The following is a 132,272-nucleotide window of genomic DNA, read 5'->3' as shown; positions in this document are numbered from 1 at the left end:
CACTTTGCTCATGTAACCTACACAGATGCAACAGTTATTTTTGCAAATCATAAATTGTTACACTAAAAAAATATTAACACGAGATGACGGAAATCATTGTGGTGTGCCACGAAGATGTGGAAAAATAGGCATAAATCTAGCTTACAAATTATTCAGGCTAATTGTAATAATTAAGGATAAGACCTGTTTGCCCAATAGTGGCAAGACATATATGTATATAAGGACATCTGACAAATTGGTTTGTCCGTCAAGAACCAGGAAAAAAAATCGACTGAAAAACTGAAAAAACTGAAAGACTGAAAAAAAGACTGTGAAATCACCTTTACCATAATGTACAACATTACAACTTCACTTCTCTGTCTTTCACTGCTCTTACAAGAACATCAGTCTCCTCGGCTGTGAACCGCTCCTGGCGTGCGCCTGGTAAATACGCCATAATAATAGCAATCCATAATGGAACTTGCGCACCTGCTTTTAAAGGGAATGTTGGATGACGCTCGGATTGGTTTATTCACGTTACGCCCAAACCACACCAATGAATAATGAAGCTACTTCAGACCAACCCATTTTAGATTTGCGCCGGGCGCAAGAGCCATTTATCCCGCCGGGAAAATAGCAACAGCGCCGAGACCCGCCCACAAAGTTACTTGCGCTCCGTGCTTTGACACTTGCGTTTCAGATCGTTAAAATAGGGCCCTGAAAGTTTATGTGCCTCTTTTGTTCAAAAAACAAAAGTTTTCTATCAGTAAAGGTTCTTAAATTGCTCTATTATTAAAAAAATGAAGACTTGATATTGCAAAAGGAGATGCTTTAAGGGTGTGTTCACACTTGAAGTTCAGTTCTCTTGGTCCAGACTAAAAAAAAGAAATGTCCTGGTTCACACTGACATGAACAATGCTGTGTGCTAAACGCGCTCATTTTATGTGCGTATATATGATGCTATTTTTACCAGCTGAGAACTCGCAAAGAGCTTGTAAAGGAGTCGAAAAAGCGCCAGGAATTCTTCCGATTAAGATCTTCCGATAATGCCAAACTGTAATGGGCAGCGTGTGATGAGAAGAAACAAGTATCCATTTTAGGGTCACATCTTGTGACATATCGTCCTGTGTTTGGTCTGTGTTGCGTTCATATTTCAGCCGAATCGCACCAGAGTTCGTTTAGAAGCTCTGAAAAAGTAGGTCTGGTCCGCTTGTTTGATGCACACCAGGGTTCGGATGGCAGCGTTCACACTTATTCAAATGAGCCGCAATAACAGAGCAATCGCACCAGGGTTTGTTTTAAAGAGCACCTATCATGGAATTTAGAAATGTACCTTTCATGTAGCGTGTAACATAGATCTAAGTGAACAAAAACATCCTTTGTAATATGACAGTGCACCGTATATATAGTTATTTTCTTTCAAAAGTAAGAGTCGACTCTGAGTCATTTTTAAGAATCGTTAGAAGACCGAAGCTTTTTCTCTGACTAGATGACGTCAACTTGTCAAGTTATTTGAATGAGATACACCCACTTATTGCGCTCCAAGACGCCAGTGAAAACTAGAAAACATCATGGCGAAGAGACGCTGTGTTCTGAAGTGCGACTCTAAAGCAAACTTTTTTCATCTGCCCAAGGATGAGCATTTGAAGACTAAGTGGCTTGAAGACAAACCATACATCGTCGCGATTGAGTGTTTATTAGTCTTCAAATGTCTCTATTTGCATGTTTCACGATCTCAGGAAGCTTTTATTATGGACTATTATGGACTATTATGGACTATGGGCTATTATGGCACATGGTATCTTCTTCGTCTGTCTGTACCATATATGGACTACATGTGCACAGAGCGCCCTCCGGCTGCCAGTATGAATTGAAAACAACACATAAGAGACTCAATCGCTCATGATTAGGCTAAATCTGCGCATTTTGAGGAAGTATTGAATAAAAAATACTCCTCTGTTTAGAAATTTGACACAGACATATGAGAATCTATCAATATGTCTCCTCATCTGCACACTTTTGAACTAAAAGCCCTGAGGGATGTTGATTTGTCGCAAGTCTTCGTGAGGAGAATAGACGAGTTTTTTTATGAAGGAGATCAGCTGAGGCTCATATTACAATCAAACGGTACCGACGCGGTTTTCATATTCATAACTCCTGACACATATTAACAAATTACTGTCACTATAAGACTTTGAAGGGCGTTCCGTTTCCGAAAATATCTGCACAGACTAAACCAATCACAACTGACTGGGTCATCGGACCAATCACCGCAGATTAGCGTCACGTAAAGGCGGGGTTGTGAAAAGTGAATCACTAAAGGAATCATTTGAGAATCGCTGTCAAAACAGGTCAAAATAAATGCATATTATAAGAAAACTAGTCTTTTTTGTCATTGCATGCATGCAAAACTGTTGTTGGGGACTTCTAAAACAATATTTGGAACATTTTAAATGCCATAATAGGTCCTCTTTAATCGAACCTGTCAAGTTTGAACACACCCCGAGTAAAGTTAAAATAATAAAATGATGATCAAAATGTATTGCGCATATGATAAGATTATCACGGCAACTAAAACCATCTTGCAGGGTTCATTCCCCCTCCTCTGATATTCGGTGCGGGGATCGACTCTACATGCCTTTTCTGGAGCACCCAGTGTGGGGAGAAAGGCGCCTGTCTGCTGTACGACAACGTGACCTACCGGCGCCTGTACGTCAGCATGGCCATCGTTCTCAAGGTCGTGGCGTTCCTCCTCTACACAACCACCTGGCACTGCTTGCGCAGAAACTACAAGAAATACATTAAAAACCACGAGGGATACGTGACGCCCACAGAAATGTTCTCGTCCAGCGTGAATCTGGACAGTCTCGGAAAGGACAGCAGTCAAAGCCAAGTTAACAGGACTAAATTTATATACAACCTGGAGGATCATGAGTGGTGCGAAAACATGGAGTCCGTTTTATAGTGGGCTCAGACACCCACACCCATAATTCTACTGAACGACCATCCTTTGAGTTTAGCTCTTATTCCAGGATGTGCAGGACTGTCGTTGCACTTTATTGTAAACTCATTCAAACTCTTCTACTGGGTCCATCTTGTTTTTAGAAGTACTGTTTCTCCAGTGCCAGTAAAATGTTGTAGTAGGTGAAGCAGGCGTGACTGTGTCATCGACCGGTCGCTGGTTTGTTAAATTAGCCGACATCATACACAAATGCAGCCGCAAAAGGACTGCTTCTACAGTAAAAAGCTAACTAAAATGAACAAGTTTATATGAACTCGCCCTCCATCCTCAGGCTGGTTGATTATGTTCATGTTCTTGGGCTCCATCCCAATCGGATATCATTATTGGGATCATTTAGTACATTACAAACTAATGTATCAATACTAAATAATTCTATTGTATACATACTGCAATTATACGAAAAACAATATCAATTATTTCTTAAAACATTCAAAAGGGTGTTTGAGAGATGTTTTTCTTTCTAAGTGCTTTTTGCAGCATTTGCTTTCTGCTGTTAATTTAAATGTTTTATTAAAGGGGCTACATGTAAGAATTGTCATGTATTAAATGTTTTTTTGCTGCCAATGTGTGAACAGCTTGTAATAAAACTTTAAAACACGAGACCTTCAACGACTTCCTAGGGCTACGTCTACATTAATTAGTTTCAAAACGCTCTCCGTCCACTCCAACGCTTTCCAAAAGTTTCTCATCCACAACGAAACGTAAGTAAACGCCAAATTCAACCGCGCATGCGTAAAAGCTCACTGAGATGATACAGACATCATAAAGTTATCACACAATTCTTCTGGCAGGATCATTTTATTTAGCAAAATATCTCGCCATTCACTGATGCGTCCAGGTCGCATTCGGTCAACCATTAGTTTGGTCTAAAACGCAACTCCAATCGTGTTTTGCCACAGGACAGCAAACGCAAGTACATTTTCTGTCATCCTTGCAGGACTGTGATACAGGAAGTGTGCAAAGTAACATATTTGAGCAACTGTGTGAAAGTGAATAGCGCATAAATGGCACAATAGCGGTATAAACATGCATATCTATTGGTACAATATGCGTCACATGACTAAACCTGCGTCATCGTTTTCAAATACCACAGTCAACACTACGACACGAAGACGGCGTTTTCAAATTTATCAAAGTATGGGTAACTGCAGCTTGGATTAATGGGCGTGCCAAACGGTTTCTCATTGGTCGTGAAAGCTGCCTGTTCCTGTTTTTATGCTATTGGCCTATAGATTATAAGGAAGCAATAAATCAAAAATAATCCTATAAGACCAAATTCAATTATTTTAACGTAAAAAAAACGTTAATGATATTAAGAATATTCTAATTTATTTTTATTTTTTTTACGTTAAAAAATTACCCTGTATGGCGCGGATTACTGACGTCATCACATGAGGCAGCTTACCGACGTCATCACCGCGAGTTTAGCACTGCGTCCCAATTCGCATACTATCTGTACTAAATAGTATTCAAAAAAATAATTCGTATGTCCCAAATCGTAGTATGTTGAAAAGAGTATTCCAAAGATTCCCGGATGGTCTACTATTTCCGGTCATAATTCGATCATAGATCGATGTGCACTCTTAACGGCTGATATTGCCCACAACCCATTGCGAGATGGACGAGGATTCGATTAGAACTACAAACGCGGATAAAAAGTGTTAAAAAAACTACAAACATGACGGTTACACGAGTCTGATGGTTAAGTAGAGAGGATTAGATAAAGAGGTTTGAGCAATTATCAGTATTTAACCTGACGAAAAGATATTTATTCAATGTTAGCCACATTATATTTCACCTGCAGCAGCATTGTGAACTTTTGCAATGATACGTTTGGCCATTAACTTTGCAAACACATGAGAGGAGTCTCTGCATTAAAGACCCACGAATGGCAGATCAACGTGCTACTACATTTCTCTCCGATATGGTAGGAAATTAAATTTAATGTGGAGTTGTATGGATTTGAACTGTGACGATGATTGACAGGGCAGTTTAAACGGTGACGGGACGCACGTAACTAAGCAACAGAGTCCGTTATAGATGACGAAGTAGTATGTCCCAAAGCTTGCATACTCTTCTGCTACACACTCAAAAGTATGTACTTTTTCTCCACAAAAAGAGAACATACTTTTAGGACGTAGTATAAGAAGGCGAATTGGGACGCAGCATAGGTCTAAGTTATGGGTGCGTCTCAATCAGCTCCCTAGTTCAGTAGTCAGGGCACTGACCAGGACATAAGTCAATGGGCTGACTCCCATGGAGCAATGGAGCTGATTGAGACAAACCCTAAGTTTATAAACCATCAAAATGAATGATCAAAAATTATTATTCTTTGTTAACATTAATTTCAACATTTACTAATACACATTAAAATCAAAATAATTTACTCTGAACATGAACAGCTGTATTTGTATTACCTAATACTAACAAACATTAATAAATACTGTATCACATGTATAGCTCATAGTTAATTCATCCATTAATGTTAAATGAAACCTTCTTGTAAAGTGTTACCCTTAAAAAACAATGTTTTGCCTGATAGAGACAAATATATGGTTGATAAAAAAAAAAGATAATTGTTTAGTAACCTTTTGTTGAGTGACATTAACCAATTTAGCAAACAGACAAAGCTTTATCCACTAAAACATGTTTTCAGTTTTCTATTTAATTTGTCAAGGGCTTGGGTTCATAAGTCAAAAAAAGAAGAGAAAAACCCACACAAATCTCTTTTCATTCATTCATTGTTACAGTAACATGTGTCTGTTAAACAACAATAAAGTAAATACTAAAGCTGCAAGATATAACCGCAAAGGAATATAGGAAACCGTTCGGCACGCCCATTACTCCAAGCTGCCGTTGCCCCTGTCTCAATTTATCCGCTTTGGTTTTCAAAAAGCTACGTTTTCGTTGACTTAAAAGTTTTAAGTCGCTGTCTGTGTGGACGGAAGGCCAAAACGGAGAGAAAAAGATCGAAACTTAAACGTATTAGTGTAGAAATGGCCTAGGTTGTCTTTGAAAGACTGGTCTTGATTTGAAGCACTCGAGCCGGCTTCACCGGGAAAATCCAAAGGATGCGACGGTTACGCGCGCCCCCGAGATCCTCTCTTCCGTTCAGTGACACATGAAATGAATGTTTACACAATAATCCGACAGAGCTATTCTATACTGTAATGTCAATGTGTCATACAAAGAAAAGGTATTAATTCAAACTATATAGTCTTACATATCCAGATCTATATAGTCTCAGATATACTTTATAATCAAACTATCATAACAGAGTGACTTTAATTACCTCATCTGTCGGTGAATCGCAGAGCTGGTTCAAATATATCCACACATCGCTATGAACAGATGATTCTTAACTGCTGTTTTCAATCCATTGTAATTTTAATTGTGTTTATTTTGTTAGTGAGAGGAAAGCGGTTGTAGTACATACTTGTATATTAATCTAAACGTCGCTAAATTGAATCACGTTCAGTCACTTCTACGTTACGCGTGCACGAGCAATATGCTGGCTCAGTTCACTTAAAGGGATAGTTCACCCTAAAAGGAAAATTCTGTCAACTCACCCTCATGTCGTTCCAACCCCTTTTTCGTTCATCTTCGTAACACAAATGAAGATATTTTTGATGAAATCCCAGAGCTCTCGGACCCCTCTATAGACAGCAACACTTTCAAGGCCCAGAAAACATTGTTAAAATAGGCTAGTCCGTGTGACTACGGTTCAACCTTTATTTTATGAAGCGACGAGAATACTTTTTGTGCACAAAAACAAACAAAAACGAAGGTCTTATAGGTTTGAAACTACACGACGGTGAGTTGCCTAATTATTGACAGAATTAAATTTTTGGGTGAACTATCCCTTTAACGGCCATGGCTAATAACAAGGGTTTTACAAAGGGTTCTACATCTAGCCCCTTTAAGGCCTACAATGTCTTAATTTGTAAAGGTAATTGATACTGTACATTATTGGCATCTTTATACATTTGTGCAATAGTGGGAGAGCGTATTTGAAAAAAGTTTTTTTGTCTATTATGAATATATGTTTTTTCTTTGTAAGATGTTTGTCACTAGATTTTGTTTTGGATTATGAAGACAAATAGAGAATGAGACTGTTTATGCATCGTTTTATTAATGAATATAAGAATGCTTCTTTATTCTGATGACAATAATGGCATGTTCCGAACTAGACTTGAGGAATATTGCGACAGTATGACTGACATCAGAGGTGGAGTATTGGGGGAAAGGCCATTTTATTAAATGGCAGAAGACCTTTGTCATTCATAAGTAGTGCTCTGATCTCACTGTAAGGCAAATAACAGTCAGGTTGGGCTTTGGTATTTATGAATTGGATGAAGAATGACATTTTATACTCTTATGATATTACATGTAAATTGTGTTTTAGCTTTGGGTTGAGATTAAACAATGTTTTTTCTTTTCACTTCACTGCAATAAGACATGGCACTGTGTGCATGCTGTTTCTTCAGCGGATTAGAAATAGTGCTGTAATACAAAAGAAAAGCAGTGTACTTTTCATATCATTTTTTTATGCCAAAATAACTTTTATTTTATTCTGCAAAATAAATTATTTTTCAGAAAATCTCAGATTTGTCTCTGTTTTATTTATTTTTTTGTAAACGTTTCCAAAGCATTAACAAAAAAGCTTCATGCAATTAAAGGTATAACTTTTTTCCCACAATAACCCTTTGCAACCAAAATAATTAACCACATACAAATATTAATATAACAATAATATTAGTAATAATAATAAATAAATACAAAATAGGTAAATAAACGTTAAGATACTGTACACGTTTGCAAATTAACATAATATCCTTGTAGTACAAATAAATAATAAAATAAAAAATACATAACTAATCATACAAATCAAATATTTGGTTCATTTTGAACAAAACATATAAATAAAGTTCAAATATAAATATTTAGATTTGATCAAAAGATGTGTAAGATTAGTTTTATTTTTAGTGCTCATTTGAATAATCACGATTAATCGCATCCAAAATAAAAGTTTGTGTTTACATAATAAAAGTGTGTGTACTGCGTATAATTATTATGTAAATATAAATATACATAATAATATTTACACACATGCATGTATATATTTGTTATATTTGAAAAAATATGTTATATTTATATATAAAATATTTATATTAATATGTAAATACATGCAAATATTTCTTAAATATATACATGGAGTGTGTATTTATATATACATAATAAGTATACACAGTACACACACTTTTATTATGAGATTTATGTCGATTAATCAATTGCCCAACACTAATTATTTTAGAGTAATAAATTATGCTCTTTTTGCACAAAAAACAATAACTACAGCTCTATTTTTTTAATAGTAACACTAAATATGCTGAATCTCTGATACCTTTTTTAAATTAATATTAGGGCTGTCAAAAGATTAATCGCGATTAATCGCATCCAAAATAAAAGTTTGTGTTTACATTATGTGTGTGTACTCTGTTAATTATTATTTATATATAAATACACACACATTCATGTAAATATTTAAGAAATATTTGCATGTATATACTGTATATACATTTATATAATCTATAATATATATAAATATAAATGTTTTATATATAAAAATGATATTTTTTTCTTAAATATATACATGCTTGTGTGTGTATTTATATATAAATAATAATTAACAGAGTACACACACATATATTATGTAAACACAAACTTTTATTTTGGATGCGATTAATCGCGATTAATCAGCCCTAGTTAATATTAATATTCACTAGGATTTTTTTTTCTGAATTGTTGAACATCACAATAATAATAAGAGGATGCATTATACTAGGACCCAATTTGGTTATTTATAAAATCTAGGTCAAAATGAAGAGAAGATGACTGTAAGCCATTTGACTGCTCGTGTGAGGTTTCCACTTTATGGAAGCAGAGATTGAGAATGGCTTTATTGCATTTTTGTTTGTCTGCTGCTTCTATTATAGTCTTTGCTTTATCTTCTGCTTTTGAGCTCCTATAACCAGCAGCTCCTCTGAGGAGTTATCAAGGACACACAAAAAAAAAAAAATTCTGGCTCTGAAATAAAGAAACTTCCTGATTTATTGTGTATATGAAAGTGAAAAGCACAATACTTCACCATGGTCGAAATGAAACCCTGGCCCATCTCCAGCAGAGGCAACACTGTATTGGTAAATCGTCTTTCTTTTGATATCTGTCATAGATGCTCTTTACAACAAAAGGTCATGTATAAACCTGAAAACCCTATGTTTTTTATTTAAAGGAATGTGTCAGGATGTTTGGAATCGAGATTTTTACAGGAGTATTGAAACTGAAATCAGTCCATGTAATTGAGGAGTATTTATCTTGCACGGGTTTTTAACAGTGTCTCTTTAAGTGAGGTGACACATATAGGCTACTGCGTGTTAATCTGCCCTGCTGAATAAGAAGATTAAAGTCTTTATTTGATGGGGCTTAGATTCCCTTTTGCAGCCTTGACAGATAAACGAAGAATCAGTTAAACTGGAAGGAGAGAACGATTTGAGATTTCATGGAAAGAGACCCAGAGGGGCTCAAATGCTGAAAAACAAAGGCCTTTCCATTTGTTGTATTTCATAGTTTGCAGCAGTGTTATTTTAGTATCATTTATATACTATTTGTATATATTGTTACTATTTTGAATTAAATGGTATTCTTATATTTTTCATTAATATTTTCATGTTAATTTTAGTTAAATTTTTCAAATTTTGTTGGTATTTTTATTATTATATTATATATATATAATACTGCCTATTATATTATTATATTATGTTACTGTTTTTGTTTTTTAATATTTTAATATTTTCTATATTATACTGCCTATATATTATATTAATTGTATTATATTATTTTAGTTTTTTTATATTTTCTATATTAGACTGCCTATGTATTGTATTATATTAATTATAATATGTTACTGTTTTTGTTTTTTAATATGTTTATATTTTCTATAATATACTGCCTATGTATTATATTAAATGAATGTTTTAGTTTTTTTTATATTTTAATATTTTCTATAATATACTGCCTAGTATTATATTATATTAATGTTTTTGTTTTTTAATATTTTCTATATTATACTGCCTATGTATTATATTATATTAATGTTTTAGTTTCGTAATATTTTTATATTTGCTATATTATACTGCCTATATATTATATTATATTAATTATAATATACTATATTACTGTTTTTGTTTTTTAATATTTTAATATGTTCTATAATATACTGCCTATGTATTATATTACATTAATGTTTTAGTTTTTTATATTTTCTATATTATACTGCCTATGTATTATATTATGTTTTTATATATATTTTTATATTTTCTATATTATACTGCCTAAATATTATATTTTTTTTCTCTATATAATACTGCCTATATATATATTATATTATATCATATTATTATATAATATATTACAATATATTATGGTACTGTTTTTGTTTTTTAATATTTTTTATATTATACTGCCTATATATTATATTATATTATTTATACCATACTACATTATATTAATGTTTTTTATATATATTTTTATATTTCTATATTATACTGTCTATATAGTTTTTTACTCATTTTTTGTTTCAGTTATTTTAGTTCAACTTAAACTAAACAACTAGCTGAAATAGATGTATTTTTAAATTATTATTATTAATGTAAATTTTATTTCAAGTAGCTTAAGTTTTTAAATGGTTTTAGCTTTAGTTAACGATAACAACCCTGGTTTGCAGTGCACTTTAAAAATCACTTCACAGAAAGGTTCACTCCAAATAAATAAGTAACAAAATGTTTCATTTCTGGTTTGAAAGGCAACAACTACAAAGCAATATTCACTGAATAATATACTAAATATTTATTTATAGCATGATGTCTTGCTCATCAGCACCTGCAGAAGACACAAAACATCTGCCAAGACTACAAAAGGTTTATTCTTGTTAAAAATATGCTTCATGGAACACACTGTTGTCAACACTGACATCTCAAATACGGCTTTGGTGTTGCTCAGTTCCCACTTTCATACATCTCAGAAGATCCCAACTCAGGAGGGGTGAGGATATGAAGTGCAAGGTTATTTATCAGGGTTATTATTGTCAGCAAATAGAGAGCTATTTAAATTGATAGCAATAACACAATTTAGAGAGCTAGTTCAACTGCCTACCATATCAAATGTCAGTAACACTTTATTTTACAGTGTCCTTGTTACACGTTACATATAGATACTATAGTAATAACTATAAATTTACATGCAACTAACCCTAAACCAATCCTAACCCTATAAGTACATGTAGGAGGATAAGGGAATATCAACAATGTTTCCCTATAGACTTCCTCTCTAACCATGGAGTACATTAGTATAGGGGTTGCTTTGGTTTAGCATGTATCGTGTGTACGTTTGCACATAGCATCCGTTTTGCTTTGTTTCACATAATAATCCATCACTGCTATGGCCATATCCCATTAAACTGTGCATAATTAATCTGAAGATTCATTACAGGGCCTAATTTCTCAAGAGACTGGTGTGTTTGTGTGAAAATGCACAGAATATTTTATGTAAATAAGTCATTCAAAAGAGTCGATATTCTGCTGCAGTGCTTTAACTGAAAAAGATGCTGAATGTATGCTTTTGAAAATGATCCCCAAGAACATAGTGCTCAAATTGTCCATATAGTCAAACAACTAATCGTCTTAAAGGGACAGTTCACCCAAAAGTGAAAATTAGCCCATGATTTACTCACCCTCAAGTCATCCTAGATGTATATTTACATTCTTCTTTCAGACGGATAAAATCGGAGTTATATTAAAAAAGTCCTGGCTCTTCCAAGCTTTATAATGGCAGTGAATTGTTGTCTCGTTTTTGAAGTCCATAAAAGTGCATATTCTAAGTTTAAATATGGATATTTTTCTTACACAAACACGCCACTTCGCTTAAGACCTTTATTAACCCCAGGAGCCGTGTGGAGCAGTTATATGATGGATAGATGCATTTTTATGGACTTTATAAACGAGACAACAATTCACTGCCATTATAAAGCTGAGTAGCCAGGACCTTTTTAATATAACTCCGATTTTATTTGTCTGAAAGAAGAATGTCATATACACCTAGGATGACTTGAGGTAAATCATGGGCTAATATTCATTTTTGGGTGAACTAACCCTTTAAGTTGATGATAGCTGCTCTGCTGTTTCACAAATATAAATCAAAAATACGTCTGACACTCTTCAAATGGCATTCATAATATGTGAGAGAGAAGAGGGAAGGGTGGTTTGTCAGGCGGCTCTTTGTGTTGTCCATTTTTGATGTTCGGTTCAAAGCAGATGTTGAGAGCAGCTCAAATGCTCAAATACAGACTGAGTTTAGGAGAAAAAAAAGAAGCTTGATGCTTGATCAAAACTGAACAACAGAACAAGCAACAGTAAAATCTGGACATTAAACCATTGTGGAATATTCCTTCTTTCTAACTTTGTTTGTCGTCCATACATACACTTTACAAAGGTCTGTAAAATAATGCATTAATGAGCAATTCATTTGTTACAGTATTTATTAATCTGTTAAAGCTAGGGGCCGTTTACATGACCCCGCCACTAAAAATCGGCCAAAACTTTACTTTAAAAAGTTTTAAATATGGATATTTTTCTTACACAAACGCATTGATTCGCTTCAGAAGGCCTTTATTAACACCCCAGAGCCACGTGGAGCATGTTATTCGACAGACAGGTGCATTTTTTATGGACTTCAAAAACAGAGCAACATTCACTGCCATTATAAAGCTTGGATTAGACAGGACTTTTTTAATATTACTCGGATTGTATTCGTCTGAAAGAAGAATGTCATATACACCTAGGATGGCTTGAGGGTGAGTAAATCTTGGGGTTATTTTCATTTTGGGGTGAACTATCCCTTTAAGTTCAGGAACATTTGGGGGGTGGGACTTGGGCACAGAACATGCTGATCATGTTCACACATGGTGGATAAGGGATGGTGGACCTGCGCCCAGACAAGACCAACACATGACCCTGAAGTGTCTGCAGAGACCGTGTCAATTAGACTCCCCCTGAAGTTGCCTTCGATACGGCATCCTCCATAAACCCGTCTCCGGTGTGATGACTCTGATCTTTCGAATATTGCTCTTTAATAATTGTTTCATCAATACGGCATCCTCAATAAACCCGTCTTCGGCGTGAAAACTCAGATATTTTGATTATTCCTATTTAATAATTATTTAATCGACACATCCTCAATAAACCCGTCTTCGGCGTGATAACTCCGATATTTCGATTATTCCTATTTAATAATTATTTAATCGACACATCCTCAATAAACCCGTCTTCGGCGTGATAACTCCGATATTTCGATTATTCCTATTTAATAATTATTTAATCGACACATCCTCAATAAACCCGTCTTCGGCGTGATAACTCCGATATTTCGATTATTCCTATTTAATAATTATTTAATCGACACATCCTCAATAAACCCGTCTTCGGCGTGATAACTCCGATATTTCGATTATTCCTATTTAATAATTATTTAATCGACACATCCTCAATAAACCCGTCTTCGGCGTGATAAATCCGATATTTCGATTATTCCTTAATAATTATTTAATCGACACATCCTCAATAAACCCGTCTTCGGCGTGATAACTCCGATATTTCGATTATTCCTTAATAATTATTTAATCGACATAATCAGCATTGGTTTCCTTGCCACTGTCGCCTCTGGCTTGGCGTGCTCAGTTGGGGACACAAATTTTTTCAACTAAATATCCAAATTAATCTAATTATTAAACTAAATTAACCATATAAACTAAATTACTGATCTAAAGCCCACATTGTCACTGTATGATAATTGAAATGAACTGATGACATCACCGTTTTCTCCAGAACGGCTAGACTGCTGAATAAAATTCTGTTGCATTATTTTCCTGTTTAACACTGTGCTGCATTGAAACAATCTGCATTGTTAAAAGCACTATATAGACAACGAGGTTCAGGCTTTTTTATGCTTATATGCGGAGGACGAAATCTATCGGGAACTGGAAAGTCGCGCGCAGTCCTTTGTCACTGGACTAATTTGCCTAATCTTCACGGTACTTTAGGCCGTGATGGAAATGCAGACAAAAAAGTTCTTGGGACAAATTGTTCCGGGTAATTTCGGTGAAAATGTCTCATGTCTCAATATTTTTCCCTCTTTGGGAAAGTTGCTATTGGAGCCAATGGAAATACAAAAATGATATTTGCTGTCGTCTCCTGTTTACCACTGTAGACCTTATGTAAAAAAAAAAAATCTTCCCGGTTAAATCTGTTAAGAATAATCTGTTATGAAATCCTAAACATTACAATAACTTTTGTTAACTCTTCGATAAGTAAATCCACTTCACCAGCTCTTCCACAGTGATGCCATAGAAATAAGTTCAAAAAGAAAATTCTAAATTCTAAAGATGGCTGCACGCGTGTTTCTCTAGTCTAGTGCATAAGGGTTTGCTTCTGAGATCCACAGAAATTTGAAAAGGGTCCATAAAAATACAATTGTTCATGTTAGCTCAGGTCCATTAATAATGTTGATACAACTTTTCATTTTAGTAATGTATTAATAAATGTTGAAATCAACAGTAATATTAATAAATACCTTGTTTTTCGTTGTTAGTTCATGCTTGCTAATCTAACAGGTTAACAAATGGAAAAAGTGTCACCATAATTGCGTATTGCACAACTTTACATACAAATTGCTGCAGAATGTGTCAGGAAGAGATTACAGGAAGAGATTTTTCAGGGGAAGAAAATTGAAAACGTGTTAGATTTCCACCAAAACATTTTTCACTTGTTCCTTGTTTCAAAACAGCATCTTACATAATTAATTAAATTGCAAAAGTATTTTCCTTCCCTGTGGCTGAGGGTTGAACAGTTTGTGTGTGGAGGGAGATTATTTAAAAGCATTACAAAAACCCATTACTTGCCTTCATGAAATCCTTAGAAGCAGATTGGATATGGACCATGGTCATTTTCCATTGGATAACTTGATATACATTGCATATGCTGGGCTAAGCTGGGTCCGGTGCAACGGCACACTGAGCTGATGGAAATATGGGCACTATTTTCCACCTTTAATGTTGCAGCAGATGAATTATATTGGCTCAAGGCATTCAAGAACTGCTGTGACTCACTGACATGAAATGTTGCTCATTTATGTGCAGGCAGCTCCGCTGACTCTCCGACTGCTTCAGGAGCCTGGTCCAAGTTGGTGAGATGAAAAAGGACCTAAAAACTATTTTGAAAGTTGCTGTTTATGGGGGTTACACTAAATTTGACTAAATAACCTATAAAAATATCTTTCACTTCTCTAGCATTTTCACTGACAAACAGTAGATATTACACATATATTACACATAATAAGCAAAATGTTAGTCAAAGGGTTTTCACAACCCATCATGCATTCAGACTCCCTATGAAGCAATTGTGAGGAAATTAAAAATATGGAAGAAAGATGACCCCCTTTTCCCTTTCCTTAGTCTTTTCTCCACGGACATCACCATTTCTAGGCCATCTCTGGCAGCATGCTGAACACACATGTATCAGCTCTATCTATCTATCTATCTATCTATCTATCTATCTATCTATCTATCTATCTATCTATCTATCTATCTATCTATCTATCTATCTATCTATCTATCTATCTATCTATCTATCTATCTATCTATCTATCTATCTATCTATCTATCTATCTATCTATCTATCTATCTATCTATCTATCTATCTATCTATCTATCTATCTATCTATCTATCTATCTATCTATCTATCTATCTATCTATCTATCTATCTATCTATCTATCTATCTATCTATCTATCTATCTATCTATCTATCTATCTATCTATCTATCTATCTATCTATCTATCTATCTATCTATCTATCCACCTTAGATGAAAAATGGTACTGGAAATAACATGTATGACATGTACAACTATCAGTTAATAGGCTGAAGACAGGACCCTTTCAGTTAACTCATCTAATATTATGTGTAAAAAATAATTTAAATAAAAAATTATTAGGTTCATCCTAAATATGCATTGGATGACAGCGATGTATGATGCATATTTGAATCATAAAAATATAATGGAATAACATCCCACAGTGTCCCAATTTACTCTTACACCGATCAGGCATAACATTATGACCATTATGAGGTGAAGTGCATAACACTGATTATCTCATCATCAAAGCACCTGTTAGTGGGTGGGATATATTAGGCAGCAAGTGAACATTTTGTCCTTGAAGTTGATGTTTTAGAAGCAGGAAAAATGGCCAAGCGTAAGGATTTGAGCGAGTTTGACAAGGGCCAAATTGTGATGGCTAGATGACTGGGTCAGAGCATCTCCAAAACTGCAGCTCTTGTGGGGTGTTCCCGGTCTGCAGTGGTCAGTGTCTATCAAAAGTGGTCCAAGGAAAATTTGAGCCAAGGCTCATTGATGCGCGTGGGGAGTGAAGACTGGCCTGTGTGGTACGATCAAACAGACGAGCTACTGTAGCTCAAATTGCTCAAGAAGTTAATGCTGGTACTGATAGAAAGGTGTCAGAATACACAGAGCATCGCAGTTTAAGGTGTATGAGGCTGCATAGCCACAGACCAGTCAGGGTGCCCATGCTGACCCCTGTCCACTGAAGAAAGAACCAACAATGGGTACCTGAGCATCAGAACTGGACCATGGAGCAATAGAAGAAGGTGGCCTGGTCTGGTGAATCATGTTTTATTTTACATCACATGGATGGCCGGGTGCATGTGCGTCGCTAAACTGGGGAACACATGGCACCAGGATGCATAATGGGAAGAAGGCAAGCCAGTGCAGGCAGTGTGATACTTTGGGCAATGCTCTGCTGGGAAACCTTGGGTCCTGCCATCCATGTGGATGTTACTTTGACACGTACCACCTTCCTAAGCATTGTTGCAGACCATGTACACCCTTTCATGGAAACTGGTGGCTGTGGCCTCTTTCAGCAGGATAATGTGCCCTGCCACAAAGCAAAAATGGTTCAGGAATGGTTTGAGGAGCGCAACGAGTTTGAGGTGTTGACTTGGCCTCCAAATTCCCCAGATCTCAATCCAATCGAGCATCTGTGAGATGTGCTGAACAAACAAGTCCGATCCATGGAGGCCCCACCTCGCAACTTACAGGGCTTAAAGGATATGCTGCTAACATCTTGGTGCCAGATACCACAGCACTCCTTCAGGGGTCTAGTCCATGCCTCGACGGGTCAGGGACGTTTTGGCAGCAAAAGGGGGACCAACACAATATTAGGACATAATGTTATGCCTGATCGGTGTATATCAGTATTTCCTACTGGCCTTCACAAGCAGCATATTTCAATAAGCATTGAGACCTGACAGGAAACTGTGATATAAACATGCACCTTTCACAGTGCGAGAAGCTTCTTCATTAGTCGGTTTAGAAATGATGTGTCATAATGTGTCATGTGATGTGTATTTCTGAGCATGGAAGACGGTGAAAACTGTCATCCATGTTCTTTGTACAAGTGAAATTTTGTCAGTTACGTCTGCTGGGTGCGCACAGCAAATTTGAATACCTCCCATAACATCTGGTGTGCTGAGTGATGATGATAACCAGTCAATCTTAGCTATAAAACAATTATACCGCCTAATTGTGTTAGGGTTGTAGATCACTGAAATATCCAGCTGACAAAATAACGGTTTACTACCTTCCAATTAAATCAAGGACTGTTGGCTGAAGCAGCAGGTGCTTTTGTCTGTGTGTGTGTGTTGTAACCGGGGTTAAATGACCAAATGTCCTCACAATGCAAGCAAACCCACATTAGCACAGTGACATTGTGACCCCCGGCAAGTAAATTTGTTTTCTATGAAAGGCGACACTCAGAAGTAGTCTATACTAACACATTGCTCTTACTATTGTTTCCATATAAAAATATAGCATTATCCACCATATTTTTTAAAAAGGGACGCAGCCATTTTTAGCAAAACCACATTAGCAACATGTTTTTGGAATTTCGCTGACAAAAGAGGTTAATTGTCTATTGTCAATAGTGTAAGGCACACAGAAGTCACTATCAAAACAAGTGAAATATGCATCTTCGCCCTGGATTCCTATTGAAATGATGGATTTCTCCTGTGAAAATACATTGAACGATGGAAAATCTGACTTTCTTGACATTGCAAACTTGTATTTGTTTTCATATTAGTTGCATTTATCTTCTAGTTATTTACCTAGCAGATAGCCTAATGAATCTTAAGTCTCGAACATTCACAGGAAATAGGTTTCCCGTTGAAAAATAAGGTAAAAATTCTATGTATTTCTGGGACGTTGTGTAGCCCCGCCCACACATCATTCTCATTGGACTGAAGACAGCATGAAACGGAAGCGCGGAAGTCTTTTCTTCCCAATTTTGACATATGCGCGTGAAACGATGTTGTGTAAAATTCAGTTCCTGTGAAAAATTGTTCCAGTCGGTGGCTTATACATGAATATACATCATATTTCCCTTGTTGTGGGCGTGGCCTTGAGACCACGCACAAACGAATGGGTCTTAAAATATTCATAGATTATTTTGAGAAGACAATGACGTTTCAATGTTAAGCATTAACTGCAACAGTTCACATCTTCAAAACAATGAGTTTGTGTAATATGATAAATCGTCTGAGTTGCTTTGCCTGATTGATTACACCATAGACCGTAAAAAAATATGGACGACGAGACTTCATTGGCTTCCGCTGAAGTAATTGAAGCCTCCGGAGGTCCGAATATGGCGCTGAAATATCTTGCGCAGATTTGGGACAGAGTCTGCGCAGTAGTGATCTCGGGACCGGAGTCTGCCCCTTTACTCTTTGATGTCTTTAGCTTTTTTCAATTTCATTTGTGAGGCTTTAAAATTAATTTGAATAGTAAATGCACATTTACTTGTATCTGTCACATATTTTTAAGGCTTTAACAAAGCAATATCAAAATCTTTTCACCTTGCCCTATTTGGGAATCACAACACTGGCTTCTCAAGTAAGAAAAGGGGCAGGACTTGATTTTGTCTTGCAATTGATTGGATTGTTGCAGGTATGATGTCACTTTGTAGGCCAAAAGGCAGTTAGCATCACACTAGTTCCCTCATCAAAAACCCAATAGGATTTTTCCATAGGCTTTTGGGATCAAAAACACAAATTTATGATACTTACATGTTTTGTCCGTCAAGATCATTTTCACAGATGAACACAAGTTTGATTGATTTTGAAGCCTAAATGGAATCGGCAGTAGTAAAAAGCGAAAGGTAGGCGAAGCTATAAACAAACTACACCACGGTCACTCGACTTCACCATCACCAAGCTTCTGACAGCTCTTTCAGTTTTTTTTCTCAAAACATTTTCCCAGAACGTTAGATTTAGACTAGTTTATAAGAGCACAATTATGAGCATAATGAGGCAGTAAAAGCGGATTGAGTTTACCGGTTCAGCGTGATGACGTTTAATCTCCTCCTGTAGTCCCATTTAGCTACTTTTTAGCAACACATAACAGCTTAAAAAATCACGAGTGGGGTAATACTACTATGTTATGTCGTAGAATAAAACGTGAAAGTGTTTTGTGCTTGTGTTCATCACAGACCTTATTTCAGCCATTTAACCAAAATCCCATTAAAAAAAAACACACACTAAAAAAAACATTTACTTTGGGACAATGGAACTGGGAGTGCTAAAATGTTAACTCGCTTCAGCGTTTTGGCCTACAAAATTATGTCATGCCTGCATCACTTTATTGCTGTGCTCTTTTGTGAGTTTGTTCCGCCCTCAAGGCAGTAAACACGTCATCGGTGAAGAGAAGAGATGCCATTTGCAAGAAGGAGGGGAATTTTTATTGAATATAAAGAAGGCACATGAATAATAATATGATGTGCACAGATAAATCATTTATAATAAATAGCCTACGGCAATATTCCATAGCCTATACAAAATAATTGATTTTGATTGCATGGTGACTTTAAACCTCAAACATGAATGAGGCTGGAAGTTGAAAAAATATTGGATATTATATATTTTATATATATATTATTCGATATTATATATATATATTATTCGACATATCCCTAAAGTTCCAAAAAGAAAACCATGAAATGTATGCCGTCCGAGGAAAGTCGCGAATGATGTGCAGCGTGAGAGAACGTTCAAATGGAGAGAACGGTTATGATTGGCTGTGATTGTGATTGATTATGTCGCGTCGTGCAGCTGTTTCGGGTTCATTGTGGACAGACTTGTCGCTTTAACCCTGTCGCGTCGCACCACTCGGTTTTATTATAAAAGACCATTAGCTCAATATAAAAACAAAGTCCTCACCGTAAAAAACAAACAAACGTGTGTGTCTTTGTCAAACAGAAACAAAGAGAGCAAGACAGAGAGGGGGATTCATATTTCATACTCAATTTTAAATGCAGGCTTTCTGCCTACCAATTACGCCGTTTAACAGAATGCATAACATTCATATGTGAGTTTATGCACCTTGCAGGCAAAGTTTCAAGGGAACTGCCACCAACCAGATCTCTGAGGAGTAGCGGCAGGAGTAGAAGAGAAGAAAGGACGTTCCCGTTTGCCTTATCCCTACATTACTTTCGTAAAGGTGGAAGAAGCAGATGGACGTGATATGTAACGCAGACAACTGTTCGTTAACCTGCACGGACTGTTAGAATGGTCCAGCTTTGTCGAGGAGACGGAGGAATTACATGTTGCCCTGCGTAAGAACCCAGTGTGAAAGAAGAACACATTTCTATTGCGCTTTATAGTTCAACGCATTGTAGAATCGCCCGGCGGTCAAGTCATGTCTTTTGAATTCCGAATACTGATGTTTGGAATCGGGACAGCCCTGGTTATATTTGTTATTATAGCTGATATATCGGAAGTGGAGGAAGAAATCGCGTAAGTAGCCTTAAATTCGATTAACCCACAATAAGCAATACAGTTAGCCTAAATATATCACATTGTCTTTCTATTTGTCTGAACGCACAGCTGTAGCCTACTCTATCTATGTTTATGTGATGTTTTTGTTTAGGACCCATGTCCTCCGTGCTTTGCTTCTCTCAAGAGAGACTTTGTAGAAGCCCAAACAATGGACAGTCCATTTCTATGGGCTGCGTATTATATTGGCTTGTCTGAATATCGCGAGTATCAGGCTACACGAGAAAATAGCAAAGAGCTGTGTATTTTATTTACTCAATTATTTAGCGTAGCTATTTGTCCAGAATATCAGTTTTAAGCTGGAGCTGTGTTTTTGGAAAATAACTGGTTTCTAGTTGGTCCAAGCTCATCATTAGGTGGTCAAAAAGCCCTTTTTTTTATTTAGGCTTTTCACTATACTATACTGTTTGTTAGCCTATATTATTGTTTTTGTTTTTTTTCTTAATTTTCAGTTCTTTAAATCAACGTTCATTTAAGAATGTGAACTCAAGAAATCACATTTTTAATTAGTTTTAAATCAAAATAATTTATAAATAAATTTGGACTTTTCCACGGACTCCCTAGAACCATCTTGCGTCCCCCTGGGTGTCCAGCCTGACCACCCTGAGCTGATTTGTTGCTGGACTGGGATAATTTACACATTGGGCCAACTTAATGACCACCTCGGACCTGCTAACGATTGGCTTGGTCCAGCTAATAACCATTTTGGACCAGCAATCAACCAGCTTAGACCAGCTAGAATCTTCCAAAACACAGACTAAACATTTTAAGCTGTATTTTCCAGCAGGATTGGCTTGGTCTTTCATCAAACAGTGTAATACTGTGTCTAAGTCAATGGAGGGAGACAATGTGTTGTCCCGGGGACTATTGTTTGAAAAGCCTGGGCATGTGGGACGTTTATTTGAGGGAACACCTCAAATGTTTGATATCGCGTTTTTCTTTTGATAGATGATGGTAGTTCTGTACATTCTGGAGGGGATGTTTGATATTTTAAAGCCTTTAGAGGGTTTGTTCACCCCAAAATAAAAATACTCAATTACTCAACCTCATGTTGTTCCAAACCCATAAGACGTTCGTTCGTCTTTGGAACACAAATGAAGATATTTTTTATGAAATCTGAGAGATTTCTGTCCCTCCATCGAAAGCATTAACATTGATCAGGGAATAGAGCACTCAAATTAGGTAAACAGAAGCTCAAGCAAGTTTTCTTGGATTCAATAAATTTAGGTGTGAACCAACCCTTTAGGTTCATCTCTTATCCATTCAGATTTAGTAGTCAGCATGTGATCCATCAGAGTACACGTTTATTTTGGAACTGGTTTTGCTGAATATGCATTCAGATTCTGATTATTAATACTTGGCCCATCTCCAAAATGTGTCATTCAGACTTTTGCTGAGTGCGAAACCTTGAGTCATCAGATAAATGCAGCTGACCCTGCTGCTCTGTGGCGGATGGCTGTTGGTCTGTGGTTTTGTTCTACTCTTGAGTGTGTTCTGTTTGCACCCATTCATGCAAGTGAAAAGACAGTCTGATCTGTGGTTTGTGGCATCTAGAGGATTACTGTTTGATTTGTGGCTTTAAAGCTACAGCTTGGAGACAAAAATGAACCGTGTGCTTTTCCTCAGCTATAATTGAACCCTGTAGCAGAAATCCTCAGGCTTACATAATTGCAAATCTAGCCGTCTCGGGACATACACTTTAAAGCTCTTGAGTGAGAAGAATGTTTGTGCATAGATTAATTAATTGCAAGAATAATTGCACGAGAAAACAAGTGTACACTGCCAAGACTTGCATTTAGTCTTTAATTTTTAAACCGATCATACTTTGTGTTGCCACATTTGACGTTTTATGCAAAGCATTCGGCTTGTTTGCTCTGTACCGTGATATTTTATTTCATGTTTCTGCCGCACTAATTACAGTTTATCCATTAAGCATGCAAAGGGAATATTTCCTCCCTCGTATTTGCTAACCCAAAATATCCCAGAGACAAAATGTAATTGTAAAATCCCAATGTGGAAATTTCACACCTCATTTACTAGCTGTCAGAAGGCATTAGATGACACCTATGATCTATTTTTTGCTTAAGTTATTGGTGAGATTTATAATTTATGGAATTATATTCTAAATTGCAATCTCAAACAAAGGATCTGAGGGGTATATTTCAGAACAGTTATAAGCGCTTTGAAGCAACACCACCATTAAATCTGCATTTGAAGCTGCTCCCCAGAATTTTAAGAGATCTGTGCTCTGTCTGCTTAATAATGCACGTAGTAGCCATGACTTTGGGGGAGAGATGGAGAACGTTGCAGTGAACGGTAGACAAATAGGCCTGATTTGCTCAAGGATACAATGCAATCCTGTGCTAAATGTTTTGAAGGGCCACCAGGCAGGTAGAGGTGAACGGCTATTATCCTTGCCGTTATATGTTAAAGGGATAGTTTACCCCAAAATAAAAAAAATTAGACCATGATTTACTCACCCTTAAAGCCATCCTAGGTGTATATGACATTATTCTTTCAGATGGATAAAATGAATAAAGTTATATAAGGCTCTTAGTTATCCTGGCTCTTCCAAGCTTTATAATGGCATTGACTTTTTTGGGGGGTTTTTTGAAGTCCATAGAAGTGCATCTATCCATCATATAACTGCTCCACACGGCTCCGGGGGGTTAATAAAGGCCTTCTGTAGCGCAGTGGCGCATTTGTGTACGAAAAATATCCATATTTAAAACTTTATAGACTAAAATAACTGGCTTCCGGGGGTCAGCGGTACGCAAGTTGAGTTACGGCGAAAGAGCAACCCTTGACCCTTAAACCCTTGACTCATGTGTATTGACGAACTCGGAAGCGCAGAGGATAGAGCAAAACAAAACACCAGTCATTAATTAAAGACTAAAACAAGAATATTTTAAGAGAAATGGTGGAGGATTTCGATATAAGAGAAGAGGGGCTTGAGTTTGTTGCCCAGCACTATCCGCGAGAGGTGTCAAAGCTTGCGATGCGACTCTTTTAGCGCAAGTCGACTTGCGTACCGCTGACTGTAACACTTTACTTGAAGGGGTGTGCATAAGACTGACATGACACCTTCATAATCATGACATGGCACATGTCATGAATATGAAGGCGTTTTTATGCATGTTCATGACAACTGTCATTAAGTGTCATTCGCTCAATTTTGTCATTTTTAATGCAATGACATTATTTGAGATGTCTTTATGACAACTTGACATAAACCAATACATCATAACCTGTTAGTGTCTTTGTCATGACAACTTGACATTATCCAACCTGTCATAAACATGACATAGCAGATTAATTATCAAACTTAAAATATTAAATATTATCCAAATTAAGTGTTAATACTCTGTCTAATTATTTTATGACAGTGTCCTAAATATTTTTCTTGACCTAAATGATGGCGTCATAGAGGAAAATTGAAAAATCACCTCAAAATGATAGTGGCACCACTGGTTAGGTGTACGCCATTATGATGGTGTCTTAGCTAGACTTATCCATGATGTAAAAAAGCATTTCAAGAAAATATAAATGTGTGGGATGCTGTAATTAACTGTTTAGGAAACTTTTTTTTTAAAACATTATGAACTGAAAAATATTCACGACGCTGTTATAAAATAATTTGATTCGAGTATTAACATGTGATAACATTTTAATGACAAATTCAACTTGTACCACTGAAAAAAAAGATTTATGACAGGTTATGTTGTCTTGGTAATGTCAAGTTGTCATGACAAAAACACTGACAGGTTAGGATGTATTGGTTTATGTCAAGTTGTCATAACAAATGTGTCATGTCATGATTATGAAGGTGTCATGTCAGTCTTATGCACACCCATTCAAGTAAAGTGTTACCCCGCTGACTATTGGAAGCTAGTTTATTTAGTCTATAAAGGTTTAAATATTTTTAATTTTCTTACACAAATGTGCCACTTCGCTTCAGAAGGCCTTTATTAACCCCAAGGAGCCGTGTGGAGCAGTTATATGATGGATAGATGCACTTTATGGACTTCAAAAATGACCACAACAAATCGCTGCCATTATAAAGCTTGGAAGAGCCAGGACTTTTTAAATATAAGAATGGCATATACACCTAGGATGGCTTGAGGGTGAGTAAATCATGGGGTCATTTTCATTGTTGTGTGAACTAACTCTTTTAAGGTGATTCCTCCAGGTATGAATAAATATATTTGGTTAAATGTATCTGGCCACCTCAGACGGTTTCCAATTATTTCGGTAGTCACATCTTCCTTCTAAACACATCCTCTGTGCTATAATGGCTGAAATAATAGTTTTAATGAGTTGATGAAATGATTAATATATAATAACAAGGGTTAAAACACACTAGCCATGACCTTGGATTTGAACCATGAAAATATTCAAGAGTTAATATAAGTGGAATGGCTCACACAGAAGTGCTAAATAATTATCATCATTCCAATTCAATTTCATGTATTTGTTCCAGTCCGAGGTCTAATTGCCTCCTCCTCAATTATCTACTCACTGATGTGATTTCAGAGCCTTATTAATGGTCATATTACTGGATGAAGATGATGAATATTTTATGCCTTCTGCTCTTAGGAACATTGAGGATTCACAGAGTTTTCACTTAAAAAGCCTTGTCCCTCAGTCCGACAGGTTTGTAATCTGATTTATATCATTTATGATATTTAGTTTTAAAACTAATGCAAGAATTTTAAAATGTAAATGTATTCTATTTTCCTTTTCTTTACATGTTATTTCGATTTTAAATTATGACATAGAGAACTATAATATCAGCGAGAATTGAAATTTTCTCAAGATCTGTTTGTTTGTTTCGCATTACTGTTTCATCAAGGTTTCTAGAATTGATTTCATGGTTTACCAAAATAGCAGCCAATCTTATTGAGCTGACTGATGTTATTTGTAGCCGTGTCTAAGTTGTTAATATTGATGTCAGGTAAGTGCATATAAACACACTATGCTCTTTCTTTTCTTCAGAAATTCAGTCCTGAATGCTGCCCCTACTTCTCTAGTTACCTATAGAAAGAGCAAAGTCTCTTCTCCAATTCCACTGCCAGCCATAAAGAGCAAAACCTGCAATTCATCTTCACCTGAATGGACTTTCAACAGAACCTTGTCTAACCTCATCAGGTATGGCTCTGTGTTTTTCAAATGCACAGTATGGCATTTCTGAAGAATGTAGAATGTGGTTCCCTGTTAAAATTCCTTAGTCTTTCCCCCAGCATTCATAAAGTGTTATGCTTTTTCATTTTCCCTCCAGGAAAAACATTTTGAGGTTCCTGGATGCTGAGAGGGACATCTCAATTCTTAAGAGCACCTTTAAACCTGGGGATGTAATTCATTATATATTTGACCGCCAGAGCACCACAAACATCTCTGAGAACCTGTACCAGCTTTTGCCGACGGTGTCCCCAATGAAGAACCAGCATTACAAAAAATGTGCCATCGTAGGGAACTCTGGGATATTACTGAATAGCAGCTGCGGCAGAGAGATCGATTCACATGACTTTGTCATTAGGTAAACGTCTGTCTTCTGTCACATTCAACGTCTGCTGATAACTTGATGTAACTTAGCCAGTTAGTAAGTGTTCTCATCCCGAATCAAACAATCCAACCTAAACTAGCTGTAAAGAATAAATATGTCATAGCTAGTAATGTAGAGCTTTTTTATAAAACAGTCTCGAAAAGAAGTAATTGCTCCATTTGAACAGCCCTGTACCCAGGGCTTGACATTAACTTTTTTTTGCTTACAAGCCTCTGTCGCTAGTAGTTTTCTAAAGTTACCAGCCACTCAGCATTTTCACTGGCCACAATTTTTATCTCGTAATTTAGCAGCAGGTATATTAATATATACATATCCCATTAATATACCTGCTGTCACTTTAAGACCATGACGCACTGATCCATTATACACACGTTTTTGTTCTCAACTGTTTACTTTCACTTAAAACATAACTGTTTATGAGAATACAAAGCTGACCCAAGGCATAAGCAAACTAAGCGGCTGCTTGGGGCCCCCAAGAGCACATGAAATTGATTCTTGCAGCATATTACTTTATTGAAATCGCGAAATGGCCTTAAGCAATTACTAGATAAACTGCAATTTTTATATATGCACGGATTGATTCTGACAGCGCTGCGCGGGCTCGAGGCACCATCGGTACTATTAGCTTGTTAGCCAGGGTTGCCAGTGCAAAGTGTGAGAAAAATCGCAGCTGAAATGGTGCTAGTTGTACAGTAAACTTTTTAGAAATGGATGGATTTGAGAATGTGATCTAGTTAAGTGCGAATATGGATGTTTTGGATGGAGTAGTACAGCATAGCTTTCAGTTTCTGTACACAGTAAACGTTTCTCTGCAAGTGCTATATGTTTGAGTCGCTCAAAATTTGGGAACGCAACATGCTTCACACATCTCCACAAATTCGTAATTAGAATCCTTTTATAAATCTGTTGTTGTCAACAAAATGAAGCACTAAGGTCTCCCTCTGTGTTGTCGCCTAAATAAAAGCTCTGTTTAACGTTTGAAAGAAATCCATCATCAACATTTCTTCTTTTGAAAGTCTCTTCTGCTCACCAAGGCTGCATTTATTTGATCAAAAATACAGTAAAAAGTTATATAGTGAAATATTATTGCTATATGAAATATTATTAGCTGTTTTCTATATAAATATATAGTGCAGTGTAATGTATTCCTGTGATATTGTGAGCATATTCAGCATAAGAGACTTTTTTTTTTTAAATATATAAAAAAAAAAAAGATTTGTACATATCTCAGTCTGAACTGTCGTACTGTAAGACTTTCCTACTGTTAGACTGCAAATTAACACCTGACCACTCTTGTGGGTAATGGACCGTAAAAAAATATGGACGGCGCGACTTCATTGACTTCCGCCGACTTGAGTTGAAGCTTTCAGAGGCCCGCACACGGCGCTGACATCTTGATTTGGGACCGAGTCTGTGCAGTAGTGATCTCGGGACCGGAGTTGCGCAGTAGAGAGCAGGAAGTAGAGGTGCGCTTATCAAAAGCCCGCCCACACTCTCACGGATGCACAACAATTCATTATGTTGGTGTGAAATAAACAGTTATGGAAATGTAGAAATTAAAGCTAAAGCTCCAATCTCCTCCCAAAAATCCTGAAAAATGTCTGTTGGTGCCTCAGTGACAACTTCACTCAGAGAAGCCGTCAATCTCAGCTGTCAATCATGACGTCACAGCCTCCGTTTTTATAGCATCAAATAACTAACTAAAACTAAACTTATTTAAAAAACGAACACTTGAAATTAAATCATCGTGATTAAAAACTGCCTAAAATGACAAAAACCATCTTTAGGAAACAATTATTTGAAGTGTAATTCAATTTTTTTGTTTGTCTCACGTCCATTGTAATACATGGAGAGGTGGGGTTTATGAGCTATACTGGGACCGGCCACCTGGGGACTTCAGTTTCTGGGAGGAGTGCTGCAGGCTTGGTTTGCTACTGTTACAACTAAAAACCGTATAAGGGTAAAAACATAACAGGCAGACATGTAAGCAACACAGCTACAACTAATACAATAGGTGTGCAAATTATCAAGAATTGACAATAGTCAATCGTATTGGTGGCACAGAAGGGCCCCCAAATAAAATTTAGCTTGGGGCCCCATAAAGGTTTGGGCCAGCCCTGCATGAATACTCACCAAGACTGGCATTTTGACATTATTTTGTGTGTATTTGACTGTTTAAGTGCAATAAGCAGCAAAACGGAACTCATTTTAGTACTGAGAGGCGGCTTTATCTGCGTGCACTTTGGGTGTGAGCATATAATATGCGGGATTGAGTAAAATAATGCACAATTCTATGCAGAAATTCAATCCCTGGAACTCCAACAATATTCATCCGGAGCAAAAGAAATGAGTGAGTGAGGGGAGGCGGGTTTCTCGCTGTTGAAGAGATGAGATAGCGAGAAAGCGCAGCTGGTATTGCGTATCTATTCTGTGGAAAATGAGTATCGGAAGTGTTTCAGATATTTCAGTAACGAAAAATCTATATTGCACTACATTGCCACATTTTAGATGCCTTTTTAATAGACTACAATAAAATTCAAACCGTCAAAGTAGCTAGTATGACCTCTTAATTGCCACTTAATTTCTCTTATATTGGTCTTTATTTCTTGTATCTGTGACTTTATATATCACAGTGTGACTATTTCTTATTTTAAACTTTCTCAAAATGAGGCGCTTGCTACCAAGGAAAAGTCAACAAAAACCTCAAATATAGAGGTTTCATACCTCAGAACAACATGTTTGCAAAGCTGATGCTAGTTTATTATAAAGTTAATTGAAAGATTTTAAAAGTAATTGTTTGTGTTGTTTGTATCATTACAGTCGGTTATTCACATTCTCTAAAATCAAGCTTAAACTCACTTTAGTGCAGCAGATTCCAAACTTTTTCTGCCGGCCGCCCTTGTAGAGAGAAATATTTTCAAGCTCCCCACCTACATGCACCCACATAAACACTCTCAGACATGACCTTGCTTGCAAAATCCTATAGATTTCATTTATTTTATTTGACAGTGCAGCAACTTCTCAAATTCAAAGGGCTTCTCTTGTATTTGTGATGTGAAGACCGAGTGGCATCTTAACTTATTCGGCTTCATATTGTCAGAAGCTAATATTTTGAGGCACACAACACTCGTTGTTACACACCGTTGGACTGGTATGTGAGAAATGGAATGGGGCATCAGTTTACTCTCGGAATTTGTTGTGTAGACAGCATCACTGATTATAATGGGTTCTATTAGCTTTTGTCGTGTCGTATCACATCGCTCACATCTGGTGTAGACACGTTGTTTTGGTAGTTGAGGCGTTTGAAGATGTATCATCTGCTTTAGGTTTACCTTGCACTGGCAGTCCTTTTACAAACTTGTCCAAGCTTAATGCTAAACCATGCATCATTATATTATTACACAGCTCCCTGCAATACTCAATTCTGGTTCTTTAACCGTGCCCTTTAGCGGTCTGTTATTCCACAACAACAACTGCTACGGACCGTTCAAGCGGGTGTTGCAAGTCATCTTGAGGTAATAAAATGTCAAATGAATATTTTGTTCAATTATTTACTTATGTGGCAGGTAGCCACACAATAAGCTGGATCATTTCGCAGTGGGGTCTTCAATCACACTGCAAAGGTGCTTTTGCATAGCAAATTTGCCGACTGTACACCATCTCTTCACTTTTTATAACTCTAGGCCCACCAGTTTGGGAACCACTGCTTTAAAGAAATGCTGTTTGGATTTCTAAAAGCTTGCAATCCGTTATGTGACACAATGCACTTTTGAAATATGTCAGCACTACTTCCAGGCTTGGCTCAATGTCTGAAGGCTTTCAGAACTGAAGGATGATGCATACTGCAATTTGCGACCAGCTGAGCAAATATGACATTTGTATAAGTCATACTAAGCCATAGCCTTGGAAACGTAATTAGGCTGTCTTCTGAAAGCGACTAAAGTTCACTTGCCTGTAAAATGTTCTGCCTATGGCTGAAAGCTGCTTTCTTAAAAATCAAATGTGCTTCATGTGATGCTTACAGTAGTGTAATACTGTAAGATTCTCAATCCCTGATGAGTCCTCATCAGCCCAGCTGTGCTCTTAGGACATTTAATGTTATTCAACCCCAGTCCAGGGAGCCTCAAAGATTAAGTAATGGAGGAACTCAAATCCCTCTTGTGTGGTTGGCATGGCTGTTCATTCGGGCAAGGACAAAACTGTGTGGGAGGGTGACCGTGACAGCTAAGCCTCGGCAGTCGGCATGGTGCCAGTGTTGAAAGGTTTTTCCAGGTATTGTGGCAAGATGATAATGCCAGCACCCTGCTTGGTATTTGCTTTAAAGTCACCTCTGTGTGTTTTCATGGAGTTAAATGATGGGATGAGCTCTAAAAGGTGTTTGCTTAGTCTTTTGGAGGATTCTGCATGTAAGACTAATGCAGACTGTATTATGCTGTATTTTATAGTAAGATAAATGACATGTTTTAAAATGAAGCAAGTCTGGAGTGAAGGTAATTTAATCACGCCTACATTTTACATTTGTAACAAACATTGTGTCACTGTTAATGCTCAGGTCAGCTGGATGTAAATACTCAAGACAAGGGTTTTCAGTCTGCCACAGACCCCCGAATAATAATAATCCTCATGTGAGGGACCTCATCCTAAAAATAATGCATGGCAGCTAGATATTTTCATTCATAAAGATCCAATTTTACTGTGGAAAAGCAATGTTATTATAAATGTGTAAAATACTTAAATGTTACTATTATATTTTTTTATACTCAAATAATCTAAATATTTAAATCACATTTATTTATGTACAGCCATGGCCAAAAGTATTAGGCAGTGACCAATTTTGTTTTGGAAAGCTTGCTGCTTATGTTGTTGTGGTGTTGATTCACACCGTTTCTAGATTATTGTGCAGAGCAATCGGATGCATTATGAATAATTGCAAAACGCTTGATTGACCAAAAAAAAAAAAAAAAGAACTATCACCACAACCCAAATTTCACAGTTTTTTTTGTTGGCCCTGGCACAAAATGACCAGCTAGCATAATTTCACTAATCGTATCAGCACATGGGAAACTGTGAACAAGCACTAATGAGGTGAAATCACTATCATTCTGATTGGATTATAAAAGCAGACTGATTGCTATAAAAGGATGGAAGAGGTGCTTCCAATCACTGTGTTCTTGTGTTGGCAAAGGTTGCCTCCAAAGAAAGACTTGCAGCCATTGTCGCTTGGCATTAAAGGGTTAGTTCACCCAAAAATGAAATTTTTTCCATTAATGACTCACCCCAATGTTGTTCCACAGCCGTAACACAGTTTAAGATATTTTAGATTTAGTCCGAGGGCTTTCAGTCCTTTGAATGTAAGTGTATGCACACTTTGCTGTCCACGTCCAGAAAGGTAATGAAAACATCATCAAAGTAGTCCATATGTGACATCATTTGGTTAGTTAGACTCTTTTGAAGTGTCGACAATACATTTTGGTCCAAAAATAGCAAAAACTAAGACTTTATTAAGCATTGTCTTCTCTTCCGGTTTTGTTTGAATCAGCGTTCACGACGCCACAGTGACGCTGTGACGTGTTATCTGGTGTGACAGAGCTTCGTTTGTAGTCTGAGGGAGACGCACGCTGTAAACAAAATCATCGCAAAAAAATATATATATAGCAATACAAACAATGTAGAACAGCTTGTTTACAGCGTGCGTCTCCCTCAGACTACAAACGAAGCTCTGTCGCACCAGATAACACGTCATAGCGTCTTACGTCAGCAGCGTCACTGTGGCGGCATGAACGCGGATTCAAACAAAACCGGAAGATTTTGAAATAATTATTTTTGGACCAAAATGTATTGTTGACGCTTCAAAAGAGTCTAACTAACCAAATGATGTCACATATGGACTACTTTGATGATGTTTTCATTACCTTTCTGGACGTGGACAGCAAAGTGTGCATACACTTACATTCAAAGGACTGAAAGCCCTCGGACTAAATCTAAAATATCTTAAACTGTGTTCCGTGGATGAACTGAGGTCTTACGGGTGTGGAACAACATTGGGGTGAGTCATTAATGGAAGAAATTTCATTTTTGGGTGAACTAGCCCTTTAAATGGCCTCACATGCAAGGAAATTGCTGAAAAGAATATTGCACCTGAAAGAACCATTTACCGACTCAAGAACTTCAAGGAGAGGGGTTCATCTACAGTGAAGGATGTCCCAGAGTGTCCAGCAAGTGCCAGGACATCTCCTCCTGAGGAGTCAGCTACGAAATCGTCACCACCATTGCAGAGCTGCTCAATATCGCAGCAGGTGTGTGTGTGAGTGCACAGTGAGGTCAAGACTTTTGGACAATGGCCTGGTGGCAAGAAGGGCAGCAAAGAAGCCTTCTCTCTAAGAAACACTAAGGACAGACTGGGATTCTTCAAAAAGTACAAGGATAGGACAGCAGAAGACTGGCGCAAAGTTATTTTCTCATCTCACATTTTTCTCTCTGATGAAGCCCCCTTCTGACTAGTTGGAACATATGGAAAATCAATTGTCCAGAGAAGAAAAGGTACCAGTACCTTTTCTAAATGGTACCATGAGTTCTTGGTCTTGCTGACAGTGAAGCGTCCAGAGACCATACATGTGTGAGGTTGCTTTTCATACAAGGGAGTGGTCTCTCTCATAATTCTGCCCAAAAACACTGCCATGAATAAAGAATGGGATCGAAACTTCTCCCAATGACCCAGTAGCAATTTGGTGGTGATCCGTGCATTTTTCAGAATGATGGAGATGGCACCATATCACAAGACAAGAGTAATAATGAAGTGGCTCAGATCATTAACTTGAAATTTTTGATCTGTGGCCAGGCAACTCCCCGAATCTTAATCCCATAGAGAACCTGTGTCAGTCCTCCATAAGGCGAGTGGACAAGCAGAAGCCTGCAAATTGTGATCAACTCTGAGTACTGATAAGGCAAGAATGGATCGCTATCAATCAGCATTTGGCCCAGAAGCTGATATCCAGCATGCCTGAGCTGAGGGTCAACACTGTAAATATTTACTCTTATTACTGTTTTTTGCCAATAAAAGCCTTTAAAACTTATGAAATGCTTATCAATGTTTTCCAGTAGAATATACCATAGAAACATGTGAAAAAATTATTTATAATTCTTTGCAAAACACTAAATTTGTCACTTCAGATACTTTTGGCCATGGCTGGCATTTCCATGGACCCTCTATAACACTTCCTTAATTGGGTCCCCTGGAGGTCCCAAGATCCCGTTAGAAAAGCCAAAATATACTTTAATGAAGAATGTGTGGTTGCATTTAATCTACTACCTGTGTTATTACTCAGGTAATGTGCAGCAACACTTCATTGCTTCATCATGGCTATATCCTTAAATAAAGCAACAGTGACATTTTTTTTCAGAGGCCTTGTTTCCAAAAGTGTTTTTCTTTCTAATTTCTTTTTTTTCTTTTAATAGGTCTTTGTTAATGATTTAAGCCATTAAAAAAACCAACCAACTACAAGGTGAATCACAACATTGCAAACTTTGATTTGACTCGATTACGTAATTTGCAGTATTCATGGGAGTGGATGGGCGCTAAAGAGGGGCTAAAACATGAGTTTACTCTGATGTGCTATAGCGCCTTTTTCTGCAACAGCAAAAATGCAACAAGCACGCATCTTATAGATGCAAAGTCCTATGTTAACTTCACTAAAATGGGTTCTTACTCGTCATAGAAGTCAGTCAAAAATCCGTAAACAAGTGCGAATTTAATTAAATCTTGTTGTTACCTGTATCCTACAATATTACACTTGTTAAACCTTTATCTTGTTTCCTTAAACGCTCAAACACAAGTTTTATCCATACATGTCAGACAAGACTGTAAGAACTGTTTCTCCTTCTTTCCTATGCCCTAACCTGTTCAAGTTCAATCTTCCGCAACGAGTGGGCGTAACGATGAAAGAAAAGGAACAGAAATTATACATCAGAAAACGTAGGAAATAACAGTGAAATATATATAAACCTTGGAAATATCAGAATTGCCTCTCAAAGAGATGATACTTTCAGTTATTACTTGCAAAATCAACACTTTAAGCAAATAATAATACAAATTATTGACATATTAAATTGGTTCTTGCATATCTGCACTGACATGCACTATATTGCCAAAAGTATTGGGACACCCCTCCAAATCATTGAATTCAGGTGTTCCACTCACTTCCATGGCCACAGGTGTATAAAATCAAGCACCAGCGCATGCTGAGGCGCACAGTGCGCAGAAGTCGCCAACTTTCTGCAGAGCCAATAGCTACAGACCTCCAAACTTTGTGTGGCCTTCAGATTAGCTCAAGAACAGTGTGTAGAGAGCTTCATGGAATGGGTTTCTATGGCCCATCAGCTGCTTCCAAGCCTTACATCACCAAGTGCAATGCAAAGCGTCGGATGCAGTGGGGTAAAGCACGCCGCCACTGGACTCTAGAGCAATGGAGACATGTTCTCTGGAGTGACGAATCACTCTTCTGTCTGGCAATCCGATGGACGAGTCGGAGCTTGGCGGTTGCCAGGAGAACGGTACTTGCCTGACTGCATTGAGCCAAGTGTAAAGTTTAGTGAAGGGGGGATTATGGTGTGGGGTTGTTTTTCAGCGGTTGGGCTTGGCCCCTTAGTTCCAGTGAAAGGAACTCTTAATGCTTCAGCATACCAAGACATTTTGGACAATTTCATGCTCCCAACTTTGTGGGAACAGTTTGGGGATGGCCCCTTGCTGTTCCAACATGACTGCGCACTAGTGCACAAAGCAAGGTCCATAAAGACATGGATGAGCGAGTTTGGTGTGGAGGAACTTGACTGGCCTGCACAGAGTCCTGAGCTCAACCCGATAGGACACTTTTGGGATGAATTAGAGCGGAGACTACGAGCCAGGCCTTCTCGTCCAACATCAGTGCCTGACCTCACAAATGCGCTTCTAGAAGAATGGTCAAATTCCCATAAACACACTCCTAAACCTTGTGGAAAGCCTTCCCAGACGAGTTGAAGCTGTTATAGCTGCAATGGGTGGGCTAACTGCTTATTAAAACCCTACAGATTAAGAATGGGATGTCATTAAAGTTCATGTGCATGTAAAGGCGGGCGTCCCAAAACCTTTGGCAATATAGTGTATATTTGCGTAGAAAATGTTTGGGTCTAATGTGTAATGCAGCCAAGCAGAGTGAAATAAACTTCAGATGTGTTTATATAAAAATAATGTTTATGGCTTGTTAATTACTTGCTGAAATGTTGTGGCTGTGTGTAGAAAATTAAGGCTGACCGAAAGCAATTACTAGCTTTATACACGTTTAAGCATTGAAATATTAGGGGTTGTAAAGTGTGTGTGTATACATGATCAGCCTAACCTGAGATTTATGATTAAGTCTTAACCATAATGTATATATATGTGTGTATGCATTTCCAAGGTGCAACTTGGCTCCAGTGGAGGAGTATTCAGCTGATGTGGGCCTGCGCACCAGTCTGGTGACTATGAACCCTTCTGTGGTTCAGCGTGCCTTTCAGGACCTGAACAGTGAGGAGTGGGTGCAGCGTTTCGTCCACAGGCTGCAGAGCCTCAGTGGGAGTGTGCTGTGGATCCCTGCCTTCATGGCTAAAGGAGGAGAGGAGCGAGTGGAGTGGGCCATCCGCCTCATTCTTCTGCATACCATGAACGTTCGCACCGCCTTCCCCTCCCTGCGCCTGCTCCATGCCGTCAGAGGGTACGTGCCTGTGCATTTAAGACTACTCAAACCCATGCTGGCTAAAGCAGGTGTATCAAGCCTCTCGCTATTTATAGTTCAGGCATCAATACATTCACATCCTGCTCCACGACCACAGACTGTTCCTGTAAATGGATGGGGGCGCACTCTAAGTGCACACAGGCATCTATATATCTGGATTTTTACAGAAGGTCTTTTGTTGGTTCGCTCAACAAATTCAAGCCCCTCTGGGCTCAATTGTAGTCGGTTGTCTTTAAATAGCTCAACCTTTGCCTCTTCCATTGACCCCTGCATATTTAAAGACTTCCATTTAGCCCTCCTTCAGAGCAGAGTGTCTGAACCCACCATCTTTACAATGCACCTAGCCAAGGATAGGTTTTCTTAGATCCATCTGTGGGCCAGATTAAAGGTCAAGTTAAGAGACAGCTGTTCGGTGGATGGTGTATTGAGGAAAATATGCCATAACATGGTAAAAAGTATATTTGTAAAGGAATAGTTCTTCCTAAAACAAAAATTCTATCATTTACTCACCCTCATGTCGTTTTAAAATAAGAATATAGTTTATACAAGTTTTCAATATAAGTTCTACAGTCAAAACTGTCCCTCCCTTTTTGTAACATCTCACGGCACGGATGTCCCTGATACAAAGGAAACATCTTCAGTTGACTGTAGCACAGTATTCATTTCGTTCATTTTTCGGCACTGGAATGTTGTTGAGTGTTATCAGTGGCGGAAAGCGACAGTGTGGTTCTTCACACAGACGAGTGCTTTAATTTATTGCTTGACGCCATTGAGGAGACTCTATTGGTTCTGTGTCGACTCAATGTATTCATACTCCCCCACACACTTTTTAAAAAAGGTACGGCAATAGACCTTATTCACAGCTGCACTGTCCAGATATTACACTTTTTTACAGTGGATGCCATTGAAAACACTAAGTCTCTCAGCCTCGTGTTCATACCTGTCATGGCTTTGCTCTGAATAAGGTCTATGGTCTGTATGGAGTGATATACAGTAAAAGTACAGTGTATTGTGAAATAATAGCATAATAGCAAGAAACCTCGTTCTATTTCTATTGGGTGTCCAGTTTGAATCAAACTAAATCACTTCCCTGTGTAATGGGGATTGTGACGGTGAGGAAATTTTCACACCGGTTAAAGAAAGTGTGACAACACCGGTAATACCAGTATCACCGACGGGGGCTTTTAAAATGCTAATTCTAAACCGAAAGTAAAATGCGCATGGCCGCTCGGGCATTCATAACGGAGCGGAGCAAAGCGAGTGTTTTCAATGAATTCCTATGGAAGTTAAGCTTCCACAGGGATGAACTGAAATCGTGCCAGTGGACACGCACCGTGAATGACAGTGTGGCCGTAACTGAGTGCGTACTGTGTGGCCGTGAATGAATGACAGCGCGGCCGTGCACATTTTACTTTCGGTTTAGAATTGGCGCCAATTTGAGGGCGGGTTGCTTGAAATGTGGGTTCATTAGCCTATTATTCTTAATGAAAAACACAACAACAAAACAGTACAATGACTAACTCACTTAAATAGGCGCTTTTACATCTCGTTCGGCTTGCGCTTTAAGCAGACACGTTCAGTGTTTAATTGTGGTGTCTGTTCTCTAACTGAACTAAATTTTTTAATAACTTAAAAAAATAAAAATTAAACAGTGGGAGTGCCACGGTGGACAAGTGATGTAATCTGTGTTGCACCGATTACACCGGTAACACTAACTATCGCAGCAAGCCTACTATGTAATTTACAGCATTAGCAGAGAGAGCCTTTATTTCAAAGTTTAGAGTTAGTACGATTTTTTTAATTATTATTTTTAAAAGAAATCAATACTTTCAATACGCAAAAATGCATTCAATTGATGAAATGTGTCAAAAAAATGCAACTTACATTTACTTTATTTGAAGTTTCAATTCATCAAATTATCCTGGAAAACAGTTTCCACAAAAATATTAGGCAGTACAGCTGCACAAATGTGTCTTGAGCATCAAATCAGCATATTAAAATGATTTCTTAAGGATCATGTGACACTGAAAACTGATGGTGAAAATTCAGCTTTGCATCAATTAATAAATATTTTTTTAGATTTATTAAAATTAAATTGATTAAAATTGATTAAATACATGCAGCCTTAAATAAGCATAAGATCCTATTTCTAAAAATGGTTTAAAAACTTTACTGACCCCTTTTTTTGACTGTAGAGTTATTGAATTGAAATTAGTGTATGTTTACATGACAATGATGTACTAAAAACTGAAATGTTTTTCCTTCGTGTTTTTTTGTTGTTGCATACAGACATGCCAAAACGTTCCCTGTGCATGGATCCGTGAAAACGTCAAAAATGCTGTATTATTCACGTCAGGCCAGTAGTTGATGTCATTTGTAAACTGCGCTTATAGACTGAACATGTAATACGCATGCTCATGATGTCACTGTTTTCACAAATTCAGGTTTTTGTAGTTAACACGGAGACGATAACGGTTTGCGTTTTCAGGCCCCCAAAACGCTGATGTCGTGTAAATGGAAAAAAAAAAGCATCAAAAGTTTTTAGTTGAAAATGGTGTAGTTTAAACAGCCTCTAATTCACAATGAATCAGAAAGAAATCTGTTCTCAGCCCTAATGTAGAAAGTCCAGAGGTAGCTTTAAAATATGGGATTCCACACCCTTTTGTTATCTGAAACTCCTTTTCTCCAGACTCCCCTTTTGCTTCAGCCGTCCTGAATGAGTGACACCTCACGGATACACAGAAAGAGCCCTATTGTGAGGGTTAGTCAGGGGTGAGTGGACTGGAGAGGGTTCAGTGCATCTTAATGGACATTGTTCAATTGTCTGATCTCCTCCTTTTAAACGTGGAAGAGCTGCACAACCCTCAGGTTTGGATGTGGGCGGGGTTTGCATGAGATTATTTTAAAAAGGGATTTAGTCTAAATGCAGTCGAGGCTCCTTTTTTTTTGTAAACTTATCTGTTACCAAACTGAGTATTTTATAATAGACTGCACTGTTTTTTTTCCATCAGTAGTGTCTGATTTTCTAGGTTTTCTGAAGATATACAGTATAACAGTATAGATCATACTACTGTATTGTTCCGAATATAAGATTGTTTTTTTCTTATAAATACATCTGGGAAAAAAAGGTTTGTCTTATATTCAGGGTCTAGACTTTTACATGTCAATAGTACACCCGCAACAATAGGTCGCGCCAAATACGTGTAAACGAGTGTGCCAAGAAATATGATGTGTCAGAGTGTAATGTTAGAAGATCACGAGCACAAAAAGACTCACTTTAAAATGAAAATTAGCCCATGATTTACTCAACCTCAAGCCATCCTAGGTGTATATTCTAGGTGCGTATGACTTTGTTCTTTCTGATGAACACAGAGTTATATTAAAGGGATAGTTCACCCAAAAACGAAGATTTTATGTTTTTCTGCTTACACCCAAGGCATCCAAGATGCAGGTGTCTTTGTTTCTTCAGTAGAACACAAATTAAGATTTTTAACTCCAACCGTTGCCGTCGGTTAGTCATATAATGCATGTGAATGGGGTCCAATTCTATTAGAGTAAAAAAAACCTTCACAGACAACTTCAAATTAAACCCTGCGGCTCGTTACGACACATTGATGTCTTAAGACATGAAACGATCGGTTTCTGCGAGAAACCGAGCAGTATATATGCTATTATATCACCTCATATCAGAGGAATGTCATCAGCTCTCCAGACCGCCATTACTTCCTGCGAGTAAGGTCAAAATACCAGCGGGGTCATAGATATATACATAGATGCCTCATTAGTGCCTGCGCGGATCAGTCGAATGAGGAATCTACGTATATATTTCTATGATCACGCTGGTATTTTGACCTTATTCGAAGGAAGTTATGGCGGTCTGGAGAGCAGATGACATTCGTCTGATAATAGGTGAAATAATAGCATAAATACCGTTCGGTTTCTCACAGCAACCGATCATTTCGTGTCTTAAGACATCAATGTGTCGTCACGAGCCGTAGGGTTTAATTTGAAGTTGTCTGTGCATGTTTTTTTTTACTCTAATAGAATTGGACCCCATTCACATACATTATACGACTGACAGACGGCAACGGCTGGAGTTAAAAATCTTCATTTGTGTTCTACTGAAGAAACAAAGACACCTACATCTTGGATGCCCTGGGGGTAAGCAGAAAAACATCACATTTTCGTTTTTGGGTGAACTATCCCTTTAATAAATATCCTGACGCTTCAAAGCTTTATAATGGCAGTGACGGGGTCCATTGAGTTTGAAGCTCAAAAAAGTGCATCCATCCATCATAAACGTACTCCACACGACTCCGGGGGTTAATAATGGCCTTCTAAAGCGAATCAATGCGTTCGTGTAAGAACGCTTATGCTACGTCCGACGTCATATGACGCGTCAGTTACACTTTTTCCGTCAGTTGAATATGAAAGGCGCCGTGTGGAGTACGTTTATGATGGATGGATGCACTTTTTTGAGCTTCAAACTCAATGGACCCCGTCACTGCCATTATAAAGCTTGGAAGCATCAGGATATTTATTAATATAACTCTGTGTTCATCAGAGAGAAGAAAGTCATAAACATCTAGGATGGCTTGAGTAAATCATGGGCTAATTTTCATTTCAAGTGAACTAATCCTTTAAAAATGCTAACAGTCAAAGAAAAGCTTACCGTCTAAGAGCTGCGTGACTTTCATGTTTGGGTGCCTCACTGATGGGACCAAACTTCCAGCGTACGTGATTTTAAAATGTAAGACTGTACCCAGAGTTAAATTAAAATTTTAGTAGGCTACATGGTTTTCACTATGAGATGGATAGCCTAATTGTTATATAATTCGGGCTACAGGTTATTTTTATGGTATGCCATATTTACATGGTATGTTTTTAAATGTGATCTTTAGTACATTTTACCAGTATTTACCATTCAAAATAAAAATCAAAATAAATGTATATTCAGAACAATGTGGTAATTGTAAATAAGAATGACACTTGAGTGTAATACTTCAGTATGGTTGGTCTTAAGTTTGTAATCACTGATTTTCTTGCAGGTACTGGTTGACCAATCATGTCCAGATCAAAAGGCCCACCACCGGACTCCTGATGTACACCATGGCAACTCGCTTTTGTGATGAGATCCACCTGTACGGCTTCTGGCCTTTTGCTCACGATCCTGACGGCAAAGCGGTCAAGTATCACTACTACGACACGCTAACTTACCACTACACATCTAGAGCCAGTCCGCATACAATGCCTTTGGAATTTAGAACTTTAAGTGCTCTTCACAGACAGGGGGCGCTGCGGCTGCACACGGGACCATGTGAACTTCCAACATGAGGTTTTACAGTCTCATTCAAAATGGTTTCATACACTGGACCTTAAACATGCATAGAAGAAAGAAATGCTGTGAAAAAAATCTGGGTTACCTGAATATTCCAGGTAAATCTCTGACCAAATGTGCGAATGCAATATACGAACGGGGCAAGGGTTTCTTAAGTGTTCAACCTTAAGAAGGTTTTTAATTCCTAAATAAGGCTATTTTATATTTTAAAAATGTCCCTTGCCAATGTTATATTTGTTCATATCCCATGTTTTTTATACATGATTCATTAAGTGTCTCATTTGTTTCCATATTTGGCCACAAGATGGGAGCATATTGATAAAATGGGTCTTCAGCCTTAGTCTTTTGGGACAGTTTGTGTAAAAGAAGGAATTCTAAATTAGGAATGTCATTTATTTGTTGCCTTTACAGCCTACGTGTCTGTTAAGCCCACAGACAGCATGGCTGAATGTAGGAAAATGGTCAGTTTTTACATTATAACGTGGTACAGTTTAGAGTTGGAATTAACATTTTAAACCGTATAAAGGGTTTTTTCCACTATGTTGCTACATACATTCTTTTAGACGATACTTTGGACAATAATTTAGTGCCTCAAGTAGGAAAAAATGTTATGCTGATATCTTGATAAAGTTGCCTTAGAAAGACATAGTGAGTAGTGTTGTGACCTTTAGCAGGCGTTAAAGACGTTTGCATTAATGTGCTGTAATACTTGTGGAACATGTGCACTGCGAGCGGCTGAACATGTTTGCACAGTGAGGCAGCTATCTGAGCGTTTGGAGCCACACACTGAGATACCGTAGCCAAATCCAGCACACACCCAGCTGTTCACACACTCATGTGTACTCAAGAATGTTCAGCCGTGAAGGGACGTTGAGTATGTAAACTTTGGAATTTGTTAAAGCCACTTAGTATCTGTTTTTAGGATCGCAAACAGTGTTTCTGTACAAAGGAGGGTTTTTGGGGGATGTTTTGGATTTCTTTTGTATGTGACACATATTACATGTTTAAGTGAATGTATTTGTGATAACTTATAAGTAAAAAACATACTGCTGTACTTATCTGGTCACTGTGATAATGACTGTGTGTGTGTTTCCAGCTCTTTTTATTTTTTTATACGCACACTATCATTCAAAGTTTTGGGGATTGGTTAGTTTGTTTTTTGAAAAGTCTTTTATTCTTACCAAGGCTGCATTTTTTTTAATCAAAAATGCAGTAAAAACTGTAATACAGTAAAATCTGTTCTCTTTTAATGCATTTTAAACTCTACTTTATTCCTGTGATTGTAATTTTCAGCATCATTACTCTAGTCTTCAGTGTCACATGATCCTTTAGATTTTTTTTTATTATTCTTATCAGTTTAAAATAGTTTTGCTGCTTAAATATTTTTGTTCACAAAAGCAAATTATCTTTTGTAACAATGTAAAACTCTCTCACTATTGATCAATTTAACGCATCCTTGCTGAATAAAATTATTAATTAGTTTTCTTTAAAAAAGAACCTGGAAAGGTAGTGTACACTGGCTTATATTATGATGAACATGTTTTTAAATTAAACTGAATTAATAAAGCAATAAGCCCGTGGTTTACAGTGAATTTATAACAGCTAAGGGGTGTGTCTGTCATGCCTTAGCTGTCATAAATTCACTGTAAACCATGGGTTCACGGGGCTTACTGCTTTTATACAACGGTTACCACAAAATACAAATATTAAAGCCAAAATATATGCATCAATGCAACTTTCATGAAGTAAAATCACTAAAAGCCTTCCTTCCACCGCAAAAAAAAAAAAAAAGTCCCTGACCGTGAACAGCAACCACTGATCTAAATGTTCTCTATATAGATCCGTGACCGCAACAGAAGTTACTTTATTAACGTTACACCTTTAGATGGCGGCAAAGACTGTCTTAATAAGTGAGCCATTCAATAGCGAAGACTTTTATATTGAAAAAATAAAACTTGTGTGAATACGGGAACAAGACACAACTGACAAATGAGCGCTGTCACTGTCAGGACACGGAAAAAAAACCTTTAAGTTACTGTTGGACAAGGTATCACAGCGGACATTCAACTGATTTTTTTTAGTAGCCTACAGGACTGACCTTACGAATATACTAATTCTGAATGCAGGTAATATACTCGGTCACTCAATCTCTCTCTCACAATAATACAAGCTTCAATGAAAAATATCAATGAGAACAAACATATGTTTACGTTTCTAAGAGTGGTTGCTAAGGGTGTTGTGTAGTGATACAGAGAACCATAGAAATGTATACGTTTAAACGCTTTGACCGTTCGAAAATGGTGGGCGGCTAGCGGCCCATAGAAACAATCGCTAATTGGGCATCTACGCATACATATCTATGCAGAGAACCATTAGGTGAAGCGGTCATAGTGTAATATATTTATCAATATGTGGTGAATTAAATGAAAGTTCTGAGGCCTTGGGGCTGTAATACTTTCAACAGTAATTTAATTATAATACCAATATCAATGGTCGTAAAATGTGGGTGGGATATTATTCACATACAATGGTTCCGACGCCTATGCGGAAATGTCTTGTTGCATTGTGCATGTTGTCACTTCTTGAGTCTCTCCAACACTGTCAGACTCCGGTTTGAACATAAAAGGCTGCGCTAGGTAATCTGAGCTGCTAACATGAGCTCTTGAAGCTCCGCCCTCTTCTTTTGACAGGGGGCTGGAACAGCAGCTCATTTGCATTTAAAGGGACACAAACGGCACATTTCTGTTCACCCTCAAAAAGCGACAATTTTAACTCGGTAAAAAAAATTATCTGTGGGGTATTTTGAGCTAAAATTTCACATATACAACCTGCGGACATCAGAGACGTATTTTACATCTTGTAAAAAGGGGCATAATTGGACCCCTTTAAATTGAATACATATTCCTCTTAAAACTAGTCCCAGACTACAATGCATGTTTGAGCTGTTTTAACTTGAAAGCAACTATCTTAAAATATGTCAGTGCCATTGTTTTGTGGCAACATACACACCAGTAATGTTTTTTATTTCTACGGCATATTTATAAAAGCTACTTAAATGTCCTAACTGAACTAATGTTTAATCATGGCTTAATCTAAACCCTGTTTGTAAAACTGTTTTTTCAAAAGTATATTAAACCAACATGAGCAGGATTTTTAAAAAATATTTTATTTCGGACACTTGTTTAATGACCAAAAAAACATGTTTTTCCAAAAACAAGCTGTGACAAATTTAATTAGACTACATATGCCTCGAGGTCTGATAAGGCTGAGAGGATGCTTTCGTAGAAATTTGAATTTTTTTCTAGAGGGAATGAATCAAAATTAGCAAAGTATTTGAAATATTTCTGCGCATATACACCAGCCCAGAGAAGGGGCTTCTCATGTGTTTTGAACCATGTGATCTGTCGTGTTTTTGACATGAAGCATTCACTGCACTACATGTTGCTCTTATTATGTCTCCATTTAAGCTAAAAATAGATAATTGTGTCACTGCAGACGTCAGCAGGCTATCCGACATAATGAACGCATTTATCCGTAAAAGCACCCCTGTGTTTTGAAAAAAAAGAGAAACGGTCTGTAACCAATATGACTAAACTTAATTACGCCGCAACTGACTGCGGGCAACAGCTTGGAGGACGCTGGAAGGAGATGTCCATGTTTCCTGCTTTCATGTGTTAATGATTACCACGGTGTCTGGTTTTTCGAGGAGCAAGGGGGATCCTTTTGTTTCTGTTTTTATTGAATGACCTGTGTGGTTAGGGACCCTATTAACTCTACACCCAAAATAGCTTGGATGCTTATGGAGATGAGGGCTTCTTTGTCTTCATTGTAGTAAAACTGTGACAGGTTGTGTTAAATCCTTGTTGCCTAGTCGAATGCATATTGGGTGCTGGATCTCCGAGCTAAGGCAACATGCAAGAAAGGGATGCAGTTAATAAAGCGTCATAGACTTTAAAGAAAAAGAGAGACAGGAACTGAGGAGAAAACAACTTAAGCATGGGATGCCACAAAATCCAGTCTGGGAAAAGTGAAACAATTTATGATCTGTAGCCACATAACAGTATTTTAGCTGATGTTTTGTGAGAAATGTGGAGTGATGTCTTGTTAGGCTCATTTCTGGAAATGCGGTGTGTTTTAAGGTCCTGTGGGTAACCAGCGCGTGAGGAGTATAGCTGTACCCGTAGAATGATTCCAGTTTGTTTTTACAAAACTTTATCATAGGGGAAAAAAGCTCTTTCATGTCAGGCAAAAGCGGAATTTACTATATTCTGGTGCTTCACAAGTTAATTTAGAAGGGAACAGCCACAAAGGATGGAGGGCTCATTTAACGCCAAAGTTCCACATAAACCTTCAAATGAATTTTTAAAGCCAGATTTGTGTTGTGTGGAACAAAATGTGTTTGCCTCCTGCATGAAGTGACGTGCTAGAATTCATGTGATATAGTGAAGTTTCAGGGAAAGGGACAGTAAAAAAAAAAAAAAAAAACGTGATGGTGAAGTTATAACACAAAGTAATACAAAACTAAGAGGACAAGGCATAGATACAGGTGAACCAATAAAGGGCCATCAATAATAAAACAAGATGTTTGCTTTTTTTTTTTGTAGAGTTATGCTGCCTTCACGTGTTATTGGAAATGTCCTACTTCCCACTTCAGAAGTCGAGATTGTTGCATTCAGGTGCTTTGTTGTCGGAATGAACAGGAATCATGGAGGACACCAGGCTTATTCGTGTCAATTTATTGGGAAAATCAAAATAATATGCAGTGTCACATGCACTGACAACCATATAAACATCTACGATGCCAGATTCTGTAATTTTGGTTAAACGCAGGCTATTTTCGCTATGTAGCCTATATTCTTCAAATGATTACTCGTATATGTAAATATGCACTACATTAATGACAAGACGATCTAGCTGTTTGGAGGGAAAACCTAATAAATCATACCTGGCACAGCAGTAGTTCTATGTTTAAAGTTTATGGCACGCTCATCTCGGGAATTTGGGTATCAAAATTATTTCAGAACTTCCCAGTGGTAAACACGACATCAGCGGGCGTTCATTTGCAATTCTTTACCTTGGAAGCTTGCATTTACGATAATTCCGATAGCACGTGAAGGCAGCATAAGGCCCGTTCACCCCATGAACGATAGCTATAAAGATAGGCCTAACTATAACAAGAACATCTCTGGTTACTGACGTAACGTTGGTTCCCTAAAATGAGGGAACAAAATGTGTCCACAGCGGTCGATATTGTTCTGTTTACTCTAAGCACGCGTTCAGTTTTGTCGTCTGCCACTTTAAATGCTGAAACTTTAAAGCAGAATGGATTCTGATTAGCTGGCAATATTTGTATCGTTCATCCGCTGGAAAAATCGTTCTGACAGTAATTTCAACGATTCACTGTATCCTTATCGTCATAGTCTAGTTGTGGTGTGAACTCTGCTATTTATATTTAGAACGGTTTTTAGAACTACACCGATCAGGCGTAACATTATATTGTGTTGGTCCCCCTGACCCATCGAGGCATGGACTCCTCTAGACCCCTGAAAGTGTGCTGTGCTGGCACCCAGATGTTAGCAGCAGATCTTTTAAGTCCTGTAAGTTGGGAGGTGGGGTGGGGCCTCCATGGATTGTACTTATTTGTTCATCACATCCCACACTCTATATGGCACCAAAAATGGTTCTTGGCTCGTAATCATAGGCAAACTTTTTAAGTGCTATATAGCACCAATTTTGGTGCTTCAGTGGTTCTTCAGCGGTTCTTCAGCGGTTCTTCACCGGTTATTTGACTCTTCTTCAGAAAGGCAAACCTTTTTTTTTTTAGAGTGCACAGATGCTCGATTGGATTGAGATCTGGGGAATTCAGGCCAAGTCAACACCACAAACCCGTTGTTGTGCTCCTCAAACATTCCTGAACCATTTTTGCTTTGTGTCAGGGCGCATTATCCTGCTGAAAGAGCCACAGCCACCAGGGAATATCGTTTCCATGGTCTGCAACAATGCTTAGGTAGGGGGGCAATGTGTTTCAAAGTAACTGAAGTAACAGAAGTTTCCCAGCAGAACATTGCCCAAAGCATTACACTGCCTCCGCCAGCTTGCCTTCTTCCCATATCCTGGTGCCATGTGTTCCCCCAAGGAAGCGACACTCACGCACCCGGCCATCCACGTGATGTAAAAGAAAACATGATTCACCAGACCAGGCCACCTTTTTCCATTGCTCCATGGTCCAGTTCTGATGCTCACATGCCCATTGTTGGTTCTTTCTGCAGTGGACAGGGGTCAGCATGGGCACCCTGACTGGATACACCTCAAACTGCGATGCACTGTGTATTCTGACACCTTTCGATCAGGACCAGCATTAACTTCTTGAGCAATTTCAGTTACAGTAGCTTGTCTGTTTGATCGGACCACACGGGCCAGCCTTCGCTCCCCACGCTCTCCATCCAAAATTGGCCCTTGTCAAACTCACTCAAATCCTTACGCTTGCCCATTTTTCCTGCTTCTAACACATCAACTTCAAGGACAAAATGTTCACTTGCTGCCTAAAATATCCCACCCACTAACAGGTGCTGTGATGAAGAGATAATCAGTGTTATTCACTTCACCTTCACCCATAATGTTATGCCTGATCGGTCTATATCGTTATTGTTGTCATTCTGGGTGCAAACAGGATTTTAGACTAAATTGTATAAATTTGCTCTAGCTGAAGCTTGACTAATACAGAACTAAAGGGAAGTCCGGAAAATTTAACATTTGTTTGGCTTGTTGCTCCATGCTTGAGCTGTTGTAGGTTACTGGTTAACAAGTTTGAGGCGAATCTTATGTTACTCACTCACATTCAGACTCAAACCCCCAAGTCAATGAAAAAAAATTCAAATGTGTTTGCAGTAATAATAGAATAGTTACTAAAGTCATTATCAAAATAAGTATCTAATGAACAAGTAGGCTACTAGTATCTATTTAATAGGAGCTAGTATCTAATGAATTAGTGCTAGTGTCTATTTAATAGGTACTAGTATCTAATGAGTACTAGTATATTAAATAAGAACTAGTATCTTTTAAAAATGTACTAGAAGAGAAAAGCACTAGTAGCTATTGAATAAGTACTAGCGCCTAATGGAATAGATACTAGTATTTTTTTTTTTTTAAAAGTGTTGGTAGCATGAAAATAGATACTAGTACATTTTAAGCATTAAATGTTATAAAGTCTTGCCAAAAAACACGTTTTAAACAACACATTTGACAAACCTTGCTTTTGTTTAAGATTTTTATTTATTGGATTCAGAAATGTATTTATTTTAATAATCAAGAACAAAGAAAAGTACATTTACGATTGGATACTCTTCAGAAACACACATTTACAATTAGCTCAGACATAAAGTTTTCCTTGAAAATAAAGATGGTTGTCGATATAACAAATCTTTTTTTTGTCCAGTGTGTAGACTAACAAACATGCCAGACAAAACCAGAAGGTTAAAGCATGTATTTTAAGACGTGTTCAATTAATGCAGAATGCTAAGGGGGAAAAAACCTTAGACACAGCACTTCCTCTCAACTGTTTTGCAGTCACTTCAGCAATTGTTTGCATTTAATGTTTTACTTCCTATTATTCCTTCACTTCAAAGCATGAATTCAGATTTGTATGAAATACACTGGGCAATTGGAAACAATTAGAGCAAAGACAGAATAGAAAGAGAATCATATACTTAACTTCAGATTTCAACAAGTCAGAAAATAACATCATCTCCATAATTTATAACTCAATAAAATTCTTATTGGCCCTTAGATGGTGGACATAAGTCCTTCACATTGACATCTAGTAGGAGCATCAATATAAGAAAGTCACACAGAAGTTAAGGAAACGTCACATAATACACATGCCCGGACAAAAATATTTTTAAAAAAATCACTGATTGGATTTAAATAGGCAAATGCTTGAGTCTATGATTGGCTCATTATTACAGTGATTATTATGTTTCAAGCATGTTATATGTGTGGCATCAGTTCTTCTAAGTGTGTAGCTTTACTTTTCTTAAACAACCGTGTAGGAAGACACATCACAGCCATATTTCGCTTGATAGGAATAACATAATTGATTTCCTTCGAGAGGTGCATCAATTTTTGGTCAAGATCTTGTGTTGACAATGCAAGAGTCCAGCACTCTGTAAAGTCTCCTCCAGCACATCCCAAAGACTTTCAATGAATTTAAGGTCTGGAGCCAATTCATGTGTGGAAATGATTCTTGATGTTCCCTCCCAACCATTCTTTCACAATTTGAGCCTGATGCATATTGACATTTTCATCCTGGAATATGGCCATGGTGTGTCTTCCTACATGGTTGTTTAAGAAATGCAAAGCTACACACTACATCAATTAGTGTTAGAAGAAGAACTGTTGCCACACATATAACATGCTAAAAACATAATCATTGCAATAATGATCCAATCATAGACTCAAGCATCTGCCGGGCAGTGTATAACATCAATATATCACTGTAGCTTTAAGATATTTTAAAAATACTTTTAAAATATTTCAAATGTGGGATAGTACGATAACAGCTAAATATGTTTAAACCCTTCATGATGTGTGGCACTGCAGTTTTCCACTGTAAAAACCAGTTAATTAAAAAAGGAGGCGTGCATATGCGACACAATCCTCAACCTCAGAGAGCAGCAGCATGGAAACAGTATTCTCCCAACTCAACTCAACTCAACACAACACACACCCTTTCTCACACATACAATCAACCCTTATACAGTAAATATGCACAATTAGTGGTTAGTACATTAATAATACATTAAAATATAGGAATGTTTGAAACATATTACTCTTATTAAATCAAAATATGCTTTTTTTTCTAAAAAATAAACTATTTCAGATGAATAATTTGCATACAATATATACAGATAATAGTATACAATAAAGAGGAAAAAAAGATTTTCAGTATTGGAGCATAAACATCCATATAACAATGTCATGTCTTGTTTATTTAATTTGAAACTTTGGGTTGATTCAAGCACAGCTAAATCACTTAAAGTAAAACATTTCAGCTCTGCGTGTAGAATTTTTACATTAACGTGTCATAATTTTAGGGGGTTCTTTTTAACTTGAAAAAGCTATACCTTGCCATAAATGTTCAAGCTGCCTCATACTTTCAAGAGAAATTATGCATATTAAATTACAGACTTTCTACCAAACAACAGGAATGTTTTTTGGGGTTAAATGAAAAATATGCAATAATTGTGCAATGACTAATTTGTGGAGGACTAACTTCAGTGCCTCCTTCATTAGAGCAATAAAAAGGCTTTTACATCAATCTTTGATTATCTTTCTGTGCTTCCAACAGAAAAGCTTTCATAAAACTTCAGATTTCTTGTTGGTTTGGAATGTCACAGCGGATGCCTACACCAAGAAACATTCGATATAATTTGTCGTCATTTTTCCGATGAGGTTTCAAGGCTCCGAAGAAATGGATCAAATCAAAGGTTGCAAGGAGCACATTGCCTGTAAAGATGTGTTCACACGCAGGGGTATCCGTGGGTGTTGAAAGAGCTCTTCAACAGTGACTCTGAGTGCACTATTTAATTCACCTATGAGAAAGCAAAGAATTTTAAGAGGATTAGGTAAATAAAAAAGAATATTAAGTTTCAAACCTGAGGAAAAAAGTTGTCAAACTGGTCTATACTGGTTTGCCTCACACTTTTGCCACATTGCCAATAAAAGCTGATAAACAGGGAGCCATGCCCAGCAAAAAGGAAGCAGGTTCTCAGTCAAAGAACAATTGGACGGAAGGGAGAAGTCCACTCTTGACGCTCAGTAACCCTCCAAATAACACAACTATTTCCATTGTGACCCGTGAGGTCACTCGCCAAGAACATTCACAGTCGATAAACAACTACTGGGCTTTAAAACAGTGGTCTTATTTAGTGAGAGTGTAGCAGTGTGCCATGTTAGCTAATGCACAGCAACACAACAATGAACATTTAACAATATTAAGGACAAAAGTCTGTCAAAAGCGAAACATTGGAGTGCATTTCTAACCACAACAACAAGCACGTAAACACTTTTCCAAATCAAAATGTTTAAATATTCATTAAAGACTTAGGGAGGCATTTTCCATTAATAGTCTACTTTATTCTAATGAGACCCAAATTCTGTCTCAGTTCTATTTTTCAGCACCATTTCCCTGTCGTTCCCACTATGTTGCTACAAAGTTATTTAAAATGTAGTGTTTACTGGAGAAAAAATATGTAGCTGCACTGCAGACAGCTTGTTTTGCTGGTTGAATGTATTTGATAGGCAAACTTGAAATCACTGAATATGAGCCAGACCCATTTGCCACTAGTTTAACCATTATTCCCCTTCCCTCGAAGTTGTCTTTAAAATGTCAATTTCTTCGACAAGCAAGCAAAAGTAAGGCACTACAAATTAAATCACTAAAAGAGGACAAACATTATTACAAGAGACCTAAGTTCATGTCATTGCATATAAAGCTAGTCGTGGTAAAGCACTCACCTGTACTTGACATCGAACAGGGTCGAGTCGTCGTCTTCGTCGTTTTCTTCATTTAAAGGTGCCATCTCTACGCGCTCGGCTGGAGTTGTGATGATGTCATACTTTCGCGTTTTTCTGATCTTCTTTGCCGATCTATTCAAATCGGGGTTAGAGAGAACATGGTGAGTGAGAGGTTATGACCTGTAAATTCAATAGCATACGAGAGTTTTCCTGTTAGGCGAGTAGCAATCGGAAATTCTAATTCTGATCTTAATGATTCCGGTTCCTTAAATTCTTGTTTTTATGGAATATTGCAGTATGTATTATAAATTATTTACCTTTAATCAAAATAATCTTTAATCCTTCTCTTCTCTGATGACGTGTTTACTGGCGAAAGGACAGGGCAACCTGTCACTCACATGAGATCATAGAAATAGCAAACCACAACCAATTCTCTAATGGACAAATCCTGTATCTCCAGCCCTACATTTGTTCTTGTTCGAGAAGCCGTTTCACTAGGATATATACGTCCGAGTGAAACGGATATGTCAGTTTCATGCTGACTTTAACAGTTCTATTAATGCTTCTTTTAGAAGTTTATTTTTATAAGGCCATTTATTTCCCAACAGTGTGTGTCACCAAAAAAGTTCATTTCCAAAATGATAGCATATAAATAATAGCCTATAATTGTTTCGGAAGGTGTATTTAAAAAAAAAAAAATTTTTAGAGGTGACAAATTGTATCCAAGCACTGATCCTGGCTATATATTAAATACAAATACATTAAATTACATGTATTATTTTTTTGAAAATACCACAACAAAATGTATAATGTATCTTTAATTACATTGTCGTATTGACAACTAAGTAACATGGTTTTTAGTTTCACGAACTTTAAGTACAACAACAAATAGCCTAGCTAACAAAAACGTTAATGGTGTTTTGATTCATTATAAAGAACCGGCTCATAAGAGTCGTTTCTTCGAAAGTCTCCTGGTACGAATAAGATTCTAAATATAAGCATCGGTTCTCGTTTTCCAACCAACAGCGAACCATCTGCTTCCAAAGCCGTTAGAGGATTAAGTCAGGGAAAACGAGTCAGACAATCCAGAATGATCTGAAATCGACAAACTGTGTATGTTGTGTGTTTTACCAATTCGGTCTTAAAGTAGGCGTTTACACATTTACAAATGAATCGAAAATTGACGCCATTTTCAATTAAAAGTATAGTAGCATCAATATATGATTTACACAAGCATAACACAATAACAAACCATTTAAATAAATGCCAATTTATATATTACCTGAATATTTTTATGACAAGGCACGTGATAAGCAAGGTTGTTAATACGCAGATGAAAATAGAAATATTTTTGATGGTAGGAAGATCCCTTAAAATGGTAGAAATGCGAGATCCAACCGCTACATCTGTTTCATTATGTGTTGATGGATAGTCTTCTTGTGGGGGTAACGTTGAATTCAACAGCATCGCTGAGGATGGACGCGTATGTGGCTCTCCGTTCACCTTCTGGGCGATGACAATAAGAGCAATAGCAAAAGACTGTAGCCACATATTGTTTCTCGAGTTAATCCGCTTATTTAATGTCTTGTATATTGAAAAGAGTCAGTATAAAGAAGCTCTGCGCTCTGTAACTCGAAATGCGAATAACAGCTGTCTGACGGATGATGGGAAATGATGCTCCGAGTCTGACATCTCAAATATTCCACAGTTCACAGTCGGCCGTCAAACATCATGTCCACTATCTCAAGCTCACAATCTGTCTTCCACCTCGAGGGTTCTGTTTCATTCTTTGGTTGGCACTCACACGCAGCTCGGTCCGTCCAGGATGTTTTCTTGGGAATGCGTGTCGGCAGGAGGAAATGTGGATTATCCACACCCGGAAGAGCTCCGGGAGGATCCAGACAGACGAGGAACCAATGCGCATCAGCGTGAGGCTCCGACGTGCTGTTATAAAAGATGAGCGCTTGTTGAGAGTTGTGTTGGCGTTAGTATACACATCAGACAATCTACCATTTAATAATGAATTTGGATCTATATCTATCGTTTTGGGGAACGTTAGTTTTAAAAGTAATGCATTAGAGTATTGCAGTAGGCTACTCCCTAAAAAAAGTAGGCTAACTAATGACATTAGTTACTTTTTGTGAAAAGTAATTACGTTACATTTGCGTTACTTTTCCTCATCAGGGCTTTCTTGATTATTTGTCAAATGTAATGGCCATTTCACACAAAAATAAATGAATAAGCATCAGTCTGATGGACATGCAAATTCACACCTGTAGCCTACAGCTCAATAAAAGTATACAGATATTTTCATGAAAGTACTTTCAGTAATGTGTTAGTTACTTGAAAAAAGTAAGCTGATTACGTCACTTGCATTACTTGTGTTGTCTATACCAGGGGTTTTCAAACTTTATGATGTCAAAGACCCCCAAATATGATAAACCTTTTATGAGGGACCCCCTTTCTAAAATCCTTCTATAGCCTATATATGACCAATCGACCAGAAAACTAAGGGTCAATTTTTTTTAAATAAAGGTTTATAGTACATATATCTTCATGGAACATGATCTTTACTTAATATCCTAATGATGTTTGGCCTAAAAGAAAAAAATATAATTTTGACCCATACAATGTATTGTTGGGTATTGCCACAAATATACCCGTGAGACGCAGGACTGGTTTTGTGCTTCAGGGTCACATATTTTTGTGTATGAAAAAAACATTTAAATTGTTAGATAAATAGTAATACAACATATTGTTTCCAAACATAAATTGGCTATAGGCTACTTAATGTTGGATGTAAAAACCTGCAGAAGAACATTTTCAATTTAAAATGATTTGTATAAGCAACTTTCACAATAAATGTTAGGGTGAGTAATCAGCTCACGTAGGGTAAATTCAGGTTGATTGGGACACTTTTTCCAAGTCATCTCAATGGCAAAAAGTGTCCCAATCACCCTGAATTCACCCTACTGCATTAAGAAAACTGCCTTACAACCCCAGTGAGCGAGATAAAGGGGACTATAGTGAGAAAAACAAAGCAAACATATACAAATTCTTAAATTCAGTTATAATGTTCAGTAGACTTTAACCATTTTTGCTTTGTCTTTTTATTCCCTGAAATCTGTCTATCTATCTATTTGTCTGTCTGAAACCGATGAAGTGGGAATTATTTATTTGGTGGGTAGTGCTTTGCAAAGTGGCTGTTGTTGAAGAAAATCTCAAAAAGGGCATTAAATGTACAACAGCAAAAACAGCCTGCTTAATTTAGAGAGTGTACAAATATTTATACTGTTTATATTACAAAAAACCTTAAGGTCCACTTAAGGTCGTAAGAGAAGGAAGTGGCTTATTGTTGGATTAGGCTTTGGCTTTCCTGTGTTCCATCCTGTTATTTAACAAAATTTAACAGAGTCCATGTACATGTTCCCCTGAATAAAAATGCATATAATATGATATTATTATGATATTATTATATTAATAATATGCAAGAAAACCAAACATGTATGAGTAATTTATTATTATTATTATTATATTATTAATTGAATTATTCTCAAAGTGGAGCACTTCTAAAGAAAGAGAAACGTTTTTAAGTAAACTAAAGTAAATTAAATACCTAGTTTATATTAGCCACATGATGGCGCAATCTACACAGAGACATTCAGTTGACCTTTCTGTCAGTGCACAGCTATACAGGGAAATGAAAATAATAGCAGAAAGCATGGGCCGCTTGCATAAACTGCTAAGACTAGTCTTAAAACTTAGTCATCACATTTTTTTTAAAGACAGTTCATAACTGGTTTAAGTCAGTTACATAAAAAGTAGGTTGGTCTAATTTGAAGCCAAAAGGTAAGACTGATTGCCCCTTGACTAATTGACTTGTCGCCAAACTCGCCATTATGTTAAGATAGTCTCTTAAGATCTAAGACCCACTAGCAGTTCGTTTTTGGTATCAAATTAGGCCCTGAAAGTTATGAACAGTCTTAGAGAAATAAATGTGATGACTAAATTGTAAGACTAGTCTTAGCGGTTTATGCAACCGGCCCCAGATTGTTATTCTAAAAAGCAGTTATTCTTTTCAAAGTCAAACTTTTTTTTCCAGTGCACAAACATTTCTATTTGCACCATAGCCCTCCAACCAAAAATGCATTGGGCACTGGTTTATCCACGGTCCAAACAACACACAACAATTTCATACAAGGCCACAAGAGGGCTCTTATACCTTTTTTTTTCCCAGTCCAAATTAATTTCTCATCTTTGTTTTATTCAGTACTACACTAAAAACAGTGTGTTCTGATTTGTGTGCTGATATAAAGGGTCATAACATGGAGTCATTTATTTATACAGTATTTTGAGTATGGTTTTGGCATCTGGCTCTTTCTATATTTGGCTTTTTGTTTTTTTTAAATGATAACTTGCCTTGTACACAAATAATCAATTGAGTTTAGCCCGCGGCCTCTACCTTCCATGAAACATCCACCTGGTGCATTTGCCAGTGCCTACGTGGCATGACTATAGAGGAGAAGGGGGAGGGAGGCGAGGGCTGATAGAATTACAGTTGCTAAGTAACCAACTGCGGTATGCAGACTAGCTGTTGAGAGAATTGAGCCCTTGACAAGAGCTGCGGTTCTGTTACTGTAGCCTACACATTCATTTGATAAAAAGAACTGTCATAATCATACTTCATAAATTAAAGGTTATACATATTTAAACCGCAAGTTTTAGATCATTATATTATTCATATTGCAAAAGTGTTTTATTTAAACTATGGATGTTTGGTTTGGGCTGTTGCAACCTGTACATGAAACTTCTTTTCATAATATCAACACTGTAAATTCAATTCTAATGATTTCATTTAATTAAATAGCAACGGTGTTTGAAATGTAACTCCTGAAATTACTTAATAACCCCATGAATTACAATATGTAGGCTTTTAACTATATTATTATCAATAATAATAACACTAGTAACATTCCATTCTGGGCCCTCTGTGCCAATACACTTAAAAATAAAGTCACATTTTTAATCCACAAATATAAAACATTAATATCATATATATACACACACACGCACAGAGAGAGAGTATATATTTCCATACAAATGAAATCACACTGTATTTCATATACATATCTATAATTTTGTTACTCAGGCAATCCATCTCATGAACACTTCATAATAAACGAGAAACTCACACACGTATACACACACACATAGAATTGTACATTCCTTTTATTCACTTATTTTTAACACACTTATTTATATTTCTAATTTAAACCTAAAATACGTGTACATAGTATGTTGCTTATATAAGTAAATTTTAATTTGTATATTGTATCTTTGCTATTTTGCACATTGTCTGTATAGTATTTGTATATTGTTATTTTTTTATTATTTGTGTATTATCTTGTCACTGTCATTCTGTGCACTGTGGAGCTTCTGTCACTACAACAAATTCCTAGTATGTGTAAACAATGCAATAAAGCCCATTCTGATTCTGATAAATTCACCACCTCATGAAATAGTTATGCTTTCTCATAAGATCAGGTTTCTTATAGCCTATGTTTTAGAGCAGTTTTTTAATTGATCAAATATGACCTGGTCTTTGTGGTGCCATCCCAAAGAGGCATGAAATCACTCCTACGGACCTTTTTCTGGACCATTCCCACCTGGAGGGATCACCTGCCTGTCTCAATTCGAGCAGCCGAGTCTGTAGCCATTTTCAAAAAACATCTAAAGACACATCTTTACCAGCAGCACCTGACCAATCAAGAATAGCACTTATCATTCTACTCATTTTCTGTTTGTCTATTTATTTAAAAAAAAAAAAAAAAAAAAGGTGTCATATCTGTTCTGTACTAGATTAACTGGGACGTGTTAGAGCACTTGCGTATTCCTTGGCTGTTTAAGTTGCTTTTATTGCTCTCATTTGTAAGTCGCTTTGGATAAAAGCATCTGCTAAATGACTAAATTTAAATGGTCTTTAAATAATGATAACCAGCCAGCTTCGATAACATACATGCTGCATACTCACATTCTTGTGTTACTTTTATTTCTTCAGGTAGGAATGTGGGTAATTTATGTTCAAGTAAAGTCTCTTCAAGTAATAACCACTGACCCATAAATCAAAAGTTCATTTATATATATATATATATATATATATATATATATATATATATATATATAAACGATATTTGAGATAAAATGGCTCGAGGACTACAATCTGAACAGATTTGTTGCTTTGCTATTTAAAATCGTGGATATAATTTACATTGTGAAAGTTAACGATGCTAATTGTACATTAATTATCAGTTTTTATTGAAATAGCTAGTATTTGTCATTAAATTAAAGTGTTGTCATTACGCCAGTGCTTTTTTTCGGTCACTGAAATCAAAAGTTAGTTTACATACACAATCATGGATGCTGCGTTTCTTCTACCCAGAATGCTGCAGTGAGAGGAAGTTGTCTGTGCTTACGCTGAAGCTCAGGGCTGTCCGTCCACTCGATCAGTATAACAGCACAGAGAGGACGAGGAGCGCGCGCACACGGGAGAGAAGAGGCAGCGGTGACGGTTGAAGATGGCGATGCGGCGCGGTCTGAGCGAGAAGACCTCGTTAAAACGAAGAATGCTAACGAAGAGAATGGCGTCGGCCTGTTCAGATAAAAGAGCAGATCGCAACGGTGGGAACCTGGTAAGATTTCACTATAAATTTAACTTCTAAACGTGTTTGAGCGAGTGGTACAGACGCGCCAATATGGTGGAAAAGGAGAGGGTTCGACGAGGTGTTGTAAAATGGCCATGATGGGGCCATTGCCAAGTACTGAAAAAAGGCATTCTGTCGATTTAATCGACGATTTTAAGGTAAAAACATCGAGGAATTGATAGGAAAACAATGGATGGATATGTTGCAGGAAGACTGTGAAGATTTCAACCGGCTGCAACGAAGAGATTCAAGGATTTAACTGTCTACGCATTTTAAATTCGCTTTGTCCTTGAGAGGACAAAATGTCCTTGTAACATTCGAAAGCGGAAAAAAAATATTATATCGAAATATTGTTGTAATAATGCAATAGTGGTCGTATCATTTCCTGTCTTAACATTTTGAGTGTCTTTTGTTGATTTCAAATGCTTTTCTTGAATAAACAATTTTATTGAACATTCTAATGCATATATTGTGTGTTAATGACTGAAAAAATATATATTTTTCCCCCCCGGATGTACATTGTTTTGAACTTGTGCAAAGAACGTTGTGAATGTCAACTTGCCTTATGATTTAGTACATTTTGATGTTTTACTTTTTTAGGATTATATTGTTTTGTGCATAAAATCCAAGAGTTAAACCTTTAATTTTATGGTTCTTTTCCACTTGAGAATGAACTTTAAATAAACGTATTCACTTGTATTTCTTGTGTTTTGTACAACATTTATGCTGTATTTTCGACGTTAAATAATAGGGTGTTGGCTTTTAACCCATTGTGGTCCACAAGAAGTATTTATATTCTTTTAAAAAATGTAGAAACATGTTTGTTTCTTTTATATTTTTCCTTTTTGGTCAGAGATTTATGTGAAGTACATTTTCACCTGATTAGTGCTGTTTTAGAGAATTAAATACCTTCAAATTATACAAAAATGATTGATAAATATAAAAAAAGTCCAATTAAATCTGGAAAATCTCTTTTTTTTTGTTCAGGTTTCCACAATATCATAGAAACATATAACCTAAAAAGTAATGCTGTTAAGGTTATCTTTATTTAGGGTGTAAAATGTAAGCTTTAAAATATTACGAGGTCTAAGCTATATATGTATATAGAATCAACTGTTCACTCCATTGCTGTCTAGAAAACAAATGTTGCTGCTAATGTATGCAAGAATAAATAAGAAATAAAACATTAGCCCTAAGTGATGATTCTATATCAAAGAGGTTTCTGATTTATGTATATTCTAAAGTGTATATGAAGTATTGTTACATTACGTACTTTAACAATAGTACTTGCAGAAGAACTCAACGTTAACTGAAGAATTTGTATTTAATGTACAGAAACCGCATGGCTGAAATAAATGTTTCTTTTGAACATTTTGACACCAAAGTGACCATTATGTAAAATATCCGATAAAATACTAATTGTCCAAAATATTTTTTTGTGTACAGGAATCAGAACAACTGGATAAAAGATGATGACGGTTTCGTTCAGTCTCATGCCATTTGAATGTAAGTGTCATTAATGTATTTACTAACTAAACTATACACTATACATTTGCGCAATTAGCTATTTACCTTATCATTGACCACCACTAGGTTGTGCTCTAAATCAAATCGTAGGATGTATCTTCAATCTAACGAAGAATCTTCTTGTTGTTAAAGGTTCCTGATCTCCTAAATGTCAAAAGAAAGATGAGGAAAAGGATTTATGCCGTAAGTATTGCAATTTAAGGAACCTTGTACGACGTTATGATTTTAGCTACTTTATAGTTATGTGGTTTATTTATTAATGTACACTGTAACACTAATTTGTGCAGAAGTATAGTAGACAATACAATTTTTATGCAATTTGAATAAAAATACATAGATACACAATAATACAAATCATTATATTTTTAAATATAGTAAATATTCTATAAATTTTTCAACAAATTCTGTACTGCCCTAGATATTTTAAACCTGAATTTGCTATTGTACCCATAAGTGTTTAAACGAAAAAATAACATTAATCTTGGTACTAGCTATGAACTCCACTCGCATCCATGTTTAGCGAAATAAAATTGAATTAAGACATTAGGAATTAAAAGTATCGAGTATCGATCGTAGTCAGATATCGGCGACGCCTTTGACGATATCAAGACGATAATTTGCTCATTTCCCCATTAATGTATAGGCTAGTATTGTCAAATTAATATTAGGAACTACAATTAATTTGCCTTCCCTAATTTCATAACGACATCACCACATAACCACACTTGTGACACGTGCATATAAGGATTGAGGATGACTCATTGCATAACCATTAATACCTGGAGCATTTAAACTTTACTAATTTAATTAATTTAAAATGTTTTAACTATCCATTCAATTAAATTTGTTCTCATTTCACCCCTAATAACATGTCAGTGTCCGAACATAAGTCATTTTTATGCAGCAAATGGAGAAAGACATATCCACTAGGGGTTTGAATCTTCCCTGGTCTCACGATTATCATGTCTTCGATTCAATATCACGATGCGTTGCATTTTCAATGTTGCACATAGCTACATTTTCAATAAATAAAAAGTCAGATGTATGAACTCCCTTTTTAATTTAGATGCTCCAAAAAAGTACACTTCCTGAATGTAGCAAACATCAAACACATCTTGAGTCTGAACACGGCAGATGACTAATAAACACAACAAACACCTAAGTAGTGTACTCAAGTTACATCCACGCATGCACACACTCACATGCTGTAAATGTTAAAATTGTTGGTGCAATTTTTTTTGGTTTATATTTTGTTTTGGCTCCCTTCACCATTTTAAGCTAGTGTGACAAGCGCATATGCAACGAATGACGTCAGAGAAACGGCAGTAGACTTGTACCTATAGAGTAGTATTGAATCCTTCATATCTCCGAGGCTTTAGTTTGATCATATTTATAAAAGACAGATACGCTGTACCGATTCTTTCTGAAAACAGCCGAACTTGTGGAGGCGTGCAGTGGGCGGGGCTAAAGAGTCACAAGCGCACACGCGCCCATGACACGCACACAAAACATGGCATTATCCCTGGATAACTTTCGATTCACTATACGTTCTTGTTGTTTACATTATATGCACTTGTGCGCCGATTGCCAACAAAGCTGACATTTGATGCAGTTTCACTCGCCGCCTGCGGTTTTGACTCATGACAAGGAACAAATAAACACGCTTGCAGAATTTCGTTGCTGCCCCTGAAAAACAAACTGCATCCACTGTTTCCTTTAACGCTAGGTTATTTGGGAGGCTGAATAAGGTCGTCTTTCCCTCACAACCAAAAACACACTTCTTTATTGACATTGTTGATTTCGTGGTTTAAAAACAACAAAATTACAGCGCTGGTGGCGGCTTCCGTAATCTGAGCATAGCTCATTGATGGGTGCGCTCTCGCTCTGGTTGGTGTGTGTGTGTGTGCGCGCTCATCCGTGAGAAGTGCCCATACAAGGAATTCTGCCCTTTATGACATCATACAAGGCCATGCTCGGAAAACTTTCCGAAACTAAAAAGAAATATTCCGTCATACGTTCAACTCGTTTTTTATTTTTTATTTAGCCATGTTTAGTATTAGAATCCAACTCTTTAACAGTGTAAATAAGTCAGAATGCATGAAATGGCATTACCCCCCCCCCTTTTTTAATTTCAACACCCCTAATATCCACCCTGCAACACATTTTTATATCTACATTAAAATTTCACAAAATATTCTTTAATTTAAAGAGTTTTTCACTTAAGTTGGATTTGTCACATGCCAACCAATTAAAAAAAAAAAGTCCATTATGCCTCAATTCCTGCTCACTGTGGTTTCCAGTAGCAAGTTAACCACGTCATTACCTCCAAGGTAATAGAGCCTAGCAAGCATTACTATAATTGCCCCTTATTTTTAGTATTACATTTCAGCGAGTAACTCGCTCTGTAATGTTTGTGCTTCACATGAGAGCAAGGAGAGCTGTTACTTTTTAAATAATCACTCCATTACATCTGGAAAATTAAAAAGTTATTTTAAATTGAGACCTGCCATCATAGACATATACTCATAGGTGCTTCATTAGCATCTGTATTTGAGCCGCTATATGCAAGCTGTCGGCCATATTCGAACAGCTGGTCTGCGAACACTTGAGTTGATTGATTGTCTGCAACCCCAGTTATGCGCATATATGAATATCTATATCTGCAAATTAATTTGCTGAACTAACACAATACAAGACAAAGGCGTCCGCTAACACGACATTAAAAAGTTACCATAGTATGAAAACTTGTAATATTGAGAATTCATATAAAACACAAACACATTCTCACCTGTGAAAGGTTATCCCATTTCTTTGTGAATTTAAATCTTGACGGTTTCATAACCAGAAGCTGCGCAATGTTGTGGCATTACTGATTCTTTGTGAATGATGTGCTGACGTTCCAAGATGGCTAGCTCGCCGACGTGTTTGGAGAGGTCGAATGTGGCGTCTACATGTATTTGCATGTCATGTGTAGGGACAAAAAGTAAACGATTACGTAGCGGCACGCTTAAGCCTTGTTTATACTTTCGCCTGGCTCCGCAGTGGGAGCCTCCTCTGACTGGTGCGCTCCTCTCCAAACGGACGAGGGATTTATACTTGATGCGCTCGCCATTGTAGTTTTCTTTGAAACGACAGAGGGCGACTAAGAGTAATTGTTCTATAAACCATCAGGAAGCGGCGGTGAGAAGTAATGTACACGGGTGACAATATTTATTTTAGTACACTTCACCAAAAACCACACTAAAGAATCGTGTAAAATTTAAATAAACCTTGATATTATATGTGACATTAGAACAAAATATTGGTATACATGTATACAACTAAATTAAAGGTTAACTTAAGTGATTTAGCATTAGGCTTTTTATCAGTAGAAACCCGGTAGTATATTCAAATTGTGGTACTCTCCCCCCTCATATCGCCCTGAGACAAGAGAATTATGCATTTTATTTCTGGAAAAAATCCTCTGATGACGCAAATATTGTCATTTTTGCGTCATCGGAGGATTTTTTGGCCAAAGGCTAAAGACTACTATAGCCAGTAGTAGGAGTTAGTTTCGCATGTTATCAACCCGCCCATAGGGGAGCGATCTCACACACAGAATGTAAGACACAGACGGCCAATGGACATTCATAACAGTGCACGGTGCAGAGTAAAGTGAGTGTTTCAACTTTTCAATGAATTCCTGTGATAGTTTATCTTCCATATGCGATCTGAAAACGTGCCAGACTGGCGCTTAACGTTACCTCAGCTCTGCTCCGCTCGAATGAAATCTGACTCCTGCTGCGTCTGTGACGTGACTTTCGTTTGGCTCACTCACACTTTATTGAAAAGACACGTTCAGTTTTTAATTGTAGTGTTTATTCTCTAACTGAACGAAATGATTGTATTACTATGAAGATCAAAACGACGGTGTACGGAGTGGCCTCGTAGGGCAGCGAAGCAAGTGCATTCTGGGAGTTGTTTCTTTCATCCACATGAGACAAAATACATTTTATTTTTATTTTCTCAGTCAAGGAGGCACCAAATTCAAAAATAATTTCACATTTCTACTGCATAAATGACCCAGTTTAAATACAAAGCTTAATGCTAAATCACTGAAGTAACCCTTTAACGATCTCTTAAATATTTAATTTAGTTTTGTGAATTTTTCTTTATTTTCAATAAAAGGGCTTATTTCTGCTGCTTTAGGCTCATTTTGTAAATATAAGCAACTAATTTGTACGTGCAAACTGGGTGCTGGTGTGATGAGACGTCATGCGCTGCTAAATTCGCCTCAAACTCGTGCATCTTTGGATGCAGAGCCATGCGGAAAGTTACAAAAAATGCGATGTATGCCGCCATGTGAAATGGGGTCTTGCGCCACTCCGCGATGCCATCATTTTTGCCACGCGCACCTTCACGCTCGTGTGGACGCGTCACGTATAAACCAATGGCTTTACGGCCATTCAGAACACACTACAATCATGGCAGCGACTTTTGCATGGAGTTAATGCTATTTGGAAGCTTAAAAGAAAATCGCTTAAAAGTGATGTAGGGTTCAGGCTTAATTCCTTCCACTACTAAACGGTTACAATGTTTTGCTTGAATTAAATATAAGGCAATGTGACACTCGAGCAGCTAATGTAGTTCTCAACTGACAGTGTTTTTTTTTTTTTTATACCTGTGATCTCACTGATTGTCCTTCTCCCTGCAGAAGAAGTTTGCCTGAAGAGGAAACTGCTGCAACCTTTCAAGGAAGGGAAGACTACTCTGTAAGTCCTCAGTGTTACTTATTTGTATTAAGGTATTACTCCATATGTCTGTCATTTTAGCTGCATTTAGGCCCCACAACTCTACGAAAGTATTTTTGCTTAGGCAAATGTAGTACTAATAAATAGCATAAAATGGATTTCATCAAAATGATAAATTTACAATTGCTGCAGTTTTATAAAAGGTAAAGAAAAAAAATCAAAGCTCAAAGGAAATGTGCTAAGGATTTTTTTTTCCTATGGATGTTTTCTTTTCCTGTTTCAGCTATGAAAGGTGCAAAGATTTTTTTCACACTTTGTTTTGATGACTGTTCATATAATTTACTTGCCTTCAGTACCTGAGCATGCTTGTATGCTCTCTTCACTTGATCTTGTTTTCAGTGAAAACCTTTCATGAGATCAGTAGCTATGTTTCCAACAAAAGTTGCAGAACTTGTTGGCAAAATTGGAATACTGCATAAAACATTTGCCAATAAAGCAATGTTTCCATCCCTTGTGTTCAAGAACAAAATCACTTTCTTGGAAATTTACAATCTGGGATGCCACTGTGGCTCTTATCCTAAATCATAAATGACTTGCGTTTCAAGAGTGCGCAGAAGAAGCGCAGTAAACACTGTTGTGTTATCTTGCGTTCGCTCGGTGCTTGGGAACGCAATCATGTGAGGTGGTTCTGGGAGGTCGTTATACCAAATGATTCTGATGACAGACTTTGGCTCAGGCATTTCAGAATGACCAACCCAAACCAACATTTGAGATGCTGAGCAATGACACTGATCCGCTAGTTAGTCCAGTTGTCCAATCACATCCTCTGTTGAGATGGTCAACGTAATTTCTTTTCCCTTTGCATAGAGGGATTTATTTGGTAAATATCTTTACATTGTAGTTTATGCGCATGTCTTCCTGGATAAAAAAATGAACTGCCTCGTGCATACATTTTTATGCACATCTTGGCGTTTCTATCCAGCGTGACTCAGCGTGAGTTAATTCTGCTTTTGTGTAACTTGTTTTACACGTCTTTCTTGATTCTGCGCCACAATTGGCCTCCTTTTTTCATTGGCTGTTGCACACTTTATGCATTAAACATTTCACTTGTGCCCTATTGGAATACAGTACATTATTTCCATTTTACTTGACATTTAGAGTGATGGATGGTTTCTGCTTTTGATTTTGGAATGAGTATCCAGACAGGACAGACAAAATATGATGGTACGTTAACCATTGCACATTAAATCTAATGCATTAGCCTATGTCCCTCACATTAAGAAAATTTTCCTTCGAAACATTTTGAATCCCTCTTCATTAGATATATCATTACAATAATTAGGTGGCAGCTCAAGTGACAGTGACTTAACTTATGGATAAAGCCGCTGACATTTTCAGTAAGCAAATGCCATACGTCCTTTGAGAAGGAAGTTGTGGCTTCAAAAAAAATTTTCATTACTTTTCTGAAGCCTGATTATTTTTTTATTTTTTTTAAATGTGCTTCATACCATTTTTTTTTTATTGAGAATTCCTTTTTCGTTATAACATTTGGGACAACTTGTGTTCTTTTTGTTAATTCTCTTCATATTTGTACTTGTACCCATCAGTATGAAAATTTCACTTTATGTGAACGGACCCTTTGCAGTCGCTTCTCATTTTGGTGGTTAAGCCACACTTTCTTTTCTTTTTTCCCTTTTTTTTGTTTCATTATTAGGCCAAACATCCTGGATGACTTAATTGCAACACTTTTACAGTTTGATAATTTCCTCCGATACACTTTTAAGTTACACATTGTAATAACAATCGCATAAGTAAGGATAAACACGCTTTAATAATTGGAAGTTTTCAATGGTTTTCTGCTTTGTAGACTCAACTCTTGGATACAACTTTGTTCTTGTATCATTAACATTAATTACTATTATTAAATAAAAACATGATTATTGGAAGAAGTTTACCTTTTGTGAAGCGCATCCACTGAAATGCTAGCTAATGACAGACATATGTTGTGTAATATGTTGTGATTTTTTTTTTAAACCGTGGGTCTATCGTAAAGCTACTTTCTGAGAATCAATGTAATAAGAAAACGATAAGTGAACTAAATCCAGCTACAATGGATTTTCTGGTAGTTGAAAGTTAAGGTTTTTGTAGTGTTGTTTCTTGTGATAACGCTTCCGAAATTGTGTGAATTGAGTGTCTTGCACTCACATTTGTAGGTGAATGTAACCAAATCATGCAAACGCATTTGCGGCAGCTACATAGCATTCTTCTGTTAGCATTTAATGATCAATATTTGAATAACAATGCATTTTGCTGTTATGCTACTATTATTATATGGACAAGTTGTGCATGTTAATGTTTGAAGTTGTCCTGATTGGCCATCATAAAGTTTTTAAGCGCTAGTTAGAGAACCATATAAAACAGGATTCTGATTTCATGTTCATAGCTACACGTTATCGTTTTAATGAAAAGCTGTCATCGCATCTTTAAGAATACATTTGGGGTTTACATGTTTTCCCTTCTCCTTTTTGATTTCATTAAGAACCAATTCTGGACAGTCAAGTGGAGACTACTGCTTAATGAGGAAGATGGCGGCTCATGTTTTGCTTTTGGATTTGGAGAGACATTGTTTGATTTTTGCTATGATGTTTTTAATTCATTCGCAAATGTGCTGAACAAATGTATGTATTGTCATTTGACTGCTATGTTGTTGTTTTAATGAAATGCCTGTATTTAACAGTTAATCCATGTTTTTTTTGTTTTGCCTTTTTAAAATAAAAATAAAAAAGTTTCGTGATTTGAACAATATCGAGTTGCTCTTATTGGATGGAAAATAAGAATGACGTTTCGCAAATTTACTTTGCGGCTTGCGTCCAACACAGCTTTTCCAAGTTCAACCTTTCTTTATTTATAAAAAAAAAATGCAATTTACTTCCCGAACTATTAATTATTTACTAACAAGCTAGGTGATATTTTCAAGAGTTATGTCTTTTAACTCCCTTTAATGGCTGGCTTAATTTTGGTACATTAAGTTTGTATTCAATAATTGACTTTCGCCCATTTATTTTCAAGCTTTATCTATTCCATTCAAGGATACACCCTCTAATTTCCTGTTGAATTAAAATCACACATTTGCCAGCCTGCAAGCTCTTGGTTCATGCAACCGTCCTCTTTCAAATATCACATTTGCAAAGCGCATTACATATACAGAGCAGGTGTAAAAGGTTTCAAATTAAAGGGTCTAAAATGGTGTCCAGTGTAGTCCAGCACTCACTGCAAAATGGCAGTCTCTTGTCTCATTTCCTGTCTATGCAGGAAGTGAAGGCTTACAGAAATAAATGTATTAACACGAAGATAAGACCTGCCCTTTGTAACCACTAATCAGTGCTAACCTACAAGTATAGCAGTGGAACGACTAACTTGAGGTTTTAATTTATCTGTAAAACAGTTAGTTTTTATTTAAAATAAAAGGGGTGGGTCTTTCGTGCATCACCTGAGCCCTGGGTAAATGGAGAGAACGTCAATCAAAGGCTAAGCTCTCAGAGCTGGGAAGGAGCTTTAGATGGCGGATGAACCTTGGGAAGGGGAGAGCGTTGAGCCTCGCAGGGCTCTCAATAGCACTTATATCTCAACTTTGGTGAACTTTGAGTGCCTCTAGGGGCACCGTAATCGCGCGAAATCGTTCGTTTTCGTACGTTTTGGACTATAGAGACGTTAACGCGTACGTTTTGTGACTGTTTCGTCGAAAAACGCCGTGTGTGTGCGTAGAGTGGCCAGTCGTTGTTTTCCCTGCCTCGCACTGGCAGCCATGGCGGTCCTCCATTTTTAGTGCGCTCTGCTGGGCTCTTCTACTCTCTCTCCCTCTCTCTCTCTCTCCATTCAAATAGCCATCGGTGGATTACTGATATTATTTTTCTTTTCGAATATTATTCCGATTGTTATTTTAATCTCAATTCTGGATTCTTTTTGATTTTTTTTATTGTTATGGCCGAAGTAACAAATCGGATATTTTTTGTCAGATGTGAATGTACTACTACAATCCTCCTCCTGTCAATGCAATAGGTATGTTTACATTGTTTCTTTTCTACTGTCGAATTTATTTGCTTTCAACGTTATGTTTTAATCGTCCTTTGTCTGGTGACGCAGTACGAATTTATGCATGTGGCTCTGTGAATGTATTGCCTTGAAATGCCATCGACACATGGATATTTGACAACGAATAGAGTCGAGCAGGTGTCATTTCAATTCCGATGCCTTTTAACTTTAGTAATACTGTAAATATGTATTTATTTTCAATTTTCCGAGCCCAACTTGACTGTTTCAATGCAACGCAACGGACTTTTTTTCTTTTGATGGTTCATCCAACTTTAAACTTTTGACAGTTTATACCTGGACAAAAGATCATCATTAACAAATCCCAAGACAAAATCATGATGAAGAATAAAAGTAAAAAGCAGGAAGATGAAGGCTCAACTCAAAGCAATGCTTCCAGGTACGATCTTTCATATTTTTTCCTCTCTTTTTTTAACATGTGTCTTGATTGTTTACCTTTACAAGCATGGTTGATCACCTGTGCAGAAGTTTTTACCACAATGTCTGTAAATTTAGATGGGTTTCATATCGTTGACCTTGGGGTAGATGTATAGCCACACCCTGATTTTGCTAGTATTTCTAAAAGTGAATACAAGGCCTATGGGCCTTTACCAAAATTTATACTCAAGATGCACAGTTTTATACAGATTTGAGCAGTGATTACTGTAATATTATTTTCCCTTTTAAAGTCATAGTGTGAAATGACCTTGTCTGATTAGTAGTATGTGCTGCAATGCACCACTATGTAAGGTTAATGACATTTTAAACACTTTTACTTTAACATTATATGACAGCTTAGCATTTGATAGATGTAAATTGATGTTGCAGTCCTTGTATGCACAACCTGTTAAGTCTGATTTCCTGAAATATTTTAATTTCACTCGAATACAATGTTTAAAGCAATTTAATTTTGTCCAAAGTAAAGAGTATTATTTTGCATTTGCATATGTTGTACATACTTTGAATTATTTTCTTTGTTTCATTATTAATAGCAAACAAAACTATCACTTTTGTTTATTTAATGTGCAATTGTGTTTTTTCTTCCCTCCTAACTGTCCTGACAAGCTGTTGCTTAATATAGGAAGTTTTAATCACTTTTATGTGTTTTAAATGTTTTATTAAAAAAAACAAATACAGTTGTGCCTGATCCTAAAGTTTCATTTGGGGGGTCACACATGGGAATTAAAATGTGTCCTATGCTTTAAGGTCTTAATTGTTTATGGGGTAAACATTTATAATTTCCTAATGTCACTGGGTTTATTACCTCATGTAAATATTAATAAAGTACTAGCTCAGCACAGCAATCATGTATTTTAATACACACACCTTTTGAAATAATTTACTGTTGCATTGGACCTCATTAAAAAAATATTTTAGCATCTAGTCCCCTTTTTTATTTTATAAAGAGTATTTTTGTTTTAGCATTGCCTATGACTAAAATTGTTTTCCATATATGTTCCATTATAACATGCATCCAAACCAAGGATGTCTTATCCTGATTGGAAGATGCAACGCAAATTAATATGGTTATTACACTCAAAGTTACTTTTATTTAAGTAGGAAAACTGGAACTAATCGAGTTGTAAATAATGTCATTGGGTTCATATTAACAGTAATTTCTCTTTTTACAGAAATGTGTTTATATATGCATTATTTTAGGCTAACAATTCCTTAATATTATAAAATGATTAGGGAACATCAAATGCCATTTTTCAAAGGTTTGTTTTGTTTATCCAGGGAAATATCAAATAATGCAACAATAGAATAGAATTGGAAGATTTAATGATCACTTATTCAGTTTCAAAGCCTCACAATATGCGGTAAGTCACGTAATTGTAACGTATTCACTTGGCTATAATTGCCATTTGAAATGGACATTGACAGTTAAACACTGGCGCACAGCTTTTTTTTTTTTTTTTAAGTAGCCTATATTTTTTAACTTTTACCAACACAAGACCTCATCAGTGGGGCTTTTACCCTGTTACAAAGTGGTCATCATATCAGCCTAAAAAACAATAGCACATGATGTGTTGATGTTGTATTTAGTGCTTATGACCGGGTCTGTCATTATTTTCATGGTCGTTTGTCAAGAATTTCCATCTGAATTGATGACACAGCTTTGAGGCCCCTGCATATGTTCCAGACACCAGTGTCTAAATCGAAAAACCCCCTCAAATGTATGTTATCTTTTTACAATTACACACAGCAGTTTTATGTAACACTGTTTATGTGATCATGCATTTGCAAATGAACATATGTTGATTTTTACAGTTGACAAATCATTTCTAAAGTGTTAAAGATGCTTGTGAGAGCCTAAATGAATTCATTATCCTCAGAAGCATGTCTTCACTGTTGTTTAGCCGTGGCAGCCATTTTCTAAATATTGCTAAAGAAGCAAGAGCTGGAAAAAGATGCCAGACGTCCTATTTTTCCTATATTATAGCCAATATACTTTATTTGAGATGTTCATATGGCTTAGTGCTACATGAAAAAAGCACTGCTTTGTTTCATCACAGTATGAGACTGGTTTCATTAAATGGCTGAAAGTCCTCAAAGTCACAAAATGGCTCTTGCTTTGTGCTGCAGAGCTTGTATTAGTTGCTGCATTACATAAATGCTTCTTGGAACTACAGGAAGCGGAAGCAGGAAGTCTTTTGGAGGTCACATGACTTCATACTGAGTTTTCATTGGACCTTCAGTTGGCTAGCGATAAGCAGCCAATCAGAATTCAGTTGAGAGGTTAGGCCCTCCCATATATGACGTCATCAGCCATATAAGGACAGTCTGGCTGGTACGGCTGCTTTGTCAGCAGCTGTTTCTCCTCAAGCACATGATGGGGGTGGTGGTTGTTTCTAGCAGTGCATTCCATCAAAGGACTCAATGTGCTAGCGCTCGTGTTCAGATCTGCGTTGTGGTCTCCCATGAATGCCGTCGTGTCAGATTAAATGAGCATTACCGAGACACTAACATGCGGTTTTAGGAGTACATGTTGAGTAGATTTCACATTATAGTGTCTTTAGCTCATTTTTAAACTATGTAAGGAAGATATACATGCTCTTTTGAGCTATACATTTATAGTAAGGGGGTGGGCTTATTTCAGACAGAAGCCATTGCGCTTAATTTTATACTCAAAGGGCAAAGTGACCACACAAAATGACCTGCAAGATGGTGCACTATATCATATACTTTCACATTTCATAAAGGATATTTTTGAAATAGCAGTTTTATTTGTTTACATTTTTAGTAAACCAGATTGTATGCAAATGTCTCATCACATATGAAAAATTAAATGAATCATTAAAATTCTGCAGGTGTTGTCTGTCTGTCATTAAAGTAGCTTGAATGGTAAAACTTCACAATAAGGTTTCATTGGTTACCTGGATTAGTTGACATAAACTAACCATGAACAATACTTCTACAGTATTCATCTTAGTTCATGTTAAGTTCAACATTTACTAACACAATTTGTTAACATTAGTTAATGCACTGTAAACTAACATGAACCTACAATGAACAGCTGTATTTTTAATAACCAACATTAACATTAAAAAACGCTGTAAAAAATATTGCTCATTGTTAGTGCATGTTCTCTAATGCTTTAACTAAAGTTTACAAATGAGACCTTTTTGTAAAGTGTTACTGCATATATACATATATATATATTTTTTTTTAAACAAGTGATGTTAATTCCAGCTAAATGCAGAAACATTTCCCATGCTGCTACATTTATATTATATTGGATTTTCTCTTTCCCAGTTTCCAAATCCTTAAAATGCTATTGTTTACAATGACAATGACAAAGACACAGAATGGTTGAAGACATTTCACTTGGAGGACTTTTATTGTTGTTTACTAATTGGAGTTTACTTAAAATATATATATATATATATATATATATATATATATATATATATATATATATTTTGTTGAAAAGCCTGATGTTTAAAGGGTTAGTTCACCCAAAAGTGACAATTGTCGTCATTTACTCACCCTCATGTTGTTCCAAACCTGTATACATTTCTTTGTTCTGCTGGACACAAAAGAAGATATTTTGAATAATTTCGGTAATGGAATAAAATATTATGGAACAACTTAAGGGTAAGTGTTGACAGAATTGTCATTTTTGGGTGAACTATACCTTTAAGTCAGATAATTAAGGGATTTAGAAATATAAAGTTCAAATAAATTTACAAATGTACCTATTGACAATTCACAAGATATGAGATTTTTTTTTCTTGCAATAATGTCTTGAGATTTCCGATTAAATGTATAAACATGATTTCTACTGTACTGTTCAGAACCACTCGATGTTTGCATTGCTTCTCAACGTGCACATCTTGACTTTAATGTTATAGCAATTCAGCATCAGAGGAGTCTAACCGCTCTGGATCAGAGTCTGGGAGTCAGTCGGAGAGCGAGCAGGGAAGTGAAAGAGCTCGTTCCCGGCATTCCGAGTCCAACAGCACCTCCGATTCCGAGAGCCACTTCGAGTCGGGGAGTGAATCCACCGGGTCCAAATCCCGTCAGACCTCAGCACAGGTCAAAGACAAACCAGTCAGGAAGAAAGACAACCTGGCAGACGTGAAGAAGGTACAAAAACAGGCCAGTCTGAAGAGGAGAAATCCTGAATTATTCCCATTGGATTTAATCTTGGAGGCTTTAATTTAGCGGGTGATTAATTGCTTTATCATTTCAAATTAATTGTATTCCTAATCATCATAGATGTGGGAGGAACATCCAGATATTTATGGTGTTCGAAGATCCAGTCGCAGCAGACAAGAGCCTGCCCGCCTCAACATCGGAGCTGAGGTAGGCTGGCTGTGCAAAAAAATAATCCAACACTGACCTCTGGTGGTCTGTCACATTCTCAGTTGGCATTTGCAGTATGTTGACATGTTCTGCTTCTTGGACCAAAGTAATCACCGACATAGATACTTACTAAAGCATAAATATTTATGTTTGGCCCTGGACTCAGAACTGATCAGGCTTGGCAGCCCAAGTAGTGTAAACATTCCCTGTGTGTTGAAAGGTTTGTTACCTTGATGAATCTGAAACATGACATTTTCATGCTTTTTGATCTAGTGTCATTTATTCAAAATGGATTTTCATGGGTTTCTAGGGCAGCAGTGATTCAGAGGGGGAAAGTCCCAAAAGAAAAAGCTCACGACAGAAAAAGAAAGAGTAAGTGTACAGAAAGTATTAAATTAGGTCTCCCACCCACCTTTTTCCATAATTCACTGTTACCATATTTCTGTTATCATAATTGTCTCCATATATAACATATAGTATGTAATATTTGGACTCACCCATAGTTGTGCATGTAAATGTCCTTTAAGCTCATTGTTTATATTCATATTGTATTGTTCATATTCAAAAGTATTTGATATCATTATTAAGATATTTTGTTTTTGTAGTGCAACGATATTCATACATTTTAAGCATGGCTAATAACAAGTAAAATATAAAAGTCAGTGAATGCAAACTTTTGATTTAAAAAAAAAAATCATACATTCATTCTGGGTTTTTTTTTTCTTTAATACTTTTATTCAGCAAGGATGCATACAATTGATCAAAAATGACAGTGAAGACATTTATAATGTTGCAAAATATTTCTATTTCAAATAAATTCTGTTTCTTTCTATTCATCAAAGAATCCTGAAGAAAAAAAACAGTTTTCGACATTGATAATTATAATAGAGCACCAAAGCTGCATATTAAAATGATTTCTGAAGGATCATCTGACACTGAATTAATGAAGTAATTCAGCTTTGCCATGACAGAAATCACATTTTAAAATATAATCAGATAGAATATCTGAGTTATTTTAAATTGTAATATTTTTTCACAATATTACTGTTTTACTGTGTTTTTGATCATAATAAATGCAGCCTTGGTAAGCATTGGAGATTTCTTTCAAAAGCATAAACAAATCTTTTAAATGCTGGTGTATATGGGCCGACTCGTCTCTCCTAGCATATTAGATTGCCTGCGTGGTGGGTAATAAGTGGAACCGGCTGGCTTGCAGCTTTATGGTAGGGTAGCAGTTACAGCTATTAGACGTCCAATAGATGAACCTGTGGTATTTCTGTGTTGAAAGAAATACCTGGAAAGATGATGACTCAAAAGACGAAGAGGATGTTGAGGAAGAGGCCAGCAGTTCAGAGAGTGAGCAGGAAGAGAGAAAAGTTAGATCCAGACGACTTCCTGCTAGAAGGTAAGGGTGTAGCGAAGCCTGGCCTTCAGACAGCGCATCGTGAATTATTAAGTGAGCTGTCTTATTAAATAAAAATGATGATTCATGGGCTCATTTCTAATTGCTATGTTTGCGCTAAAATTGGTGATGTGATTGTTACTCTAACAATTTAGGATACCTGTGCTGATTTATGATAAAGCATATATCCTATTTCTGGCAAAATATTTAATAATTGATTAATGCGTGTAATATATGAGCAATTAGCACTGCTTTATTGTCTGACAGCTGTCTCAAGGCTATTGGCTCATGAGTCAGGCTTGTAGGCGTGGAAATGAATCGATACACTAGCAAACACATCGGGGACGCGGAACGAAAGGCAAAAAGCCTAGTATGCTGAATGAGTGCATTTAAATGTGTGTGCGCTCTTCTCTTCCCAGACCACAGACCAAATCATCTGCTGGCAAACAGCAGTCGCAAAAGGGACGGAAACAGAGGAAGCAGGAATCCTCAGATGAAGATGATGACGATGATGATGACGATGAGGATGAGGAGGATACCCCAAAAAGACAAACAAGGCGGCGAGCAGCCACTAAAGTCAGGTCTGGATTGTTCTTACCAAGAAGTGTATGTAGATTGCATGTATGGGAGATGCCATACTTCTGTCAGATATAATCAAAAATACATTAGGTTTTTTTATTGTATGCATGACATGCACTTTCAATTGATTAATTTTTGATATTTTTGGGTGGTGGGGTAAAATACTAGTGATGTAACAAATATCAAAATCTCACAATACGATAATACCTCGGTATAAAGTCCACGGGATGATATTAAGTGCGATATTTAACTAAATAAAAAAAGTGCCTTAAGTGTTTATTAAACAATTGATTTAGATCCGATACGTATGTTTAACAAAATTAAACCTTTTCAGTTCTAATCACAAGAAAGTGTATCAAAATGACTATTCACAAACTGTAAATGGTTAGTTTGTGCAAAAATTAAAATTCTCTCTTCATTTACTCCCTCCCTCTCATGTTGTTCTCGCACATCACGCAATCGTTTTAATGTCCGTGTTTACTACAGTATGCACGTTGTTTTAAATTTGTTCGTCATATAAAGCAATCATGTCTCTTCAGAAGATTTGGATTTGGATTAGACCGCTCGATTGATTATTTTTACGATGCCATATGCCATTTATTTTTTATTTTTTTTAGATCTTTTAAGTTTTAGGGGAATTAACTTTAATTTTGGAGGGACAGAAATCTCTCATAAAAATATCTTCATTTGTATTTGAAAAATCAACGAAAATCTCATAGGTTTGAAACTACATGAGGGTGAGTAGATGACAGAATTACATTTTTGGGGGGATTTATACTTTATAAATACAGTAAGCTGAGTCTTGGAAAAAAACTAACTTCATCGCGAGTCATTCCGTTTAAATCAACGTTATATATTGTCACATTTTTATATCGCAAGATCTCGATATACGATGAATCGTTACAGCCCTATAAAATACTTTTCTATAGTTTTGCCTTTTTAAAAATATATTTGAAAATAATAAATAAAATGTATACACTTGCATGTATTCAAAATGTCTTTTTTAAACTTATCCCTATGCAGCCTACTGTATCATATTTCTAAGGCCTCTAAATTATCAACGTGATCAAAACTTTGCTAAAGAGCCTGTTTGTATCTACTACATTGTCTTATGTCATCTGTTTATACTAATTCATGCTTTGTAGCAAGTAAAAGGCCTTTTAGTATAATTATAAAAACAGGTTGTGGTACGTGTGTCTTGTTGCTGTGAAATCTCTGTTGACTTTTGAAAAAGTAAATGTAAGAATATATTGTTTGCAATATTTCAAGATGAAAATAATGTCATTTATTCCTCACCCTTCCTCATGCTGTTCCACACCCGTAAGACCATCTTCGGAACACAAATTAAGATATTTTTGTTGAAATCCGATGGCTCAGTGAGGCCTGCCTAGCCAGACATTTCCTCTCTCAAGATCCATTAATGTACTAAAAACATATTTAAATCAGTTCATTTGAGTACAGAGGTTCAATATTTATATTATAAAGCGACGAGAATATTTTTGATGCGCCAAAAAACCCCGAAATAACGACTTGATTCGGATCGTGTGTCAAACCGCCAAACTGCTGAAATCGCGTGACTTTGGCCCTCCGAATCATGATTCAACACGCCGATTCATAACGCTCTGAAGCTTAATGAAGCAGTGTTTTGAAATCGGCCATCACTATATAAGTCGTTATTTAGTTTTATTGGCGCACCAAAAATATTCTTGTCGCTTTATAATATTAATATTGAACCACTGTACTTACATGAACTGATTTAAATATGTTTTTAGTACATTAATGGATCTTGAGAGAGAAATGTCATTGCTCTCTATGCAGGCCTCACTGAGCCTTCGGATTTCAACAAAAATATCTTAATTTGTGTTCTGGAGATGAACAGAGGTCTTATGGGTGTGGAACAGCATGAGGGTGAGTAATAAATTACATTATTTTAATTTCATTATTTTTTTGGGTGAACTAACCCTTTAAAGCCGATTATTTCCTTCAGCTGAGACACTTCAGATGCCAACTGTTCGCCATGATGTTTTTGAATTGCTTGAAATATGTCTGACACAGTCTGAAAATATAGGCTACATACAATTAGAATGAGAACATTATAATTATGTGCTTGGGACTTCAATGATGGATTTTAATGGTGAGACTTTTGTTTTTGTAATTAGACTCTCAAAAATTGTATAAACATTTTATTTAGATTTATTGGCCTTTATATTGGTTATCGGCTTTCAAATATAAAGAATTATTAGTATCGGCCAAAATTTTGGTCGGGCCTGGGCAAAAGTGAGCGGGCACTTTCACGCAGGGGGGGGTCACTATCACTGTCAACATAAACCAAAACTCTAGCTACAACCTGTCCACATACAAAACACGAGCAGCGGTTACAACAAACGTTAGACACTTTATTTCCACTTTTCAAATATTTTCTTAATTTTTAAATGAAAATAAACACCTTTCCGATCTGATATGTAATGGGAAAAGGAAGTACAGATAGCTCGGCAAAAGGCGGATTCGAACCTCAGGTCAAATTGTGTCAAAACTTAGTGCCACGCACCTTACCCCTACACAATCATGACTGTCAAATACTGATGGCGTGTTCGCGGCTTTACAGAATGTACGCGCGCTTGGAATTGAAAAGTCTTAACGTTACTTGTGGCCTGATGGATGGGTTCTCTCCCGCGTTAATCCTTTTTATAGAATTATGCATCGCTGCTGTTTATCTATCACACAACTGCAATTTATAGGCTAAGTGAACAGGTGAACACACTTCATGAACTCACAGGCGCGAGCCGCGTGACATACATGAGACAGCCTGACACCTAATTGCCTAACACAGCTGTCAATCAAACTCATCAAGCATTATGCAAAAACCATAGACTGTAAAAAAAAGTACATTTTATTTATTTTAGTATTTGAGATGCTATAAAATTTTTGTAATTACATTAAAATAATTTAAACAACTGTTATTTAACAAATATTATTATATTTGTATAACAAACTGGGGGGGCCTAGTCATCATAGTGGGCGGGCCTGTGCCCGTCAGGCCCGCCCGCTGGCTACGCCCCTGATCCCTAGTCAAAATGTATCAAATATTATTCATCAGGCTTTTGAGGAACCTTTATTACATCTCTCAACCATCTCTCACACACACAAAAACTACAGAGCTTTGATCATAATAATAGTATTTAAATATCATCTTATTAAGACCTATTATTGGGAGATATAGAGTGACAACTGATATTTATCTGCATTTTATTTATAAAATATTTTGCTACTCCTTGAGCAACAAAAACTACCTATTTTTTTAACACCACATGACATTTTTAGAGTCAATAAATTGAAACTTTTCTTTCATGGTATAGTTAAAACAAAACATACAAAACTAGCATGGATTCAGAGCACACCCCATTTCTTTATCATTGATAAAGATTCTTATTTGTGATTGACCCATACAGTATTATGACTATGTCAAATAGTAATGATGAAGCATGTGTTGCAGTTACAAGGAGGACCAGAATGATTTCGAGACGGACTCTGATGACCTTATCGAAATGGAAGGAGCCGAGGAGCAACAGGATGATGACAGTGAGACCATCGAGAAGGTCGTTGATACCAGGATTGGCAAGAAAGGAGGTAAAGGTTTTTCTCTTCGGACTTAATATTCAGTGATACACACCGCAGTTGTGTGTTATTTATTGAAACCCTTCATTCTTTTCTCATCCTTGTTAACAGCTACTGGACCATCCACAACCCACTATGCTATTGAGGAAAATGGGGACCCTGGAGCAGACTTTGACCCTGAGAAAGAGGAAGGGGAAACTCAGTTCCTCGTCAAGTGGAAAGGCTGGTCCTACATCCACAACACCTGGGAGAGTGTGGATTCCCTCACTGAGCAGAAAGTCAAAGGGATTAAGAAGCTGGAAAACTTCAAGAAGAAAAACGATGAGCTTAATTCTTGGTTAGTGCTCACAAAGATGCCATATTTCCGTTTTTATATGATCTCTAGAAGAAACTGGCATCTTAAAGCATGAATGCCATTTTTACAGACCTGAATCTGACAGCAAACGTGTACATTACAATTACATTTTTTAGGTTGAGGAAAGCATCACCTGAGGATTTAGAATATTACAATTGCCAGCAAGAACTAACCAATGACCTGAGCAAGCAATTCCAGATATTAGAGAGAGTGATTGGTAAGTTCTGACTTGGTCACCATGAAATCAAAATTGACAATTCTCTGTAATATGGAATATTGCAATGTTTAGTATTAATGATTTATCCATGCACATCATTATTATATTTAAAATGTATGTGCCCTTGTAATCTTTGATCAAAATAACTTCCCTTCCTTCTTGCAACAACGTTTCTTCTCTGATGACGTGTTTACTGGCGTGAGGGCGGGACAACCTGTCAATCACATGAAATCACAGCAGTAGCAAACCACAACCAATGACACAATCAAGTCCCGCCCTACATTTTTCCTTGTTCGAGAAGCTGTTTTATTCAAATATACGTCACAATAGGGAAGAAAAACGATTGCAACTTCCGTCAATGCCTACTTTAATGAGACAATCTTACAGTGCTTTTCAAAAGTTTGGGGTTATTTTAATGCTTTTGGAATAAGTCTCTGATTCTCACCAAGGCTGCATTTATTTGATCAAAAAGGCAGTAAAACAGCCACCCTGCAAATAATGAAGTTGCTCCCGATCACAATACAAATTACATTCAAAACAGTTCAATGAACACAATTTAAACACGAAAGATTTTATTGTGCAAAAAACGAATGAATAGGCTACTAGATGTTTTACACAAACTAAACCAATGATATTCAAATGGCGGACCGTGGAACGCATCTGGACCTCGGCATGTTTCCATCCGGACCGCAAGACAGAATGATAGCACCATTTTCCTGTTTCTAGTTGAAGTGAGCAGAGCGTCAAAATAGCGGTGCGGACCACACCACTCAGGATCACAAGCACTCAGAATCATTTGTGGTAATGATATTTCAGCACTAGGGATGGGCGATATGGACTTAAAAATGTATCCCGATATTTTCTAGTATTTATTGCGATAACGATATCAATGACGATAAATGTATTATCATTCCCCATGTTTTTGGATACAAGTGAAAGCTGCATGCATTCTTGCGAGTTTCAGAAAAACAATGATCTAAAGTAAAACGTACATGTCATCAAATAGGCTCCTATAATACATAAAAATTATTAATTAAATATAATATAATATATATATATATTAAATTAATAATTTTTTTATGTAAAATTCCACACCAGCCTTTTCAGAAATGGAAAAGTTGCAGATATACTTGTCTTCTGTAAAGGTGCAGGTAATGTTTAAATAGTGCAACTGTGCTGAAAAACATCACACAATACAAACAATAATAATTTTGAAATCAATGACAAGTTTTACATGTAAACCGATTCTGTATTTATTCATACATGGTGCAAACAGTGGTAAAAATAGCAGAAACAGCTAAAGTAATTATCCCAAAAATGTCTTCAGATTACAAAAAAGTTGAAAATAATGATTTAATGATAGAACTTCAGTAATTTGAGTTGATAAGATAATAATACCACGAATTCTTCTACTAATAAAAATAAACTGCACTAAGGAATAATGAGCTTCTGGGTTCATGAATATTAATCACGTTGTCAGCGCTCATTCGAACTGATTTGCTGAAATCAAAACAGGCCCCGTAATAGGTGCACGCCAGCCAATGAGATTCCCGTTTGTGCATTCGTTTCTTCCTGTTCACGAAAGGCTGAATAATTCCAAATAAACGGCATTATTTTACAGGAAAATACAACAAAGGATATTGTTTACATGTAGCACGTCAATTCTGTGTGGTATAAGACTCTCTCGCTCTCTCTTTGAGTGTGTGTGAAACACTGAGCACTCTCAGTCGCGCGCCTTACACTAGTGTTTAATATGCGTCAAATACTGCGCATTCATTGAGATGAACTGAAATAGTGTGCTTTACCGATCGATTGAGAAAGAGCGAATCTCTTAAGCGCTCAGTCCAAGTGCTCAGCGAGTGAAAATACATCTGTATGTACAGGTTCAGATTACCCTCAGGTGCCCCTCGTTTAGCTATGAACTCTTCCGCAGCTTCCGCCATAGTTGTTTTCGCTCTGCACGTGAGATGCGGATTCAGTGCCGCCACTCCCATTGCGCGGGCACCTTAGGGCACTGAGTGCTGCGGGGGCACCACAAGAAAATTCTATACAAAGTGACGAACGCAGCCACCGCGGCCATCATAAAGTAAACGCTTTAAGCATCAAGAGATGGCCAGCGGCGGCACTGTGCGGATGGGTTGCGCTATCAACTAGGCTTTATCGTTATTATCGCGGGAAGTCAAATTCTTATTGTGGGGAGAATTTTTACCGGTATATCGCAAACGATAAGATATCGCCCATCCCTATTCAGCACTATATCCTCTATATCCCGAATGCGCTTCATTCAAGACCTTTCATCTCTGTGTGCGCGTTCTCTTTCTCCAGACGCGCGCCACATTAATGGGGCTTTGTGCTCAATCGCAACCCCCCGATATCATCGTCTATCGCAACGTTTTACTGTAGACATCGCCCCATCCCTATTATTAATGCTGAAAACAGTTGTGCTGCTTAATGTTTTGCTAAATTGCTTATTACTTTGATTCTTTGAATAGAAAGTTTAAAAGAACAGCAAAAAGCCTCTTTAATGTTTTTACTGTCACTTTTGATCAATTTAATGCATCTTTGCTGAATAAAGGTTTGAATTACTTTTTGTTTCTTTTCTTTTCGACCCAAACTTTTGAACGGTAGTGGATGCTGTTTGCCTATTATGTTCTGTTTCTAATTTTCTTTTTCTCTCATTAATCAGCAACAAGAACAGGGAAATCACAAGCACATTCAGATTTACCCGGTAAGTTCACTGCTTTTGTGTGCACTATTTCTAATGTACTTGCCCAGAGGAGATGTTTACTACTTCTAATCATTTTCTGATATGTTGCAACAGCCCATAAAGCCACTTCCAATGAGCCAGAGTACCTGTGTAAGTGGATGGGGCTGCCGTATGCAGAGTGCACATGGGAGGATGGCGCATTAATAGGAAAGAAATTTCAGGCCTGCGTTGACAGTTTCCAACACAGAAATGCCTGTAAAACAATCCCTTCCAAAGAGTGCAAGGTGAGATTGAGAGTGTGTACTGATGGTATCTGTGTTTCTTATCTGTGTTATGTTTTGGAGAAAGTGTGATTAAGCATTGTGCCACGATATGTTATGTCAACCCTGTCGTCTTTTTCTGCCCAAATGGAAGGTGTTGAAACAGAGGCCACGATTTTTGCCTTTGAAGAAGCAGCCTTCTTACATTGGAAATGAGAGCCTTGAACTCCGAGATTACCAGTTAGATGGAGTCAACTGGCTGGCTCACTCCTGGTGCAGGTATGTAACGTACACGTGGAGTTTTTGAACAGGAATTTTCACATTTAATACTTTGCAATCGCTTAATCTCATGCACAGTTGAGTGTGCAAGCCTTTCAAAGTACACTCCTTTGGCCTTAAGTGTGGAAAATCACATTCGTTTTGGACTTTTTTTCAAGTGCTTAAGTCACTCGCATATGCGCTGTTGTACGTGCACTGTTCGACTGGACACAAAAATTGGGCTACACGCAGAGTGTGCGCGGACGTCCGCAGACCCTCCTGATGATAAAAATTGTCATTCGTGTGACATAATTTCCGTCATCAGCAGGGTCCGCGGACGTCTGCACAAGTATATTTTGGGCTTTAGACTTTGAAGTATAAATCAGTGGTTCCTCAACCACACCCCAAATTTTAGTAATTAGAACCTAGCTAATGTATTTCTCAAAAATGCTTGACATACACACAAGTACCGTCCAACTAAGGCTTATATAGCCATAAGGCTTTTTAACAACAGTCCCAAACTAGTTTCTATTAACTAGTTTATTTGACTACACACTCTGTGACACACTCAAAATGGTCTTGCAACCCACTTTTGGGTCCTGACCTAACGGTTGAGAAACACTGGTATAAATGAATCCTAATAAATGTGATGTTTTATTAATTAAACAACAGTATTGACAAGACTGTTTACTTATTGGAATAAGTCATATTAACAGTGTAGAAATACTTGAAGATATTATGTCATTGTTTTAATTGAATGAAAATGTAATTGGCTAATATTAATATTTAATTGTATTTATTGAATGAAGAAATTATTAAATTGTAAAAAAGAGAATAACCGTGACAACCCTACTGGTTATTATCAATGTTATTTTAGTACTATTTATATAAATATAATATATATATATATATATTAGTATAATATATGCTATTTTCTATATATAGTATACTACATTAGTAATTTATATACTTTATTGTTAATAAAATTAGCTGTTATTTTTTATATTTATTGTAGTAATTTTTAATTTTGAGTCATTTTGTTGTTGTTTTTATTATTTATTTATTTCTAAAGATTTCCCTTTAGCTTTAATTTATTTTTAAGTCTGTTTTTGTAATTATAGTACTTCAACTTTCAGTTAGTTGCCAAGACAACATTTCTAATTTGTTTAACTTTTTCATTTAATATTTCTGTTATTTTATTTAACAAAAACATTTTTTTAGAGTTTAAGTTTTAGTTAAAAAGAAGAGTGGTTATCATGCTGTCATATTAGTTTGTGATCATGAAGAATAGTTGAGTCCATCTACATTTTTGTTCTCTTCATCTCTGATTTCTGTTATGTTCTGTAGGTGTAACAGTGTTATCTTGGCTGATGAAATGGGCCTGGGAAAGACCATTCAGACGATCTCCTTCCTGTCCTACCTTTTCCATCAGCACCAGCTTTATGGTCCCTTCATCGTGGTGGTGCCCCTGTCAACCCTTACCTCCTGGCAGAGGGAGTTTGAGACTTGGGCCCCGGATATGAATGTAGTGGTGTACCTGGGAGACGTCACAAGTAGAAAGACAGTAAGCTAGTTCACATGCTGAGACAATCCAACTGCACGAAAAAAGAAGAAGAATGCAATTATAATGCTATTTTGAGGTATAACGCTCTGTTTTTGACCAGATCCGGGACTATGAATGGATCCACCAGCAGACAAAAAGGATCAAGTTCAATGCACTTTTGACCACATATGAAATTCTACTGAAGGACAAGGTATAATAATCTTTGATTTAATCTTTTGTACTGACTCTGTCACATGGAAATGAGTTGTTCGTCATTATTTGCACATTATTGAGTCAAGGCTTGTCTGTGTGTGCAGGGAGTGCTGGGGAATATAAACTGGGCTTTCCTCGGAGTTGATGAAGCTCACCGGCTTAAGAATGACGACTCGCTGCTATATAAAACTCTGATCGACTTTCGATCCAATCACAGGCTGCTCATTACTGGGACCCCACTGCAGAACTCACTCAAAGAGCTGTGGTCCCTTCTGCACTTTCTTATGCCTGACAAGTAGGTACTCACAGTCAGGGTTTGCATCATCAGATAATGACAATACAAGTTCACATTTGCCATTTGGGATCCACCAAAACAAATGAGAAGAAAAAAAAAAAAAAAAAAAATGTATATATATAAATATATATATATATACACATTTTTTATAGCCATCAAAAAGTGAAAATGTTAATATATTTGTCTTGAACACTATTTATTGTGAAAGAACTACAAATAAATGTGGATTCTTTGTTTCTACATGGAAAATTAATATTGGATAGAAAACAGGAACATATTTTTTTTTTTTTTCCAGAAATACACTACTATTAGGCAGCACAAATGATTTAACATTGATAATAATTAGAAATGTTTCATGAGCATCAAATCAGCATAGTAGAATGATTTCTGAAGGATCATGTGACACTGAAGACTGGAGTAATGATGCTGAAAATTCACAGGGAAAATTATATTTTAGAATAAATTAATAGAAACCGGTGATTTTAAATTGTATTATTATTTAATTTAAATTGTAATTATCATTGAGATATATCATACTCTTAACTATTATTTTGGCTTAAGTACAATAACAGTATAAAAGCCAATTATTCAATTTAAGAAACAAATGTATAATATTATGCATATTTTCTAATACAGTATAAACTGGTTATTAAACATGAACTTGTGTAGCTGCCTTCATATTTTATGAATGCATGAAATAGCATTTCCCCCACCCCACCCCCCTTAACAGTTAACATCAAATAATATAATAATGTATATAGGATGTATTTTACATTACATTATTTCTGAATGTAATCATAAAATGTGATATTTTACATACTTTATGCTTTATATTTTAGAAAGGGAGTCCTAATATTTAGGGGTCCTTGCATCAAAACTTTAAAACCCCTGTTTTTTTACTTTGCCTTCCTTTAGGTTTGAGTCCTGGGAGGATTTTGAGGATGAGCATGGTAAAGGCAGGGATAATGGTTATCAGAGCCTACATAAAGTTCTGGAACCTTTCCTATTGCGTCGTGTCAAGAAAGACGTGGAGAAATCCCTGCCGGCTAAAGTGGAGCAAATCCTCAGAGTCGACATGTCTGCCCAGCAAAAACAGTTCTACAAGTAAGCGCTCTTTTATCCCATTTCATGCCTTTTCCAAGGCTGTGTGCTTTGAGACAGTAACGGAGCTCTCCAAATCGAGTAACTCTTTGATTGAGCCAAATTCTGATTCCAGACTCTAAGACTGCACGCAGTTGGAATGCAAATGTTTGGAGAACATCTGCTCATCTCATCGTTGTTCATTTGTAGTCTTAATGTAATGTTTTACTTTTTCAGATGGATACTGACAAGAAACTACAAAGCCTTGTCCAAAGGCAACAGAGGCAGCTCTTCTGGCTTTCTTAACATTGTCATGGAGCTGAAGAAGTGTTGTAACCATGGTTTCCTCATCAAACATCCAGAGGAGGGCGAGAACGAAAACACACAAGACCACCTACAGGTATGACTGTCCTAGATTGGAATTCAATGGGGTTGTTCACAAGAGAATGTAATTTACAGGATGTTTTTGATGTTTTTCAGAGCTTGGTGCGCGGAAGCGGGAAACTGGTTCTCCTGGACAAGCTTCTCACACGACTGAGGGAGAGAGGCAACCGCGTACTCATCTTCTCTCAGATGGTCCGCATGTTGGACATCCTTGCTGATTACTTGGCTATGAAACGTTATCCGTTCCAGGTATGATCTGAACAGTACTGAAATGTGTTCGTTTGTTTTAGCTATTACAGCTTCAAAGTAAAGGGCCTAATTAAAAGGATGTGTACTAGTCAATTACACGTGTACTTGCCTGGCCGACTAGTAAAAAAACATTATTTAAGCTGTTCTGGAATTGATTTTCCTTGTACGGCTTTCCCTGGTGTAAACATCAATGAAATGTATTTTCCAACTGAATGCTCCACCTATCCGATTGCTCTGATTGCGAATACGTGCCATTGAGGTACTAGGAGACCAGTTTAGTTTCGAACCATTTTTCAGTGTTTTCAAATTCCACATGCATATTGTTTTTTTTTATTTACGTTTGACTTATGTTCAATACATTTATTACCGTATATTCTTTCCCTCACAACAAAAAACACACTTTTTTTTTGACGTTGTTGATTTCGTGGTCTAAAAACAAAATGACAGCGCTGCAGAAGACTTCTGTAACCTGAATGAAGTTCGTTGATGGACGTGCTTTTGCTCTGCTCTGGTTGATGTGTGTGTGCGCGCTCATCCGGGAGAAGTTTCCATACAAGGAATTCCGCCCTTTATAATGTCATACAGAGCCATATTTTTAAAAAAAACTTTCCGAAACTTGTTTCGGATCCTGGAGGAGTGTATTTGGCACAAAAATCTTCATACGTCCAACTCATTTTTTGAAATTTTGGGTATGTTTAGTATTAGAATCCAACTCTTTAACAGTTTAATTAAGTCAGAATGCATGAAATAGCATTAGACCCCCCCTTTAACAGTTCTATCAAGATAGGACTGTTAAACAGATCGTAAAATACTGAAGACTGAGAATGTGAGGCTCAGGCTAAGCCGCTCTCAGCACCGTCAAAATAAATATCCGCCCAGAGTGGCACTACGTAGGTGACAGCTACTTCAGAGTTCCTACTGGTGTTGCGAATGCAAATTGTTCTTGTGGAAAATTTAGCTCTCGGGGGACCGCCCTGGTGGCTAGTTCCTATAACTACCCTGTGCAAAAATAATGTATTTTACATTACATTATTTCCAAATGTAATCATAAAATGTGACAAATACACAGATGCAACTTCGTTCTCTCAATGCAATTTTGACCCAGTGTCATTTTTTTATCAGGTGCGACTTATTTTCCGGAAAATATGGTACTTGTTTTTGTGTGTTGCCGAGTACTCAATTACGTTGAATTATGTGAATACCCTTCCCTAGTTTCCTTGTTCAGTTGAGAATTTGCTGTTTATCATCTAAAGTTGGTAATCTTGATCATTGTAATCTTCGTGGAGACTTTCAGAGGTGTAGTGTGTATGACTCTGGTGATTTAGTGTATCATGTGTCAGGGTTGCAGTATGTTTGCTCAGGCAGCAAGTTCCCCGAGCCTATTTTTATCCCCCAGTTATTTTTTGATCGGTGCAGCTTTGAGCATTAGCACAGCTTGCGCCTCAGTGTTGTTTTGGTCTGGCAAATATCTTCAGTGTCGTCATAATTTTGTGGTGACTTAGGGGGTTTTAGGATTTTATGGGAGCTTATCTAGCCGGGGTGCCCTAGTTTGGTCAAAGTGCCACGCTTGACATTCCTTAACTGTATCTGTGTTTTCTCTAATGTTCAGCGTTTGGACGGCTCCATCAAGGGAGAGATCCGAAAACAAGCACTGGACCACTTTAATGCAGAAGGCTCTGAGGTAAGAACCTAAAGTGTGGCATGCGTGTTTGTTTTGTTTGGGCAGAGCTTCACTGTCTGGAGACATTTGCTATGGTTGTGATGTTCCAGTCAGCGCTCTGCGTCAGAGCTCACTTGACAAAGCACTTTGCTGGTTCTGGGAATGCTCGATCCATGGGAAATACAGGCCTTATGTTATTATCAAGAGATTGAAAATGTACTCATAAAGGGCCCATAAAATCAACACAAAAATCATTCGATAGAATGTCAATTATATAATCAAATATAATAAAAATCATTCCATATAAATGATAAATGGCTGTTTGAGGTTATTAGGTTGATTTATACTTTATATAAGATTTATTTGTATTTAAGTGGTGATGCAGAATCATTATTCAGCCATTTAAAGGCCCACTGAAGTGCCTTGAAACGCGCAGCATTATTCAATGCGTTGACCTTCTTTCCACTGAAATAGGAAGACAGGGCAGGACATATCGAACAGCTCCTTTTTTTTTAATTGTCAATAGCGTTTAGTTTATATCACAGCTCGTTTAGAGCCGTTGAGCTCGGTAAAGCTGCAGTTTCCTTTTAATCTCTAACAGTTTCTCCTCTTAATCTCCTCCATTTCGCTTTAAAACACAGCATTCTGTGCAGAATTCAAATGGGTCCGATATGTGTACGCTTTGTGCTATTGTATCTGTTAACCTGAGCTTCCCAAATTTTTTGTTTTCTCTAGTCATGTAGCACTTTTAAAAAATAAAATCACCTTTCTACTGCATAGTCAGCCAAAGGTTTATTAGAAGCCAATCTTGTCAGCAGTGAATTTACCCTTTAACTTGGATTTAGGAGCTATAGATTTATAGGTTTGGCGCTTGTTCTCACTGTCCATCTGTGTCTTCCTCAGGACTTCTGTTTCCTGCTGTCCACCCGAGCTGGAGGGCTCGGGATTAACCTGGCCTCTGCCGACACAGTGGTTATCTTTGACTCGGACTGGAACCCACAGAATGATCTTCAAGCCCAGGCCAGAGCCCACAGGATTGGCCAGAAAAAGCAAGTAAGTAGAGCTCAAACCTTTGACCTAATGTGTAACTGCATGAACCACAGTAAGCAGTATGTAGATTGCATTTTAATATATTTGGATTCTTTCATAGGTGAATATCTATCGTCTAGTCACAAAAGGCACTGTGGAGGAAGACATTATTGAAAGAGCAAAAAAGAAGATGGTTCTAGACCATCTCGTCATTCAGAGAATGGACACAACTGGGCGAACCGTACTGGATAACAACTCTGCAAATTCAAAGTGAGAACCTCACAAATTAAATATAATCGAATTTCTCTGGTCAAAATGTTTTAAGCATGTATTGAAATGACTAAACATATAACGCATAATTAATACATGTGTGTTGGCCATTTCCAGTTCAAACCCCTTCAATAAAGAAGAACTGACAGCAATCTTGAAGTTTGGAGCAGAGGATCTGTTCAAGGAACCTGAGGGAGAGGAATCAGAGCCACAGGAAATGGATATTGATGAGATCTTGCGGCTTGCTGAAACCAGAGAGAGTGATCAGGGATCTAGTGCCACCGATGAGCTTCTGTCACAGTTTAAGGTACTCAGGAGTCTATTAAATCTTTTAATGTTAACAGGGTGTCTGCTGGTTTTAGAAAGTCTTAATTCGCAAAACTTTTTTGCTGGCAATTAAACGTGAATTTCTCAGTCCAAGTAACACAGAGAATGAGTAAACAACTTTTGGCAGCTCCAGGGCTTTCGTGAGAAAAGTATACATTATGCTTCCGCATTTTTGTTTCCCTGCACAAACAAGGAGGCTTTTCAGTCTCAGCTACTGGCAGATATTTAGGGGTCCAAACACCAAAGGTTTTATAGACCCTAGGGAAACACATTTTTCAAGTTGCCAGACATGCTTAAATGTATAACTGTCCACTTAAAATGGAGAGAATTTTACATATATTATGATTACATGCCTAATATAGGTAATAAAGTTTTTTTTACTACTTCTTTTTTAATCTAACAGTAAGAGGCAGTGACTTCTTTTAAAAGCACCTTTTGACATCTGTGTGTGTCGCTCATACAGTTAAGTTAACATATTTTCCCCTGATCGTTGGCCCAGCATGAACTGTTTTTTTCTGGCAGGTGGCTAACTTTACCATGGATGAAAGCACACCAGATCTTGAAGAGAGGGCTGTTCGTGACTGGGATGATATTATTCCAGAGGAGCAGCGGAAGAAGGTGGAGGAAGAACAAAAGCAGAAGGAGATGGAAGACATCTACATGCTGCCCAGAAGCAGAAGCTCCAACAAGAGGGTGAGGAGGTGCTTCTAGGTTGCCTGAGCTGGTTATTGTCTGTATTTTTGTGCACTGTCTAGGGTTGCCCAAGCTCAAATAGGGTAATGCTGGGCGTACACGGTGCGTTTTTGCTGTCGTAGGAGCTCGCAAACATTTTTTTCATTGGGCGATATCGCATGTCAATTGTTGATGCTTGTATATCACGGCTCAGATCATGTGAGATGAATTACGAGCCAAGCACAGTACCTCCCGAGCTCCCAATAATCTTTAAACATGTTTTTTAAAAATTGGGAGTCAACCTGAATTTGGTCTGTGTATAGACTCTCCCTTATTCCCAAATCATACAACACACATGTATAGGTCATACACAACCACATCACGCTACTAGCAACCATGTGCGCATACACTGACACACAAATAGAGTTGCAGGGATGATGTCAGGAACTGGAAGACTAAATTGCCCCTGGTTCTTTTGGGATTTTCCTATGGGGTTTAATAATGTTTTTTTTTTTTTTTTCAATTTATGAGTAAAATAAAGCCTGTGATATACATAACTTGGTGATACTTTGACGTTTTGTTCTACAATGTAAATTACACAAACCCATACCGAAAACGTGAATTTTGAAGCAGTTATGTTTATTTTTGAAAACATATGTTACTAATGAGTAACTTGATGAGAACATTTGGGGTGTGAGTGTGTGCAGTTAAATATATATACCGTTATCCAAACTTTTCCATTGTTAGTACATCATTGTCTTGTAAATGTACTCTCAGATACTGAAAGCACTTTTAGTTTATTGCTCGTTTCATTGTTCCTCTTTATTATTTAGTATTTGCTTGTATGTTTTGAAACTATATTTGAAAATTCTTACCAAACGATTGAATTTTTCATTTGTAATTGTTAAGAAGTGTAATTATGTGAGTAATTAAATACAAAAAAAATTAATATTTAAAGTCAGTAAACTAATTAATTAATAAGAAAAAATATATAGATCAAGAATTGATTTGGAATCGGATCGTGACTCCCAGAATAGGATCAGATTGTGAGGTTCCTAAAGATTCCCACCCTTATTATATTTCCAGATATGCTTCAAAGGAAATTTCAGTTCTATAAGCGTATATGATTCACTTATCAGCATGCAATTATACTTTACATATGTGTGTGAGTACACATTTATATGAACATTAAAAATGTATGTACATAGCAGACAGTCGTGTGAAGTGCTCCCTGTGGCTTTTCAGTGCTTTTATCCTCTCCTGTGAGCCGGATCCGTAATATCTTGCGCAGGCTGTAATGACTCATTAGGTTTTATAGCCATACGCTGCATTCCCATGTGATGGCAGCACATGTTGAAGTATGCGGCATCGTAGCTTTTGGAAATGAGTCATTAAGTTTTACAGCGCAGTGGACTCCCCGGCGATAAGGCCGTGTGTGTTTGCAGCCACATGCTCATTACTCTTGTTTAACGCCAGAGATGATTTAATCCACAGCAGAACTGAGGCGTCCACAAAATATTCACTGAAACCACTATTTCAATATTCCTAAAACTTTTTTTGTTTTTCTATGCAGTCCGTGGAGAGGACGAATAAATACAGTCTGCAAGGATATGTCAAGGCACATTGTGTAAAAGCTGTATTGTGATGTTTTTAGGCGCAGGCTAATGACAGCGACAGTGACGTGGGATCTAAACTGAAGCACAGATCCTCGGGTTCAGATAGTGAAACGGATGACAGCGAGGATGACAAACGACCCAAGCGGAGAGGCAGGCCGAGAGCTCGCAAAAACAACGTGGAGGGATTTACTGACGCAGAGATCCGCAGGTAATAACAGGACATCCAAACACAAATTTAAGCGAGTTTTTTTTTACTGTAAACATTGCAATTATTTAATGGTCTATTTATTTTAGGTTCATAAAGGCATACAAGAAGTTTGGAGCTCCACTTGAGAGGTAAGAAATGCACCGCTATGATCAGAAATGTTGTATATTTTACCCTGTATTGGAAATTATAGTAATTAAAAAAAATCACAGTAATGAAAAAATAACCACCTATGGGTTTGAAATGACATGAAGTGATAATTACATTTTTTTGGGTGAACTATATTTTTAATACAGTAGTTATGTTTTTGGTTCTCTTTTTTTCATTGTGTAGTCCATTTAGATGGGTGTGTTGAACGGTGTAATTGTAGTACTATTTATATACAATTATAGTATTTATTAATATTTAGAATTTCCTTTTTAATTTTAGATTTTCAATTTTAGTAATTTTGTAATATGCTTTTGTCATTTTTATTCGTTTCTCTGCCAACGTAAAAATAAAAAAAAAAGTTGCCCGTCACCGCCAACATTTTTTATTATTTTCACAAAATTTTCCTTGCCCCAAGAATATTTTGGTGTATGAATATCTGAACATGCAATATATATAAAAAGAAAGAACAGAGATTAAACACAGGTAGCTGGAAATTTCCGTCAATGGCGGGGAAAGAGTTAATATTTCTATTTAGCTTAAAACAAATCAGTTTTACCGGCTTTATTTCAATTAACAAGAACTATTTTTAATAGCATGTCATGTAGATTTAGAATCGGTAGTGCTGAACTGGTTATGGTGTTCTCTACAGGTTGGAGGGGATTGCCCGTGACTCTGAGCTGGTGGATAAGTCCATCGCAGACCTGAAGCGACTGGGGGAACTGGTGCACAACAGCTGTGTGACTGCAGTACAGGAGCATGAGGAGCACATGAAAGAGAACCCCGTGGAAGGTGTGTGAATGTTACAATCGCATACCGTAGTGCTGAGTAAAAATGCTTTTTTTTGGTCAATTAATTTGTTTAATTTCTTTGTTGCAGCTAAAGGGCCAGGAAAAAGACGAGGCATTAACATAAAGATCTCTGGAGTTCAGGTCAATGCAAAGTCCATTATCCAGCACGAAGAGGAGTTTGAACCGCTGCATAAATCTGTGCCTTCAAATCCTGCTGAGAGGAGCAAGTGAGTCCACATTTGAATTTATACAGTGGTGTGAAAAAGTGTTTGCCCCCTTCCTGATTTCTTTTTTTTTTTTTTGCATGTTTGTCACACTTAAATGTTTCAGATCATCAAACTAATTTAAATATTAGTCAAAGATAACACAAGTAAACGATGAAGGTTGAAAATGAAGGTTGTTATTATTATTAATAGAAAACAAAATCCAAACCTACATGGCCCTCTGTGAAGAAGTGTTTGCCCCACCTGTTAAAACAACTTAACTGTGGTTTATCACACCTGAGTTCAATTTTTCTAGCCACACCCAGGCCTGATTACTGCCACACCTGTTCTCAATCAATACAACACTTAAATAGGACCTGCCTGACAAAGTGAAGTAGACTCAAAAAAAGATCTTCAAAAGCTAGACATCATGCCAAGATCCAAAGAAATTCAGGAACAAATGAGAAGGAAAGTAATTGAGATCTATCAGTCTGGAAAAGGTTATAAAGCCATTTCTAAAGTTTTGGGACTCCAGCGAACCACAGTGAGAGCCATTATCCACAAATGTCGAAAACATAGAACATTTACATTTAGTCATTTAGCAGACGCTTTTATCCAAAGCGACTTACAAATGAGGGCAATAGAAGCAGCTAGAGCAGTCGAAGGGCAACAATATCAGCAATGTTGGTAATTTGTTTGGAACAGTGGTGAACCTTCCCAGGAGTGGCCGTCCGACCAAAATTACACTGAGCGCAGCGACGACTCATTCAAAAGGTCACAAAAGACCCTATGACAACATCCAAAGAACTGTAGGCCTCACTTGCCTCTGTTAAGGCCAGTGTTCATGGCTCCACCATAAGAAAGAGACTGGGCAAAAATGGCCTGCATGGCCGAGTTCCAAGACAGTTCCAATCACTGCTGAGCAAAAAGAACATTAAGGTTCGTCTCATTTTTGCCAGAAAACATCTTGATGATCCCCAAAATACCCTGTGGACTGACAAGACATAACTTGAACTTTCTGGAAGGTGTGTGTCCCATTACATCTGGCGTAAAAGTAGTATTTCAGAAAAAGAACATCATACCAACAGTAAAATATGAGGGTGGTAGTGTGATGATCTGGGGCTGTTTTGCTGCTTCAGGACCTGGAAGACTTGCTATGATAAATGGAACCATGAATTCTGCTGTCTACCAAAAAATCCTGATGGAGAATGTCCGGCCATCTGTCCGTGACCTCAAGCTGAAGAGAACTTGGGTTCTGCAGCAGGACAAAGATCCAAAACACACCAGCAAGTCCACCTCTGAATGGCTGTAGAAAAACAAAATGAAGACGTTGGTCAAAGTCCTGACCTGAATCCTATTGAGATGCTGTGCCATGACCTTAAAAAGGCAGTTCATGCTCGAAAACCCAATTTTTCAAAGCGGGTGGGCCAAAATGCGTCCACAGCGCTGTAAAAGACTCATTGCTTGATTGCAGTTTTTGCTGCTAAGGGTGGCAATCACTTTTCACACAGGGCCATGTAGGTTTTGTTTTCCCTTAATAATAACAACCTTCATTTAATAACTGCATTTTGTATTTACTTGTTATCTTTGACTAATATTTAAATTTGTTTGATGATCTGAAATAGTGTGACAAACATGCAAAAAATAACAAATCAGGAAGGGGCAAACACTTTTTCACACCACTATATATTTCATAGGTACAGTGTGTCTAACCATTGCAAACACTCTGTGATTTAATTGACGGACTTAAATATAATTTGATGAGTTTATTGAAACTAACTCAGTTTCAGTGTCTGAATAAATATCCATTCCAGGGTTGTGTGCTATTCAACATTGATTTGAGAATGCCTTTTACATCAAAGTTCAATTGAGGATGTAATTGAGGTAGCAAAGAGAATCTAGAATAAATGCAGTTTTTAATCATTTCATTTCCAGTATTATAATTATTTGACTCACTAAATGTTGGGCATACAACATATGGGATATTTTCAGAAACGTTAGATGCCGTTAATAATGTTTGTATTACCAACACTATCTCCCAGAATTATCGCAGCTAGTCTCAATTTTCAAATCAATAAATTATTATATTTTGGTTGATTCTGAATCTTTCTTAACCCTGCTCCATTCCTAAATAATGAATAGAATGCAACCTAAGAGAGTTATTAACATTTTCTTTGTTTCTTGGCCAGATTTCAGCTGACCTGTCGGCTGAAGACTCCGCACTTTGACGTAGACTGGGATGTTAATGACGACACTCAGCTGTTATTGGGTATCTATGAGCACGGCTACGGCAACTGGGACCTGATCAAGACCGATCCTGATCTCAAACTTTCTGAGAAGGTACATTGAGTCAAATTAACGCTTCCTCACAGTTAAAGAGTGACATCAACGATGTGCAAGTTGGCCTAACCTGACCTCAAATGCCTTGTTGTCTTTATTTGTAGATTCTCCTAGATGACCCTGATAAGAAACCTCAGGGAAAGCAGTTACAGATGCGAGCAGACTACTTGCTCAAGATGCTGAAGAAAGATCAGGAAAGCCAAGATGCTGTTAAAGCAGGAGATGAGGTGGAGATCCTGTGCCTCTAGGCCATTTTAAACTACTATATTTGCGGATACACACCACATTTGTTGGACATTCAGGTTTTTAGTTTTAGGGTTAGGGTAAGAGTTAGATTACTAACTGTTTTGGCCATGTGGCCATACTTCCACAATTTTGGGCCAGCAGCGTTAAGCCAAAAATGCATTTGCAAAGGCAGTGAAAATGAAAGTGTCTTTCAGTTAGTATGTTATATGACATTTTCATTCTTTGTTTCTTCCCACCTCCCAGATCAAACCCAAAAAGAGGAAACCTCGAGTGAAGAACAAGGCCCCTAACAATGATCTGGTCAATGAAATGGCCTCTCCTCGTCTCTCCGACAACCCATCAGAAGAGGGAGAGGTGAAGGTATGTTACTTTTAATGCACCGTATTACCTATATAACAAAATGTACTTGTTAATGTAGGGATATACAGACACAGAATCCACAGCACTAACCAGTTAGGGGGCATTTTTACAATTCTCTCATTTTCCAGGACGATGGAGCTGAAAAATCACCCACAAAGAAGAAACAGAAAAAGGATAACAAAGAGAACAAAGAAAAAACAGGAACTACTAAAAAAGAAAAGGAGGGGGACAAAGACAAAAAGCGCTCCAAGTCCAAAAAAGAGAAGGTATTTTATATGTTGGCATCAAGAGTCTGCGGTGTTACATTTCACCATGAGAACGTTTCCCTTAGAAACCTGGACTTGAGTATGATGTTTCACTGTCGTCCTGTGCACAGTGGTTGTTAGTTTCTTGGACAACAAGGAGACTCAGACTTTATTAGAATGAAATTCTCTGTATTATAAATATAATATTTCCAGATTACGTCTTTCTTTTTTGAGCATTCAGTTACTGCTTTTTTATATATATCCATGTTGGATTAGATTAAATCTGTACATAATATACTAAAGTTTTGTGTGAATATGTCTCTCATAAGCATCACTTTTTTTTAGGCCAAACCAGGAGGAAAAGGAAAGAAAGCTCAGGGCCCTGTGCACATTACTGCAGGAAGTGATCCTGTACCAATTGGAGAGGAAGATGATGAGCTGGACCAGGAAACATTCAGCATTGTGAGTGTTAAAATGTCATTCATTCCTTCACCAGGCATGATCTCTGACGGGAATGTATGAAGCACTTTCAGTGTCCTGAGTGGAAAACTGATTTGTGGTGTAATGTGTGTGCAGTGTAAAGAGCGGATGAGGCCGGTGAAGAAGGCTCTGAAGCAGTTGGATAAGCCAGACGAGGGTCTGTCGGTGCAGGAGCAGCTGCAGCACACTCGTACTTGTCTGCTGAAGATCGGAGACCGCATCACAGAGTGCCTTAAATCGTACAATGACCCTGAGCACGTCAAGACCTGGCGCAGGTATCACTAATGCACATTATTTATCCAAATCCAGAAGTTACAGTTATATTTAAATATTATGTTCAACCCCATGTTTGCTTAATTTTTCAGAAACCTCTGGATTTTTGTGTCCAAATTCACTGAGTTCGGCGCCCGGAAACTGCACAAGCTGTATAAGATGGCTCAAAAGAAGCGCTCACAGGAGGAAGAGGTAAGCTCGTCATAAATCCACAGTGACGATGTACTACTTGTGTACCACTTACTCACCTGCTCCTCATGTTTCATACAGAAAGAGCAAAAGAAGAAGGATGATCCTGCCAGGAAAAAACCCTTCAGACCTGAACCGTCTGGATCTAGTCGAGACTCTACAGGTGGCCAGTCCACAACCAAACCCCATCCTTCGGTCAACCATCCGTCTGGACCTCCCCCTCACGCCCACCACAGAGAGCAATACAACCAGTCCAATAAAAGACACTTTCCTAATGATGGTGAGAGATGCAACATCCTGCTTTTTTGACGTCCGGTGTTAGTTTTTTGGGTCCAAATGCTCTATCAGATCTGAAAACAAAACACTAAACATAGCAGGTTGTGATCCTTTATCTCTATACTAAAATATCAGTTGGACAGACAGTGATTTCATATTTTCTGATTCATAATAATATTTGCGTCTTCGACACTGTGAGCCCGAAGACTGTACACTACAGTGCTCATAAACAGCTTTTGAGATGGTATTCTTACTTGAAACAGAGTAGAGGCTTTGACCCAAAAACAGTATTTGTTACAACATTAGCGGATTACTGTTTGATTAGAGCTACTTGTGATTTTGTTTTGAGATTTTGAACAGCCATAAATTACATCATTTACGATTACAGTTGTCATTTTTATGATCTCATTTGCTACCTTGTGCATCTATTAACAGATAGGGGAGATTGGCAAAGAGACCGTAAATACAGCTACCCAGGGAACAGCAATCAGCCCTGGCAGGGGGATCGGCATCACCCATATGAGACTCACAGGTACAAAGACCACCACTATGGTGACCGCCGTCCTCATGGTGACTACCGCAGCTCAGGAGGTTACCGTAACAGCAGTTCCCCTCGCAAACGTTCCTATGACCAGTATGGTAACGATAGAGATCATCGGGGCCATCGAGACTATTATGACAGGTAAGCCAGAGGGGCTTTTTGTTAAAGCTACACAATGTATTTTTTGTTTGTTTGAAATTTAAATAAGGAGTACATCATAGGGGTGTAATGGTACACAAAACTGACGTTTCGGTATGTACCTCGGTTTTGAAGTCACGGTTCGGTACGAGTTCGGTACAGCAGTTTTACAAAATTGTTTTTTTATTTATTTTTATTAAACAGTGGTTTACTGAAAAAAAAAAGTGTCTGTCCTTAAATGAATTAAATTATAACAAAAAGTTTATTGAAGATATTGCTGTGAACTATATAGGGAGCCCTTACTTGCACGTTAAAGAGCACCTATCATGGCATTTAAAATGTTCCAAATATTGTTTTAGAAGTCCCCAACAACAGTTTTGCATGCATGCAATGACAAAAAAGACTTTAGTTTTCTTATAATATGCATTTATTTTTACCTGTTTTGACAGCGATTCTCAAATGATTCCTTTAGTGATTCACTTTTCAAAACCCCGCCTTTACGTGACGCTAATCTGCGGTGATTGGTCCGATGACCCAGTCAGTTGTGATTGGTATAGTCTGTGCAGATATTTTCGGAAACGGAACGCCCATCAAAGTCTTATAGTGACAGTAATTTGTTAATATGTGTCAGGAGTTATGAATATGAAAACCGCGTCTGTAATTTGATTGTAATATGAGCCTCAGCTGATCTCATTCATAAAAAAAACTCCTCTATTCTCCTCACAAAGACTCGCGACAAATCAACATCCCTCAGGGCTTTTAGTTCAAAAGTGTGCAGATGAGGAGATATATTGATAGATTCTCATATGTCTGTGTCAAATTTCTAAACAGAGGAGTATTTTTTATTCAATACTTCCTCAAAATGCGCAGATATAGCCTAATCATGAGCGATTGAGTCTCTTATGTGTTGTTTTCAATTCATACTGGCAGCCGGAGGGCGCTCTGTGCACATGTAGTCTATGTACAGACAGACGAAGAAGAACCATGTGCCATAATAGAAGTCCATAATAAAAGCTTCCTGAGATCGCGAAACATACATTTGACGACTAATAAACACTCAATCGCGACGATGTATGGTTTGTCTTCAAGCCACTTAGTCTTCAAATGCTCATCCTTGGGCAGATGAAAAAAGTTTGCTTTTGAGGTGCACTTCAGAACACAGCGTCTCGTCGTCATGATGTTTTCTAGTTTTCACTGGCGTCTTGGAGCGCAATAAGTGGGCGTATCGTATTCAAATAACTTGACAAGTTGACGTCATCTAGTCAGAGAAAAAGCTTCGGTCTTCTAACGATTCTTAAAAATGACTCAGAGTCGACTCTTACTTTTGAAAGAAAATAACTATATATACGGTGCACTGTCATATTTCAAACTATACAGGATGTTTTTGTTCACTTAGATCTATGTTACACACTACATGAAAGGTACATTTCAAAATTCCATGATAGGTGCTCTTTAATGTTAAAGGTTAACAACAGAGCCCAAACTTATAGCCTAAATTCAGTTGCTATTTATTTTTAGGTATAATAATCAACAACAATCTAATAGCATAGTACGCAAACATGTAAGCTTAACATAAGGCAGTTTTTGCAATAACTTCTAAATCTAATTATAAAAGTTTTCTCCAATTCGTTGTTGAAATATAATAATTTATACACATTGTCTGTCATTTTCATGACAGGTTTATTTAAACAGACATGAAATAATCAAGACGTACATCATTAACAGGTTAAGTAGAATATAATGAATATATAGGCTAATATAGAGCATATATTTAGTGAAAGAGTTGATTTCTCTAGTGAATACAATTCTGTGGACACTGAAAGACTGCCTGAGGTAAATGTGATGCTACATGTTTACAAGCATGAGGTGTTTCCGCCGTTGAAACACTGATTGAGCGATTACACCACATATGATACATGACCGTAAGTTGTAATGTATCCTCAACCTACTAGGGCTGTCACTTTTTTTATTCGATATTCGTAGATCGTAGATATTCGAATATATTTGAATACATTGCTTGATATTTGATATCCGTTCGAATTAGATTTTTCTCAAAAATTACAGTTCTACAACCTACCTTCAGATGTTCATTCATGTTTATTCTTTAGGAAGAGATGATTGATTTCGTTCACGTTGCGCGGCAGCTTGATCTTTGATCAGTGATTATCACCAGTCACGTCACATTAAATAGCGTCAAATGGGATTTATCGTTTGAATTTCGGGATAAAATAGAGTGAATATTTAATATGTTCGTGTGGGAACTTGGATTGAAGTGTGTTCCACGCTTAAAACAAGCCGACTGTTAAAGATTGCATTCGGAAACCGCGTGCACCGAACCGAAAGCCCTGTACCGAAACGGTTCAGTACGAATACGTGTACTGTTACACCCCTAGTACATCATAAAACCATCTTCCAAATCGTGTTTTTGCCTTAGCCTAAATGACTATGGTAAGCCTATAATAATAATTTATATAGTCGGGATCAGTTTCCCAGAAATCATTCATCTGCAGTGTTGGGGAAAGTTTACTTTTAAAAGTAATGTTGCGTTACTCCCTAAAAAGTAACTAATTGTGTTACTTAGTTACTTTTTATGGAAAGTAATGCATTATGATACTTTCTCTTAATTGGGCGGGGCTTACTTGTTTGTTTAATGGCCAAAACTCACGGTTTTATTCATTTTGAGCAATACAGAATCTGTTTTTGTTCAAGATGAGTAAATGCATGCTCACATTTAGTCTAGAACTACAAAAACATGTTCATACACAACGCCTCTGCACTTACACCCGATTTCTCTCAACATAGGGACAGGAGAGCTGTCAGTCAATACATGCAGGGGTGTAGCACAAAATCCTGGGCCCTATGCATAGGCAGTCCTGATGGGCCCCCATGTTCCATGTTAAAATATATTCCAGACTTTTCAAAGGGCCCTCTCCTTAGGCGGGGCCCTGGGTAGTCAGGTCCACTTTTCCCCCCACTACCACGCCCATGAATACATGCGAAAACAAGTTACTTGCATTACTTTTTTCCAAGTAGCGAGTAAAGTAATCCATAGCTTTTAAATTTAAAACAAAACATCCTTTTTTGTTACTTTTTCAAATAAGTAATCTGATTACCCCTTTGTGTGGTTATGTCAGGCTACCACTCTATGCAGCGGGAGTATCTTGAAACCACAACAAATGAACTGCAAAAGGGAAAAGCGACTGCAGGCTACCCGTAATAAAACACGGATCAAGTTTGCATAGCATCACATTTGCTGTGCTTTGACTAGGTTCACGAAACAATGTTTATAGTTACTACTTTGGTCTATTTGCCTTGGCAAGTTTCTAACTGATATGAACGGCTATCATTAGGATTTCAACAAGTCAAAACAATAAGCTACTTACCTCCTCATAAGAGATTTTTAGGTATCTGTCTTTCGTCATTGATGTTGCTAGTGACATTTGCACTGATAAGGCGATCATCTGTAACCATGGGCACAGTGGTGCACTACAACTGGCATAAAGACCAAAACATTGTTCCTGTAGCTATGCTTCAACCGAAGGCGTAGCTTTATATTTGTTAAAGGCAACATAAAAATGGTCTGTTCTCACTTACAAAAGAGCTGTAGCACTAAAATGTATCTTTGTTTTCAGACATCCTGACCCAAAGAGGAGGCGTTCGGATGAGTACCGCTCCCCGGAGTACCGCTCCCCGAACTACCACCAAGGGGGAGGAGGGCATCCACAGGACTTCAGAAGGATGCCTGACCACAGGGGACCCTCTGGAAACCATGGACCCATGGGGCCTGATCACTACCGCCCCTTCCACCCAGAAAAACCCCCACCCCTGATTGACCCCCGTTCCCCTCAGTCTCAGAAATCCCCCCTTGAGCCGATCTCACCTGCTTTGGACAGAACTGCAGAGCAGAAACCTGTGACGGACTTTAATTGGAACAACAGGAAGACGTGAAGTGAATAGGTAGTGCAGAGACGTCTGTGCTGCCAAAGGACGTGGCAGAAAGGCCACCCAGGCAATAAATGGAGGAGACGCAACCTGCCACCACCAAACTCCTCTTTATCGCCGCTGTGTCCTCCGCTCTCTTCTAGGTTTCATGACAAGGTTAAGTCTGCCATTTTGGACTGAGGAGAAAGAACAAGACATGGTTAGTCCTGTGGACTATGATTGAACTTGATAAAGTGTTGAAGTATGCCTAAGTTAGAAAGTGCCTCATGTATTTGGTCTTTGTTTGATTAGCAGAAAGGGACTATCCCCAAAGCAAACTTTACTTTGATGTGTCTTTGTTTTATTTTGGTTTGTGCAAAAAAAGGATTATTTCATGAAAGTAGCCTTTGTGGGAGGAGAAAAAAGGAATCATTTTAATTGCACCTTCAGATGTTGATTCATTGTTCTGTTGAGCTGTTAGGGTTCGGTTTTGCTCTCTACAGTACCCAGACCCCTGTGATTGTACGTCATTTTGAGGGGGAATAACGTACGTTTTTGTCCTTTGATATTTGTTGTTATCATGTATGACTATTTGTGATGAGCAAAAACTGCAACAATTGCTCATTGTTTTTCTCGGAATTATTGAATCAGCTAAATGTGTCTTCGCTATTGCAGACCCGCCATTTGTTAATATTGTAACGCTTAGATGCCCTGTTGGAGGACCGTAGCCTTATTTAAGAAAAGAAAGAAGAAAATAAGGCGGAACAGTATTCAGGGTCTATGTAGACCTTGTCAGAACACTAGATAATCATAACATGTAAGCTATCTTTGTCTTTGTTTTCTTATGACTGTAACACTTGGCTCCGCTCAAGTCCACTTTATGGTCAGTGCTTGTACTGTTGCATCTATTTCTTGCACTAAAAGAACAGTACTTGCTTGTTTTTGACTATGTAGTGATGGTAGACATTACCTGAATCTGATTTTCATGTTTTGTTGAGTTGTTTTCTTAGTACGAGTGTGCTGAAACACTGATACCGTTGACCTTTAAGTGGAAATGTGAGTACTGTATGAATGGACAGATGTGTGTTTGGGGAGTGGGCGGGTGTCAAAAGCTATTTTTGGTGAACCAGATTTTGTGCCAAAACATTCACAGACTGGCATGCTGGTAAATACCATTCATTGTTTATTTGATGTGTTTTCTCCATCTGTGCCTTATTCTTGTGTAGATTCAAACACCGGATTGATATAAGGAAGACTAGCAGTACGGTGCAGTATTATGCTGTTATGTACAATTTCAAAACATTTGCCAGGATGGAATTTTAACTAGGTGCATGTTAAGCCAGCTCTGGTGAGTGGGGAACAATGTGATGTGCTCGATTCCAAAAGATCACGGTAGCAGGACTAGGAGAGCAAGTGAGCTGGTGAAACGTGGACACATCTGCTATGAAATTCTGGAGATGTGTTAATTATTTCCCTCCCAAGCTCCTGCTCACACTCCACGGACATGTTAAGCTTTGAAACAAGCCAATTTAAAGTAATTTATATTTGTGAAAAGCCACTGTTCAGATTAATTGTACTGTACATATGTTTATAGACCTATATGTATTAAACTTTCCTACGTCATGGACACCCTGTTTTTGTTCTTCAGTTTTCATAACTAGTTTTATGGGACCTCCCTTACGAAAAATAACCATGGTTTTATTAGGCTGTAGTAACCATGTTTTTTGGCTAATTGATTACCATTTACATAACCACAGTTTTACCACAAAAACTATGGTTAGACTAGCATGGTTAATTTTTTGTGGTTACCACGGTTTAATGTGTAAACCATGATGGTTCATTTTCGTAAGGGCTACAATGTCAATTACGGCGTTTATGCAGAACTTTCCAACAAGTTGACCTTTTTTTAAATTTATTATTATTTAATGTGATTTAGGTCAGTCCCCAAAATGGTGGAAGTAAAAAATTACGTTTGAATTTGCTTCTTCACCCATCGCCCTCTTCACTCGTGTAGCGCCGCGTGCATGGGTACCCGAGAAGAATGGCGCGAATTGCTGAGGTGAGAGACTTCAAATCACTACATTATTCAATATTTCGTTTTTTCAGCACGTTTTAACAATCATCCATATTCCTATCGTTATTCCCGCTCATTTGCAGGGTCCATTTCATACACACATTTGATTTAGCACAGGTTTTATGGATGCCCTTCCTGACACGCATTCACACGCATCTACTTACAATTTGGCATATCCAATCCACCAAACACACCGGACGTTCTTGCAGTGAGGTGCACGTTTTAACATAAAGTAATTTTTGCCAACAGTTGAATCGATATAAATATGATATAAAGGTATTGCACTGGTAATGTCCCTCATCTACAAGAATCAAATGTTGTAGATTCATATAATGTCGAATTAGTCTAAATTAGTTAAATCTTTGTTCATTATTTGTTAAAAGCTTATTCTGCTGTTTTATATAGAGCGCAAACACTAACTTTGTGTTGAATGAATCATGAATTGATTTGTCACCGTTGAAGTCTAAAATGGTTCAGCAATTTGAGTTTACCTATTATACCATCAGGTGGCAGTCTTAGCCCAACATACTTGGACTAAACCTAATGCTGTGGTGTGGTCACTTCTAGTCAAACATGAATTAAAACAAGAAACATGTTGAAAACAAAAACCCACACATAAAACATGACACTATTTTTTATTCAATAAATAATTTACAGTATTTACAGGTGGTGTGTGGCACCGCTTTAGTCCTACATACAAAAACAGACTAAGCTGTCTGGTATCTCCCATAATTCAATGTTAAATGTTAATACATTTGAAAACGTTATCATTCACCTTTCTTTAGCGTTACAAGTCTGATAACCTTTTTCACCATCAAGTTAAAACCATGTAAGAGCTAGGTTAAAGAGAATAAAACATAAAGTGCTTTTGTAACAAACAACACATGAACACCGCAAGTCACACGTTTCCTACCTAGTATTTAATTACTTTAGGAACATGACGTCTCCTTTTTGCTCTTGTTCCCAATTAGATTGTAAGTCCCTTATCTTGTTTTTGTGGCGTTTGTGTACACAATATCCTTTTAAACTTAAAGGTAAATTTCACTACACCCTCTGATGTACCAGAAAACAGCACAAAATATTATTTGCCAAATCACACAAACTTATATACACGTCACATTACACATATAAATCCGAAAAGCACTGACAACACAAGCACACTTAAACACAAAAGTCATTACAATCATTTTGTATGCTTTCAAATGTCTCTTTAAAGCCATGAACTGCACCGACACAACCTTTCTTAGCAGTAGTAAGGCTCGCAAAACTTTACAGTGTAATAATAAATTACTGTGAAGTCTCTCAAAGGATTCTTTACGTATAATTAATATCTAAAACAATTTCATAGTTCAAACTTTTTACTAAGAGAAATCAAACACTGATAAGAGACAACTGTGACAGATGGCATGATGATGTTCTGAGGGCTTCATCTTCCACAAAGACCTTTCCGACAGTCTCTAAACATGGCCTATAAAACAATTACTTGGCCACGGGTGCAGTTTCTCTCTTCAAAATAGTGGTGCTATGCATCGTGTGACTTTAGCTTGCCAATACTACTACAGCTATTTACAATACTGAGTGCCAGTAATCCTGAGCCTGCTAATAGCTGAAGAGCGAATGCCCTCATTTCAAATGTCACAAGAAATGCATGGCAGATGTTCTCAATGTCTCCTGGTCCATCCACCATACTGTAGTTAGCAGCACCTTCCAATATTATACACAATCAGGACATCTGGTTTGAGCCTAAATACTTAAGTGAACCACAAAGGCCCCATGAGAAAGAGAAAATTCAGCTGTTTGGGAAATTGTTGGCACCATGGCTTGTTCTTTGGCAAAACGCCTCCGCCATAAATTCACAGATCTACAGAGTCGCGAGTTAAACGGGGCCTACAGCACAGCCACGTCGACACCCTTTTGAAATGGAGAGCAAGGCGTTGCTCTTTAAGAAACAGTAAGGATGATTGATGGATCTGCCTTGTGGGTCCCATCTCAAACGGCAAATATTGTATGGAGGAGCTTGGCTCTCTCCCGGATACCTACTGCAAAATGACGACGTTTATCTGAGGCAATTTTGCTATTTTCAAAGACAACTCTGTCTTGGGCCACACCATTGTATGGCTTGAATTATTTCTTTTTTGACTTTTTCTTACTTTGTGAATAAAGTAAAGTTATTCTCTATGTGCCTACAAATTTGTTCAGGCTGAATTCGAACACCCAATTTGACAATGGAGTGAATTCAATAAATATTTTTCAAAATGATAGCAGTGTGAGTGTAGTTTGAAGTCTGGCTGACACCCCTTTTATATATATATTGTAGGAAAGAGCTCTTGGCAGACAGTAAACCTTCTTACTGACCCACAAACCACCACACCAGAGCTCCATTAGGACCCTGGGTGCAATATACAGCTTTTATGAAACACTTCACATACACACACACACACACACACACACACACACACACACACAGACAAGCATTCATATAATCACCCACACAATAACACATCTTTCATTTGCGCACACATACACAAACTATACAAAAGGCCTGATGTTATGGCCTATTAATCTTCTTTGTAGACAACATGACTTACTAGTCTGACATAGCCTAGGCCAGGGGGCTTTCACTAGAAAGCTAATTTTTCCAAAGCTGGAGCTTCTTCAAAGAGCGAACTCCTGCTGGCCCTCCATCGTTTGGAGACGTTAATAAAAGCTCCTGTCATGTCCTTCGACCTGGCTCCGGGAGACTTACTTTACCTCTCACTTGGCATCAAGTGAACTGAAGACCATCTCCAAACTCTTCTTTCTGCAAAGGATCATCCCTCTCTCTCTCTCTTGCCAGTGGCATGTCACTCTGGTGAGAGCAAGGACGGTTTAATCTGACCTCTCAGCAGTGCCTCCTCTGTCATTGAGCAGTTATGAGATCAGTAGGATGACTGCAGAGATGGGTGGATCTCCAGGAACGCTTCTGCTCTGGCCTGATGAATGAACGTACGTGATGATAAGGAGAGATGAGTCCACGGCGTGATACAAGACACACAAGTGTGAAAGCCCTCTGCAGATGCTCAGGCTCTAGCTGAGAAGCCCAGCCTCTGGTAGATGGAAGACAACACAGTGAGAGCAGCATTTCACATGCATACAGCTTCTTACAACCATCTAACAAGGATGTCCAATGGGGACTACAGACAAATGGAACACGAGTCAGTCCATAACTGTACGACGACAAGGCTGATGAGGACTAGGAAACTAAAACCTAATTTTTCGGAAGCAGAGTTGAATATTGTATCCTTTTCAAAGAGGTGGTATTTTTCTTTGTTGGAGTGGAGCATTTTAACATCCTCAAAGGCATAGTATGCCGCCAGGGTGAAGTTAATGTCCCCAGAAGATAGCAGGTCAAAAACACAGGATTGGAAGTACAAATCCTCCACTGGTAGACGTTCTTTGCACTTGGCCATGGCTGACTGATGAGTGAAGCCATGGGTAGGACTACCTGGCCGTCCCCTGCCTAAGCCGTGGCTCTCTGCCACCCGCGCTCTGAAGGTCCTGAAGTCAATTCGCTGGTTGGCAGGGCAACCATGCAAGCAGAGGTAAAGATCCTGGTTATCCTGGTCCTCCACCGAATTCACGACCTCCTCTGGCATCCGCACCGCAAAGGTGAGGTAGCGGCCAACTTGCCGAACTACAATAGTGGTGCCGATATAGCGTGCCTGGATCTCCACGTGTTGTCCGGGCACCTTCTCTACCACACGTAGGGTGTTGGCCCCATGGCGGTCACCTCCATTCTTTGAACCATCAGCAAATGCAGCTGGAAGCTCGTCAGTCTCAGCATGGTACATCTTCTGGTCTACACATTCTTGAAAGTTCTTGAAGATGATTGTTAGCTGTGATAAAGAAGTGAGAGGGAGAACAAGTAAGAACGATTGTTTAAATTGTGCCATATTAAGATCAACAAAAACAAAAATACATTAAAAGCCAGGAACAGAAAAATAAACATTAACTGAATTGTAACATCGGTGCTATTCAAGAGAAAAATTGATAGAAAACAAAGTATACAACATTTTAAATGCAATTTTTGTTCAGTCAAAACGAGCCAACAGCAGCCATACATAGTGTTATGCACCGCTGCATATGGCAAAAGATGATCACTACTCTATTCTGCATAACTGAGCCTTGTCTTTATAAAACCAGAGGACTGTGTAGTGCAGACCCTCCAGTCCCAGAAGCTTTCGTAATGTCACATTTCAGCAGCAGCTCAAGATACAGGGGGCCAATGTAAACGCACTCTGGAGAAACACAGGTCCAGTCTATGTTACAGCAGGCCTCAGTATGCAGACACAAAGACAATCCATTCATGCTGCTCAGAGCCTGCCTGTGAACCCCGGATTCAGCTCCAGGGAGTGGACTTGCGCCAGCTAGAGAGCACAGCCTGCACAGGGGCTAATTAGAGAAGGCTGCTCCTACCTCTGACTCCTCCAGCAAGCTGCCATTAGGGGGCCAATGGACTGCTGACACATGTGTGACCTCGGGACGTCCAGGCTGCTCTGATCTTGCAAATGATGCATATGAGTGAGTGTCTGTGTCCGAGTGGAGACTCAGTTGAGCCAGACCGCTCTATAATCACAAATGGTGCAGTGATCTGCCCCCTGTTAACATCACCCACCCAAGGCTTGTTTTCGCAGGACGGCAAGAGCTTGTTTAAAGCTATCAATAAAACAAGGAATGTCTTGTTTGCTCATCTGCCTGCAGACCCGTTTTCGCTTTTGTCTCTGAGCCACTGACGTTTTTTTAAGAAAAATATCATGATCCCTTCCCTTCCTACAAGAATAAACTGTGGGTCATTCTACTTAATGAGGAATCATTAGAGGTTTTTGATGGCAGAAAATTGCTCTGTTTCTTAATGCGACTGAGTACAAAGTACTTGTGTTTTTCTGCCACGAGGAAAAACTCTGAAAAACATTTAACCCTGGTCAGAAAATTGCAGCAGGCAAAAGGACATCAGACATAAACTTGTAGTCCTGTGCTTTCACCTTAGGCTCCACAGCTGGCCAATTCTAAGGCAGCTCCCCAGTTTGTCCAATGGGCCGTAAAGCAAAACAATGATAATTTATGAGGTATGAGGGCCAACTAATGCAGAGAAAATATCAGCAGTTTCCTGTATGGACTGGGCACTTAGTTAAAACAACAAGACTCTTAAATCACACACAAATAATGGCAAGGAATATAGTAACATTAGTCTTGACTGTCCAAAAAATCAGTAAATAAATAAAACAAATATGGAACTTGCGCCTGGTAACATTCTACGTTATTACCTCTCTTTTGTTGCTGACATTCCTAATCAGACTTGCGTCAATTCTCCCTCTTATCACATCTCCATCTGTTGTGGAACAGATCCAAATGCTAACTAGAGTCTGTACTTAAGAAGTCTGCTTTCTCTTCCCACTGGTGAAACCGCACTTTCACCATTAACTAATTCCTTATAGGTTGAGCTAGGGCTGCTCGATTATGGAAAAAAATCATAATCACAATTATTTTGGTCAATATTGAAATCACGATTATGTAACACGATTATTTCACATGACTTTGGGAATGTGTTGCATTTATTAAAAAGACACCTTTCAACAATTCAATTGACATTGTAACATTTGTTGTACTTTTTGAACTATTAAAATAAATAATATAACATATATTCAAATCAAAGTATAAAAGTATTCAAGTAAAAATGATAACCACAAATAAATAAGATCAACAATATGGTTCGGCTAGATATGCTTTTCAGGTACGTCTAACATTAGTTTTCAGGTACAGAAATGTATCAAATGTAAAATAACGTAGAATAATGTAGATTAATCCCATTAAACTTACAAAAGCTGTTAAATCAAGAGCAGTGAGTGATGTCCTTGTCTTTTGTTGTTTGACATTAAACAGACGACAGTAAAGGCTACTGCCCCTTTAAGACCTAATGCTCGGATATGCGTCGTCTTAATCGACTGTATAAAGTTTACTTAAGGCATATACAGACTATGTCTGCTAGGATACTCATCAAGATGGACGTTGACATACGTTTTGTGTGAGTTTGTCCATTCAAGAGCAAGACTTGAAAGAGAACTCAATATTTGCGCGCTGTGAGACGTGTGCGCGCTTTCGGATGAGTGCACAGAGACACATTTTCTCACAGCGCGCGCTACTTCTCATTCGTGGGTGATGACGGCAAAAATGACTGGTCATATTCGAAAATATGGCAGCACTCGCATGCATTGAACAAAGTTTACAAAGAGAGTATTATTTGAAAAATATGATGGAAAAAAAAAGGACGTTTACACGGCACCCCTGCTCTCGTCAGTTTTTGTTTCTTTATTAGATTGTCATAGGTCACTCTGTGTTTAATTTTCAAGTGGTTAAACAAATTCGTTGTGTTCCCTTGCGTTGCAGCCACTACCATGTAGCAAATCTTGCACGTAGCATGTTTCTACTCGTCGTCTGATTCCTCGAAGCCAAACTGTTCCCAGACAACGGAGTTGGTTTTGTCTTTTTTGCTCACCAAACGCTGCTGTAACTGCCCTCCTTATGCCATCTTTACTCGCGCCGAGTTTTTAAATTCCTGCAGATGATATGCACACGAGTCACGAGACTCACGACCTGAGAGAGTTTGTGGCTTCGGGAGGGGCGGATGTGCGCGTGCGCGTTTCATTCAGAACGCAAGACAAAATAAGAGTGTTCTTGCAAAACTGAACATGGCAAAATAATAGTTTTTTCTCGATTGTACTATTTTGGTGATCGTTGGGAGCCAAAATCGAAATCGAAATTCAATTAATTGCACAGCCCTAGGTTGAGCTAGTTGAAAAGCAGCTGCTGAAATGAGGTCCTTACCTTGCTAGTAGCCGTAGCGGAAGATCCAGGCACAACAGGAGTGTTCGTAACCTGCACAGACAGGTACTTATTGTGAATCAGTGGCCAGGCTCCCTCAACTTTACAGGTTTGAAAGTCATCGTTGAATGTGCGGAGATGTGGGTCCCCGAAAAAGCCGCAATGAGTGTAATTGGGATGCGCAGCATTACGTGGTAGACTCCGCTCATAATGGCACACTTCTGGGCCATCAGAGGGAACGTGGATGTCCGGTTGGGGTGGTGGCTGTACTTGGGGCGGGGGTGTGCGGGGACGAGGCGGGGTAGTGGGCCCTTCTTTGGAGCAGTTGTGTTGGCTCATAAGATCCTCTATACCATGTTGGGCTGAATGGTAGGCCAGGTCACCCCGACATGTACGGGCGGTGCGGCGGACGCAGTTGTTGTATGCTCGCAGAGCGGTGCAGAACTCCTCTTCTGGGCCAGAGCTGGAGGTGGAGGCCCAGAACTCGGAGTTACACTTGAGGATCTTACACTGCAGAGTTGCTGTAATGCAAAAGAGGAGATGGCATAAACACACAGGCATGGTCAAACCAAGTTTACAGAAAGCTGAAATTGAATAAGCCTCAACCAAAGTAGCTGACAAAACTGATTAAGCTTTTAAGTTGAAAACTAACATTTATGTCTCATTTATCTTTTTAATCAAGAATAGACTGTTTTTCTTTCCTATATTCAATGTGACAACCACTCTTCGCTCTTTTTATGCGTGTTTCATAGAGCAATACTTTTTATTTCAATTATTTCAGTACCAACTTTTAAATGAAGTTCAGTTTATTATGTTATGTTCATGAATGCCAGTTGCTCAAGGCCCTCATAACAACACATGAATTCTCTCTACATCTGGACAAAGTGAGGCTTTAATTCCACCAGTAATAAAAAAAACAACATTCCAAACAAGTTCCAAGTTTCGGTGTTTTGCCAACTTCCATCAAGTCTAAGTGCTCTAAATGTAGTATAAAGCAAGGCTATTGTTGTCTTTTTGCCTTTTCAAAAAATAAACAAAAAATTTGAAGCAGGCCAATCAACATTTGTTGACTTTGTGAAATTCAAAATGTTAATGGGATATTCGTATTATGTCTATATCACAGGGGAGAAAAGCTCCGCACTTAAGAGCTATTGTAATACAAAACGTAAAGCAATAAGCATCTAAATAGGCATCATTACAAAGTAATGAACTCTCGACAGGCTTATCTAACTTCATTACCTCACCGTGAATGACATCACTTTATATTAGTAAATGCTTTATCAAAAAATGCTGATTCCAAGCTCCCAGTTGAATATCTAGCAATTTCACACTTTAAGGTGCAACACAAATTAATAGCATTAAGACAAACTGGAAGGAAGCCTTCAAACTGACATTCGCACCAACAAAAGAACTATTATTTAGAAGTGCTAATCATCTCGCATCAAATTCACACTCGTTCACACCTTGTGCTGTCTCTTTGCATTGCTAAGCAGATTGTGGGGGGGCTTTTGAGTACAGCACCATGGGTGTCAGTGACCGAGGGCAAATGCACATCTGAAAATAAAATCACTTAGGGCTTTAACAGAAGGGGGTAGCTGTTTGTGTGTGTGTGTGTGTGTGTGTGTGTGTGTGTGTGTGTGTGTGTGTGTGTGTGTGTGTGTGTGTGTGTGTGTGTGTGTGTGTGTGTGTGCGTGCGCGCATGTGTGCGTGGGAGGGTGTAGTCCTAGGACTCTGAATGAAGACAATGCAATTTGCCATTGAGAAGAAACCAGCAGAGTCATAAATTAGCCCTGTGTAAAGGGATTAGGTAGAGTTTCATCAGCCATGCAGGGCAGGAGGGAAGGGGGGCTGAGGACAGCCTTAAAGAAACAGGATCTCTGGAGAGAAACTGGCTCCAGGACCAATGGGTGGAACACAGAGTAGGTCTCACCATTCCACAGGTCAAACTGGATATGAGATAGCCACCTGTCCAGAGCAAAAGGCCGTAATCAAAGGCAAAAGCAATTTCAAGCACATTCCCCTTCCTCGGATTACAAGAGCGGAATTGAAATCCGAAGGCTTTTGAATCATGTGGTTTTCCATCATTTAAAGATGATCTCTCTCATTTAATAAAACGCAAAGGCATGCCAAAACACAATTTCGTTTCCAAATGATCATGCACCAATCTTTGTTGTATTCCACCTACCAGCCATTTATGACCATCTGATAAGAGACAATAGGCTAATTTAAGATGTCAGTGACTAGCGCTTGCATAATTGCCTTTTGTTTGCCGTTAAATATCTTGAAAGAAGATGGGACACAGGGTGTGAAATCAAACTGGGCACTACTTGCAACTGACCAGAACCTTGACAGATCAAAACAACACTTGCAAATTCCATTATAATGAGATATACAGGAATTGATCACATTTGGAAAACACTGCTGACCCATAATCATGTGAGAGTGACACTCTTCCACACATTAGATTTGTAATGTTTTAATATATGCTACATTGTAAAAATGCCACACTCTAAACAAAGTCCATAAAAATAGGGCACAATAGTCTTACTTTGACAAAATTTTATGTTTTGTTTTTTTGCACTTCATTGCGGATATTGCGATAATATCCAGGTAATAAGCTGCCAGTACTTTTCCTGTTTGTGTGTGTGTGTATTATATATATATATATATATATATATATATATATATATATATATATATATATATATATATATATATATATATATATATATATATATATATATATACACACATATACAGTGCAGGATTTTACAAGCTTAAACAGTAATTTCCTTAAAAAGAAAAACTGTATTAGGAACTTTACCGTGAAATCAATGCAGGCTCTGTCATTTATCTGTTATTATCCTATTATATTACGATCGTTTTAATTATATGTTACTATATAACAATTAAGGGGGAGGTTTTTGCAATATTGTGTTGAGCTGAGTAGTTATGACCTCTAGTAAACTTTTAGGATTTTAGAGGTTGTCAACCAAACATGCACAGACATCAATACTTGTTATAGAAACATCTCAATAATGGTGACAATAAATAATTTTAGATAAAACACTGAACATTACGAAACAAGTTACTTAAAGTGACAGCAACTGCATAATACAGTACGGTGTAGGCTGGGAACTTAAGTGCCAGTATCGCACTGTGGACATGAAAATATTGCAGCTAATCTGTAAACACAAGTGTGTAGTGTAGTGCAGACAGTGATAATGTCTGTGATTTTACAACACACTGCAATTTTCGGTCTTCACAGTTACTGTTCACCGTGAAGTCCATGTAGTACTAACTTACCTAGTATTTAGCCTACAGTATTGTAAATTCACATTCAATTTAACCGCACACCTAAATAAAAAATATCTATGGAGTTGCCTTGCAACATTTTTGTGCCATTTAAGAACCATGTTTTACTATACTGAAAACTGACTCTACTGTGAAATCGTTTTTGGAAATTTTGCCTCCACAAGTCCAAGGCATGTTATAGATGTGGAGGGTTTGCTTCCCCTCCCCCAAACAAAACAGCACGTCTCCGGCAGAGCTGTGGGAAACACTGCGGTAGCGCTGCAGAATCGAACCGAACCGTCGGACCATTACGCTTTAATCGCGCGGTTCAAACAATGGCTATAAAACAACTACAAAATATCAGTCTAGCTTTACACACACTTGTTTTCGCATCTTTTTAATGCGCAAGGCTTAAGGTGGACATTTAGCACCGTCAATTTAAACGCATTATGAGTAGTGCAAACTTGAAAGCGATAAACAACAACATTATTCGAGCGTGCATAATGAAGGAATGCACACCGAGATGTTTTGGATGCTAAATAACTTTCACTAGACGTAACTGGGTCATGACTAAACAAAATACACCCAACTGCATTTACTTCGCTGCTAAGTAACAAAAGCAGTTTGTCGGCTTGTTTTTGTAGCGATTACAAATGATAGGTTACGTCAGTACTTCGACAATTAAATGCCAAGAAACATACGCATCATCATTTCCAGTCTTAAAACGATAAATGGGTTTTCTTACCTGCTGGAAACAGACAGAGAAACAGAACTAGGAACTGGCAGACTTGTAGCGCCGATGGTCCTGCTCCTTTCCCCATAACCATCCATCCAGCACGGGACAGCGCTCCTCTCCTCTCCCTATTCACACCAGCAATGTAAAGAAATGCGAATTAGAGCAATGCTGCAACTTCCGTCCGATTAGAAGTTGCCGAAGAAACGCAACACCCCGAGATCATGCCGCGCGCCCTTCCGTCGTACAAATATCGCCGCTTTTGTCAGGTATTCTCCGTGTTCACACATTCCTAACCCTCACAAGAAACGTGCCATCGATCTTCGAGTTTGCTAGTGTCAAGAGGGTGCAGCCTACACTGCGAAGTGCACCAATAAGAAGTCACTGTTTCTCCACCAACCCCTCACTAGTTTCAAATTACGCCTTTGCTTTGAAAAAGTACTTTACCCGTTTGCCATGTAGGCTGCGAACTCAAGAAAGTATAAGCACACTATACTGGTTACTCTTTAATACACAGCTAATGTGTAAATAATACTTTCCTGCGCGGGTGCGTGCATTTTCAGTTATGACGGAATCAAGATGTAGCCTGAATTTAAAAAGTTAACAACATAGTTTATATTTTACCAGTGCATGGCAAAAATTAACATTTATTTGAGTCTTATACAAATTCACCTAATTACTAAACGCCATTTGTGCACAAACAATTATTTAAGGTCTAGTTTGTGTATTTCACTAAACGAAAGTACAAACTGTACTTTTTTGCATGGACCATGTTGACCCGAGCTGTTTATTATAATCAAATAGTCTATTCTTAGTATATGCAAAATTAAGATAATACATAAAAATGGCTCTGTCTCATATAAATCAAACATTTAGGTAGTCACGGAAGCCATATTTTTTCTTCAAAATAGGGCTATGATTTCCCACTCATATAGGTTAACAGTACATTTCCAAATAAACTGAAATATTAAATCAGTCTTTTATCATAATTTTTTTTTACTTTATTCATTGTTATAAAGTATTGTTACTTTACTGTGATCAGGAAAAGAAAGATTTTAAAAACCTTTACAAGTTATTTATTCATTTAATTAATTTGTTGAAAACCTTGATTACTTTGGTTCAGGTCTGTTTAATTGAGGTTGGAACTAAACTCTGCAAGACAGTGACCCTCAGGAGCAGTTAAAGGCTCATTTCACAAGTTCACGCTTACAAATAATCAGATGGAGTGAAAGAGTATGCGTATTTGGTGTGATGTCCGAGGAGAGGGCTCCGATCTCTGTATTTTGGCCTGAACCCTGAGTAGTCTACTCACCCCCTTATCCCTAGCTGTGATAGGAATCAGCCAAGAGTAAAGGTTGGGGTGGTAGAGGGATGCAGAAAACTGTTGAGGAACATAGGCGAGTCAAATGTGTATATACACATTGGATAGATCATTTGAAAGTGTTCCTTCCGAACTTGGTTAATAAAACATAATTTAAATACAAAAGAGAGAATCCGTTTCTGATTAAAATTGCATTGGGAATATATGCTTCATTTGTGATAAACAGCAGACTGGTTATAGGAAGTAAACAGAAGGGACAGAAGCTTCTGTCCAAGCCTACTTCAAATCAGAAATGGAAGAGAAGCCCACCCACAACTAAACTGCAACAGCACACTGTATGCTCACCTGCTAGACAGTGGTCTGTCTCTTTCAATATAAATGCATCGACTTATGCAACATCACTGTCATCAAAGCCCAGGGCTTTCAAAGCATCTTAGCCAATATGTGATGTAACACCAGTTAACAATAACACGTTTTATATCACCGGCACTGCATTTACCTTTCCTCAACAAGATGCGCTGCTATGAAATGTGAATTATTGAAAGTGTCCAGACCTGAATTCACCCTATAAAATGCGTAATATAAATGACATTAAGATGAAGGATGCTTCCAATCTATAAAGTATAAAAGCTAATAATTAAAGCAATCTGATCATAAAAGTCTTGCAGAGATTCTGACAGGTCAAGGTAATTGAAAGGTCACACAGAAGAAGAGGGAATGTGGGTATATGTAATGGTTGTGTTTTTAGTGGTCAGCTGTTGCAGTCCAACAGATGGCGCTTGCACAGTGGTTGAGAATGAATGATATCTCCAGAGATGCGTCCTCCTCACGCATAAGGTTTGGAAAGAACCACTAGCCTATATTATTTACAGTTCAAATGTGATGTCTACATTTTCATTTCAGATTGGAGAAAATTACTTGAATGGACGTAAAGCCAAAATATGGCATATTATGAATCTGAAATGAGAAGATGTAGATGGTGTTGTGAACCCAGCACAGATGTAGTCTAACCATTTGTGAGTTTAATTGATCATTAAAAAGCGTGTATGATTTCAGAGCAAAATAACAATGATAGTAGCATGACATCTAAAAACCTAGTTTTTCTTTTCTTCTATTCTAATTATTACAAAAAATGCAATCTTAGCCTACTTTTTCGACCATTCTTGAAGCCAAAACACGTAGCCTACTACTTACGATGTGATGCGGGCGGTGTAATATTGGCAATAGCATTTAATGAGAAGAAGTCTTCACATTAAAGTAACCACTGCAGGCTATTTAAAAAATAATTGTACAAGTTGTTCGTCAAGAAATAACCGGGAACCCACCTTTGTGAATGCATGGAGCTCTTCAACACTTTTGGGTTGAGTTTCTGCGCGGAACCGGGATGAAGCTCGTGGGTCGAATCTGACTGAAGCGCGTGCAGGCGTGCGTTGTGTCAGTAATCCGAATGTTTTATTTAAGTCGATGTAAAACTATGGGTGAAGCACTGCTGTCGTCCTTGCATGATGTCCCCTCTTCCGATATTTTTTAAAGGCAAGATAGGTCTTTATCTCGCTGCGGTGTCTGATGTTATTTTCATCGGTGCCGTGATCTGCAAACTGAAGGTATGATCCGTCAACCAGTTTATCGAGACACAAACGATAAAAAAGAGAACCTCGGAAATGTTTTCGAATCGATAGTGTTCTTCATTTTGCGGTAGTATTCCCAGATTCCTCTGTGGCTCTCAGGACTTGAGTAGGAAGAGCCCTCGGGGCAGCAGTGTTGATAGCGCTGGCTCGTTTCCTCGCCTCGGTGTTGTGAAATGACGAGTTTGAAAGTGTGAGGCACAATGATCAGAGCTGCAGTCTCGAACTCCCCACACTGTCATAGTCAATGCAGGGCTATGTCTGTTAAACCAAGCCTGAAATAGCCTATATGAACCTCAGCGTTGAATTGTTTAGTTCATTGTTATAGCACTAAATAATTTAATGCATGATGCATTGTTAAAGTTACAATGTAGTTGCATTAGAAAAAACACATTTTGTTTAAACATGTAATTGGCGTTGTGTCTCAAACTTTTAGATACATTTTCCATATCTAAGTGCTACAACTTAAAGTAATTTACCAATCTAACTGTGTACATTGATGGAAAGTATAAAGAGTGCTGTTGTTAAAAACTATCCAACTGCTTGATGGATTGTAACATTAATAGGAAATTTGGGCAGCTTAAACTTTAATGAATTGAATGTGGCCATGAAATTTACATTCAAAATAATCACCTGATATTGCGAGTGTGGTTTAGTCTTTTTACAACAGTTCTATAAACACAAACAACATGTTTTAGGCAAAAAATAAACAAATCAATGAAAATTGACCTGTCAGTTCCTATTGTACGTTAAACGAAAATAGTCTGAGAAGCATCAAGCTTTGAGTACCAAGCAACACACAGACTGAAATCTAGCCTGGAACAGTGTATATAAGTGGAGTGGAGTGATAGTGATTTTTCCTCCCCCTCTCCAAGCAATCATTCTACTCCAGTTCAGGTTTTTCCACTTACCCTTTTCCACACACAGAAACCCAGTTAGGAGCGACACTTGGGTTGAATCTGAAATCGCCTAAACCCTCAATCACTACTTTAGTCCACTAATACAGTTCACTTGAAGGAGTGAATGGAAACGAGTGAGTGAATTCAGACAGCCGTTGAGCAAACATGTGCAATCTGGGATAGAAGAACTGCACTCGATAACGTCCACCATGGTTTCGGACACCACTACAAATGGCTGTCCCCTCAAGTAATGCCCTATTTGAGGGTATAGGGCAGGGGCAATTCCAGTGCACAGTTTAGCTCCAACCCTAATCAAACACACCTGTAGCAGCTAATCAATGTCTTCAGGATTACTAGAAGGCTACAGGCAGGTGAGTTTGATCAGGGTTGGAGCTAAACTCTTCAGGACAGTGGCCCTCCAGGACTGGAATTGCCTACCCCTAGTATAGGGGGTGATTTCGGATTCAGCCTTGGACTTTAAAAAAAAACCTAATAGTCAGAGCTGTGCACATGCTCAGCACATGTTAGCCCACAGGGACCCTGCAGGTTTGAGTCTGACCTGGCTGCCAAACCCTCTAACCCAGGGGTGTCCAATCCTGCTCCTGGAGGGCCACTTTCCTGCAGAGTTTAGCTCCAACCACAATTAAACACACCTGAACCCGCTAATCAAGGTCTTATTAGGCATACTAGAAACTTCCAGTGCAGTGACAGGGTTGAGAACCACTGCTCTAACCCATACAGTTCTGTAAAAAAAAAGCCCCATTATCATTTTTAGACATGAAAAATATGCTACTATGACCTGACTACATTATACCAGTCCCATATGCATGTAATGTTTCAAGCACTGTTCAATTTGATAATTATGACATTTTTGTATATGATTATCAATATTTTGTTTTCGTGTCTGTGCATACTGGTGTGGATTTTCAAGCTTTTTTTCTTTTTCTTTCCAAGAACAAAACACCACTTGCTCTGAGACAAGACGTCTGTTTCGGTGTTTACTTTTTTGTAATTTCTTCATTGGCAGAGCAAAAATAGTAACTGACAATGTTGCGTGTAAAATATAAGTAATTCAATATTAACTAATCAATATTTATCTTACTGTCAAAATACCTGCAGCCTATTGCCTATTCTGATATTCAGAACATCAGCAAGTTTGCCAAATTTGTTTAGCAAATTCGTTCTGTTTGAGGGGGGTTGTTAGGGCAGTAAAAAGAGAAAAAAAAAACAGAACAAACATGCAAGAGTTGTGAGACGTGTTTTCTAAAAGTGGAACTTCTAAAAATGCAACTGTCATGCACGAGACACAAAAAGACAGTCAAAGACATTTGCCTAGCACGTTTACGTAGAAAAATAATTCAAGCTCAATACTCATGAACGGTCATTATAATAAAAACAAAAAACAAAAATATTATTTGAAGCATCGCTCACTTGGGGTGTTCCAGAACAGTAATTGCATTTTATAATAATTAAAATGATTAAATATGCATATTATATAATTAAAATTGCTGGAGTGTACATATAAAAAATTAAAACTACCAAGCGCTTTCCAAAAAGGCTGAATATATTAGGTGCTATAGCCAGGGTCTGGCCATGCCTCTGCTGTAGAGGACATGAGAATTAGCTGGTCGTTTTCAACCATAAACAACCTTGTGTTTGACAACCTATTCACTTTGACTTCATATAATTAAATGGTAACATTTTATTTTCAATGCTTTGGCATGTTCTACTTTGACACTGACAGATGCTTGAGGGATATCCCCTTTACATTAATCTGCCAGTTTCAAAGGAGAAGCTTCCACCCTGGTGTGAAGAGAATGGCTTTACAACAGCCGGATACTGGACATCCACCTCAAACACAGCTGGCGGAGGACAAGAAAGAGGGGGGGTGCAAGGGCAAACAAGGCTTGCTAAAGCTATGCGCTCAGTTGACATATGCTTGCTGACATCTGAGCATTAACATTGCAGTTGTGGAGAATGCATCTTTTGCATTCAGCTCTGGAATTAAAAATCCAGCATGAGCAGCAAGAAAGGATAACAGAAGGTGAAAAGGACTTTTAGATACACTCTATTGCCAAAAGTATTGGGACACCCCTCCAAATTTGAATCCAGGTGTTCCAATCCCTTCCATGACCAAAGGTGTATGAAATCAAGCACGTAGACATGCAGACGCTTCTACAAACATTTGTGAAAGAATGTGTTGCTCTCAGGAGCTCAGTGAATTCAAGCGTGGAACCGTGATAGGCTGTCACCTGTGCAATAAGTCCATTTGTGAAATTTGCTCACTACTAAATATTCCACGGTCAACTGTTAGTGGTATTATAACAAAGTGGAAGCAATTGGGAACACACGCAACTCAGCCACGAAGTGGTAGGCCACGTAAAATCACAGAGCGGGGTCAGCGCATGTAAATAGTCAATAGCTACAGACCTCCAAACTTTGTGTGGGCTTCAGATTAGCTCAAGAAACGTGTGTAGAGAGCTTCATGGAATGGGTTTCCATGGCCGATCAGCTGCATCCAAACCTTACATCACTAAGTGCAATGCAAAGCGTCGGATGCAGTGGGGTAAAGCACGCCGCCACTGGACTAGAGCAGGGGAGACGTGTTCTCTGAAGGGACGAATCATGCTTCTGGCAATCTGATGGATGAGTCTGGGTTTGGTGGTTGACAGCCTGACTGCATTTGACCAAGTGTACAGTTTGGTGGAGGGGGGATTATGGTGTGGGGTTGTTTTTCAGAGGTTGGGCTTGGCCTCTTAGTTCCACTGAAAGGAACTCTTAATGCTACAGCAAACCAAGACATTTTGGACAATTTCATGCTCCCAACTTTGTGAGAACAGTTGGGAATGGCCCCTTCCTGTTCCAACATGACTGACCTCAACCCGATAGAAACCCCTATGGGATGAATTAGATCGAAGACTTTGAGCCAGGCCTTCTCGTCCAACATCAGTCCCTGACCTCACAAATGCGCTTCTAGAAGAATGGTCAAATTCCCATAAACACGCTCCTAAACCTTGTGGAAAGCCTTCCCAGAAGAGTTGAAGCTGTTATAGCTGCAATGGGTGGGCCAACTCCATAACCCTACAATTAAGAACGGGATGTCATTAAAGTTCATGTGCATGTAAAGGCTGGCGTCCCAAAACTTTTGGCAATATAGAGAGTGTTTAAAATAAAAAAATTCAGCATGAAGTAATAATACAAATAAATGGATTTTTATTTTCCATAAATGGAAAAAAAACACAATAAGTGAAAATGGGAATAGATAAAGAATGCAATAATGGTCAGACAGAAAATAATAAATATCAGATCCGCACAGCTACAGAATGTCACGCATGCACTGAATAAAAAATATAATTTATTATATTTTGGCCCAACACAAAAGGCTTTGATTTATATTTCAGTGGTTACTGATTCAGACAGATAACAGATACAATCAACTGTAGTTATTACAACATGAAATGAAGAAAAATCAATAAGACCCCTCCTTTTTTTCTCCCCTTGATTTCCTTTCATTTGCTTCATGATTGAATACTGACAGTGCCAATCTCATTATGTTTCATGTAATCCATTATAGACACTCTGTCATTTTTAGGCACATCGTAAAGACTCGGCCACTATAACGGAACATGAGGTGAGGACTTGCCAGAGAGTGAGGCATTCCAGCCAGTAATTATGGAAGGAGACCGTGGGATCCCGATCTGGGTGAAAACCATTAATTTTCCAATTTGTTTAATGAAAAGGCAGCGGATTGGGCACTGTGAATCTAGCCGCTGTTTATTTTATGAATGTTTATGTAGAGCCTGCTGGAACACTATGATCTGAAGCATGCTCACACATTTTAGATGAATGCTTACAACAATGACGAAAGCCTGATCAAAGGCAGGTTTATCTCATTTCTATTGTGCTGGGTGTAATTAGGTAGATAATTTTAAAGAATGGCCAGACTGCCATTTCCCCCTTAGAGGGGGACTTTATCAGCGTATATGTGGGTTAGTGAATATCTGCGCTAAGCTTTCTAAACAGCAGCTTAAACAGAGCTGTCGCCATGTTATCTTCTTCACAGCTCAACACAACTCAATGATAAACTATGTGTAGTTTAAAATTGCTTTCAAGTGATGCTAAATGCCCTTGGGAATAAGCCAAAAGATGCTTTTAATCCCATTGTTGTGGACATTTTATACAGATATATGCAGATGTGCATTTGCAGTGTGCATATGTGGGACCATTTCCATATTTAAATATGCACACAACAAAGCTATTAAAGGTTAATTATGTCCGACCTCAGTCTGCATCTAATGAATACAAATGCTGTGATGGAAAGGGCATGTTTTCCAAAAATAATTTTGGTTGTTTAGATATTAAAAGTGTTTTTTGTTTTGTTTTTTTTCAAAATGAAAGACTCAAACAATGAGCTGTCCATTTAGAGTCTCACACGTTTTGTAAACAGGACTATTCATGATAAGAAACATTCATAAACATCCGTGGGCTCTTATTAAGAACTGATAGATTCAGGTTTGTTTGCATTCTCAGTATAGCCCTGTTTTACCTGCAGGGACATTCCTATAAGTTATTTGTTGTACCAAACTGTTAAGCAAATAGATTTGTCACATTCACCAACCCTTCCATCATCTGACTCACAACAACAGAGGACAATCATCACGACATGATCTCAATCAAACATACTGCTTTAAATCAATAATCTAGGCTGTTCTAAATTCATTTTCTTTTCTTTTTTAAGGAATTCATCTAAAACACATTTTGTGAGGCTGTGAAACATTTGTACCAATTTGTAAAGAGGCACCAATCATACAAGTTCATACATTCATACATACACATATACATATATATATATATACATACATACATACATACACACACACACACACACACACACACACACACACACACACACACACACACACACACACACACACACACACACACACACACACACACACACACACACACACACACACACACACACACACACACACACACACACACACACACACACACACACACACACACACACACACACACACACACACACACACACACACACACACACACACACACACACACACACACACACACACACACACACACACACACACACACACACACACACACACACACACACACACACACACACACACACACACACACACACACACACACACACACACACACACACACACACACACACACACACACACACACACACATTATATTATATTATATTGTATATATATATATGCTGGGCAATTTATGTGTGTATATTTACATAGTATATGTATTGTGTATAATTATTATGTATAAATAAATACACACTCCTTCATGTATATATTTAAGGCATATTTGCATGTATATACTATTTATATAATTTATCTTGTATATAAATATAAAATTTTCTTAAATATATACATGCATGTGTGTGAATTTATATATACACACATAATTATACACAACACACGCACATATTATGTAAACACAAACTTTTATTTTGGATCTGTGAATAATCGACTGCCCAGCATTAATATATATATTTATACATACACACATGTATGCATGTATGTATGTGTAATATATATATGAATAATCGACTGCCCAGCATTAATATATATATTTATACATACACACATGTATGCATGTATGTATGTGTAATTATATATATATATATATATACACACACACACACACACACACACTTTCTTTTGTATATAAATATAACATTTTCTTAAATATATAAATTAAGTGTGTATTTATATATACATAATAATTCTAATGTGATTAATCCCCGATTAATTGATTACCAAGCATTAATATTAATTTCTTAAATATATAAATTAAGTGTGTATTTATATATACATAATAATTCTAATGTGATTAATCCCCGATTAATTGATTACCAAGCATTAATATTAATATATATATATATATATATATATATTTTTTTTTTATTATACACACATACATAAATACATACATATATATAGTGCTGTCAAATGATTAATCACATCCAAAATTAAAGTTTGTGTTTACATAATATATATATGTGTGTGTGGATATATTTATTTATAGAATTTATATTACATATAAATATTTTATATATAAATATCTTTTTTTTCCTCAAAGCTGCAGTCCATAGTTTTTCCTCTTTGTCACCATCTCTGTTCGAAATCTGCAATTGCAGTTAATCGCAGAATTATCAACTTTACAAGAATTGTGCCTTGGCACGGCACAGCGCGGAGGAATCCAATGTTTTCAGGAATCACAGATTCTACTTTTTGAAAGCATGACCAACATAAGAATTTTCACCAGAATATGTCATCGGAACAAGTAGATAACATCCACTTTGTTCTGACCAACTAAGGGAAAAGCGTTGCAATAAATCGCGATGATTAAATCTAACGATCGCTTATCATATATCACGTCAAACCGTGCAAATTATACTTTGTTTATAAATTGTTAATGTCAACAACACAGCGTTGCGAGACTACATTTAATGTGTATTAGGTCTACCTGTAGTTTGGTTTCCATTTCTGTGCAGTCTAATTTCTAGCGGTCATATACCAACAAATGATTTTGGTGTAGAGGTGAATTGTTCCCTCTCAAAACTAGCACAAAATAATATATGTTTACCATAATGCACATAGCAAAACGGGAAAGGCATGAATTAAGCGAACAAGTGTGCTTCTATTACATCATTTAAACATTGAAATGTCTCGTCCAGCAGAAAAAAAAGCCCTTTTTATCCTTGTTTTCGAATGGGCCCGGTTGCGGTCTCTTATTCTGTAGCCACTCCGAAAGTCTGAGGTCTTTTGCATTTTACAACGGGTGAATCTCCAGTCGTCACTGATGATTGTCGTTTGAACCTTTCTGGATCCGTCATTAAATTATATCAAGTTCTGTGAGAAAAGGCTATAAATCTCCACCCCCAACATCCTCACTCGCAATATAGCCTAGCCGGGACACCGTCTTTATGTGTACAGATGTGACGTAATGACGCAAAGACATGCTTGAATTTGCCGCGGAAATCCACCAGTACCACCGAAATTAAAAACATTACTACAAGCTTACCTTAAATCGAGCTAAGGTAAGCAGATAGTTTTGAACACTGGCTGCTTATGTACTTTTATCAAAAAAAGTCACGTATTGCAGCTTTAAGTATATACTGTATTTATACATGTATAATAATTGTACACAGAATATATCCATTCTCATTAAGTAATGCTATCACATAACAGGAGTCTGATACTTTGAAATTACCCTCACCAACTTCAAACAGATTGGCTTGACTGACCCTGTCATCAGTCATTCCCTGTTGATAAGGTAATTCAGTGATTCAGCAATAACTAATGAGACATGAAGCCAAGGCATGTTTTAGACTAACTCCAAACAAATATGTCAGAACTGCCTGGTAGGAACACCCCCATCTGTGATTGCTGTGCCAACTGAAATAACTACCTTCATTTATCTCTTTCTCCCACAGTGCATATCAGGATAATCCCTCTTCTTTAGACTTCATGCATAATGCATCAACCTAATCCTCAAGAATGGGTGGCAGGTGATTAAAATGACTCAGGTAAGAGCGTATCTAAAAATACAGAACTCCAATTAGCTCATTATCTCACGTGATCATTATAAATGTTACTTTTTACATATTCAAATTAAGTTACTAGCAATTAATCGTTGCCATTGTCTATAAAGGATAGATAAAGTTATATGTGAGTGATAACATTATCAGTTGAGAGAGCAAAAACAATATTCATGTTTTGAAAAGGTCCTCACCTCAATTTCCTTAATGCAGTCATAGATGAAAATAGTCCACAACTGACATCTACATCTAGTTGTCTTTAGAAATGGGTTTTAAAGGGTTAGTTCACCCAAAAATGAAAATGTAATTTATTACTCATCGTCATGCCGTTCCACACCCGTAAGACCTCCGTTCATCTTCTGAGCACAAATTAGGATATTATTGTTGAAATCTGAAGGCTCAGTGAAGCCTGAATAGCCAGCAATGATATTTCCTCTCTCAAGATCCATCAATTTACATTAATGTACCAAAATGTACAATTTAAATCAGTTCACTAGCAATTGACGCTAGAGACGGAGGCCAGCTAGTAAGCGCTGTGGCGGTAAACCTCACTCTCCAGGCCTCAAGAGACGCACTAGAGACTGCAGAAATGCAGGTTCGAATCCCACTCAGAGCAGTGTGAGTGGAACCGGAGGGGTTACATTTGTGCCGTGACCCGGATGGGCTTGAGGTTTAGGGGGGTGAATGTAACAGAGGCCAGTTAGTAAGTGCTGTGCCTGTAAACCTCACTCTCCAGGCCTCAAGAGACGTAATAGAGATTGCAGAAATGCAGGTTCGAATCCCACTCGGAGCTGTGCGAGTGGAACTGGAGGGGTTACATTGGTGCCGTAACACGGATGGGAGTGAGGTTTAAGTGGGTGACTAAGTCGTTTTGCATAAAAACGACCAGCTAGTAAGTGCTGTGCCGGTAAACCTCACTCCCCAGGCCTCAAGAGGCGCACTAGAGACTGCAGAAATACAGGTTCGAATCCCACTCAGAGCGGTGTGAGTGGAACCGGAGGGATTACTTCAACATCACTTCCAGAAGCCTCTTCTGTGAGCACTTAACTGCATCCTGCTAAAAAAAAAAAAAACTATAATGCAAATGTAATTATGGGTGAAGTATCCAACCCAGACTCACTGGGAAAGTGTGCATGTGGTGGCATTTCTGCAGAATGTTATGTTGTTTCTTGCATGATTCACAACACTTTCAAAGTTAAATATCATGTGAGTGGCTCTAAAAGCATGCTCAATTTTATTCTATAAAGATGAACAAGAATTTGACAGTTTTTTGTGACATTGGTTGTTTTTTTGTACCGTGACAGATCTGGAATGAAATGTCCAGTGTGTGGCTCTAAAAGGTTAATGCTTTCGAAAATAATGTACCACCTACACTAAAATAACATGATTCAAAAAATGCATTTCTGAAACAACCATGCCATTTTAGCTTGCGTCTTTAAAGCTCTATTATCATAAATCGTGTTTCACAGGAGCGCTTTGCATAACAATTGCAATGCTGTACCAGGTGAGCTACCCTGCAACTTTACTAATGTTAGAAAAGCCATGAATATGCACACATCAAAATGTATTAGTTTACAAATCATGCAATATAGTAAAAATGTTTTGAGATCATGGCATAGTATTGTGCAAAGAACTGAGCAAAAAATAAGTCTTTATTAATCAATAATCTGTCATTTGTTTGAAAAGGGGGAAAAAATATGGGTGACGTTTAACGCCACTACTGTTGATTTCAGATGAAAACTGCAGTGCACTGAACAGTATGTGTAGGAGTTTTGCAGAAAATGTAGTTGTGTTGAGGTTAGAGGCACATTTTTCCTGTCAGCCTATGTTGTATAAACTAGGGGTGGGGTGTAACTCAGCTGATGCAACCAAGGAAGGAGGTCTATAATACCTGTGGAAAACTATTCATTGGCATTCACACTAATCTCAATGGCAATTTCTCAGCAATTGCAGTGCCAATATACATGTATGCATATACAGTTGTGGTCAGAATGATTGGCACCCCTGGTAAATATGATCAAATATGACTGTAAAAATATATGTTTTGATCTTTTATTTAAAAAATCCACAAAAATAACCTTTCAGTAAAAGAATTGAAAGTGTGTGTGTGTGTGTGGGGGGGGGGGGGGGGGGGGGGGTTGGGGGTAATTCACATTATGAAAGAAATGATTTTCTCCAAAACATGTCGGCCATAATTATTGGCACCCTTTTATTAAATACCTTTTGCAACCTCCTTTGCCAAGATAACAGCTCTGAGTCGTCTCCTATAATGCCTGATGAGTTTGGAGAACACCTGACAAGAGATCAGACCATTCCTCCATACAGAATCCAGATCCTTCAGATTCCCAGATCCATGTTGCTGCTTCTTCTCTTCAGTTCACCCCACTCATTGTCTATAGGGTTCAGGTCAGGAAACTGGGATGGTCATGGCAGAAGCTTCATTTTGTGTTCAGTGGTACATTTTTGTGTTGATTTTGATGTTTGTTTTGGATCGTTGTCCTGATGGAAGATCCAACCACAGCGCATTATAAGATTTCTAGCAGAGGCCATCAGGTTTTGATTTTTTATCTGTTGGTATTTGCTAGAATCCATTATACCATGTATCTGAACAAGATGTCCAGGACATCAAGAAGAAAAAAACAGGCCCGCAACATTAAAGATCCAGCTGAATTTTTAACCGTGGACATGGGGTACTTTTTATCCCTGTTTGCACCAAACACGTCTGGTGGGTTTTCTGCCAAAAGCTCTTTTTATAGTTTCATCTGACCACAGAACCAGGTCCCTTTTGAATTTCCAGTCGTGTCTGACAATTGAATATGCTGGAGTTTGTTTCTGGATTTTTCTTGAATCCCTCCCAAACAACATGTGGTGATGTAGGGGTTGTATTTTATTTTTTATTTTTTTAGGCTTTCTGACCCCAAGACTCAACTATTCTCTGCGATTCTCCATCTGTGATCTTGGAGAGTCTTTGGCCGCTCAAACTCTCCTCCTCGCCGTACATTAAGACAATATAGACACACGTCCTCTTCCAGGCAGATTCGTAACATCTTTAGTAGGGGTGTGCCAAAAAAATCGATTCACAGAAGAATCTAGATTCTCATTTGCAACTATTCAGAATCGATCTGAAATGTCCAAGAATCGATTTAATAAATTAATCAAATCAGCTGGCTGTTCGCCTCCGTTTTGTAACTAGCCTATATGCGGCGTCCGGACGTCACCACGCAGCCAGTTTTTGAACGCGAGCGGCAAATCACTAAAACAGAGAGGAAGCAAATATGGATGAGAGGGAGATCCAACCAGCCCCGTCTTCACTTAAAGCTAAAGTTTGGCGTCATTTCGGTTTTTACTGAATGCCTGGAAGCACTGCGCTGGACATGACACAGTGTGCAAGCTTTGCAAAATGATCGGCGGAACAACAAATGCGCGGGCTCATATTACTAGGCATCACCCTGAGCTCAGCGACACGGAGCAGAGTCAGCCGCCAGCTGCAGACCAACGCGCACTGCAGTGTTTCACGAAACTCCCAGCACTTTATTTTCATAACTTGTTATTCTTTAAGTAACTTTGTCTGACTGAGAAATACAGATTTTTTTTGTCTTGACCGGTTGTGTTCTACATGATATTTGTGGTAAACTGCAACTTTCCTGGGAAATGCATCTATTTTCAACCATTTTGTATTTTGAAGAAGCACTTTATTTTTGTTCCAACTTCTTTTATAGCTAGCTATTAATGAGTAGCAATTGAGAACCAGACAATGTTTTTGATAAAAGGCACTTTCCTGAGAATTGAACTTAATAAATGTGAAAAAGACACTTTAATGTATTCGTTTGTCATTCTGTATAGCAAAGCAGATGAGAGTAGATCATGATCAGAAACCTGATTAGAAATCATTATGGATAAAATCGAATCGTTTTGAATCGAAAATCGATTAGATTAGATTAGATTAGATTCAACTTTATTGTCATTACACAAGTACAAGTACAAGGCAACGAAATGCAGTTTAGGTCTAACCAGAAGTGCAATAGCAGCAAGTGCAGGATATATACAATGGTTGCGTAAGTGCAGGACATAAAAATGTTCTGAATATATATAAATATGTATAAGTAGAGAGATGGTTATTACTATAAGTAGAACTGAATTTACAGATGAATATATACAGTGAATAAATATACAGATGGCTATTACTATAAACAGAATTTACAGGTGAATATGTACTATGAATAAATATACAGATGGCTATTACTATAAACAGAATTTACAGGTGACTATGTACTATGAATAAATATACAGACGGTTATTACTTGAACAGAATTTTACAGTTAGAGGTATACAATAATATGTTAGGCTAATATGAGGAATATAGCAGTGGATTAAGTTAGTACAATAAATTATGGACAGAGCTATCCGAAAGAAAGTGTAAAAGTGCAGTGAAAAGTGGTTGCATATTCCAGTTAGAAGTACGGTGCAAAATGCAAATGTAAACATTGTTACTGTAAATACAGTCGGCAGTGCAGATGAGCATAATCCAGTTACGGTATGGTGGTGCAGAATGCATAAGTAAACAGTTGTTACTGTAATAAACAGTCAGTAGTGCAAATAACAAAGTGAAGGTGGATGTGAGGTAGGAGAGTTATCAGTTTATGAGGGAAGTGGATCAACGGGGGTTTGAGTTCAATAAAGAGACAGCTCTGGGGAAAAAACTGTTCTTAAGTCTGCTGGTCCTGGTCCGGTGGATCCTGAAACGCCTGCCGGAGGGCA

At 37.6% G+C, this 132,272-nt stretch overlaps 5 protein-coding genes and 1 long non-coding RNA gene across 13 annotated transcripts in view; 4 read left to right on the top strand and 2 right to left on the bottom strand.

The window, feature by feature from the left end:
- The window catches only part of slco3a1a (solute carrier organic anion transporter family member 3A1a), a 90,532-nt gene extending 83,669 nt beyond the window's left edge, over positions 1-6,863 (top strand). For all 3 annotated transcript variants that reach the window (XM_079825727.1, XM_079825726.1, XM_079825728.1), the window contains exon 10: positions 2,568-6,863. In XM_079825727.1, the coding sequence (XP_079681853.1) occupies positions 2,568-2,944 (377 nt within the window). In that variant the 3' untranslated portion in view covers positions 2,945-6,863. The remainder of the gene's footprint in view (positions 1-2,567) is intronic.
- Positions 6,864-20,293: 13,430 nt separating this feature from the next.
- st8sia2 (ST8 alpha-N-acetyl-neuraminide alpha-2,8-sialyltransferase 2) lies at positions 20,294-42,727 on the top strand. Of its 2 annotated transcripts, XM_079824887.1 has the most exons (6): positions 20,294-20,970; positions 25,606-25,662; positions 26,005-26,157; positions 26,288-26,545; positions 36,004-36,297; positions 41,367-42,727. In XM_079824887.1, exons 1-6 carry the CDS (start codon positions 20,873-20,875, stop codon positions 41,650-41,652), a joined length of 1,146 nt encoding a protein of 381 aa, XP_079681013.1. In that variant the 5' UTR covers positions 20,294-20,872; the 3' UTR covers positions 41,653-42,727. The 2 variants fall into 2 exon arrangements, with proteins under 2 accessions (XP_079681013.1, XP_079681014.1); XM_079824888.1 differs by lacking the exon at positions 25,606-25,662 and having other exon boundaries at positions 20,608-20,970; positions 41,367-42,709.
- A 9,440-nt stretch (positions 42,728-52,167) lies between these two features.
- Positions 52,168-54,028, bottom strand: fam174b (family with sequence similarity 174 member B; the record flags this gene model as incomplete). The annotated part of the gene is made up of 2 exons (XM_079825208.1): positions 53,454-54,028; positions 52,168-52,303 (listed from the first exon to the last, which is right to left on the bottom strand). The coding sequence occupies exons 1-2, from the start codon at positions 53,720-53,722 to the stop codon at positions 52,168-52,170; spliced, it is 405 nt and encodes a 134-aa protein (XP_079681334.1). The 5' UTR covers positions 53,723-54,028.
- A 4,647-nt stretch (positions 54,029-58,675) lies between these two features.
- LOC307131754 lies at positions 58,676-67,934 on the top strand. The gene is made up of 5 exons (XR_013817214.1): positions 58,676-58,860; positions 60,319-60,378; positions 60,532-60,582; positions 65,093-65,150; positions 67,669-67,934. It is a non-coding gene; the product is annotated as an uncharacterized lncRNA (long non-coding RNA).
- Positions 67,935-68,498: 564 nt separating this feature from the next.
- Positions 68,499-104,742, top strand: chd2 (chromodomain helicase DNA binding protein 2). 5 transcript variants are annotated; one of them, XM_079825598.1, is made up of 39 exons: positions 68,646-69,188; positions 69,509-69,618; positions 71,310-71,395; positions 73,574-73,808; positions 73,941-74,027; positions 74,338-74,399; positions 75,316-75,432; positions 75,849-76,010; positions 79,502-79,635; positions 79,735-79,960; positions 80,095-80,195; positions 82,882-82,923; positions 83,017-83,186; positions 83,317-83,441; positions 84,768-84,984; positions 85,085-85,174; positions 85,281-85,471; positions 86,387-86,575; positions 86,789-86,951; positions 87,032-87,184; positions 88,794-88,865; positions 89,748-89,897; positions 89,995-90,143; positions 90,261-90,450; positions 90,993-91,163; positions 92,797-92,966; positions 93,053-93,094; positions 93,763-93,902; positions 93,990-94,128; positions 96,294-96,444; positions 96,549-96,671; positions 96,934-97,050; positions 97,179-97,316; positions 97,641-97,757; positions 97,872-98,050; positions 98,141-98,240; positions 98,319-98,517; positions 98,949-99,195; positions 102,825-104,742. In XM_079825598.1, the coding sequence occupies exons 5-39, from the start codon at positions 73,941-73,943 to the stop codon at positions 103,138-103,140; spliced, it is 5,139 nt and encodes a 1,712-aa protein (XP_079681724.1). In that variant the 5' UTR covers positions 68,646-69,188; positions 69,509-69,618; positions 71,310-71,395; positions 73,574-73,808; the 3' UTR covers positions 103,141-104,742. The 5 variants fall into 5 exon arrangements, with proteins under 5 accessions (XP_079681721.1, XP_079681723.1, XP_079681724.1 ...); XM_079825595.1 differs by lacking the exon at positions 71,310-71,395 and having other exon boundaries at positions 68,499-69,188; XM_079825599.1 differs by lacking the exon at positions 75,316-75,432.
- Positions 104,743-105,804: 1,062 nt separating this feature from the next.
- rgma (repulsive guidance molecule BMP co-receptor a) lies at positions 105,805-119,281 on the bottom strand. Its single transcript, XM_079825594.1, has 4 exons — positions 118,719-119,281; positions 116,085-116,200; positions 112,049-112,566; positions 105,805-109,062 (listed from the first exon to the last, which is right to left on the bottom strand). The coding sequence occupies exons 1-4, from the start codon at positions 118,730-118,732 to the stop codon at positions 108,361-108,363; spliced, it is 1,350 nt and encodes a 449-aa protein (XP_079681720.1). The 5' UTR covers positions 118,733-119,281; the 3' UTR covers positions 105,805-108,360.
- Between the last annotated feature and the right edge of the window lie 12,991 nt (positions 119,282-132,272).

This window comes from Gobio gobio (genome assembly GCF_949357685.1).
Source record: "Gobio gobio genome assembly, chromosome: 9".
NCBI lineage: Eukaryota > Metazoa > Chordata > Actinopteri > Cypriniformes > Gobionidae > Gobio > Gobio gobio.
The sequence above is the reverse complement of the archived record's forward strand: the minus strand, read 5'-3'. Positions and strand labels throughout refer to the sequence as shown.

Excerpts from the sequence above, each read along its gene's own strand:
- rgma (XM_079825594.1), bottom strand. Across the intron at positions 112,567-116,084 it reads TCTCTGTCTGTTTCCAGCAG|CAACTCTGCAGTGTAAGATC; the intron begins GTAAGAAAACCC and ends TTTGCATTACAG. Across the intron at positions 109,063-112,048 it reads CCGCTACGGCTACTAGCAAG|CTAACAATCATCTTCAAGAA; the intron begins GTAAGGACCTCA and ends TCTTTATCACAG.
- st8sia2 (XM_079824887.1), top strand. The coding sequence starts at position 20,873 with ATGTCTTTTGAATTCCGAATACTGATGTTTGGAATCGGGACAGCCCTG. Across the intron at positions 26,546-36,003 it reads TCACATGACTTTGTCATTAG|GTGCAACTTGGCTCCAGTGG; the intron begins GTAAACGTCTGT and ends TGCATTTCCAAG. Across the intron at positions 36,298-41,366 it reads CTGCTCCATGCCGTCAGAGG|GTACTGGTTGACCAATCATG; the intron begins GTACGTGCCTGT and ends ATTTTCTTGCAG.
- chd2 (XM_079825595.1), top strand. The coding sequence starts at position 69,557 with ATGATGAAGAATAAAAGTAAAAAGCAGGAAGATGAAGGCTCAACTCAA. Across the intron at positions 89,898-89,994 it reads GGATTGGCCAGAAAAAGCAA|GTGAATATCTATCGTCTAGT; the intron begins GTAAGTAGAGCT and ends ATTCTTTCATAG. Across the intron at positions 98,051-98,140 it reads CACGTCAAGACCTGGCGCAG|AAACCTCTGGATTTTTGTGT; the intron begins GTATCACTAATG and ends TTAATTTTTCAG.